The sequence below is a fragment of the Sphaerodactylus townsendi genome, linkage group LG04, assembly GCF_021028975.2.
Source record: "Sphaerodactylus townsendi isolate TG3544 linkage group LG04, MPM_Stown_v2.3, whole genome shotgun sequence".
Taxonomy (NCBI): Eukaryota; Metazoa; Chordata; class Lepidosauria; order Squamata; family Sphaerodactylidae; genus Sphaerodactylus; species Sphaerodactylus townsendi.
Window position 1 is genome coordinate 22,678,609 of NC_059428.1, and position 144,179 is coordinate 22,822,787.

Below are 144,179 nucleotides of genomic sequence, written 5' to 3' on the forward strand. Positions count from 1 at the left end.
CAGGAAATGGTATTGGGTTTCTACTTATGTAATACCATGTTCTGCTTTGTTTAACTTGTCATGCTTAATACCTATGCTTTATTCAGATGGCAACTTTGTTCAAATGTCTGCTATTATTCTTTGCTTACTGGCTCTATTAAACTAATAACAGCATTGATTTATATAATGTAATCCAACCTGACTCTCAGTAGGAAAGTCAAACTATAAACAAACGTAGGTGCATTCAAAGAATGGTATATCTGTGCTTCAAATTTTAGCTAAGTAGAGACGCACACTAAACTTCAGGAAAGGAAATGTATGTCACTTGGGAGACATGGTGAGATTGCCACTTCACCAGGATAAGTACCCCAGGAGGGCAAATCTGGCAGTGTGTCGCTTCCAGAAGCAGATTCACCCTCCCCTTTGGATGGGGCTCAAAGCCTTTAACATTCCAGCTATTAATAGGTTAAATTAGAGGCTTCTGGATTTGTCTTTAAATTAAAAGTGTTCTACACAAGGAGCACATATAATGAATATACAATCTAAACTGCAATCTCCAACTTTTTTGAGGTTGTGGAATCCTGACACAAATTTGCTACTATGTTTAATGGCGGTTGCTGCCAAAGTAATGTTTTTTTAAAAATCTGGGTGTGTGTGTTTGTAAAGTGCCATCTTATAGTGAGCCTACTTATAGCAAGCCCTGGTGAGGTATAGCAAGCTCTGGTGGGGTTTTCCAGACAAGTGATTAAGCAAATGCAGCCAGCCATTGTCTTCTACAGATCTTGGCCTTTCAAGTACTGAGCTTAGCTTCCGAGATCTGATTAACTCACGTACATGCCTAGTCTCAATTTCAACTATTTATTGAATAATTTTTGTGGTAGCTACAATGCCTGCTTCTCCTCTGTTACTACTTTTCTATCCCTCCTTTGCTCCAGCAGCTCACAATATCATCTGTAGCTCTTTCCTCTTACCTCACAACCCTGTGAGGTAGATTAGATCGTGAGTAACCAACCCAAGTTTGCTCAGTGAACTTCAATTGCAGCTTGAGACGAGGTCCATGGAATCATCAAGGGACTCTAATCAAAGTTCTCTGGCATCTTTAGAAACATTGCTGTCTTACAACTCATCATGTCAACATTATATTCTTCTTCTTCACGCAACGTGTGATTGGTGTTTGGAATATGCTGCCACAGGAGGTGGTGATGACCACTAACCTGGATAGCTTTAAAAGGGGCTTGGACAGATTTATGGAGGAGAAGTCGATTTATGGCTACCAATCTTGATCCTCTTTGATCTGAGATTGCCTTAACAGACCAGGTGCTCGGGAGCAACAACTGCAGAAGGCCATTGCTTTCACCTCCTGCATGTGAGCTCCCAAAGGCACCTGGTGGGCCACTGCGAGTAGCAGAGAGCTGGACTAGATGGACTCTGGTCTGATCCAGCTGGCTTGTTCTTATGTTCTTATGTTCTTATATTCAGAGGAATTATGGTGTTATATATAGTGAATTACTGCATAATCAATACATTAAATATATCAGGGTTTTTTTCTGGGCAGGCCTGCTCTGATAATGCAGCTGATCACGTGGAGCTTTTTCCACCATGCCGTCTCCTCTCTGTTAACTCACTGCAGAAGGTAAAAGAGCTCTGTCACAAGAAAGAACTAAAAAAGCATTTTTGCAAATAATTTTCCCAATTTTTTTCCTGTTATGGCTACCTTGTTCTTAGGGATGAGACTGAGGCTCATTCGCACATGCAGAATAATGCACTTTCAAACTGCTTTCAGTGCTCTTTGAAACTGTGCGGAATGGCAAAATCCACTTGCAAACAGTTGTGAAAGTGGTTTGAAAACGCATTATTTTGTGTGTGCGGAAGGGGCCTGAATTTCACAAACATACTGGTTCACTTCAAATAGCGTTTTTTTTTTCAATTACGCATCTCCTTGATGAGAAACAAACTCCCAAGACTTGATTTTTGCACTTTTCTCCCCATATCACATTTTTCACACAAGAAGATAACATTATTTCTAATTTGGTTTGCACACCATTTGTATATTTGATGTGGTATGTTTTGGGCGAGGGCAGTGAAAAAGACTGATCAAGAGACAAGGAAATGCAAAGGAAAACGGTGAGGAAAGGTAAGATGGGCGATGGAAAGAAAACAGAAGGAACCAAGGTGTACAGTAGGGACAAACGGTGAAGACAGGCTGGGGTGCACAAGATTTGTCAGGAATCCTAAGATGTACCCTCCTCCCAAATCTGCTCTGTGATCTTGTGGCTATGTTGAGCTGATTTAATTAATAAAAACAATTATTGGATTGCTTTGATTGACAGTCAGCATGGTATAGTAATTAAAGCAGGTGGATTCTAATCTGGAGAACGGGGTTTGATTCCCCACTCCTCCACCTCAGTGGTGGAGGCTTAACTGGTGAACCAGATGTGTTTTCACACTCCTACATTCCTGCTGGGTGACCTTGGGCTAGTCACAGTTCTTTGGAACTGTCTCAGCCCTACCTACCTTACAAGGTGTCTGTTGTGGGGAGAAAAAGGGAAAGGAGCTTGTAAGCCACCTTGAGTCTCCTTACAGGAGAGAAAGATTGGGTATAAATCCAAACTCTTCTTCTTTAATAATTCAACTCAATAAAAAGAACCAGAAGTTTAGACCATTGTTAGTTCAGACTGCCCTGCTGCTTTCTTCGGCTGCCTTGCCAGTAGTCAGAAAGGGATGGAATAATTTCTAAATCAGTCCTTCCAATGAAAGAGCATTCAAACCACACAAAATTAACGGAATCACTCTGTTCATGGCTAGGCCGTGACTGATCATAATGTCACCCAATTCAGTTTTCGGCTTTGTGGTTATTGTGATGTTCTGTGAAACAAGACAGGCTTCCACTGCAAATGTGATGTTCTGTGAAACAAGACATTTCTTCCACTGCAAATGTCAATTCAGTTATTTGTATTGTCATAAAAAGATATATACGTTGTTTTAAATAACAATGGGAGTCTTTGCAAATATGTTCTGAGTGGTGTTGCAAACAGAGAATGGCAGGATATATATATTTTAATAAATCAGATCATTTTTCCCAACGTGAAACAGGAGAGCTAGATTCAAGTACAGCATCAGAAGATTTTCAGAGTATGAGCTTTAAATGTGGGTATTTGGCTAAAGCTGCAAATATCTTATCAGTATTTGTTGGGGCTTTTTTACCTGAAAAAGGTGAACATTTAACGTGGATCCTTTGGAGAGACCAGCCGCTGAGGGTGCCCCAGCCCCCTCCCCTCTGCTTCCTATGGGTCCCTAACACCATCGGGACCCATTATTCTTTCTTGGGAGGGTTATGTAAGGGTTTTGTGGGACGCTGTTTTAGGGTATAACTGTGGTTTAAACTATATTTATGTTTTTATATATGATGTTTTATATTGTACACCGCCCCGAGCCCTTCGGGGAAAGGGCGGTATATTAAATCAAATAAATAAATAAATAAATAAATAATCCTGAGATCATGCTACAAAAATTCAGTATGATTTGGGTAGCTTTGGATCCACCACCAATGCTGCTACCACCTAGCTCCACGTGCAGCTCTGTGACTGCCTGCTGCCCCCCAGTTCCACATGGAGCTTGGAGGCAGCAGGATTCTTTGGGATTCAGGTCTAATAGACCCAAGACATTTCAAAGAACATGAATGAGTCAGTTTTGAGAATGAGCTATTTTCTGGTTTTTTGAAAATTTCTGGGACTGTTAAACTCAAACCTGAAAAATACCAACTAAAAAAAATGGTGCCGACCCTACTGAGTTTTAAAGAATCAAAGTTTTCTTCATTGGTTACAAGAAGGAATGGTGATCCCTAACTCCTTATATCCAGTGGTGGGATCCAAAAATTTTAGTAATAGGTTCTCATGGTGGTGGGATTCAAACAGTGGAGTAGCGCCAATGGGGCTGGGCGGGGCACAACGGGGGCGTGGCCGGGCATTTCGGGGGCGGGGCAATAATAATTTCTCTGTTACTGTAAAAAACTCTAACTGAAAAAAAAGTTCCTAATTTCCAGGTGGTATCTTTCTGTCCTTAATTTAAACTCATTATAGCAAGTTCTATCGTCTACTGCCAACAGAAAAAACTACTTCTCCTCTAATTGACTGCCTGTCAAATACTTAATACTTTCAAATACTTAATTTTGTTTCTAGAAATCCAAAGAAGGATACTTTCCTTAAACAAGGAACTTTTCCATATTTCTAAAACATGTTTTTAAAACAGCCCAACAGGGAGAATTATCCCGCTTTCTACCTTCGCTAACCAGCCACATAGGAAACAACAGGACTTTATGATTTTTGGACCTAATGGAACTTCTAACGGAAAAGCAGACCCAATTAGTAACCCCCTCTCAGCACACACAAATAATTAGTAACCCACTCTCGGGAACTGGTGAGAACCTGCTGGATCCCGCCTCTGCTTATTTCCCAGTGTGAAGGAAGAAATGGCGTTAGGAAGCAGAGGTACAATGCAGAATGTACTCAGCATGAATAGAGCAGGGGAGAAGTGTGTGTGTGTGTGTGTGTGTGTAGGAGTGCTTTGATTGTGTGTTCCTGCATTGCAGGGGATGGTCCTTGGGGTCTCTTCCAACTCCATGATTCGAAGTGCTGTCAAGTGCTGTCAACCCCTCATGGGGCTTTCAAGGTTGTGCCTCTAAGTAGCAGCCTAGATTCCTCAGTGGTCTCCCTTCCAAGTACTAACCAGGGCTGACCTTGCTTAGCTTCTCACATCTGAGGACACTGGGCCAGCCTAGGCCATCCAAATCAGGGCAAGAAATGCCAGTGTGTGTGCGCGCAAGCGCCGTCAAGTATCTTCCGACTTATGGCAGCCCTGTGAATGAACAACAAAATGCTTATGGGCAGAAAATCAGTATCTGTAGTGAGACAATCTCACAAAGGATCTGACAAAGGGAGCGTTGACCTTTCAAAGTTTATACCTCAAAAATCTTGTTTGTCTCTAAGGTGCTACGGGATTTACACCTAGTTCTACTACTACAGACCAACATTGAAACCAACACCAAACAGGTCTTCATAACCTGTCCCACTTTTTTTTCAGTTCATCCTTGGGCTTCCTCCTTTAGCCCTCACTTTACCAGAAACTAAACCTTTTCCCCAAGCTGCATGAGCAACAAATACAGGCATGATACACTGCATCATGAGGCAGCCAGCTTTGAGAAGGATGTGGTGAGACTGTGGCTCAGGGGCAGAGCATCTGGTTTGCATGCTCCAGCATCTCGATGTTGAAGGTGATGTAAAATGAAATTACAACCAGTCAGAACAATCAATAATGATCTTGAGAAATCAAAGGCCTGTGTCAGTTCTTGTCTTCAAGGGTGTCTGAGGTCACTTAAAGGTAAAGGTAGTCCCCTATGTAAGCACTGGGTCTTTACTGACCCATGGGGTGACATTACATCATGACGTTTACTAGGCAGACTTTGTTGTTTACGAGGTGGTTTGCCATTGCCTCCCCCCAGTCATCTATGTGTTATCCTGAGCATACTGGGTACTCATTTTATCGACCTTGGAAGGATGGAAGGCTGAGTCAACCTTGCGCCAGCCACTTGAAACGGACTTCCGTCAGGATTGAGCTCAGGTTGTGAGTAGTGCTTTGACTGCAGTACTGAAGCTTATCACTCTGCTATGGAAAAGAAGCAGAGGCACCATCTTTTCCCCCAACCCGATTCTCATTCTCCAGCTCCCCAGAGTGACTTATATCTTTATGAGAGAGAGAGAGAGTTAGTTAGTTGTGTATTTGTTTTGTAAGTTGTGTATTTGTTTTGTGAACTATTTTAGCGCTTTCCCCCCCATCCGTTTGCATTATGGTGACCCTGCAGGGTTTTCAAGGCAAGAGACAAACAGAAGTGGTTAGCCATTGACTGTTTCTGCCTAGCAACCCTGGACTTCTTTGATGGTCTCCCACCCAAGTAGTAACCAGCACCAACCATGCTTAGCTTCTGAGATCCACCAAGACCTGGTTAGCACATGCACTACAGAGGTCTAATTTTAGCATTAGAGAGACATAATCTCAGTGTGCCAACCAAGGCCTATGCATCTTGTTAACAACCTATTCTGCGGGTGCAAATCCTGTTTCAGACTGTCTCTTTTAGAGACACCAGTCAAAGATGTTCATCTGAAAAAAACACAGCTCTTAAGCAAACATGAAGTTTTTTTAAGGAATGCCTCCCATTCTATCAATCAAAGGGTGGGGGGCAAAAGAATTACATTACAAATACTGTGCTTGACACTAGGTCATCCTGACACGAAGCAGCGAGGGCCAAATAAATCTAATTAGCTGTCGGTTCAGGCTTACTCCAACTGTACTTCAACAAGCCTGTAAACTGTGCAAAGCTGGATCTAGTTTGATTATTGGGTCAGCAGCAAACAGCCACAAGTAGTCAGCAGAGTGAGCAACTAGCTGCTTATGGCAGAGGGAGAGAGGTCTGTTAAATGCCAAAAACAAGCCCTTCATAATTCTGCTGTACTGAGAGGCCAGTACAGCATATGGCTAGGAATGCAGAGGTGAGGCATTTGTAATGTAAGCGAGAACACTAGCCAACTTAGGCTTATAAATACGTGGATGAAGAGACTGTTTAGGTTGTATTTAGTTCTAAGGCTTCCTTACTGCCGTGCAGAAATTTGCTCCTTCTGGGCAGAACTGTGCAACCGTCCAAACTACCTGGCATCAATATTGTGCCTGTGCAGCCATGTGGCTTACAGGAAATGTTGGTTGTGAGCAGAAGTGGGATCCAGCAGGTTCTCACAGGTTTCCGAGAGTAGGTTACTAATTATTTGTGTGTGCCGAGAGGGGGTTACTAATTGGTGATTTTGCCACGTGATTTTTGCCTTAGTTGCACCCCTCCTTTCAGCAGTAGCGCGCAGAACTTGGAGCAGTCTAGCAGGAGGTGCACCGGCGTGTGTGGCAGCCTGTGCCTGCGTGCATTCGTTTCCCGCCCAAGGACCGGCGCAGCGGCTGCGTCCTTGCCACAGCACCACCCAGGAATGCCACACCCCCGTCGTGCCCAGCCCAGCCCCATTGGCGCTACACCACAATTTGAATCCCACCACCATGGGAACTTGTTACTAAAATGTTTGGATCCCACTACTGGTTGCGAGTGTAAATACATCCCTATTAGAGGGTTCATTTGACTTCGACCATACCTCAAGATGCCATTTATAATAAGAGAACTTGGAAAGTAAAAAAAAAATTCTCAAATTAGAAGACCATCTGAATTTTAATATCACCATATTCTTTGATATTTATATACATATACACATATAGCCACACACAAAAATAATGTATTAAAAGCTAAAGCTTTACTCCATTCCCATTGCAGAAATTTTAAAAAATGAATAATATGAAGGAAAAATATACAAAGTAACTTCTTCCTTTTAAAAAAACTGGACACCATCTCTTGTGTATCCCTCAGGAGAAATTCAATCAGGCCTATTACAAAACATTTCTTATGACAAATATTGGTCGTGATTTCTTTGTTTTAAAAAAAGTTGCAAAGGAATCAAAAAGTTTGCCATATGGACACTGCAGCATTTGCAGACATAAACTGTTAGGTTGCAGAGTGGAGAAGAGATTGCAATATTTTGGCACCATAAAATCTTGACCGAAAAATAAAAAGTTAAAAACCCCACAAATAATTTTTAAAATGTGCATTTTGAAAAATCTCTACAAATGAGAGAGAGGGACAGAGAGCGCGGGGAAGATGTTTCACTTCTTGTGAAACATGAGCGGTTTCACCATTCCTGCGAGAATCTTGGGCAACTGTGCAGCAATCACTTCTGACATCATTTCCGGAAATTCAACGCTCAGTGCCCGAGACTGAAGAAAAGTGTTCAGACAATAGAGATGGAGTTGTTTCACAAGCTGTGTAAAAATAAATAAATAGTAGAAGTTACACAAACATGACCATACAAGATGCGCCCCAACAGCAACTCCATCATGCTCAGCTCCGGCACAGCTTCTTTTCTCTAGGTACAGCAAGAAACCACTGGTCCAGCACAACCCCATGTAATTAACAGCTTCATAATTTCCAAGTCAATGTGTCTCAGATCCATAGAAGCACATGTTCTGATGGCTACCATGTCACCTCAGGAATGTGAATACTAGCCAAACAAGGCCTCAACTGTGAGTATTAATGCAGAAAGACCTAAATAGTTACTTTTTAGAAAGTATAGACTTCCTTGCATCACAGTCTGAGACAGAATCTTAACAAATCACTGACAAGATGCAGTGCTCTTAAACAGAGAGGGGCTTTTAACAAAAACATAATAGTCCAATCACCACTTCTTGCATCACTAGGAAGAATACAGACAGGGCATAATGGAGTTCTTTCTATTGATCACATTTTTTAAAAAAAGATTCAACTTCTCTTCGAGGAGTTCAGTCTCTCTCCTCTTCTCACAACGTTCTTGTGAAGTAGGTTACCTCAAGGGAGGGCTGCTGACTGAAAATCACAAAGCAAGTTTCAAGGGTATCCGAACCTAGATATTCCAGTGTGTAGTACTCTAAGCCACTACAACACTTTTTCATCCCTCCCATCTTTTCTGGCTCACAGTCATGTCTGTGTAAACAGCAAGTGGACGGCAACATTCCCTAGTAACAATGTATTTATTTAAAGGATTTGTGTTTTGAAAAAGGCAGCTTGTGGAAAGAAATACAAAATTCCTTTTCAAAATAATTTTCAATCATTAAAATCTCATAAACAGCATAGTACAATGTAAAATAATATGGACATTACCACCCAAAGGCACAATTCGAATCACTTTTCATAAAATATCTCACCACCACAGTTATAGGTTTGGTGACAGAAAGTGCTGTTCAGTCACAACCAACTTTTGGGGGCCCCGTAGAGTCTTCAAGGCAAGAGAAGAACAGAGATGGTTTGCCACAAGGACATAGGTAAGGGGGGTTTCCTGGGTGTAAACCCCCCATTACATGTCCGAAGCTCCACCACCCGTTTATGGTTTTTTTGTATTTTAAAGTGTTTTTTTCTTCAGTTTTTGGCTAGCAGCACCAAACTTTCGGGGATTTGTTGGGAGACTCTCCTGATGATACCACCCAAGTTTGATGAGGTTTGGTTCAGGGGGTCCAAAGTTATGGACTCCCAAATGGAGTGTCCCCATCCTCCATTGTTTCCAATGGGAGCTGATAGGAGATGGGGGCTGCACCTTGGAGGGTCCATAACTTTGGACCCCCTGAACCAAACTTCACCAAACCTGGGTGGTATCATCAGGAGAGTCTCCTAAAGATACCCTGAAAGTTTGGTGCTGCTAGCTTAACAATTGCACCCCTGACAGCAGGCACGCCGCAAATTTTCCCAGATTCTCCTTTTAAATCCACTCCCTTCGGCATGGATTTAAAGGGAGAATCTGTCCCCAGTTTAAACATAGAAAGCAATGCTGTTTCGGGGGGGGGGGGGGGAGAGGAATCCACCCCAAAACAGCAGCACTTTCAATGTTGTTTTAACTGGGGACCTCAGATTCTCCCTTTAAGATGGATTTAAAAGGAGAATCTGGGCTCCCTAGTTTAAACACCATTTAAAATGATGCTGTTTGGGGGTGGATTCCAACATCACAGCAGGTGCCCATGCGAAGTCACGCCACCCGGGTTCGCGTGCCTCCACCAGCCGCGAACACAGGGCCGGGGGGGAGGTGTGGCGATGTTCATCCGTGATTCCATTCCCTTCAGGGCGACCCCCATCCCGGAGATCGCCGGCATGGAATGTGTCGGCCTAGAGTGGTTGGCCGCGGAGAGGACGGCGATCCTCCTGGTGTACCGGCGAGTCGCCTAAGCTGTAATTCAGGGGGGGACTGCCTGCTGCGGGTTGCTGAGGTGGTGGCGGATCTGGGCATTCGCGGTTCCCCAGACTTATTGTTCTGAGGAAGGACTTTAATGTCCATGCTGGACGCTTCGCCTCATGTACAGTGCAATGGTCAGCTGACCTGGTATCATCCATGGCACCCGAGCACTAGGCCTCCTCCTTGCAGGTGTTCTGGCCCCACCTCGCGGAGGCTCGGCTGTATACGCTGGATTTATTGGTCTTCGGTTTTGGGGGTTGATATATCGCAGCGTCATGTCTCTCTGGTCGGATAGTGAGTGCCATGTGGTTCTGACCATTACTACGCCCGGAAGGTTCGGATGGTCCCTGCCACGCCAAACCCATCTCAGGCGAGGGCTGATTTACGCCTTCGCGGAGACTCTATTGGATCCAATTGGTTTCCTGAATGCTCCTGGCGGGATCCTGAACTCCGGCTGGCATACCGATGAGCAGGTGGAGGACTGGAACTCCCGGCTCTCCGATGCCATCGAGACTGTTGTTCCCGGCATCCTCTTTCGCCTCCCGTGTTCGGCAGGTCTCCCTTGGTATACCCCTCGGGGAGCTGCGCCATATGAAAAGGGTGCTTAGACGACTAGGGAGCGAAGTGTGGCGGAAATCTCGACGGCGCTGCGCGAACATCTTATAGGACGTTTATGAAGGCCTATGAGATGGCAACAAAGCGAAGTGCGAAGAGGGGCTTTCTTCTCCTCCTCTCTATGCCAGTCTGCTTAGCTCCTGCCTTAGGCACAATTATTTAGAGTATAATTCGGTCCTTGACCTCCCTATCGGAAGGATCCTACTTAAACCATCAATTGGCTATTAGCTGTGAGGCATTCCATGCGAGCTTCTTTTGCAGATAAAGTCACGCCGCTTCGCCATGGGACCTTCCCGCCACGTTAATATCTAAGCAATTAGTGAAGACTGGAGGGCTCCCTTTGCCGTCTTTCGGGCCCAAGTTTGGCCCAGTTCTCCCTGCTCTCCTGAAGCCGTATTGTTGACAGGGCCTTGGCTGCTGTTAAGACCTACTACCTGTCCTCTGGATCCATGCCCCTCCTGGCTTATAAAAGCTTGCCGGGCGGATGCTTCATGACCCCATCTCAGAGTTGAACATCATCAATGACTCCCTGGAGCAAGGGTCTTTCTGGATAGGTTGGAAGGGAGGCAGTGGTCCGCTTCCACCTTAAAGTGCCATCCATCGCTAGATCCGGAGGGATCTGGCCAATTACCGCCCAAGTTTCGAACCTTTCGCTTGACTGCCGGGAAGGTAATTGAGAGAGTGGTGTTGAGCAGCTTCAGGGTTTCCTGGATGACACATCGGCCTTCGATCCCTTCCAGTCCGCTTCCGTAGCTGGGCATGGAGACGAGAGACCGCTCTTGTCGCCATCACGGTGGATATCGCCCGTGATGCAACTTGACCCTGAAGGCGGATGTTCGGGCGGTGCTGGTTTTGTTAAACAGATCTTTACCGCAGCGTTTGATATGAAGTTTGATCACGACCTTTTGACCCACCGCCTATGGCCGCCTTCGAGGCAGTACAGGTGGCACTGTCCTTCAAATGGATTGCCCTCGTTTCTCCGGGACCGAACCAGCAAAAGTAGTGGTGCGGGATGAAGCCTCCCGGAGGTGCCCTCTTCAGTGCGCGGAGTACCCCAGGAGCCGCTGTTATCCCCCCGCTGTTATTTAACATCTATATCGCGACCACTTCTGCTCAGTTGGTCGCCGGGAGCTTTGGGCTGATCTGTCATCAATAATGCTGATGACACTCCAGCCTCATTCTGGTTGTAGATGCCATGGAGGGGAGCGGTTGCCGCCCCTGGCGCGTTCCCTCCAGCATTGTTTGGAGGCGGTAGCTGAAGTTGGTTGCAGCAGAGCAGGCTTCCGCGCACCTGAATCCATCGAAGACGAGATCCTCTGGCTAGACCCCGCAGGGGTAGGAGGTCGAGGATTCTCCAGCCGCCGGTGTGGGAGGTGGGTCTCATTGGCATGCCGACCTCCATTCCGTTAAGGCAGTCTGGGGGGGTCCACCTGGATTCGTCTCTCTCAATGGAGACCCAGTGTGGCATCCATATACAACCCGGACTGCATTTTTCCATCTTCGCCAGGCCCGGGCGGTTGGCTCCCTTCCTCTTCCCCAGGCAGATCTGGCCACTGTGATCCATGCAACGGTCAAACCTCCAGGCTTTGGGACTATTGTAACTTCGCTGTACGCCGGCCTTCCCTATGCGCTTTGATTCGGAAGTTAAAATCCGGTCCAACATGGGCGCGGCAGCACGGGCCTGCTCACAGGTGGCGCCTTCAGAGAACACATCCAGCCTGTGCGTTCGCGGCAGCCGCATTGGCTTCCTCCTCCTCCTGGTTTAATTCCGAATCAATGTCCTGTCAGGTGTGGGTTTTGACCTTCAAAGGCTTTGCTAGCGGCCTGGGACCCTACCGTACCTTCGCCAGGACCGCATCACCCCATATGTCTCTTGGCCAATTCGCCCCCTGGGCGTTCTGCAGAGGCCAACTCTACTGGTGATCCCCCGGCCCCTCTATGATGCGGCTGGCCTCCACGCTGAGCCAGGATCGCTTCACGGCACTGGCTCCCGCCTGGTGGAACACCCTTCCTCCAGTTGTCCGGGCCCTGTATTGGGACCTGGAGTTCCATAGAAGAACCTGCAAGACTGTTGTTACCGGACGCTGGGAGTGTCAAGCTGCTGAGCAGTGCCCCCTCCAACCAACCGGGCTCTGTGCCTGGGACAGTTACATCAGGGTCCCCTCATACTGAGGGGGCTCCCACAGCCTCAGCTCATGGGGAAGGTTTTAAAATTGGGGTTGGACGCCTCTTGTTGTTATTATGTATTATGGTTATTCGCTGTTTTTATGAGTTTTAAGCTATTTTATGGGATGGAGCTTATGTTGTATTTATATTTGTATGACCGCTCCTGTTGATGTTCAAATAATGTTGTTCACCGCCCGGAGCCCTTCGGAGATCGGGCGGTATATAAATGTAAGAAATAAATAAATAAATAAATAAATGTGGGGAGAGGGGCAAAACTCAGATTTTGCATGGGGCTCCATTTTCCCTAGCTATGCCTCTGCCCGGAAAGGAGGGCAAAAGGGACTGCCGGCTGTCAGCTAGGAGCCCAGCCGGGGGGGGGGGGGTTGCGGGGCAGAGGAGTCTGCCATCCCTGGCCTTGGAGAGCTGCTTTTATAAGTCCTGAGGCTGGGGGTGGGGCTTGGAGAGGCGTGGCCATGCACCCAGGGGTAGGTGGGGGCGTGGCCCTGCCCCCGAACCCACCCCATAAAAAATCTATACCTACATCCCTGGTTTGCCATTGCCTGCTTCTGTGTAGTGACCCTAGATATCTTTGGTGGTGTCCCATCTAAGTATTAATCAGAACCAACCCTATTAATAAGAATTTCCAGCTTCTTTACAAATCACTGGTTCCATGAGACAGACACAGCCACAGATGTCAATTGCTGTGGATCCTGTGTCTAATGTATCTCCAGAGGCCCACTGTATACATGCTCTGAATTTGTACACATAGGCCTAAAGAAAAACAGGATCTCCTATGGTGAAGATTACCCTAACCACAAATGGCCCTATGTCCCATGGAATGTTTCTGATAAGTAAACAGCCCTGTGGACTGGATGGATTAAGCCCACGTTAAAGCTTTGCAGAACTAACTTACATCATGCATGGAGTCCATGAGTTTTGTAAGCTGGTAGAAGCGCTGTGAACTGGCTACTACTCCTTTCTGCCGCAACCCAATCGCTTTAACCAGCTCTCTGATGTAGCTCGATCTCATTTCCTCAAACTGGTTTTGACTTCGGAGGCCTTCCAAAGGAACTGCAAAGAAAAACAGAACTAAGCACTTCCAAGAGTTTCACCAGCCACCAATTTATTCCAGGCTCAATTCTTACCTGTAAGCCCAAAGCAGGCAGGGACTGGGGCACTTAAAGGGTCAAGTGCTCCAATCTTGGACTTGTCTATCTTAAGAACATAAGAAGAACCCTGCTGCATCAGACCGGTGATCCATCTACTCCAGTATCCTACCTCTCACAGTGGCCAACCAGTTACTCTGGAGAGCTTACAACAAAGCATAGAGGTGGAGGCCTTCACCTGATGTTGTTTCCTGGCACTGGGATTCAGAGATTGACTGCCTCTGCAGGTGGAGAGGCAGTTTAGACACCATCAGTAGCCACTGATAGACCTCGCCTCCATGAATCTAAAGTTTTTTTCAGAGTTTTCTATGCCTTTGGCCATCGCTAAATCCTTCGGCAGCGAATTCCACATTTTAATCACGCTCTGTGTTAAGAAGTATCTCATTTTGTTTCTCCTGAATTTTTCTCAGAGGTCCTACTCTGGTAACCATTTACCTTCAGAGGTAAGATGGGTTACCACTAAGGACCAGGTCTTCAAACTTATGGAATATTTTCCCTCTAACCCAGTGGTTCTCAACCTGGGGGTCGGGACCCCTTTGGGGGGTCGAACGACCCTTTCACCTAAGACTCTCTGCATCAGTGTTCTCCACCTGTAAAATGGATAAATGTTAGGGTTGGGGGTCACCACAACATGAGGAATTGTATTAAAGGGTCGCGGCATTAGGAAGGTTGAGAACCACTGCTCTAACCTGAACCCTGACAGTAAACTTGAATGTCTTTTGGTACCAGCCAAAGGTTTTTCTGCTTATCCATATATTTTTGGGACAGTTAAATTGTTCTCCATTATGTGCAGTTCAACTCCGCTGCCTTTACAACTAGTCTGTGCTGCCTTTAGCTTACAGCTGATAGACTCATAATTTTGTCGCCTTACTATTTTACAGAGATCTTCTGTTTTATTTACTTGATATTGCTGCTTGATATGGCTTTGATTTTATCAGCATTGCCATTTTTTATCTATCTGATCACAGCTGCTTTTATTATTATAGTTCTTGGATTTTTTTTAATCCAATCTCTGGTATAAAAATGTATCACATAACATCTGCAATCAGACTTTGAGACTAGTATCAAAGTCAAGGTTAACAGCAAATGCTGTTTATCATCAGCAATGGTTAAGATCAGGGCAACAGTACCCCTTAACCATGGCAAAGGCAAGTGGGAGAATTTAGATACGTGATGGGAAAGGCTGGAAGGAAACAAAGCATGAGCGTACTTTATTAAGGGATATGGAGAGTCAGGAGCATTCATCCTTATGACAATTCGCAGTTAACAGCAAATCATGGTTTTTCCATTTGCGCTCAAGGTATGTGGAAATGAAATCAAGCAGCCCATCTGCCATCATGTTATGTCCAGTAGCATGTCCTCTTTCTCAATATGCTCATGTGTGACCCAGATTTAAAAAATGTTTTCCCACAACTAAAAACTGCAAACTGTGGTTAAATCACAGTCCTTGGTTTTAATTTGCGCAAAACATGGTTTGCTGCCAATTTGTAAAGAAAGAAAAGATTGCAAGGAGAGGAGAGATGGAAGATAAAGCCTGATATGGACTGGGTTTTTTTCCTCTATTCCCCTAACAATGGTATTAAGGGCAGGATAAAAATATGATAGAAGCTTGAATAATTTGTCCTTTCTCTTTTGTTCTTCTTGTATATCCTACAAACAGACTCGTAAACACAAATCTGGTTCAGAAGTAATGTTCCCCGTACCTTAATACCAAAGGTTGCAAGAAGGTGGACTGTCAACATGACCCAATGTTCTTTACTGGTTCAGTGAGGCTTTGAACTGTAATCTTGTTCAGCCTGCGGGCGCTTTTGAAGATGGGGAGAAGAAGCCATCACAACACGGCTGCTTTGTGGGTCAATTGAGAAACAGCTGCCATGGGATACTGGGGCCATCCATGAAACATTGGGAGGTAGCAAGCCAACCATTCTTCCACAATGTATGCAATTATTTCTGACTGGGTCCTCCCTGCAGACATAAAGGAGATGTCCTCTTTGGTTCTTCTAAGCCAGCATGGCGTTGCGGTTAAGAGCGGTGGATTCTAATCTGGAGAACCGGGTTTGATTCCCCACTCTTCCACAGGAGCGGCAGACTCTTATCTGATGAACTAGATTTTGTTTCCCTGCTCCTACACATGAAGTCTGCTTAGTGACCTTGGGCCAGTCACAGTTCTTCAGAACTCTCTCACCTACCTCACAAGGTGTGTGTTGTAGCATGAAAAAGGAAAGGAGTTTGTGAGCCCCTTTGAAACTCCTTATAGGACAGAAAGCCGGGGTATAAATCCAAATCCAAACTCTTCTTCCTAAAGCACCTTCTCCTCCGGCGAGGTAAAAAAAATTCCATCTTTGGCTAACAACGGTTCTTTTTTATGCTCCCGAAGTTACAGCTTTAGGCTACGAGTTACCAAAACTCCAGCTTTCTGATTTTCATCCAGGCAGACAGCTGTCAAAAGAAGAGAGGAACAGCCAACCATATACTTACTTGTACTAAGGAGAAGCAATGCTTTCATGCAGAGGAACTCCTCCTGGGAAACTTGAAGTTTGACAAACTCCTGGGGGACTTGCCACATGGTCAGGCACTGCGAATAGAATGATGATTCCTTCATCCTCTGTCTTACGCCCAAAAAGAAAAGAAACAAAAAGGCAAAAGAAATAAATACTGACCCCCACAATGTCTTTCATGTACCTGTAATGTCAGAAGCATGCGTTGGGAACAAAGAACAACAACATGCTATTTTTAAAAAAATGCTAGTCCTTCAGGAGTTAGTGACTAAGACTCAAACTAGCCAAGAAACTGGGGAATCTGTCATGGAGTCTCCCAACAGTGGCTCTGTGTGCAGCATGATCAACCAATCAAACGTCAGTGTGCTTGCTTTGATACCTCCAATCCCTTCCTTGGGGAAGCAAGAGATGCTCAGCACCATCAAATCCCCCAGTTCTAACCATCAGTTTGGGAGGAAAGCTAGCTGTTCACAGATTTGATCCAGCAGGCGTTTAAAAACATTCCCCTCTAGTAATGTGAACTTTTCTGATTTCTATGGTCATCTCCTGCTTCAGGTGTCCTGCCTTCTGAGATTAAGCATGTGGACCCAGGACAGGGCCTTCTCAGGTGTGGCATCAAAAGTTGGGAACCCACTCCCCAGGGAGACTCGTCTGTCCCCTTCTGTTACCATCTTCCACCAATGGGAAAAGACTTGTTTGTTCTGTTTGGCATTCCCTCAGAGATCCTTTCTTCTTGATGTGTTTTGCTGGTTTTAACGGGTTTAAAGATGCTATTTTTAATACATGTTTTAATTTGTAAGCCACCTTGGTAGGCCTCATGAGGTCAGAAAGATAGACCATATATTTTGCATAATAAAATAAATACAAAAGGAAGGAAGGAAGGAAGGAAGGAAGGAAGGAAGGAAGGAAGGAAGGAAGGAAGGAAGGAAGGAAGGAAGGAAGGAAGGAAGGAAGGAAGGAAGGAAGGAAGGAAGGAAGGAAGGAAGGAAATTTTTGTGGTGCAGCAGTCAAGACTGTAAACCAGGTACTGTGCATATGCTTTTTGAATTAAGTCTGAATTAATTTTGAATTAAGTTTGAATTAAGAAATTGATATCTTTATTATAAACTCAGATTACATGAAGACATTTTTTATTTTCCCATGCTTTCTGCTGATTTGTGGTTGTCCAGTCCTTGCCATCACCTGACCATTTTTATCTTTTCCTTCATATTTTTTATGGGGAAATGGGGCTGATTTTATCCTCAGCTTTTATTGCTGCTTTCATATGGTAACACAACTACTTTCTCCAGATCGTTTGTGCTGATGATCTCCTGCCAATGTGTTTTTTATTACTCTTCACTGTCTTCCTGTTTAGGACTTAATATGGGTAGCTGCCTCAGAAACATTTATTCCAAGAGAGGAAAGGTATAATTTAAAATGTTTTTTAATGACTCAGCATAACACTTATACTGAGAACACACAGAGAAGGGCATGAAGCCATGATTCAATAGTAGAAAAAGGACTGCTAGGCTACTCAGGCAACTGGTGGGGCTTGCTGGGGAAGAATTTCCATAGAGTTTTTGCAGAAGAGTCCTAGAGCATCCCCAGCACAATTCCATTGCTTACAGGTAAAGGTAGAAAGGTATCATTGTGATGGGCACTATCTTCATCCCCCCCCCTTCATCTGGCCAACTCACCAACAAGCTGAGGGGTGACAAACAGCCTGTTCAGTTGACAGACAATTGCCCACCATTACCAGGAAGATGGAAACCCTGGGTCAGGGGTGGCCAACCAATGACACTCCAGATGTTCATGGACTACAATTCCCATCAGCCCCTGCCAGCATGGCCAATTGGGAAAACGTATAACACAGCACAGGGAAAACATATAAAGCCATTTCATAGGCTCAACTCTGTAGAAGTTACCAGAAGCACAGAATCCTGATCCTGCTATGAGGCCTTTTTCAGTGCCTGGAATCTAACAATATGAGGTGATTTCACCTTACAATATCATCTATCTTTTACATTTGTATCCCAGCCTCTTCCTTAAAAAGAGATCTGTGGGTAGTTCTCCTCCCTTCCCTCATTTTATCCTTACAACAACCCTGCAAAGTAAGTTAGACTGAGAGAAAATGACTCATTCAAGGCCATTCGGTGAGCTTCATGGCTACAAGGGATGTGAACCCTAGGATACTGGTTTGAGTTTAACATTAAGCATGATTTTACATTTTGACAAGTATCCATTTTAGTGACATTATCTGGTTTGGAAACCCTTATGTTGATAATCAAGCAGAGGACAGGTTTGGAAAAATCTAAATACAGGGAAATAAAAAACAGCTGAGGAACAGCAGACTATGGAAAACAGATGGGGACCCTGGTTGCTAATTTTATGATGTGCTAATAAGTGCACACAGGCTGACATCACAAAAGTTGGTCAATGGAAAGGGCCTTTTTTAATACACACATTTTGCAAGCTATACAGGCATTCATGTCTCGTTAGAGGCAGCAGAACTGGAAATGTTTACCTTGGAAACCAGTAGTGTTTGTATTACATAATAGCTTCCCAACATGACTGCTAGTACACATGAAGCAGTAAAGTGGCTGGACAGATCCTTGGGAAGGATACACTATTTTACCCAGCTAAAAAGGAAGAAGATTGCTCCTCTTCCTGCAACTGTCATGTGGGGATAAGCAACCAATGAGCCAGACTGTTCTGTCGAGGGTGTGATCTGAGATTCTAGCAATTTGGTTGTGCATCTGAGGGGAATTTTCAATTGTGTTTTCAAGAAAAACACACTCCATCCATGCCACAGGAGAACCTGATTTTCAAACTGAAGTGGGGATAGAAAAATAAAAGTTTTTAAAAAGTTTGTGTAGGATTGCCAGCTTTCATGTGAAGGCTGGAGACCTCCAGCAATTACACCTTGTCTCCAGAGAAGTACCCTGAGAGAAAATGGCTGCTCTGGAGGGTGGACTCTATAGCATTACACCTCTGCTGAGGCTTCCCCTCCAAAAAACTCTGCCCTCTCCTGACTCCAACCCCAAATCTCCAGGAATTTCTGAGCCAGGAGTTGGCCACCCTATATGATGTGGCTTAAGGTCCTGCTGTTCAGAGAGGTGGCCAGGAGGCGGCAAACTTGTTGCAGGCACACGTGAGCCCTCAAATAGATTAAAGGCTCTTTTTGGATCCCAGCCCATGAAAATAAACAGGAGTAGGAAGTTTTAGGGGTACACTTTTGGGACATAACACAATTTCTCCTCTTCCCCCAGTTGACTGTTTAGGTGAAGAATGAAACTGTCACAGGATCTTCAGAGCATGACTGTGTTGTGGTGGGATTGGAGAAGGTCACTTAAGTTAGGCAGTTTAGGGGGGGAAAAGCCTTCTTGCTTTTGCTCTAACAAATACAATCAAAATTGTCTCTAAGTTTATGACAAGACAGTGACAAACCTGTTTAAAGTTACAGTCAATGTTATCTATGAGACTGGGAAAATACGAATGAAATATGAATGTTCAGCCACTGATGGTGGAAGGGGATGCAGGGGAGAGAACTGGTCAGCCGAAGAACTTAAGCACATTGTGGCAAAGTCAGAGCACTGGTCCAGCATATGCTTTCCACTGGTGGCCAATGAGAGCTTCCAGCAAGTCCACCATCAGGACAACTCTTTAGACACAATATTATTATCTCTTTTGTTATAACAAAGAGGGCTGCAGTCTTTTAAAAATCTGTTTTCTTATATAGGAGTGGAGAAACTTTATCAACGCTGCCGCCTCTGTACCAACATCTAAAGACATCCTCCCCCCAGGGACACAAAACGTGAAGCTTCTTTCTTTCTAATTTTGTTTTCTCATCAATTGCCTTCCCCTCCCCATAACAGACATCTTGTGAGGTAAGTGGGGCTGAAAGAGTTCTGAGAGAACTGGCTGGACCAAGGTCACTGAGTAGGCTTAATGCGAAAGAGTGAGCAATCACTTCTGGCTCTCCGGATTAGAGCCCACCACTCTTATCGCCTACACCACATGGGTCTCTTTAAAAAAGGATCTCCGAAAGTATCAGGCAGAGGCCTTCTTCTCACCCAGAGATGCCAAAGAAACCTTCCCCATGCAAACCAGATAGTCTACCACCAAGCCACAGCCCTTCGCCTGCATATGTGAGTCAACCTCTCTAAGGTTATATACTAGCTGTGCACTAAGAGTTGTTTTTAACTTGAACACAGCCCATTCTGTTCTCAACAAGCTATCGGTACAGTCCTCAAGATCTTCTGATAAGCAAAAAAGTCATTCAGACCCTTGTACATATTGGAGGTCTTATGCTAGCACTGCTGGATCAGCCAGGTGCTTCTTGTTCCCAGATCAAAGCTTGGCTGTAGTAAATCCCTGTGTTCCCTTAAGCTGATCTTTGAGCACAGCTTGAACAGTCCAGCACCGGATGTTACCCTTCTCGTACACACCCCACACCCCCTGCAAGGCCACTGCTGAGGAACCAGCGTTAACCACCCCAAGGGATCTCGATGTAACTTTGCAAAACTGTAATGAGACCTGGTTAAATGATTTTTAGCGAATGGATGTTCTGTCTTTTAACCCATTAATATCTGGCTAAATAAATCAGCAGGCTACCATAACTTCAATATGGAAAGGCTACCTTTGATGTTTGCTGCTTGATGCAAAAAAGGAAACAGAGCCAAGGTCCATAATATTCAAGATATATTCAAGATATATTTTTGCTATCTTGTTTAAATGGTTTTAATATTTCTATATTTCTATATTTCTGTATTGTTTTTAAACCATTGCATTATGTTTTAATTATTTTGTAAGCCTCAGGCCCTTTGGGGGATTGGCGGGATAAAAATGGAATAAATAAATGAGATCACTCTGTTTTCATCAGTAGTATCTTCTTTTTTTGTAGAGTTCTGTGTGAAATTTTTTTCAAATTTCTTGAAGACCCCCCCCCTCATTTAATTGCATAGTTTTCTACAACAGATATCCCTGATGAACAGTGTTGGGAGATATTAAGCATTTGTTTCTGGGTACCTTTTCAGGTTTTCCTGTATAGGTGATCCACCTCCTCCTTTTCTTAATTCTCACTCCAGTTATTTCAATTTGCCTCTGCTGATTAGCAACTAATGCTTTGTTTCAAAGGCCCCAACATAGTACCTGTGAGCACTGTGATGCCTGCCAATGCCTTCCTTGGCATCCAAGTGTTTTTAGAAAGTGATGGGACCAGGTAGGGCTCTTGCCCAACTGATTGATCACTGAAGAACCAATTAGCTATGCAGATGAAAATATAGTTTTACCAGCAGCCGCTACCAGTGTTTGCTTTCTAATTTTCTCTCATGCCTCTTTCCTAGTATATTTTGAATTACCCTTCTTCTCCCCTACACTTGGGCTTCCTCTGTGTTAACTAATGCAAATGCTTTCAGATAGTAGGGACGGCATTGTACTATGGTAATATCCACAAATGTTCTTCAAAACACATACGCTGGAAAATCTTGAGGACTCTGTTAAAACCAGAGCATTGCAAAAAGGGAAGGAACGGCTTGAAACCTCTACTTACTCATTTAGTATTAGATCAGGCGCAAAATATAACATCTGACCACTAACATGCTTATAAGACCTCCATCCCATGGCAAACACCATTAGGCTCATCCAGGAATATTGGATTAAGGTTATCTGGTCATCGATATGTAAATTCCGGAATCCTGAAAAGCAGATAACAAAAAAAAAGTTTATGCAAAATCAGAATTTATAACACTTGTTTTTTCACTGACAGATTGCCACTGGTAAGTGAGCTGCACCTGGCTTAGGAGGTCAGAAACTGTAGATCTGGCTTGTGCAATATTCCCTTTATAGTTGATAAACAGCATTTGCATTACTCTGGCTGCCAGAAACACCTCCTTCTAAGAATTTTGGAAAGGTTGCCCCGTCAAGTTGTCCACACGATAACTGTGTGAGGTAGGGTAGTCTGACAATTAGTGTACTATTAACAGGGAACTTTGTGTCACAAGCAGAATTTGAATCAGGGCCCCTCATCTCCCAATCCACATTCTAACCATTCCACCATGCTGACTCTCATTTGGTGACTCATCAGGTTTTAACAGAATAATGCATTACCAGTTCTCCTTTCCCCCTACAATGGATTATAATTTGTATGGAGCTGAGAATACTTGTACAAATGGTCCACAAGGATTCTGATGGTAGGGATGAATTAATGAGTGGGATCTAGACTAAATTTTCCAGCAGCAAAATAGAACTTTCCTCTTGAAAGATAGTAGACACTCAGGAATGCCACAAAGTTAAACCTAAAGTAGAAATCAGTGGAAACTGCCAGTTTAGTCTAGATCTAACTCAATAGCATCATGTTGCATTGATCCTGTTTTATAATTGGAGGGTTTTTTCCATGGGCCCTCATTCTTTGAAGAATGGTGGGTGGCCACCAGAGAAAGAACATTCTGAACAAGAGTGCTGGAACTATGGAATACCCTCCCATGGAAACCCTGCCTGCTCCCATCCCTACTAGCATTCCTCTGATTACTGAACACTGTCCTCTAAAGAGGGTCTTCATACATTTTGAAGTTGCCGATTTAAAGCTGCTGAACTATTTGTCAGCCAGTCTGAGTGGCTGATGGGGTCACCATTTGTCCCCACGGGCTTCACGTTTGTTCAAAAAGGGAAGTTGTTCACCCTTCCACCCTGTTCTCCTCCTCCTCCTTACCCTGCCTATTGGCTGTGCAACCCCATCTTTCTGAGTAGGCTTGGAGAGATGGCAAGTGAGTCTTCTTTGGTCCTGCCTAGATGGGGCTTGAAGAACTGCATGGTGTAGTGGTTAAGTGCTTGCACTGCCACTCACACGGCCAGGAGTTCGATCCTCCTGCGGGTCAGATATCCTGGTAGCTGGCTCGTGGTCAACTCAGCCACCCATCCATTTCTTGGTCGGTAAATAAGTACCTAGCACCTAGCTAGGGGGTAAAGAACAGCCTGGAAAAGCAATGGCAAACTACCCCACTAACAGCTTGCCTTTGAAACCTCTGCTCGCAGTGGTAACCCAGGGTTGGATACGACTGAAGGGGAAACTTTACCTTTTTAGATGGGGCTTAAATAGCTCCCTGCAGGCTGTACAGCCCTATCTCTCCCTCTCCCACTGGGCTTCTGACCTTCCATTCCAGCCCCCCCCACCCCCCGTAGCCTGTTAGTACTCTCCAAGCTTTACCAGGCAAATGCTTTGCAGTCAGTTGTCCAGCCAACAAAACAGTGGAAACCACAATCTTCCCCCTGCAGTAGCACAACCTTTGGTCACATTTGGTGTGACTTTGGGCTCTAGTCCCCCTCCCACTAAAAGTTGCTTATCAGAAGGGTGTTATCCAAAGGGGATACCCGGTGACCAACAGAAATACCAAGGATCACTGCAGATCTGTTGCTGGATGGAGGACCAAAGCTTATTTGCAGACTCCATAATGACCAGTCCTGTTACCTGGTAATGACTTGGACCACTTGACGACACAAAGAAGCTGCCTCTCGCATAGTTGATTGAGGCCAGTCAGGAGAGCACTTGGTGTTTCTGGCTGCGTATTATCATAGCCTGCATAGACCACTTCTGGCTCGATGCCTTGCAAGATGCTGACCAACGGCGGAATATACTGGATCTCTTGGTTTGGAGAATAGGAGAGCCTCTGGGCGAGGGCTTGACTGTCGTTCGGATGGGCTGCTGGTTGCTGGAGTGCGATAACATCTAACGTCCTCAGGACTTTGACCTTATTAAACTTCTTAAACTTTCGACCTGCAACCCCAAATACACTCATTGGTGGAAACGAATAGCAATATCAATTCAAATTCAAATTAGACAGACCTTCATGGCATGTCATATGCTGACAGGTTTGAACTGGAAACCCTCTTCCATTATATATAGATACCACAATACGATTTCAATGGTAATGCCATTAAAGTTCGGAACTGGAATGTCTGGGATATGAAGTTCTCCTGTATGGCTTATGAGAAGATGAGTCCTACCTTGCCAAAGTTAAGGCTTCGCTCACAATATGTCCAGCACCAGCTCTCAAGACTGCTAGAGCTGCTTTCCTTCTGACACCTACCTGGTGATTGTGGTGGTAAACAGAAGGGCTGTGTTGATCTTTGTTAGATATCATTGTGCACTATCACCATGCAGTCTTTAAGGACGTCTGGGTTCGTAGTAAGCATGCAGATGCTCTGAGAAGCTAAAATACCCATGAAATCCTGCTACCCAAGATTCCATTTCTACAGGGTTCTAATCAATATTGCAGCAAAAGTTATTCTTACTGGCTAAGTGGGGTGGGGTGTAGAAATGGGCAGTAGTAATGACCTGGGGAGGACTCCAAGTACTGGGGTGGGTTGAGCCCCTCGACTCAGCAAGGTTTGAAGCCTTCCTCCAACTTAGGTGGCTCTTCTTCCAATCTGAGGAACCCTCCTCTAACTTCTGGAGACTTCTGCCCATGGAAGAGTCACGTAAGTTAATGGCAGGCTCCTTAGGTTGGATGAAGAGGCACAAGTTGGAGGAAGGCTCCTAAAATTGTTTATCAGAATTTCTGAATTTCCCTCAGTTTCATCTCTACAGACCTGAGCTCCAGGGAGCTAGGGTCTGCTGGCAACAGTACCAAAGTAAAGAAGAGTTTGAAGAAGAGTTTGGATTTATATCCCCCCTTTCTCTCCTGTAGGAGACTCAAAGGGGCTGACAATCTTCTTGCCCTTCCCCCCTCACAACAAACACCCTGTGAAGTGGGTGAGGCTGAGAGAGCTCAGAAGAACTGTGACTAGCCCAAGGTCATCCAGCTAGCATGTGTGGGAATGCACAGGCTAATCTGAATTCCCCAGATAAGCCTCCACAACTCAAGCGGCAGAGCTGGGAATCAAACCCAGTTCCTCCAGATCAGAATGCACCTGCTCTTAGCCACTGCTCTTAGCCACTACGCCACTGCTGCAGGTCTCTATGCCTTAAAACAATAAACAGTCATGCTGGAATCCAAATTATGTATTAATGAACATGACAGGAAGCAAATCCCAGTCCTTCTTTTCTTTTTGTGATACAGAGATTATCAACAAAAATAAGTGATGGTCCCACATCCCCAATATCTACATCCCCTTCATCTGAATAGAGAAGTGGTTCTCAAACTGGGTCTTGGACTGTCTGGCAAGTTAGTTGGAAGGTCATAAGGAGAGAGGAAGAGGAACACAGTAATGGGGATTCCATGACAAATTTGGGGTCCCCACTCTACAGCAGCTATGAAATACAACCTGCTGCATAGTAATTGTATTTATTTATAGTCCACCTTTCTCACAGGGACTCAAGGAAGATTACACATAGTGAGTCAGTACAATCAACAAAATGGAACATTCAATAACCAGTGCATTTGGATATTTGAAGTCTGGAACCATCAGAAAGAACTGAAGCATAGCATAAGTAGTAACATGACAAAATAAGTATTCTAGAAATTACATAATAGGATCCTGGTTACAATATGCTGCATGCAGCAGGTACGTTTATAAATACTAAATAATATATTTATCAGATGTAGGGCATTTATATGCTGCAGCTCCAAAGTCCTGCGCAAAGCAGTTTATAAGTAGAAACAATACCATAAAATCACAAAGATAGTTTCCAAGGGTAGCTTTTTTATCTGATAAAGGGAGCCGTGACTCTCAAAAGCTCATACCCCGCAAATTTTGGTGATCTCTTAGTGCTACTGGGCTCAAACCTAGCTAAAAAATCATTAAAAATATCATAAATTACCATTAAAAAACCCTCAGTCCATTAAAAACAAGGAGGAACCTAAAAAACAACATAAAACAACCACTGAGCACCTTAAAATATATCCATAAAATAGACTTCAGGACAAAAACAGCCCAGACAGGGGTGTACTGCCCAGAGGGACATATGGAGTCAAATGTCCCCAGGCTGCGGCCATTTAGTCATGTGGGGAAGGGGGCAGAAAATCACCCCCCACTCTTCCTCCTCCCTCCCCTGGGTCCATACAATTGTTCTGTAATGTGATGGTGATTTTGATATGACCTGGTGCAAAAAAACAATTGTTTGGTTGTGGTGAGGGAGGGTGGCCACCCATACCGGGGGGGGGGGGGGGGGAAGCACAGCGGAAAACTCAGATTTTGCACCGAGCTACATTTTCCCTAGATATGCCTCTGAGTCCAGATAACAGCATTAAAAAAGCCTGGGTAAAATTAAATGTCTTAACCAGTTGCCTATAAGAAAGTAAAGTTGGCACCTTGTGAGTCCCAAGGGAGAGGGGATTCCAAAGGCAAGGGGCCACCACAGAAAATGCCCTGTCTCTAGTTGCCATTCACATCACCCCTGATGGCAAGAGCGTAGAAAGAAAGAGTAGGCTTTAGGAAGTACAACTTAGGTAGTGGGGGGTGGATAGTATGGGAGAAGCGGGTCCTTTGGGTACCTCAGCACCAAACTATTTTAGGTTCTTAAAGGTAAGAACCAGCATTTTGAATTGTTCAATGTTAACTGATATGAGATTACTTAGATTTTATGTTAGGGAGGTGGAAGGAGAGTGGATTACTGTACTTTTTCTCCTGTTTCCAAGGTGGTTTTAAAAAATTGAGGGCCTCTGACCATCAGTGATCTATATCCCATACCTTCTCTCTGGCTGAGATAGGAGGTAAGCTGATTACTTAGATATGTCAGTCACAGACCCGCATGCTCCAAAATGATTGCATACATCATTCTTAACTGAGTTTGATTTCCCCACCCCCACCCACCCCCTGCAGCCTCTCCAGCAAAAGTTTCGAAGAAAGCTGGAAGCAAAGGGTACCAAGTTACACCAGGCATTTTATTACCAACTGACAGACTCCTTCTCAGAATGCCTCACCCTGTAATCAGGTGGAAAATGATGACGATTTGTTACTTCTTGACAGAATACCATGATTGTGCCTCTCAGGTCACCTCGCCCCTGCGGTTCGCTCAAGCAAAATGATCCCTGCGCTCTTCAGAAGGCATTTACCCAGGCCAAGAGAACAAAGCAGAGGCGATACATCAAGATTTTATTGAGCAATTTGAAGTAACATCTTGTGAAAAATCTTAGTTACAAAACTAATTTGAGTGTTATCCCCCCCCCACCCCCAGGATGTGACATTTGTAGAACTGCTGAAAGGGAACATGAAGAGGGTGCTTAGCAAAAGCCTACGAAAAGTAACCATCTATCCCAAGTTCTGCTAGTTTTAATTAGGTAGTTTCGCTTGCAGTTGAACCAGTTTCAAGGAAATGGACCTGAATGTGACTTCCATATGAGACGAGTTTCTTTGAGCCGTGGGGAAAAGACACATCTTGCCATGACATACCTCTTAAGATTCTAAGCATAGATGGGGAAAATATTACGAGCAAAACCTACCAGATCGCAGCCACACAGCTCAGAAAACGCAGAACATCCAGTCGATTCCGGCCATAAAAGCCTTCGACAATACACTAACTTCATTTTGTTTGACTGATTTTTTGGTGGGAGAAAGAGAGAAGGAAATGCCATCACAAAATCAATCTCACCCCAAATCCTAGCCTATACCCCAAGCCAGTGAAGGTTCTTCAAGTGCTTACCCACATCCCGACAGGTTTGGAATTATGCACATAATTCAGTGATGCAATTCATTATTCCCTTTCACAATCTTCAAGCAGCCAGGGCAATGCCCATGTAGCCCTTTCCACAATTAAAGCTTGTCATGCCCCCAGAGAAGCTCTTACTATTTTCTTTATTAAGTCTCAGTTGTCCTTTTAGTTAGTATGGGTCCAGTTCTTTTTGTATAGTGCTCTAAGGGAGGGAACCTTAGTTAGACTCTGTCCCTTTAAGTAGCCCCCTAGAGGCAACAGCCTTACAATCTTTTTATTACCCAGTAGTGCTCCTGTTCAGTTAGTTTTAGTCAAAGGTGCCAGTGGAGCTGGAAGGCTGTAATATCTGTTACATATAAGGTGGATAAGGTATAGAGCATTAAGTATAAGATGTTACAGAAAGCGAAGTCCAGATAGAGGACACTGAAGGAACCAAGAGGAAATACAAACAAAGTGGATTTTCTTGGAAGTAGTTAAGAAACTATCAAAGTCTCAAGCTGTTCCAGTCAAGCAAGCACTTTATTTTAGTCAGACCCTGGAAGGAGTTAGGGTCTCAATTCTCCTATGCAATAAAACCTCTTTTTTAAAACTGTCACACCTTTGCTTGAGTCTCCCACTCTGTTCTGGCCGAGTACAGGGCACCTAGGCCGATTCCGCACATGAGTAAAATAGGTTTGACCCAGTTCCCTGAGAAGGGTACTAACCTAGGTCGAAGCCATTGTTGTTCCTCACTGCAACCAGCTTGATCCCAGCTCAGAGGGCAGAATCATCCTGTGCCTCTTCACTGCTCTGTTCTGATTGGCTACTGTTCTATGGCCATGTTCTGTCTATCCCCACACATGTTATTAAAAAAACTGCCACAGGAATGGAGGGACAAAGGTGGCATTTTTTGATTGGCCAGCTGTACGCATGCCCGAAACACTCAGCTGTGATTGGCTGAATGGGGGACTCCTGGAACCAGAGATTCCGCACTTTGCTGGAATCGAGCTGAGTTCGAGCGTGGTTCCCTGAAAAAGTAGTAGTTCCCAACTGGAGTTGGAAATTCAATCAATCAATCAATATTTTATTTCGGTCAAAGACCAGAGTTGGAAATTTGACCGTTACACGGGGCGAAGCTGGTACAAAACCACGTCGATCCCAGTGGTTGTGCGGAGCACTTAGGTCGAACGCAGCTCGAACTTAGGTCGATAACGCAAGTGCGGAATCGACCCTAGAATGTTTTACTTGGGGAACAGAACAAAGCTGATGTGTCCACTGGTTACGATTGGCAACTCCAGGTTCAGGAATTCCTGCAAATTTAGTAGTGGAACAAGATTATGAAGGCCCTTGGAGGGGTGCCATGGAGCCCACCCTTCAAAGCAGGCATGTTTTCCAGGGGAGCAAATCTCTGTTGTCTAGTGAGATCTCGAGGCCGCACCTGGAAGCTGGCAACTACTACTGGCTATCCAGGAAGGGCAGCTGGATTCAACCCCTCTTCCATCTCTTCTCTGCCAAACTCTGCCTAAGACCTAGCTCTGTGCTGCTCCAGCTGATCCTTGTATCCTACACTGGATCGGTACCATAGACTATGCAGCAAAAATTCTCATTATGCCAGCAATATCGTGAGGTATCTTGTTTATACTACGGTCTTTATTCTATCCTATAAGCTCTCTGGATTGCTATGTTTTGTCTAAACTAAAGGTCGGCAGCAACTTGTGTGGCTGTACACACTGCTATATTTTATGGTTGCTAAGGCACAAGGAATACATCCCTTCCCCCAAGAACTCACCCTAGGACCTACAATGCTTAAACTGAGGCTACTGTACTTTGGTCACATTATGGTATACAGAAAACTCAGATTTTGCACCGGGCTACATTTTCCCTAGATACGCCTCTGGCCCTTAATGATTTAATGTGTTTTTCCCCCTGATGTGTCCCATTTTCTTCTTCTGTCTTATTTGTTTCTCCTTTAAGCTGACCCAGATCCTCTAAGGACATAAAAGAAATGCATGTTATGAGGTCAAAGGACTGTGAGCACATAATATCAAGGCAGTATTAAGTGCTCCACTACCAAGGAAGTTATTTGGGGCCAGGAAGTGTCTCATTAATCCTGAGACAACAAAAAACATTCCGTCACCAATGCCAAGACTACAAGGAAGTCAGGGGCCTTTTCCTGAGGATATACAGGATATACACTTATGAGATGCTATAAGATGGTAGCAAAGGCCACAAAGAAAGTTTACTATGCAGCCTCCATTTTATCTGCAAGCTCTTGCCCAGCTCAACTGTTTAGGATTATCAGATTACTCAAGGCCCTGTTGAGGGATGCCTCAAATTTTAGGAATTTGAATGATAATTGTGAGACTTTTGCAAGATTTTTTGGGGGGATAAAGTCTTGTCACTCTGTTCAGTTTCCACAGGATTTTTGGCCTGGAAACACCCGTCTTCAGCAGCATAGACTCATGCCACCAAAAAGAGTGGCATAAGTCATATCCCTCCATGGGGTTTCCCAGGACAAAGGCTGTCTCTGCACGATAAAAATATCCTGGGTTGAGCAAGAGAAATATCCCTGTGCAGCTGATAATTCTCCATGGTTCCCAGTGCTAAAGTGGGCCTGCCCTGGTGTTGCCACACAATATTTCCCTTAGCCTGGGATTTTCAAAAATCGCCAAATTGGAAATTCTTTTCAAATATCCTGGGGTGACACTGCTGCTGTGCAAACATCACAGGAGCAGAACTGGTTTATTTTTCCTGCCTCGCCTCTCTGGGTCGACCAATCAAGAGGTGCATGCGGGGATGCACTTGCGGTGAAAATACAAAAGACCCGGGCTCGTGCAGAACAAACTGGACGATTTCCTCCCGGTCCTAACTCAGCTCCTGGAAAGAAATGGGTAGCCGTATGGAGGGAGAAACCAGGATAAAATACACCCAGGTAAAAAAAAAAGTGGTACATAAGTATAATTTTGCTGTGCGGAAATGACAAAAAAGGAATTTTTCCTTCTCTCTGGGCACCCGCACCACCGACTGCCTCTTGGGAGGTAGTGCTGTGATGACATCCCCGGCGCTGCTCTACCACCCCCTCCCCTTTGTAGTGGGCTGTCGAAGTACGGCTATAAGTTATTCCCCTGAGCAGTGGAGGGTATGCCATGTTATAGACCTTCTTCATACAAATGATAACAATTTACAGAACTTTACAATTAAAATTAATTACCATCAAAGCATGAGTCAACATTTCAAAGGAAATCACACAGCAGAATATATTCTGGTATCACGCTGATCTCTTGCTCTGCTGTTCACTGTTTCCGCCTCTTAACCGAAGATTGACCTTTCAGTTTTTCAGAATGACTCTGGCAGCTCAGTTGCTTACAGTGTATCTTGAGCAAGCCCTGCTGCAGACATTATTGAGGTTGTGGGATTAGTTTTGGGAAGTGCGAAGAGGAAAAAAGTTTTCTCAGAGAACACTACATGGTGCAGAGAGTAATGCCTGTTTTACACTGAATATTCAGGTGGAGTCAGCCTAAATCCCAGGCTCCTGATGATAATTTGGACACCAGTACTTAATGTTCAATACATCTGATTTCTTTTTTAACCAAATATCCTGGTTAACAAAGCTTTTAACAAAGCTTTTAACAAAGCTTTTAACAAAGGAGCAGCAGTGGTGTAGGAGGTTAAGAGCTCGTGTATCTAATCTGGAGGAACCGGGTTTGATTCTCCACTCTGCCGCCTGAGCTGTGGAGGCTTATCTGGGGAATTCAGATTAGCCTGTACACTCCCACACACGCCAGCTGGGTGACTTTGGGCTAGTCACAGCTTCTCGGAGCTCTCTCAGCCCCACCCACCTCACAGGGTGTTTGCTGTGAGGGGGGAAGGGCAAGGAGATTGTAAGCCCCTTTGAGTCTCCTACAGGAGAGAAAGGGGGATATTAATCCAAACTCTTCTTCTTCTTCTTCTTTTATCAGTGAGAGACCACTGTCAGCAATAGCCATGGACCTCCAGCCCAATCCACTCCTACCTACTCAGACTTGTGGGGGCCCAGGTAGAGTGCAAAGTTTCCCAGAGCTGCTCCCCAAGTTCCTTAAATAGAGACGTCAGGGATGGAACCCAAAATCATCTGCCAGCAAACTACGTATATACTCAAGTATAAGACGACCAGAATATAAGTCGAGGCACCTAATTTTACCACAAAAAACTGGGAAAACTTATTGACTTGAGTATAAGCCTTGGGTGGGAAATGCAGCAGCTACTGGTACATTTCAAAAATAAAAATAGATACCAATAGAATTACATTAATTGAGGCATCCGTAGGTTAAATGTTTTTGAATATTTATTTCAAAGAAAAACAGTAAACTAGCTCTGTAAGTGGAAAAGAGGGTCAACAAAAACAATATGGTATCAACAATAATTTTAAAAGTACAAAAACCTTAGCTCAAGCAGTAACCAAGCTGTTAAACAAGAATTTAAATCCTTCAAAACTGGATTTCTCCTCATCTTCTGTATGTCCAAATGTAACCCAGAGGGATATTATCAGAAATGGAAAAGGAGTTCAAGTCTTTGGCCTTTTCCGTACGGCCAGCTGGCGGTGGGTGCATCGGCATAGTATATGTCGATGCACTCCCGTGGGACCATTCGCACGGCCGGTCCCGCTGGGTGCACCGCCCCCAGTGCAGCCTTTGCACAGGCTGCACCACCACCAAACGTCGTTTACCTCCTGTTATCTGCGATCACGTTGTGGAGGCCAGGGGACAAGCCCCCCGGCCAGAACGATGACGCTGGAGTCAGAGGCCAGGAGGCATGTCCCCTGGCCTGCACAATGTGACAGAAGGTGACAGGAGGTAAGTGACATTTGAGAGGGCTGGGGGGGGAAACACCGGCTTCTACTTGGTGCCGTTCATTCGGCACTGAATGGAAGCCAGCGTTTGCAAAAAAAACCCTCGCTCCCTGAGCGAGGTTTGAAAACACTGTTTCCGGGGGGGGGGGGGGGGGCGCCGCTGCATTGATTTGGCAGCAGCGCCTGTGTGAAGGCTCCCCTCCAAAACGGTGTTTTACTGGGCCGAATTATTTTATTCAATTTAATATCCCACCATACCCAGCCTAAGTCAGGTTCAGGGAGGCTAACACACATCATTAAAATCACAAAAGGATATTTTATTTGTTTATTTTACAAAATTTACTTCCTATGTTTCTGCCCTCATAATAGGCACCAAAGACACTAACAAATTAAAAACATGTAATAAAAGTACATCTTAAAAGCTATAAAACCAACAAGAACATGTCATTAAAACAATTAAAACCAGAGCCAAAAACACAAAAAACAACCACTGAAATCTTGGGCAGGTTCATAAGAGACGAGGATAAACCATATATGAATGTTAAGGTCAATACCAACATTTAGTATTGTGTCCAGAAATAGACTGGGAGCCAATAGAAATGGCCCAAAACTGGAGTTACATGGTCCCTGTGTTAGGTTGATTTTTAAAGATTTTTTAAGATTACCAGGAATGGAACGATTCCCTGGATACGATATGCATTGATAATGTGATATCTCTTGAAATAGTTCGGCATATTGCTCAGAAATCATAACTCAACACAAGGTATCTCAACAGGGGAACAGTCAGGTAGGAGGAAGTCTCAGAGCTGGAGCTCAGTCCTTTGGTTTGTTTCCACCTCTTCCCGAAGCAGGACTGTACCACTTGGCAGGGGGATTTTGTTTAAATGTTGTGCTGATATGTCTTCACATAGGACTCTCTCATATATTAACACGTGAATAGGAAGAACAAAAATGTCCAGGGCCGGTTCCTATACATAACTGACCTCCCTGCTCCCCCCTCTAGGCAAGTCATGAACATGCAAGGGAGGAGGAAGAGGGGGCCTGGCATCTGCCTTGCAGGCCCTTACCCAAAGAGGGAACCAGTGGAGAAACAAGTATGGTGGACAGGCCTCAAATAGGTAGTGACCCCTACCGCAACTAGCAACTGAGTAGAGAGCCATCCAGAAAGTTGCAAATTCTACCTTAAGTTATTCTATGCCCTGATATTCGGATACAGCCTGAAGTCCAAAAAATTTATAATTGAGCAATGAAGTTTGAGGGCAACAATGACACTCGCATGCAATTCTAGATCCCTGCAAAAGCAGGCTTCTAAAACAATGAATGAGTAAGAAGCCAGCTTGTACTGAATCAGACCAGCAGCTCCCACACTCTTAACCTTGGATCTCATAACCAGCTCTTAAAAGCTTGATTCTTGCCCGCCCGGCTCCCTCAAAGCTGGAATCACTCCAGAGCAACATCAGCAATCTCAACCAGGCCCACTAACCCATATTTTAAGCTCAATAAGCCACAGGTCTGTGTGGAATGTTCGACAATTCAGGGGAATCCTTTGCAATGGGCAGTACCCAAAACTGTCAGATTTAAGTAGGGCACTATTTGCTTCTTTGTACATTGTTCTCGATTTAGAGCCTCATGCATGTTCCCCTAGGCACATGGATCTTCTATATCAAGGATCAGAAACGTTTTCTACTTAATCAGCCAAGGAACATCAAATTTCAGAACAAGGGAACAACAAAGAGCAAGTACCAGGATGCACATTTCCGTATACTGAAACTATACAGCTTATAGCTGGCATGTTGATTAATAAGGCATGCATCTTCTGCCCGAGCAGAGGCTGTTGTGAGTTGTAACAAATGAGCCCAAGCAAAAACCCAAAAGTGTTAACATATTTGTACCACGCTGAATTGATTTTCAAATAATATGCAACCATTTTCTATTAGCGCAACAAAAAGAGAAACGCCATTATATAAGCACCTACTGAAATTAAGAGAAACAAAATCCTCCGTTAAAAAAACAGAACTATTTATTGCATGCTACAAATAACTTCTAAGAATGAGAATATAAAATGCTTCCTTTCAGGGCCTTTCAACTGAAAATGGCAACACTCATTGCCGCTTCCTTTCATATCCCGGACTCCCAAATTACTATTGACAAAACACAACAGAGAAACATACTCTATGCGTTCAGTGCAGTCCAAATAGAAAAATTATTAAGGAGTGAAGATACACACAGATTTGCATTTTTTTCCATGAGGGGCATCACTTTTATCCTTTGAATTGCTTACCGTTCAATGACATGAGTCACATTTAACAAAAAGGTATTTCCTTCACCCCCCCTTTTATTTTTACCACTTGCTTATGGAAAACATGACAATGACTTAAGGGCCTTGGGCAGAAGGTGAGAAAACATAATGCCCACTGAAAACAAATGCAATTTGGGGATTATATTGGTACAGGCAGCAAACATTTAAATCACAAGGCCGTGTGTAAGACTGTCTGAAATTTCCAAGCTGAATATTTGTTGAGCTTGTTTTTCAGAATGAAGGAAGAAAAAGAACTATTTTAATACCCCACTTTTCTCTCCCTTAAGGAGTCTCACAGCAGTTTACAATCACAATCTCTTCCTTCTCCCACAGCAGACACGTTGTGAGAGAAGTGAGGCTGAGAGAGTTCTGAGAGAGCTGTGACTGGCCCATGGTCACCCAGCAAGCTTCTTGTGGAGGAGTGGAGAATCAAACCTGGTCCTCCAGATTACAGTCCATTGCTCTTAACCACCACATCACACTGCTACCCTGGCTAATGAGACTACACACAAATCATATTAATTGCTATTTATGTCTTTCAGAGCAGTACAATCCTTCTGTATTAGTAACTAGTATAAACAGCCATTGCTCTTGTAACATATTAGCGTCTGCCATGAATGAATCTCCAGCTAGGAGCTGTGGCTGGCTTACAAACTCAGTTGTTTGCTGCTACAATCTCTACTTCGAATAATGTGTTTTTTTCACAGCCTTCTGCCATTATGCCTTCCATGAACATCAGACCATCTGCTCTCAAACAGAAGCCGTGAATCTTCCCTTGAAGACTTGTTCCAATACTGGCTTGTGCTAAATTGCCAGCCTCGACAAAATAAACTGAAAATACCTCCAAGGCTCCAGGAAGATGGGGAACATAAGAAGATGGGGAACATAATGCTATCATAGTTGTAGCCATATTCTGACAACAGTTCTGCTTTTAAAACCTTTTAAGATTTACTTTACCCCCTCCCCTCTCTTTAGCCCTTTTCAGCTTTTGTGTTTTAGGGTGTTCACCCATGAACACTGGGAGGATATACTAGCCTCAAACATCCCCATCCTCAAGAAGCCACCATTTTGACTGAATTGAGCACCATACTGTGGAACTCTATTGAGGCAAAATAGTGTGGGCACATATTGGGAAGATTGTGGGTAGCGTGCACTCATGGTGGTGAGACACTCCCAGGGCCAACATGTTGAAACTTAATCCTGATAGGGCAGAGGTTTTAAAGACGCAACTGGGCCTTGAGATCTCTCCTGCCTTGGATGGGGTTATACTCTCCTCGATTTGTAGTTGGGAGTGCTGATTGACACTGCAGCCACCTTAAAAACCAGGCAGCTGTAATAGCTCAGATGTTTGTGCCCAGGTTTAGCTGGTGCATCAACCACCTCTGTTTTCTAGGTCAACCAGATCTAGTCACAATGATCCATGCCATAGTTACATCTAGAATGGACTACTGAAATGTCCTCTACTAGTGGCTACCCTTGAAGTGTGTTTAGAAGCTGCAGCTGGTGCAGAATGCTGCAGCTATTTATTTATTTATTTATTTATTTATTTATTTATTTATTTATTTATTTAGTTAGTTAGTTAGTTAGTTAGTTAGTTAGTATACCACCTCTGTTGGTTGGGGTCAGTGATCAGGAGCATTGACCCAAATGCTATGGCAATTACACTAACTACTGATTGGCTCCCAAGCCAAATTCAAGGTGTTGGTTTTTGTCCATTAAAACACCATACAGCTTTGGATTAGGCTATCTAAAGGACTGTCTTCTCCCATATGTTCCTGCCTAGGAATTACAACCAGGGGTATAGGTCCCCCTGACTGTCCCCCTGATGATGAAGAAGAAGAGTTTGAATCTATATCTCTCCTGTAAGGAAAGTCAAGATGGCTTACAAGCTCCTTTCCCTTCCTCTCCCCACAACAGACACCTTGTGAGTAGGTGGGGCTGAGAGAGTTCCAAGGAACTGTGACTAGCCCAAGGTCACCCAGCAGGAATTTAGGAGTGTGGAAACACATCTGGTTCACCAGATAAGCCTCCTTAAAAGCCACCAGATAAGCCACCACTCCTTAAAAGCCACCAGATAAGCCACCTTAAAAACCACCAGATAAGCCACTCCTTAAAAGTCACCAGATAAGCCACCACTCCTTAAAAGCCACCACATAAGCCACCTTAAAAGCCACCAGATAAGCCACCACTCCTTAAAAGCCACCAGATAAGCCACCTTAAAAACCAGGCAGTTGTAATAGCTCAGATGTTTGTGCCCAGGTTTAGCCAGTGCATCAACCACCTCTGTCACTCAGGTGGAGGAGTGGGGAATCAATCCCAGATTAGAATCCACCTGCTCTTAACCACTACACTACGCTGGCTCTCAAAGAAGTTCATCAAAGAGGTTCATCAAAGAAGTTCATCTGGTCGCACACAAAAAAGGACATTTTCAGTAACAGACCCACAATTATGGAACAACCTCTCCAGGAAGGTTACCTGATCCCTTCATTTTCGATCTTCAGGGGGAAGGAGAAGTCAGTTCTATTTAGGACTGCATTTGACTATAGTCTGTCTCAGAATATTCATCCACCACAGAACCCAAGATGTTGGACTTCTTTGTTGTAGAATGCTCTGCCTGTATCCATTTGAATGCTCTGCCCATAATCCATTTGAAAAGTTTAAAAGTAAAAATACATTTTGACATTCAGATTAATTATACAACTATAAGTATAGTTGTAAATAAATACAACTATAAATGTATCAAAGCACCATGTTCAATAATGCACAAAATAATGTTTTTGACAAAAGCAGGACACAAAACTCTCATATTCCTTTGGGACTATATTCTAATGCAGATGCATACAATTTTCTCAACCACAGTACCTCAACTGATGGCACTAACATCTTTTTCTGAGACAGAGTATAATTTAGTTTTTAGTTATTGGCAGTCTCCACTGAGATTATAATCTGCCGTCTTTTCTGTGCTTTATAATCATTGTTATAGTTATACTGTAAGCTGCCTTGAATACCATAATGTAGAAAGGCAGCTAAAAGATGGGGTGCTGTGTGGTTTCCGGGCTGTATGGCCGTGTTCTAGCAGCATTCTCTCCTGACGTTTCGCCTGCATCTGTGGCTGGCATCTTCAGAGCCTTCGACAAAGGCTCGACATCTTCAAAGCCTTTGACAATACAGCTAAAAGATGTTTAAAAATTTTAAATAGCCTCATGCAGTCTGAAATAAATGGGAAGGGATGACAGCTTCCCCCAATACTCTTTCAGTGGTACTCCTATACAATCTTCAGCACCCCAGGGCACCAGCATCACAGACACTGCCCCAGTGATATAGTACTCCTGCTATTTTAAAAGCAATGGCAGCCATATTGATCACCAATGTGGTGATCAAGTACTATTTTATTATTATTATTTATTATTATTATTATTATTATTATTATTATTTATTAAACTTGCTATACCGCCCTATCCCCGGAGGGCTCAGGGCGGTGAACAACATAAAGTCATACAAAAAACATAAAAATCTTAAAACAGGTACATTCTACAATAGGGCCCGCGAGACCCATATACCACCCTCTTCCAAAAATGAGGAGGGGTCCCAATGATGTTAGGGGACCCTACTAACAGGCGAGGTCATTATCGGCGGCTGGACTCTCCAAAGGCCCGGTGGAATAATTCGGTTTTACAGGCCCTGCGGAACTCTCCAAGGTCCCGCAGGGCCCGAATAGCTGGTGGTAATGTGTTCCACCAGGCCGGTGCCAGGGCTGTGAAGGCCCTGGCCTGTGTGGAGGCCAGCCGCGTCATCAAGGGGCCAGGGATCTCCAGTAGATTCGCCTCTGCTGATCGCAGAGGACGAGCCGGGACATATGGGGTAATGCGGTCCTGAAGGTACGAGGGTCCCGGGCCGCGTAAGGCCTTAAAGGTCAACACCCACACCTTGAACATGATTCGGAATTCGATAGGTAACCAATTTTAACTGCATTCAGCATCTGGTTTCAGTAGGCTTTAAAATATGCAGTTTGGAGCACAATATTTAAAGGGCAGCTGGTCTACATAAGGCCTTCCATGCTATGCAAAGCAAGGTAGGAGTCACATGTCACTGGTGTGACATTACTGTAATCATTCACCCCCTGGATTTTCTTGAAACTCCAAGAGGTGGATGATTATCCAGTATTCAACTCATACGACAATGTGCAATGCAAGGAATCCAACCCATTTTTTTTACTGAAGCAGTTTTAACCCTTCATTTTCCAAGTATTCCTCCATCTAAATTGGAAATATACAAAAATTACATTTTTTGTACAAATGCCTCTTGCTAATAGATACATTAAGATGCATAACTTTAAAGATGAAGGTTGGGGAAAGGTAAACGGTTTAAAATTGTTTCTTCTCCCCTTTGCTTCAAATTGCTACCATTTCCTTTAGTAATAACTACGTGATTTACTATAAGTACTGTATTTAGTAACAATGCTATATTGAATTTCAAACTCAGATATAATTTCTTGTTGCTCGCATTATTAACTCGTATTTTAAACCCAGTGAAAGGCAACCTTTAAAACCTATTTATAAAACCTCATTTTCATTTTCTTTTCACACGCTGTGATTTGCAGTGTGATGTCTGAATCACATTTATAAGTACACATAATATGAAAATGTTAATCACTTAGGGATTTTAAATCAGGTTTATAAACCAAGTTTATGAATGCTTTACATCACAGGGCTCCGTAACTACCCTTGTACCCAATTAAATACATTTTCCCAATAAAGATTAATTGGGTGTGAAAAATGATTACTTTTGCCAGACTGATACACTGGTGAGGTTGCCAGTACACTAGTAAGACGCTAATTTTCCGGCTAGCAGAAACAAGCAGCGTATACACTGTGGAGAGTACACCACAGTGAATGAGAACCAAAGGCTCAAAGACATGGGGGAATCCTTCCCACTAGGGTTGGAGATTCGGATGTAACAACTACCAGATTCAGAGCGAATCTGGGCGATTTCAGGCATGTTCGGACAAAAATTGTCCGAATGTGTCCTGCCCAAATATGAATGAATCTGAATGAAAGGTATTCAGGCTTTTGGGGGGGGGGGTATTTTTTGTGTTCTTTTGCATTTTGGCCTGCAGGGGGCTCACTTTTAAAGCTAGCAGCATCAAAATTACAGGGTATCATTTGGAGACTGTCCTGATGATACCAACCAAGTTTGATGAAGTTTGGTTCAGGAAGGCCAAAGTTATGGACCCCCAAAGGGGGTGCCCCATTCTCCATTGTTTCCAATGGGAGCTAACAGGAGATGGAGGCTATCCATTTGTGGGTCCACAACTTTGGCCCCCCTGAACCTAACTTCACCAAACTTGGGAGGGCAAATGCTGTGGGCATCAGGTTCACCTTCAACTGGGTGCCCACAGCATTTTCCTCTCCCACACAAACTTTAGCAAGTTTGGCTGGTTCCTTTCAGGAGACTCACACCAGCAGCCCAGCAGGAAATGCCCCCACCCAGAGCAAGACCTGCACCAGAGTGCCTCTCATTGAAACCTCTACCACAGAAAGCCCCACTGAAGTGTATGGTGGGAAAAGTATTTTCCCCCCACAGAACTTGCTGAACAGCATGGCAGATTTTGGGGGATTTCTGAATGTGTAAGCACTGGCTGCACATTTTTGAAGATGGGGCGCCAGACTTTCAAGGTGGCTCCAAGAGGACTCCTGGTAATAGCATCCAAGCCTGGTGAGCTTTGCTTCTGGGGGTGGGTAGGGGCATGAGTTGAAAGAGTTGTGAGAGAACTCAGTCAGCAGGCTTCACGTGCAGGAGCGGGAAAACAAAATAAGCCTCTGGGGGCCCATAAAATTGAACCCCCAGAAGCAAAGTTGACCAAGCCTGGATGCTATTACCAGGAGGGCCTCCTGGAACCACCTTGAAAGTCTGGTGCCTCTATCTTCAAAAATGTGCAGCCTGCTTGCACACTCAGAAATTTCCCATTGGCTACAACAGAGCCAAGCCACTGCAGAACAGAGAATCTTGGGCAAATGTCTTGGGGTGACTGCCAGGGGTGCATTTTTAAAGCTAGTGACACCAAAATCTCAAGGTATCCCCCTGAGACTGTTGATGATACCACCTGAGTTTGGTGAAGTTAGGTTCAGGGGGGCCAAAATTATGGACCTTCAAATGGGTTGCCCCCATCTCCTGTTAGTTCCCATTGGAAACAATGGGGGCACCCCCTTTGTGGGTCTATAACTTAGCCCTCCCCAATCGAAACTTCATCAAACTCGGAGGGCATCATCAGGACAGTCCCCTGAAATGTTGGTTGCACTAGCTTTAAAAATGGGCCCCCTGCAGGCCAAAATGCGAAAAAAATCTCAAAACCACAAAAAATTTCAAATGGACCCAAAATTTTCAGATTTACCCGAAAAATTCGGACACATCTGAAAATGTTATGTGTCTTATTTGAGCATACAGATAATGTTATGCCTCCAAAAAATCCGAATTTGAATTTTAACGAATTTTAGGGTATTTACCAATCTTTCTCCCACCACTGAGTAAATCTCACTACTGCCCCCTCATAACATATATGCAAAGACAGGTGGGAAGCACAGCACCTTTACAATCTGCTCATGCACACTAGCAGCTTGTCATTCCTGAAGGCAGCAAGAAAAGGTAACAGCTGCGTATGGGTTTGCAGCCCACCTATAGATCTCAAGGCTGAAATGGATTTATTCTACAAAAAACTGAAAAAGCGTTAATAGTTGTCCCACCACAAAAAGGATGTTGTAGCACCAGAAATGTTTCCGAGATCTTACAAACCAGGTTGTGCTACTCAGGTCAAGGCACAAAGGGAGATTACAAAATGAGATTGCAACAGTTAAGTTAATTAAAAAATTCAGAACAATGGACCTCCCCCCACTGCAGGGTGAACAGGGACACAGGCTTGTTACCTCACTCAAATTCAAATTCTCACTCTGTTATGCAGCTTTGGCCAACCCTTTTCTGTCAATCTAAGCTACTTCACCTGAGGGGGAAAAGGATAGTCCTGAGCTCCTTGGAGAATGGTCAGGATCTAATAAATAAAGAAAATGAATTATAGGGATATTTCCAAACTTCTGACTGTGTTTGTTCCAAACACCACAAACTAGGAACAGAACAACTCTGAAATTATAATGTTGATTAGATGTATCGTCTCCCTTTTTTTACTACAGTGTCATCCACCTTTACTGGCTAGTCTGGCCTTAGATAGTTTATTTTGTTTTAGATCATTTTTTTGCATTGTTTTCTAGTTCTGTAATCCTACTGCTCCTGCACTGTTTATTTGCTACCTGATTGAACGCAAAGACACATGAAGCTGCCTTCTGCTGAATCAGATGCTTTGTCTACCAAGATCTTGCGGGCAGAGGCTCTCCAGGATCTCAGGTAAAGGTCTTTCATATCCACCTATTTAACAGCCCAATCTAGAGGGGTTCTGGTGCCCAAAAGGCACAGGAAGTCTGAAAAAAATTAACACCCACAAAACTAGGGGGAACTTACCAGTGCACAGGGTCCAGCCGGGCAGTGAAGGCCAACTAAAGTCAGACCCACCCCAGTTCACCCCTGACCACGGCAGCATGTTTTGTGCTGGCGGACCTGCACGACAGCAGTAGCTTTTGTGTGGTGCACACAGAATCATGCAGTACCTGGCTGCTGGGGTAAGTACCCCCACCTCCTGCACATTTGCCTGTTATGGAGGTGAGGTGGGCACCCACACTGGTGCAGGGGTGTGCCAGCTCCAGAAGGGGATTCACACACACACACACAGATTGGGCTGTAAGGCCCTACTTAGCTTCAAAAATCTGCCCAAATCTGGCTAGCCTGGGCCACCCAGGTCACACATTCCCTATTATCATCTTTTTAATTGCAGCTGCCAGGGATGGAGCCTGGGACTTTCTGCATGTCAAGTACATGCTCTCCCAGCAACCTGCAGCCCCTCTCCAAATTGAGTTGAATGAATTGCTTTTCACATTTTGTAATCCCCCCCTAAATCTCAGGGCAACCCACGGACTATAAATGAAGTCCCTGTTATTGTCGTTGTTGCTATCATTATTCGTATTAGTTATTAACAACAGCAACTTGTGGGTTCATGGGCAAGCAGTTAGAGTGTTAGACTATGATCTGGGATACCAAATTTTGAATCCCTAGTCTGCCAAGGAAACTTGAGCCAGTCACGTACTCTCAGCCTAAACTACCTCAGGGTTGTTGTGAGGATAAAGTGGATTAGAGGAGATCAATGTAAGCCACTTCAGATTCCAAAGGGAGTCAAAGGCAAGGGTATGAAATGAAATAAGTAGATGGGAGTAAATAAAATGAAATAAATGAATAAATAAATCTTGGGTTTCTCAATGCAATGAACTGTTGCCAGCACAATCCCACCTGAGCATGAGGAAATAAAATTGTATCGTATCATCTGTCTATAATAAAGTGAATCAGTTTCTGGGTTGATGTGGGTTTTCTGGGCTGTGTTGAGTAGTTTTAGCTCCTAATGGCTGGCATCTTCAGAGCCACGTCACAATAATCTTAGCATGACATGCCTTTGAAGATGCCAGCCATAGATGCAGGTAAAACAATAGAAACTAAGACTACCAGGCCACAGCCACACAGCCTGGAAAACCTACAACAACCAGTTTGTTCCCACTATGAATGCCTTACACAATACACTGAATCAGTTTCTTTTACCAACTCAATACAGGAAACACATTATCTACATAAAAATTAATGGAGGTTCAATACATCCCCTTACTTAACTACACTTGTGGCAGGTATATCTTCAGTAATATCTTCAGTTAACAATCCATCAGAGGTCATTTTGAGTCTCAAGAAAAGGGTATGTGTAAGTATGAAACACCTTGCCTGTCCTATTGCCACAAAGGAATTTTATTTCATTTCCCAGAAGAGGTTAGAATATGGCTCAGTCCGCTGAATGTTAATAATTGTAAGTCTCAGTTTACACTGGGCACAGTCCAGAGGAAACGTATCCGTGGCAAAATATTTATTCAGTCACAGAGCAACTAACAGCTAGGAGCGTAAACTTTTAACTTGAACCTTAGATCTCCTGGGAGATGTGCCACCTTAAATTCCATGCTGAAACAAAATTGGAATACAAATTTAACTGATAAATTAATAAATCATCACCTTTTGTGGTGACAAATCCTGCCCTAAAACCCATCTACTCATCAAATAAAATGTGATTTAAGATTGTCAGTCTTTTAATTTACCTAATAAATTGTACATTGCTGGAAAACAGCCATGGCTCAGTGGTAGAGAATTTGCTTGGCATGCAGAACGCCCCAGGTTCAACTCCCAGCAAGCACAGTTAAAAGGATCAGGTAGTAGGTGATGTAATAATATCTTCCATCTGATACTCTAGAGAGTGGCTTCCAGTCAGAGCAGACCATGTCCTAAAAGTTGTGCCTGTCAATACCTCTTCTGCTGCCCATCAAGTGGTTTTAGAAAGTGGGTGGGGACTTTTGCTTCCAAGGCTTCTACTTAACTAGTGGAGATTTGATTGGCTATGCAGATTTTTAAAAAATGTTGCTTTAGCAGCAGTAGCCACCACAGCCCAAGGACCTACATTGTGTTAATGAAGTTACTGACGTTAAGCAGTTAAGCAAACATTTTGTGGCTGTGGAAGGCATTTTGTGGCAACCATTTTGTTACTGGGAACACCATGCCATGTCACAATTCCAAACATGCCCGCAAGTCAAAAACCTAGGGAATTCCTGGAGCAGACAATACTGACATTGATAGTTTACACTCTGTGTGTTCACCATCAAGAGCTCAGCAGAACAGAATCTGCTTTGAATGCAGAAGGTCCCAGATTCAATTCCTAGAATCGCCTGTTGAAATCACCAATTGAAATCGTCAATTGGCCATGCTGGCAGGGGCTGATGGGAATTGTAGTCCATGAACATCTGGAGTGCCATAGGTTCGCCACCACGGGCTTAGTATAAAGCAGCCTTATGTGTTTATGTGAACAACAGTATACAGTGGAACCTCGGTTTTCACTGGTAATCCGTCCGGCGACACTCGGTGAAGACTGAAACCGGTGAAAACCGAAGCTATGCCGTTTGCGCATGCGCTACGCAAATGGCATAGCAAATTTATGCAAAAAGCGTAAATTTACGCAAACGGCATAATATTGAATAGCATTGGGCCCAGGACAGAACCCTGTGGCACTCCACTACTCGCTTTTCTCCAGGATGAAAATGAGCCATTGATAAGCACTCTTTGTATTCGGCCAGTCAACCAACTACAAATCCATCTAACAGTTGCATTGTCTAGTTCGCATCTTTCCAGCTCACTTGTAAGAATATCATGCGGCACCTTGTCAAAGGCCTTACTAAAATCAAGGTATGCTACGTCCACAGCATTTCCTTCACCTACTATGTTTGTCACTCTATCAATTAAAGAGATAAGATTAGTCTGGCAAGACTTGTTTTTGAGAAGCCCGTGTTGATTTCCAGTTATCACATTATCCCCTTCCAAGTGCTTACAGACTGTCTCCTTAATGATCTGCTCTAGAATCTTTCCTGGTATTGGTGTCAGGCTGATTGGGCGGTAGTTGTTTGGGTCTTCTTTTTTTCCCCTTCTGAAGATGGGGACAACATTAGCTCTCCCCCAGTCTGCCAGGACTTCTCCTGTTCTCCAGGAGTTCTAAAAGATTATAGCAAGCGATTCTGAGATTACTTCTGCCAGTTCTTTTAATACCCTAGGATGTAGCTCTGAATATCTCAGAGCTAAGCTGAAACAATGGAAATCAGTTAATCCTGGATCTTCCTATAATACAATTTTACTAATTTAAAGCCTACAAGCTCGAAATCACAGGGGTAGTGTCAGCAAAAATAATTTGCTTCTAAAAATGGCCCATAAAGTCCATTTTAATGATAAAAGAAGAACATGTCCTCAAGTTCCATGGGGTGTTCCAGGCAAGAGATGATTTGCCATTGCGCTCCCCCATGTCTTCCTTGGTGGTCTACAGCAAAGTACTAACTGTGGCCAACACTGGTTAACTTCCAAGTTCTGGCAAGTTCAGGCTAAACTGGGAAATTCAGGCTCCTATAAACACAGGTTTACTAGCAGGAACACACAGGGCTTACTGCTCCAATGAGTACCCCGCACATTCCCTGCAATATTTGTTTGAAAGACAGTCACACTCCAAGGGATTATAATCAAGTGCATAATCCTAATACCAGCCACACTTCATAGTGGTTCCATCCCCTACTCCAGTAAAAAAATCCTCACTTTATGTAAATTGAGTAGGATTTACTACCAGAACTATGTAATAAGAAATAATAATACAAATTATGAAAAAAATATTGACACAGCCTATAAAATAAACATCAAAATTACTCCTTCAGACTTTGGACTATAAGCAGCCTACTGTATTATCTTTATATATAAAAATGGAACCATGCGTTTGTTGCTTTGAGAATAACCCCGCACCTGCTGGCCCAAATGCTCTGAAAATTTCACAGACACTTACTCATTCCCCCAACTGTGTTCTTACATACCTCCCGCTGTCAGACAACACACCTGAGCCAGGTAAAACACCTTTTTCTTGGTGCACCAGGCCATGAAGCTGCCTGTATGTAACTGTCACCCTTAGAATGTTCGTGCCCTTAGAATGTTCGCTCAGATGGCCAGATATGAGCAGTGAAAACAGTACATAGGCAATAACTCGAGTGGACTCTGCAACATTTCCATACACAAGACAGTTAAGCTGTGTGTGAGGACGTCAGGTGGGGTCCCCCCCTCACATGCAGGTACCTTTCACTTTCTAAAATGCCTCACCCACTGCTACCACCACACAACTAATACACCCTACTCTCATACACATTCAGCGGAGGGAGAGGGAAGGGACGGAGGGGGAGGCATGCAAGGGAAGAGAAGTGAGGGAGGGGACAGAGAGTGAGGGGTGGCATGCAAGGGAGGGGAGGGAGCGGGCCCAGCATCTGGATATGACCCGTCCACCCTAGCAGAGGGAGACGGAAGGGAGGGAGGGGTGACATGCAAGGGAAGAGAGGGTGGGAGAGGGAAGGGATGCAGGGGGAGGCATGCAAGGGAAGAAAAGTTAGGGAGGGGAGAGAGTGAGGGGTGGCATGCAAGGGAGGGGAGGGAGGGGGTCCAGCATCTGGATATGACCCACCCACTCTAGCAAAGGGAAAGGGGAGGAAGGTAGGGGAGGGGTGCTATGCAAGGAAACAGAAGTGAGGGAGAGGAGAGAGTGAGGGGTGGCATGCAAGGGAGGGGAGGGAGGGCCCAGCCAGCCCAGATTCCCTGAATACTGAGGTTACAGTTCAGAAAACCAGGTTGCCTCCCATTTGGTTTCCCATTTCACCACAATAAGCCACAGCAACGCGTGGCTGGGCCCCGGTAGTGTATCATAGGGCTCTTCTAGCCCTACTCAATGCAGAAAATCTAAAACGATCCACATAAAAAAATGGCAGCTGAGACTCTTCTTAAAAGACTTTTGGCCACAGAAGCTCCACCATCCCATTATGTATTATAGAATCATAACCCCGGAAGAACCCTTAGAATTGTGACATTGACTCAATACAGGAAATCCAAACAGCATCTCCAAAAGATGAATGTTGAACCGCTGCTTGGAGATTTCCGGCAAGGGAAAGCCCACCACCCCTTAGGTAACTGGTTTCATGTAGACATTACAATTTACTAGCACCTTAAAACTAACTGAAGAATTTAACGCCATGTGGATCGGGATTTTAATGCTTTAATGCTTAAGGTTTTAGTGTTGTTATTAACTTAATTAATTGTTGCTGTGCATGTTTTGATTTTGTTAGTCACTCTGAGCCTGGCTGTTGTGTCAGGGAGAGTAAGATATTAAGTTTAATAAAATAAAAACAAAATAAATAACTGTTTTCATTATCATACCTCTGAGTTCTTCTCATGAATCAAAGGACACCTACCTCCAAGTACCATGCCAGCTTGGCAACACTTCCTCAAACGACATGCAGGACAGTTCTTTCGTCGAATTTTATCAACTATACAGTCATTCCTCCCGGCACATAAATAGTTATGCTGTCCTGAAAAAAACAGGTGAAAAAAATAAGTCCAGCAGGATTTCCCAAGTAAGAGCTAAGCATCTGCTGAACATTCCCAGAGCAATCAACTGGAAATGCAGCTTGATCCTTTGGCAAGTATTTCGCATGTTTGCAGTTTACCATCAATCCACAAGGATACCTGGTCAACAAGAAAGACAGACCTGGTCAACATTAATTAATAGGATTTTTAAAGGATTAATTTTCGATAGATAAAGTGATATACAGTGGAACCTCGGTTTTCGACAACATTGGTTTTCGCCGATCATTGCCAGTTGTTTTTTGCCTCGGTCGACTTGCCAATGAAATCCGAGGCGACTTTTGCATAAATTTGCTGTGTTGTTTGCACAGACCGCATAGCCCTCGGTTTTTGCCGGTTTCGGTTTTCGCCAATAATTGCCAGACTGATTACCAGCAAAAACTGAGGTTCCACTGTAGTTTAAACACACAGAGGACCCTCAGCCACTCATTGGGGTAGTTTATCCTATCCTATCAGCTCTTCTTCCAACACAAGAGACACATAAGCTGGAAACCGGCTTCAAACTTTGCTCAGTGGAGTGGTTGGGCAGAGAGAGAATACATCTCATTTTCCCTATCTACCTCGTAGGATATTGGGATGACTGGAGTTCCTTTTCAGAAGGAAAGGGGAGATAAAACCATGATGGAAGAATGCTTTAATAATAGGTGTGTGTTAATATGTAAGCTAATCACAAAAAAAAAATTAGCTGACTGAACCAGAAAATCCTTTTAAAATATTATAACGAACTATTACCATTTGACCAATGTTAGGAAAGGCTTCTATAAGTGTGAATTATTCAGTGATCAATATCCCTGGCTTTCATGCTTTCATGCTGGTCAGCCTCCAGTACCAACTTGTTTTTACAACAGAAATTAAAACTGAAGAAAATTCAAAAGGAACAGGCAGAAATATTTAGGGCAATTTTTATCTCATAAATCTTATATTTCCTTGCGAAGTTTAATTCAGGGGCTACTGCCTGACAAAGATATAATTATATAATTAATAGAATCATAGATTATAATAGAATTATATTAATTAATTACTATTAATTATATTGATAGGATTATAACATACATATTAACGCAGTTCTATGATTAAAACATTCTTCTAACATGGTTTATTTCCCCTTTCCTTCATGAAAAAAACTCCAGTCATCCCATTATTACATTATGCTAGCTACATTTTTGTGGGCAGTAATTAATTGTAAAAGGGGTTAATTTTGCGGATTTTATTAGCATGATGCTGCTTGAGACCTTTTGGCTGTTTACTATAGTTTTATAATGTTGTATTAGTATTATATATTATTTTAAAGTTTTAATTACTATATTATTAAAAATGTTTATGTTGTAACCCACCCTGAGCCCTACAGGGATATGGCGGGATAGAAATCGAATAAATAAAATGAAAATAAATATAAATAAATATCATTTAGGTCAGTAAGCAAGACACTTGTATAAGGGAGTGTGTGGAATACATCAGGCCTTTTCTAGGATTTCCTAGAAATGTCTCCCATTTCAACAGTGGCTACTACTTTTTGCGCGTGCATTTGTTTTTAGAGTGGTCTGAGTCAATTGTTTGACTCCAATGGCTGTAAACAAGGTTGACTACATCATTATATTAACTCACTGGCTGATACTGTTATACTTTCCAAGTCTGTTGAGGAAATAAATGAAGAGCAATTGGGACAAAAATGGCCTTTGGCCTCAGTGTTAATTACTTCAAGAACCCAAGAGCGTTTTTTTATTCTGGAAGGATTTCAAGAGACAAGGGCGTTTGATGAGAATGGAACAATGTCCAACATAATCTATTATTTACAGTGCCCTCCTAAGCAGAGTAACACCCTTCAAAGCACTTTGACTTCAATGGACTTAGAAGAGCCTAGTTCTGCATAGGATGCCAGTGTTAGCTTTTTCTTATCCTGATAATTAAATGCATGTTGAAAACGCATTATTGATCCTATGGATAGATCTCTGGGAAGAAAACATGGAATTTTGCAGCAGCAACAAAAATCTATGCATAGAAATGGAAAACTCCAACTATACCTACAACTGAAGAACAGTGGACAAGGGTAATAAAGTTGGTGGAGATGGCCAACCTCACTTCATTACTTAAAGAAAAGAATTTAGTTAAATTTTTGGACAACTGGGAATCCTTGATAGATTATTTGGACAAAACTAATAAAAATTTAATGCTAAAAAAACAAAATGTGTTATTGACCCCACTGTTTTTTTTTTAATGAAATAAACCTAGAAGCCATTTCTGGGGACTCCAGGTATTCCGCTTCCATTTCTGTAGTGTCACATTACTGAAGGACAAGTCAACCTGTTCTTGTTTAACATGACACACCAAAAGAAAAAAAAATAGTATCTTATAGACTGATTAGCCTTTAGCGCATGGCTCACAATGCCAGGGTCACAATGACATTAATGAAGCTTTGTTATGATCACTTTTTAATGGCAGGTCGTTCTGTTATGAGTATGGAACTGAAGAGCTTGTTTCCACAGAACTCTCACCATGCAACCTGCAAAGATACAGCTGCAAAACGAAATAAATTAAGCAACCCCCCCCCTCTAATTTATGAATGTTATTATTGCACTGATACAGGCTACTACTGATTATTATTTCATTCCAGTCTTTAACATTTCAGTCACGCTGGTGCCAACTTAAAAGGAGCCATTCTCTAGCTAGAAGGCCTCAAAGTCTAATTCAGCATCAAACTGCTGAATTAAAATTCATCAAGAAGTTTGATACTATCTCCCCACGACTTAAATAGGACATGGGATTCCCAAGTCATTACAAGTCTTAAGCGGCCTATAACAGCCAGGGAACAGTGCTATCACCCCTTACTAACATTAAGTACTTTTCTACATTACATTTGAAATCATATACTTAATAACCAAGTATGCCCTCCTGCAGAGATTTTTAAAAGTTCGACAAAGGGAGTATCCAGAGCTAGAAAAGATGTTTTGCAAATCTCAGGAAGACCCCAGACTTGCAGCAAATTTTCTGATTTTTTTTAGATTTAACGGCAGGGATGGGATTAAATAGAACACAAAATAAACTATGCTGAGATCTCGCAAGGCAACTTCATGAGATCTCGGTCACCAATCTGGGTTACATAAGAAATCCCAGCCAGTATCTCCTAGGCAACCCAAAGTGGTCATTGAGATCTGAAGAGGTAGTTTCATGAAATCTAAATGCTTTTATTTATTCCCTTTCAAAGCAAGGGAATAAGTCTAGCAAAAGAGAGGAGAAAACACCTTGCAGGACTGCAGAGTAGGGCGGGAACTTCCAAGAGAGGGCAGGAGTAGAAAGAACTAATTGGTACGAGTGGAATGGTGAAGGAAGTAGAGCAGGTCTTCTCTGCATGGAATTTTTGTCTGTTCTGGTTCCACAATGCTTGGTTTACTGCCTGATTTTCAAATGCATTTTTGTGTGTTTAGTTTTCACTTCAGGTTTTTGTCCCCTACCCTCTCCCACACATTTTTTCCAGCTCTTCTGAGACCATTTTTATTCCGATATTTTCCTGGAAGCTGATTTTGAGTTGACTTTTTCCTTGCACATAATGTTTCTATCAGTTTTCTTTTCCTTGCTTACCTCCAGCCCACATTTCAATGACTGCACGCATCATTTTTAAACCACCCTCTCAACCCTGCAAGATGAGTGATTTCAATTTGTTTTAAAAGCCCTACAATAATGTATACCATAGCATTGTAACAATAGGTTTAAGAGATTCTCTGAAGTCCCAGATTTCATTTTTTTTAAAGTCTCTATCTCCTCCCCTTGTGGAGATAGACCTTTTCCTCATATCTCCGTGTGGAAATGGGGCTACAGATTGATTTCTTTTTAAATGAAAGCCTGGTATTCAGAAAATCTCTGAAATGCTGCAATGCTAGTGTTATATCAATATTTTAGGACCTTTAAAATATAAGGAAGTGCTCTGATGCCACTGACAATGACACCAATGACAACAGCACCCTCTCTTGAAAATGCTCAAATTATTTAAGACTAGTAGATAAGAAAATACATGGACACCACAATTGTAAAGGGCACAGGGAGAAAAACATGCGGAAGAACCCTACGCAAACCAATTCCAATGCTTGTGGATTGACTACCAAAAAACTCAGGAGTAACTCAAGCGTGCGGAAAAGGTCATAGACAGCAGGAAGAGGGAAAGAGGGGACACCAGTGAGTAGAAGACTGGGAGCTGGAGCAAATAGGTGAAACAGGGTGGGAAAGAACAAGCCTACAATATAGGAAAGATACGGGGGGGGGGGGGGGGATGAAGATGCCACTGACATTTTAAAGTCATTTAACGCGTTTTCCACATGCCACAATTACCCTGGGGTAGAAGCAGGATCATACATACCGGGTTGTTTGTATCTCGGTTTCTCCCTTTGTATGGCTGTCCGTTTCCATGAAGGAATCAAGTTGAAGTACTCCAGTTAATTTTGCATGAGCCCTGGTTTATTGGTATTTACAATGCAAATGGGGGGGGGGTTGGGTTTCCCCACTCTGTGATCTTAGCTGCTGCCACCATCTGGCCATTCACCTCAGCATCTTCCTTTTGTTTGCTCCCCACCTTACCGCCACCACTCATCTGAGTGCATGAGGTAAAGGAGGAGGAGGAGGAAGGCACTATCCTGCCCCTCCAGCAGGATGATGCCCAGCTCACTGTTCACCCAATGGGGCGAACAGGGGTGGTGGAGGAGGAGGGGGCGATGGTGAGACCCTGGATGGGCACAGGAGTGGGGAGACCAGGCGGCGAGGTGGGAAAAACAAACCGGTCCTTCTCCTGCAGTGTTTGCATGGCAGCGAGATCAGCACAGGATATTTTTAAAAAACTGCCAATTTAGTAATTTTTGAAACCCCTGGGATAAGGGAAATTTCACCTCCCCATCCCAGGATATTTGGACCATGCGGAAAACGCCTAAGATGCCATAAGAGCTGAGGTACTCTTGTCCATCACCACCCCACGTCTTACAAAGTTTCAAAACTGCTGCCTACACCCCACACAGCTGTTTTGACACTTGATAGAGCACTATTTGCAAAATTTTAAAATGTCTAAAATGGTGTCCTCATCCTGTTGATAGTCGCGAGGATGCTGCCATTGGCTAACTTGGCACGGGGATTTCCCCACCCCCAGGAGTCCTTGCAAACCCCCTGCTTGTTTTACTTAATTACATCTAACCTTGTTTTCCTGCATTTCATAACTGGTTTGTCACCTTCTTCCTTCATAAGCAACACACATACATAGTTACTAAAGACCCACAATGTGCACTTTACAAATTGGACTTTAGTGCATGAAGATTTATGCTAGGATAAAAAAAAAGTTAGCTTTTAAGGTCCCACAAGACTCTAGTTCATGACAACTGGGAGTACTCTCTGACCCATGTATCTCAATCCTAGCACATTTACAGAACGAAGCCCTTCTGAGTTCAGCGAGGTTGTGATCACTTACTCAAATCTATTCGGAAAGAGCGCTCTTGCAAATAAAATATTAAAGAATCTCCAGCATTTCTTTTTTCAGGGAAGTGTCAACATCTAATACCTCATTCACTTTTGATTTTCCTGAACCAATCTTCTTGTTTCAGTTTCTACAGTGCACAAGGGAACAAACTGGCCACAGTTCCATTCAATTATTTTTAACACTCGTTCCAGGGGGTTAAACTTCCATTTGCAACTCAGAATGCTGAAGGTCACAACCACCCAGTCTGAAAATAAGTGATAATCCAATCCATAGTCTTCAGAGACGTAGTCAAGCTACCTGTTTTGCAGGATTTCTTCCTCTTTCAGATTACAGGCGAGGCATCAAATGTTCCCTGTGTTACAAAACCTCTACATATACAGAACTATCATGGTGGAAGAAGTTTGGGATTCGTTTTCTCTACAGAGTGATACTTTCAAATATGCAGGGAGTTGTCTACCTGAAAGCACATTCAAGCAGTTCATTCACCAGCGGTCCAAAGAGACACAGTGTGATATCAAATTCTGAATCAGATTCAAGGTTTTGGTCCTAAACTTTAAGGTCTGAGATCTTCATATCTGTGGAACCACATCACCCCATAATGCCCACAGAGGATGCTCCGGTCCTCTAATAGAATCTTCTGGTGGTCCCTGGCCCCAAGGATGTTAGACAGGCCTCAACCAGAGCTACGGCTTTTTCTGCCATGACTCTAGCCTGATGGAATTCTCTGCCAGCTGACACCAGTTCCCTGCAGGACCTTAGACAGTTCCACAGTGCCATTAAGACAGAGATGTTCCACCGGGCCTTTGGTTGGTCTGTCCTCTTCTATCTGCCAGCTCCCCCAACCACTTACCATCCATGTTATGTTTCCATGTGACAGATTTCTGTGAATGAAATTATACAAGATATGCCTGTTTATTGTTGTGTGTGGCAACAGGTCACACAGCAATTTGTCACATGCAATAATCTGCTCACAGACTGCAATTATTATGTGGACTTTATCCCGCATGATTGGATGCAAAACTGCTACCTTCCTTTTAAAAGATTGGGTTCCCCTTTCATGCGAAACCACTTCCTTCTTTCACTCTTTTTAAAAAACGTCCCTCAAATAGCTATACCCAATTTGGAGAATGATTACATTTTTTAGTCATGGCTACCTAAGTACTGTTTTGTGAAAGAATGTATCTCCCTACAATCAGAACTTTTATGAGCACACTTGCATTAAGAGAACACATAATCAGTTTCCAAAGTTCATACCCCAAAGCTTTTGTTTTACTGAAAGCTTAGAAAACAAGCTTAAAAAATTCTACAGCTCAGCCAAATGAAGGGCAAAAAATATATATTTAATTTTCTGCTTGCAACTTCACAAGAACAGCTCTGTTGGTCCAGACCAATGGTCTATCTGTTTCCTGCAGGGTCAAGTACCCTGAAAGATTCAAAACAGGGGCATACAGCTCAAAAGTTCCACAGCCTTGCCTCCAGCATTGTTGTTCAAAGATACATTGCCACTGAACATGGGGGCAAGACTGTTGCTGAGTGGAATAGCCTCTGCTTGGCATGCAGAAAGTCCCGGGTTCAATCCCTGTCATCTCCAGTTAAAAAGACCATGTAGCAGGTGATGGAAAAGTCTTCTGTCTGCCAGCCAGTCTGAGTAGACAATTCTGACAATACTGATCTTGATGGATCAAGGATCTGGTTCAGTATAAAGCCATATGTGTTCATGTGTACGTATTTGTAACATGGAGGTACCATTCAGCCATTGTGAATAATTGCCACTGACATCTCTGTCTCATCCCTTTTAAAACCATCTGATCTAGCAGCCATCACATATCTCATGACAACAAATCCCAAAATCTTCTGTCCAGATTGCCCACCTGTTTCACTGGGGCCTTCTGAGAAAATGTACTCTAAAGATGGGAGGGGCCTATTTGGTTGAGCTTATCTTTGAAGAAGGCTTGAACTTATTTTTAAGTCAATAAACTTAAATATAGGGTATGCCTATTATACAACCAAGCTAAATGTAACCAGCGACATATTGTGAGAGATAATTTGCCTACTTGGCATTTAACACAGGATGTTTCTTACTTATCTAAGGCACCTTAAAATAATTCTATTCAGCTTGATGGAGAAGTTCATGTCTTCAAACCTCGTGGAGGCTCTACCCCTGTGCTGGCTCTAGGACCAACCCCTGAAGCACTAAAAATGAAATGATCCAATGCTGAAGAACCAGTGTGGTCAATTCCCCAAAGTGACTTTGGGGCACAATTCAGTTTTACCACAGTCTTATTCCCTTTATTTTAAAATAATCTCTTGAACACTTCTGCTGATACAACCATGTATCGTTCCTAAAATGGTTGGAATTTGAGGGCTCCACCCACTCTTTTATTGTCAGTAAGGCTATTCTAGCAGATGGGAGCCACGGAGAGAGTTCACGTGGTGGCTGGGCAGCCCCTTGATTTTGACTTGAAATAGTGACACCAAGGAAGGCTTCACTCAGATCAGCAAAGATGTCTCAGCAGAGCAGATAAATAGAGATGGTGCAAATATGCAGGTTCCAGACCATGAAGGACTTTGTAGGTAACCATCTCCAAATTAAGATTATTATGCTCCAAAACTGTAGGTAATAACCCAACACAACTCTAAAAACATAAGAAGTCATGCTTGTATTGATACCAACCAAAGTCCCACTGAATAGATTTAGCCTCTCTCCTGTGCATAAGCATACAGCCTCTCAGATTAATATTTGTGGTTTTTGAATGCAGGAGCGAAAAGAAAGTTCTCAGTTCTCTGACTTTTGTATTCTAATGCCAGCATTTCTCAGAAGAGTAATATCTATGATTAATAGGGGAAAGATATGCAAGATATTTGGCTAATTTCAGAATTAGGGATAACACTGATCTGGCCCAAAGCCACCTGGAAAATTTTATAACTTCAAAATGAGACTTATGCAACAGTAGAGATTTTTCTTATGCTGGCTATCCATTTGTAATAAAAAATACAGCCCCTGTTGTTAAAGGGAAAGGTGATTGTGAGCTGCTTTGAGAATTTTTTCAGTAGAGAAAAGTGGGGCGGGGCAATAAAACCAGCTCTTACTCTCTTTCTGCTAGTACACACTAACTAACGTGATAGCGCTTCTATGACTTGTGGATTCCTCCCACTCCTGGTCCTCCCAGCCCTGCCCTAATTTCAACATATCCCTCTGATATTTGCACTATGCTGTAGAATGGGGAGATGGATTTTCTGTAGAATTTTCAGGTCTGAATGGGAATTCAGCAGACAGACATTTATCCATACATTGACTTAGTATATTGGAGTTGCACAGCAGTGATGATTTAGAGCCAGCATGGTGTAGTGGTTAAGAGAAGGTAGATTCAAATCTTGAGAACCAGGTTTGATTCCTCACTCCTCCACCTGAGTTGCAGGGGCTTATTTCACAAACCAGATGTGTTTCTGCACTCCTACATTCCTTCTGGGTGACCTTGAGCTACTCAGAGTTCTTCGAAACTTTCTCAGCCCCACCTACCTCACCAGGTGTTTGTTGTGGGGAGAGGAAAGGAAAGGAGCTTGTAAGCCACCTTGAGTCTCCTTGCAAGAGAAAAAGGTGGGGTATAAATACAAGCTCTTCTTCTTCTAGTAGCGATTAGGAATCGCTGGATATAGCTAAGCAAGCGAACCAAAGCTGGGGACCAGCACAAAGAGCCCTGAAGATCCCAAGTTCTATCTTGGGTAGTTTGACAAACTTCTGAGAACTGCTACCAATCAAGGTACACAATGCTAGGCTCATTCCGCACATGCAGAATAATGCACTTTCAAACTGCTTTCAGTGCTCTTTGAAGCTGTGCAGAATGGCAAAATCCACTTTCAAACAATTGTGAAAGTGGTTTGAAAATGCATTATTTTGTGTGTGTGGAAGGGGCCCTAGACTCCACAAAAGACAGCATCATCCATTATGCTCGGGCACATACAAAAGAAGTTAAAAAAAACATAGATGTAGTGAGCACACATGATATTCCATTCATGTGAGGCAGGGTTCCCCAATGCAGGGCTTGGGGGCAACATGGCGCCGCTGACACCTTTCTTATCACCCACTAAATGTTTTTAGAAAGTAGGGGGACCACTAGGGGCTTTAGCCCAGTAGGGCTTCTGAATAGCCATTGGAAATTTGATTGGCTGCCGCCACAGTATAAAGATTTTTGTTGTAATACAGAGACAGAGCTCTCTGCCCTCTTTTTTGGTTTTTGGCTTTCACATTACAAGTTCAACGTTCCCCATATCTCCAAGGTCGATAAGGGCAAAGGGAGTATGAAGAAGATTCCCCAAGCAATTTCTGGAGAAAATTAGTAAAAAGAAACAATGGCTCTACGAACTTCTTTTAAAACTGAGACTAGAAAAGAGGGGCAAAATAAAAACTACAGAAATAAAAGAATCATGGAATATGAATAGAAATGAGCAATTATCTCAATTTTCCAAATGCTGGTGTGGGTGTTTTGATTTGGATTTTTTTTCCTAGTCGCCCCCTCCCCCTGAGTTTTGAATTACAGAGTAAATACTGAACTGGGAAGTTCCTGCGTCAAGAAGGCCAGGTTTGTTTCCAATAGCAATAATATGCAAAGCTCCCAAATAGAGCATTGTTCTGTCACCCAAAAAAACAATATTGCAGTGAACATAAAACTCTCCCCTGTCAAAAGCAAACCATGGACTCTATTGTGCCGATGCAAAGATAAGAACAGGAGACCAAAATGAAATAAGAGCTAATCAAACTTCAAGAATAGTACGCAGATGTTGGCAAATAACTGAATTAACTAAAGAGACAAAGCAGATTAAAATATCATTAGGCGAAGGAGACGAAGAGGAGCAACATCAGGAGAGAAATCTGGGAGCCGTCAATAAATTTTTATTACGAGTCAAGGATCACACGTGCATGGAAGAACGTGGCCCTGAGAAAGCCTACGGGTCCCAATCCATGGTCTCATAGCGTGTGAGAGACATCCACCTGTCATATTCCATTGAGATGGAACAACACTTTGCAGATAGTCAAAGCCATATAGCCATATAGTTATTTGTTTGGGTGCTGTGTGGTTTCCGGGCTGTATGGCCGTGTTCTAGCAGCATTCTCTCCTGACGTTTCGCCTGCATCTTCCCCCCCCCCCCCCCCCCCCCCCCCGCCCCTCCTCCCCCCCCCCCTCCTCACCCCCCCCCCCCGCCCCCTCCCCCCCCCCTCCCCTCCCCCTCTCTCCCCCTCCCTCCCCCCCCCCCTCCCCCCCCCCCCCCCCCCCCCCCCCCCCCCCCCCCCCCCCCCCCCCCCCCCCCCCCCCCCCCCACCCCCCCCCCCCCCCACCCCCCCCCCCCCCCACCCCCCCCCCCCCCCACCCCCCCCCCCCCCCACCCCCCCCCCCCCCCACCCCCCCCCCCCCCCACCCCCCCCCCCCCCCACCCCCCCCCCCCCCCACCCCCCCCCCCCCCCACCCCCCCCCCCCCCCACCCCCCCCCCCCCCCACCCCCCCCCCCCCCCACCCCCCCCCCCCCCCACCCCCCCCCCCCCCCACCACTGTGGCTGGCATCTTCAGAGGATCATGATCCTCTGAAGATGCCAGCCACAGATGCAGGCGAAACGTCAGGAGAGAATGCTGCTAGAACACGGCCATACAGCCTGGAAACCATACAGCACCCAAGTGATTCCGGCTGTGAAAGCCTTCGACAATACAATTGTTTGTTTGTTTGTTTGTTTGTTTACTTACTTACTATGCAATTGTTATGCTGCCCTTCCCGATTCAGGCTCAGGGTGGTTTCTAACTTTCAATAAAACATACATAGTAAAACAGTACATCATAAATACCCTATCAATAACTATGAAAATTCAGCTTAAAATAGCATAGAAATTCAGTTTGGCAATTTGGCTTCATCTATGCTCAACAGTCCCTCTTCTTGATGGCATTATAATTAAATTTGGAACAGGGCCCTCACAGAGGGAATCACTGAAAGGAAATGGGGTATGGGTAAGGGAAGGAAGAGGAATGAACATAGGGCAGGTACAGAAAGGGAGAAGGGGTGTGGGAGGGCGGAAGGGATGTAAAGGAAAGGAAAGGGGGACAGGTGATGGTATAACTGTAGCTGCCTCAGCCATATGCCTGGTGGAGCAGTTCCGACTTGCAGGTCCTATGGAATTGCACTAAATTCTGCAAGGCCCTGGTCTCCCCAGCAAGAAGGTTCCATCAGAAAGGGGCGACCAATGAGCCCTGGCTCTGGCTGAGGCTAGACAAATCTCTCTGGAGCCAAGAGTCACAAACATGTTTTTGTTCACTGATCGTCCTATAGATACATGGGCCCAAACCATTTAGGGCTTTAAAAGTTAACACCCAAACCTTAAAGCTGACCTGGTATGCCACCTGGAGCAAATACACCCGGCAAAGCACTGGTTGGGTATGTGCACCCCATGAGGACCCACATTGCTGCATTTTACACCACCTGGAGCTTCCAGATCTGGCCCAAGGGTAGCCCTGCATGGAGCGAGTTGAAGTAATCCATACTAGAGGTGACTGTTCCATAGATCACTGTGCTTAGGTCAGTCTGAGATAGGTAGGCCACCAATTGTTTTGCTTAACATAGATGGTAGAATGCCATGCTAGTGACATGTGCCACTTGAACTTCCATTGGGTATGTGCATGCTAGTGACATGTGCCACTTGAACTTCCATTGATAAGGAGGTATCATCGTACACCTCCAGGCTTTTCATAGTTTGCAGAATAGTCAACTGTGCATCATCCAGAGCTAGTAATTGGCAACCTTGCCCCATCCTGCTCTGACCCAGCCACAGGACCTCCATCTTGTTGGATTTAACTTCAGTCGGCTCTCTTTCAACTACTTCACCATGGCCTCCAGACAACTGGCCAGAGTATCAGAGGCAGAGTCCGGATGACAGTCCATTAACAAAGACAGATGAGTGTCACTGGCATATTGAGGCAACCCAACCCAAACTTCCAGATCAGCCCAGAAAGAGGGTGCATATAGATATTAAATAGTATCAGCAAGAGAACTGCCCCTTGAGAGACACCAAACACCAATGATTTAGTGAATGGAGGTCCACTTGCCGATTGCTACCCTTTGTCCCCAAGCTTGAAGAAATGCATGAAGCCACTGTAGGACTGTCCCACAAATCCCTATGTCAGTAAGGCAGTTGGCCATGATGTCATGATGGAAGTTCAGACTTCTGAGCAATAGTTCCTGTAATCATTCCCCAGTGCTACGCAGAACTTCTCAGACACTGTGCAGAACTGAGTCTGGGAGAGTTCCCCCTTATCTGCACAGCATCAATATGGTGGCCATGCAGCTTACAGGAAGCATTGCTTCTGAACCATGCACCATGACTTTTCAGATATATTCAGAATGAGAAGTATGTCCCTTTTAACTGGAGTCCTAAATGCTGTGAACTAAGCTGTAGTCTTCCAATGAGTGACTCTCTGACACTATGCATTTTTAAAGACTGTATTCAAGGAACACAAACGCTGCCAAAGAACAGATCTGCTCAATACCCATAAGGCAGTATGGAATACAGTAGTTGGCTGCTTTTCTATTAAATGTCTATAGCATCACCCAAGCTTCAGCCATCTCAATAGTGTTATCTCCACCAACATGTTTATTGTTTTCATTGTGCTGTTTTCAGACAGTCTAATATTTAAAATAGCCCTGTGTGGCGAGCAGTATTCTACCTGTCACTAATGTCTATCATTTCCTCCAAAGCACTCCAGATTCAGCTAGTTGAACATCAAATTTGTATGCTTTAGTTTTTTTAAAAAAAATAAAGACTCCAGAAATATATCAGTGTGTGTATTTAACTCAGGGATCCTCTCTACAAACTGAAATATTTATTACCCTTTGGGATATTACTTTTTCACCTAACTTAGAACATGGGTTTTGACATGGGTTTTGATCTCGTTTTCAAAATGAGAAGAACATTCCATGTGTACCTGTTATTTGTTGTGGAATTAACACTGTGGCAATGGAAAACTGGCCTTGTTCCCTCAGATCAAAACACAATTTCCTCCCTGTCTTTACAGAGAAAGCAAAGCAAAGCAGTGTGTGTTTTGCTTCCTTTGTGTTTTCCATTCCTCCCCGCCTTTCCCTACCCAAACAGGGAAAGTTCTGCCCACTCCCGTGCCAGCATTTCCAGGGAACCAACGTTATTTTGATACTTTTGATCTATTACAGGAGTGATATCATGAGTGATGTCATTATAACAGCCTTTAAAAAACCCAAAACAGCAGCAGACCCGGAACTGGGTGAGCAGGCAAAATGGTGGCTAGGCTCAGAGGAAGCAGCCAGGCATGTAAAAGAAGAAACCGAGGGAAACCCCACTGTGAAACACACAGTCATTCTGCAAAAAGTATGTGCACAAAGGATCATTTTCTAAATAAATAAATGTCTCTGTCAAAACAGGATCTAAATTTTGACAGAGCAGGCGAGAGGTAGCAATGGATCTAAGGAACAAAAGCGGATATAAATAGCCATCATGGCTGAACAGAAACACAATTTTTGGAAGCAGTCTACCCTTGAGTACCAGTACAATAGATGGGGCTGTGACCAGATCCAACTTGGCTTTTCTTACATCATTGGAAGATACCTCAGGAATAATCCAACACTCAATTCTCTCTCCAACACCAAAGCCATTACTCTTTCTTATTTATATTTATATATCACTTTTCGACATGAACATTTTCAGCATATTCATTGATACCTTCATTTTGCACATTTTCAGGTAGCGTAATTCGGTCCTTGGGTCTATTCCAATTCATTTATTTCCAGGATTAAATCTCTTCCTCCATCACTTTCTCCCCCATCATTTCCTTTGCTAGCAGTTTTCATACTCGCAAAAGGTTCCCGTTCTGTAAGTTTCCTTATTAATGTGGGTGTCTTCTTCCCTTCTCCTAAGATTGGCTGGAACAAACCTTATAACGTTTTTGTATTTGTATGTTCTCCCTCTACCCTCCCATTCTGGCACATAATTTCCATTACAAATAAGTTTTGCACTCCTGTGACAAACAAACTCTGTCATCCCTCCTTGAAATAAATATGCTTGGGTTTAACAAGGATAATACTGTGAAACACTGAAAATCACATCAGACCTGTATCACAACAAAGCCAATTTAAATCTCCTTGATGCTATTAAATAATAAGGCAGCAATACATCTGCTCTGAATTTACCACTGTCATAGCTCACAAATGCCAGTGTGACACAGAAAAGCTTGACTATTTCTCTTTTCTCTTTCCTTTCCTTTTTTTGAAAACAATGTTTTCAAAAGTATCTGGCAACCAGAAGGATTTGGCTGGTATTTTCAATCACAGCTGGTATGCTGATGAGCCCTGACCTGGATAGTCCAAGTAAGCTGAATCTTGTCAGATATCAGAAGCTAAGCAGGGTCAGCCCTGGCTGGTACCTGGATGGGAGACCACCATGGAAGCCCAGGGTCACCACACAGAGGAAGGCAATGGCAAGTGACCTCTGAACATCTCCTGCCTTATAAACCCTATGGCAGTGGTGGCGAACTTATGGCACGTGTGCCAGAGGTGGCACTCAGAGCCCTCTCTGTGGGCACACGCGCACAGAGTTCGTCATGAAGGGGGAGCGGAAAATCAATCCCCCCCCCCATACACACACATATCTAGGCTGGCCTTGCTTCTGAGTAAGCCCTCCTAGGGTCATGATTCACCCATTCGAAGCGTTGCACGGTTGCTTCACCAAGCTTACTCCCAAGTAACGCACGCCTTGGAGCAAACCGTTCTTTTTTAAACTAAAACCTCTGTATGCAGGTTCAATTGCCATGTTGGCACTTTGCAATAAATAAGTGGGTTTTGGGTTGCAATTTGGGCACTCAGTCTCGAAAAGGTTCGCCATCACTGCCCTACGGGGTCACCATGAGTCAGCTGTAAGTTGATGGCACCTTACATACATATGCGCACACATACACACACACTAAGAAGTCCAGTGAAAAGCATTAAGTAACAGGAATATATCTCAGGGGTCGCAGAAACCGGCAGGGCTGTGCTTTGGCTGTGAAAGTACACGCCTCACTCACCCTTCTAAGGCTGCTTGCTACAATGAGCTTAAAAGGTCTTACTTTCAGGATTTCCCTGCTAGAAGATTCACTCTGCCATTTAGGAATGTGAAATATTATTGCCATCCTATGACGAATTTGACATTGCTGCTTAGGAATCTGAAATATTTTTCCCAGCTCTGGGATTCTAGTCTATGTTTAGCAAGGGAAGTCATCCTCCTCTCTCATCCTTCCTGAAGATAGAATGCTGCATCAACAATCCACAATGTGTGTTTTGGCTGAACTCAACAGAGAGTCCAAACTAATTCGACCAGCTACCAACAAGAGTGCTTACAGTGACTATATTACGTGCCACACATTCTTAGACAGTGCTTTCCTGAGTGGACAAGGAAATCCAAGAAGTGAATGACATTTGAATCTCCGTCTAGGACCTGGGAAGTCTATATTCAAATCTGCTACCTACTCCTTGGAGTAGCACAAGGTGTGCGATTTATTAATACTTTTGTTGAAGTCGTTAAAAAACAATGTAAAACGCTTAATAAAACCTCTGAAAAAAACAGGAAATTCAGATCCTGAAATTATATATACTAGGCATGCTTACACATTTTCCACATTTAATGGCATGACTAATGGTAAAGAAAGGCTAATCTTTTATTCATTCATTTCATATCATAATAGTTATTTATAATATTTGTTTATAATAGCTACATAAATATTGTGTGCTCTTTGATATTTATTGTATAAAACTTCCGTGAACCAAAAGCAGGAAGAGGGAAGGAAGGAAGAGATGAGTCAGTGTTCCATTCTCATAGCACTCTGTTACATGTCCAAGGTAATGCCAATCACCACTTTGGGGTCAGAAAGGAATTTTCCTCCAGGCCAGATTGGCCAGGGATCCTGGAGGAGTTTTCTACCATCTTTTGGGCATGGAGCAGGGGTCACTGGGTGAGTGAGGAGGAGGCAGTTGTGAATTTGGTCAGGGGGTTTGACTAGTTCTATGTTCTTATAGTTTTACACCTCCACAGACTGTAATAAAAATTGGTGTAATATCAATATTTTCAGATAACAATGGAGATTAAGAAGAGAAAAGGTTGTAGATCAGTCCAAAACACCCATCCTCCCTTTTCCACCCCATTCATCCTCTGATCTTCTTATTCTATTCATGCCAGGCCACACATCACCTTTCCAGGGGTCAAAAGTAGCTGTTGGGAGGAGGGGGCCATGAGGAACATCTTCTACTGATCCCTGATTGGATACATCTCTTTATCTCAAAGCAGATACTCTAAGAAATAATCACAATGCTGAAAAGGGAACACAAGCATATCTTGGACTGGATCCAGAACAAAACTTTCACTTACGCTTGAGTTCTAGTACAAGCAGCAAAGCAAGAAAAAGATCATGGTAGTGGCTTGCAGTGTGTCAAACTAATTATATCCCCACTTACGTTTCTGCCTGAACAAGATTTTGTGCTTCCAGTTTCTGGGCACTATAATATGTAGGTCAACGTTCATCTGTGCAACTAGGTTGTGCATAGCACTGCTGAATCCAAACCACTGTTCAACTGTTTACTTAACTGCCCTCAGGAGGAACTCAGAGACAATGCAGAGTAGTGGTCACATTGTCAGACTAGGGGTCAACCTCTACTCAGCTATGATCACTGGGTGATCATGGGCCAGTCACACTCTCAACTTAACCTGCCTCACAGATGTATTTTCAAAGATCTTCATAGCTGGAATCAACTGGCTGTTGTTCGTTTTCCAGGCTATGTGGCTGTGGTCTGGTAGTTTTTGCACCTAACATTTCACCCACATCCATGACTGGTATCTTCATGTGTTTCTCTCCATTTCACAGTGTGGAATTATTGTGTTGTGGAGTATGTGTCTTAGGGTGGGGGGTGGAGTTCATTTGCATTTCCATGTCTTTGGGTTTTGGTGTTTTTTAGTGCTGGTAGCCAGGTTTGGAGGATTTTCAGACTCTTTTCCTTTTTATTGAAACTGTCCCAGTGTTTGTGCACTTCAAAGGCTTACCTGGGTAAACTGACATAGTAGTATTATCAAAGGCTTAATGTATTGTTGAAGGCATTCACAGCTGGATTCAACTGGTTGTTGTGGGTTTTCCAGGCTGTGTGGCCATGGTCTGGTAGATCTTGTTCCTATCGTTTCGCCTGCATCTGTGGCTGCCATCTTCAGAGGTGTATCACAGAGAGAAGTGTGTTACACATTGTCCACTGTGTAGTCATCACCATTGTCAAGAATGTCTGTATCTTCAAGCAAGATCCTATGCCCGGCTTGGTTTAGAGCATGCTCAGTTACTGCTGATTCCTCAAGTTGGATTAGTCAGCAGTGCCTTTCACGTTCTTTAATTCTTGTCATAATGTTACATTTTGTATCCCCTATGTATATTTGTCCACAGCTGCATGGTATGCAGTAGACTTCTGCCACGGTAAGGGGGTTGGTCTCTCTTGTCCTTTGCTGATCATAGCATTTGTTGTATTTTTCTGGTGGATCTGAAGACTGAGGGCTGAAGATGTCAAACTCAGAAGTCATTAGTAGCTATACGTGCTCTAAACCAAGCTGGACATAGGATCCTAACTTCACAAAACAGAAATTTTTGACATCACTGACAGCTACTATGTCAGATTGCACAGGGAAGTCACTGAAATACACAAAAACTAGGACAGATTCAACAAAAAGGAAGAGAGTCTGAAAATCTACAAAACCTGGCTAACAGTGCTAAAAAATACCCAAACCAAAAACAGAGACATTCAAACGCAACTGCAAATGAACTCCATTTGGAAATATGCTAATACAGTTGCAAGTGCTGCCATGAATGAACTCCACCCCCACAAATGCAAATGTGCCTCCCCCTCCCCCCCATACAATCACTCCACACTGTGCCATGGAGAGAAACACATCTTCCCACAACATGCCTCTGGAGAAGGCATCTCTAGATGCAGATGAAATGTTAGGGGCAAAAAACTTCCAGACCACAACCTGGAAAACCCACACAGCCAGTTATCTCATATTGTTGTTGTGAAGATAAAATGGAGAAGGGGATAAACTGCAAACTACTCTGAGAAGAAAAGGAGGAAAAAAAACCCCAAAATAGTTAACATACTTCTCAGACACACAATGCTAGCCACTGGGAATTTTATCTGAGATAGAAGAGGAATGGCTGTAACTAGTCACAGCTTCAGCTTCCTAAGATAGCAAAAAATAGGAGAAAAGAACAGAAGTGTTTGGTCTCTCTGAAGAATGGATTTGGGATTAAAACTGGGCAATGACTGGCAGTGAAGCAACAAAGTAATAGAGTGCAGTACTCATTTTAAAATCAACACATTTCAGTAACATGAATGAATCAATGGCGTACGGGGTCCAAATGGCACCCAGAGACAAAAAACCCTCTGGGCGCCCCCCCCCCCCCCCCCGCAGAGCTCCGCTTACTTGCACAGCCCCTTGTCCCCCTCGCTCACTTACCCTTTCCTTTCCTTTCCTTTCCTTTCCTTTCATTCATTCATTCATTCATTCATTCATTCATTCATTCATTCATTCATTCATTCATTTATTATTGCATTTATAAACCGCCCCATCCCCTAAGGGCTCTGGGCGGTGAACAACAAGTATTACAAGAGGCTCGGCTTAAGCAATCTTTGGAGCACTGCCCTTTTAAGAAAATCATAGAGACAAGCTGCCCAAGAGGCAGCTTCCCTGAAGTCGAGCATCAGAGCATGCGGGGAAAAGAAAGGGTGAGTGAGGGCGGGCGAGCGGGCAGGAGCCTGTTGGGTGCCCCCCACAGGCGTGCGCCCGGCCACATGGGTGGCTCCATGTCTCCATAGGCAGTACGCCACTGGAATTAATGGCTCAGACTTGTGAATTCATGAGTTTCAGTTTCCACGGGGACCTTAATTCACACTTTCTACAGCCCAAATTTGGATGGACATGTTGAATGTGTAGCTCTTTGGGAGAAGCAACCAGCCCAGGAGGTGATCATATTTCTGCACTTCAACATGCACATGTTCCATCAGAGCTCCAGTTTCCATGCTAGATCCCTATAACATTTCTAAGCATCTTGCTTGTTTTCTGTACTAAAGACCTAAATGGGTTGGCTGCAATTTCCCTAGGAGGCACAAGCTCTGTTCTGCTTCACAATTACTGGGGATACATAGTTAATAATATCCGTTCCATGTGCTAGGTTAGGACCTTCTCAGTAGCTTCATTCTCTCAGACCTGCCAAATCTGAAATATCTTTTGAAAGTCATGGAGAAGGATAATAGTGATTAATTTAGCCATTTTGTAATAGCTGTCTTTTAAGCTGGTGTACAATGGGCAAGAATCTTTTCACATGAGTTCTCTCTTTTTTCATTTCGCTAGAAGACATATTTGCAGCTCAAGACCAATAAAAAGCTGATTATGGAATATCTCACTTCCTGAAATGAGTTTGGATTAATTATTTCTCAGGCTACTAAAAGAAATAGTTATCTACTCTCAAAATCTCTCTGTGTCATCCAGATGAAATCCTGGAGGAGGGGTTGAGTAGCATGAGACTGGAGGTGGGAAAATGTTGTCCCAAGTTTCAAAAAGGGACAAGAGAATCATTTGGAAAACTACAGACCAGTCAGGCTTATTCCAATACACATTATTCAGCAGTTGTTCTATAAGCATCCTGAAAACTGTGCATGATTAGCAGAATCCAGCTCATATGTGTCAAGAACTAAGCCAAGAATGTTTTTGACAGGGGTTACTAGCCTAGTAGATCACGGAACATTGCCAAACTTCACATGGCATTGGGAGAATTCAGTAAGGGCTCATTCTCAGAGCCAAACTACACATGGTATTGGGAATCTTTGATCCCAAATTGCATGCAAAAGGATGCAATGAGTACTGGGTAATATGAATCAAAGACATGGTACTGGAGGAAAGGAGGCTTTCGCTCATTCCTCTCAAGTCATTCCCCTGATCAAAAATGGCACCCTTGAACTGGCTTTTAGTTTAGATATTGGAAAAATACAAGGTTCATGGACTGCGAAAAAGGAAGGCCTTATAAAATAGCGAATCGAATGGGGGAAAGCATCAGTCACTTTCCCAGAACCAGGGTCCCAATCCTTATTTCCTCTCACTCACTTACAAATTACAAACCAGGGGAGCCAATCATGAATTCACAGTATTGTGAGTAGTGCGGGCAATGGCGAATCAGAGGTGGAGGTCATTTGACTCAGGTACCATTCACCTGGATCATGTGGGGGGCACATTTTGGCCATCTGACCCCTCCACTCAACCTTGCTATCCAGCCCGCTCTGCTTCCCGTCCAGGTGCTCTGCAGGGCTCCGCTGCTCTGAGAAGCAGCTGCCTCAGGCTGTCCTGTCTGGTGTATGGAGCCCCTTCCCACAAGTGCAAGGGCACCTTCCCTCATCCCTACATGGGCACTGGACCCGTCTGTGGGCAAAAAGAAAACGGGGCCTTGCCCTCTCTTATGCCAGGCCGTGGCTTCACACATCTACCAGCTCACTTGGCCTCCGTCCTTCCAGATAGCTGCTTCTGTGGCCCACTGAGCCCGGTCGACAAAGAAGAAGAGTTTGGATTTATACCCCCCCTTTCTCTCCTGTAGGACTCAAAGGGGCTTACAATCTCCTTGCCCTTCCCCCCTCACAACAAACACCCTGTGAGGTAGGTGGGGCTGAGAGAGCTCAGAAGAACTGTGACTAGCCCAAGGTCTGGCGTGTGTGGGAGTGCACAGGCTAATCTGAATTCCCCAGATAAGCCTCCACAGCTCAGTTGGCAGAGTGGGGAATCAAACCCAGTTCCTCCAGATTAGAATTCACCTGATCTTAACCACTACACCAAAGCTGCTGAAGCCAATAGAGAAGAGAGGCCAAGCCGAGGGAAGTGGCCAGTTAAGGGGTAAGTGCCTGGCCTGGGACTGCTACAGTGCAGTCCAGAGGGAAGTGGCCAGGCGGTGGCTCCTGATTGTTCTTTGAGTCCTAAGCCATGCCTGGCTCTGCTTTCTTCCAGCAAAGGGCCAATTCTGCTGTAGGCGGCAGAGCCAGCTTAGAGGAAAAAGAGGTGAGGCCCAGGGTAAAGGGTGAGACAAGGGGGAAGGGAAAGAGGAGACCCCCCCCCCCGGGTCACACAAGCCTGGCATGGGGGGGGGGGCTTTTTGTGTGAGGTGCTCACATTGCTTTTCAGTTCTGTCTTTTTATTTCTTTCTCTCCTCACATCCCGCCTGCATTCATTCCATTTTCACTTTGGTCCTTACTACTGTCGAGTTTGCAGTGCTGCTCACTACAGGGATACGAGGCTGAGGAGCTGCTGGGCAGGAAGGGATCTCAGAAGGTGGGATGGGGAGCAATTTGATAGCTTGCCCCAGGCACTGTTTTGCTTTGATTTACTTGTTAAGATGACAGATATATGGACCCAAGACAGAAAGTCACCAGAATCCATATGTTGCATAAATCTATAGCTCTTTCCCCCAGTTCAGTTAATATAAGCCCATTCGTAGTTGGACAAGATTAATAATCTTGACTGTATTTCACCACAGGATACTCATTAATGTCTATCTCAGAACTCCAGGCAGTTGTCACTCCCCACACACATTGACTGCATTTTCATCCACAGCAGTAATTCTTGTTGGTTAGCAATGCTTTGACTTGAGATCAAGGGGAAATATCACTGTCAGTAAATCAGCTTCCTTGCAAACAAACCACTTTCTTTGTGGTACTATAAAACCCTGACCTGGATAGCCCAAGGTAGCTCGATCTCAGAAGATCTCAGAAGCTAAGCAGGAACAGCCCTGGTCAGTATTAGGAAGAGAGACCACCCAGGAATATTAGGATTGTGACACAGAGGCAGGCAATGGCAAACTACCTCTGAACATCTCTTGCCTTGAAAACCCTACAGGGTAGCCATGAATTAGCTGTGACCTGATGGCAAAAAAAAAGCCAGTTGTGATTTTAAAGTGAAGCCTGGGCAATTTCTAGCAAGGCAACTTGAACAACTCTCTGAACAAACAAAGCAGTATCAAGGTTTAAAACACTCAATTTTCTATTAAATTAATTAGATGTGAAATGGAATGGTATAAGCCAATCTCGTCAGATCTCAGAAGGGAAGCAGGTTTGGTATGTGGATCGGAAACTCACCAAGGGAGATTCTGCACAGAAGGCAACGGCAAACCATCTCTGCTTCTCGTTTGCCTTCAAAACCCTATGGGGTCACCATAAGTTGAATGCAAACTGACAGCCCTTTACACACACATTTAATTACTACTTGTCTTGTATACACAAAGCAAATCCACATAATATTAGGAAGCCTAAGAGAATGATCCTAAGCAGGTCTATTCAAAATTCTATTAAGGTCTATTCAGTGGGACTTACTCCCAGGAAAGTATTCTTTGGACTGTATGGTAAACATACTATAAGAAAAATGAAGACTGCCAGTGAAAGAAATAAGAAAGCATAATCAAAATCAACCAGATTATTTCCCTCCATAGCACAATTTAGAAGGCCTACATACAGCGCTGAATATACTGTCTTCGTGAAAGCAACATTTGCAAATTTCATTTTGCAGATGAATGATACAAATTGGGTTTGTACTTACTCAGATTGCTGTACATATGAAGACGCCTCATTCTGAACCTGACCCAAAATTCATCTTGCCAAGCACTGTCTGGCAGCAACCCTCCAAAACTGATCCAAGTCTTATTAGTTATGGTTCTTTTAACTGGAGATGCCAGGGATTGAATTTGAGACATTATGCACGCAAGACATGTGACTCTGCTATCCAGCTCTGGCCACACCTCTGAGTTTTTCTGCCTCCTCTATGGCTATTCTTGGGCTGACTCAGGTCTTACACAAACTTCCAGCCATGTGGTCCTTCTCATCACAGCTTTAGAAGAGCATGAAAGTGACACACCTACCAAGGGGCTGGGATCCCTTGTCTGGGCCAAGCTGTGACAAAAATGTTGTTCCTCCCCATGGTAAGCAAAACTGGACCATGACATGCAATGTCTGCAGAATACATAAATGTCTGCAGAACAAATTATACAAAACAATAAAAGATCCAACGTGGTTCAATGCATGTAACGAATGGTGGTCGCAAAATCTAGATACCGAGTTTTACTTTCTTAAAGCACTACATGCACACCATCTTGAATGAAATCCCCCACAAACAGACGATTGGCTTCCCATTTGGTTGTGCTCCATACTACAGAAATGCATTCATTCAAACATGCACAGAAATTTGAACCTTACGAACTAAGAAATGTGCATTTTTAAACTCTAGAACATGCCGGAACTCAGCAAAACAAACTGGTCTGAGGTTAGATCAATGCAATTTATAACATTTTGCAAATATTTGTGTTTTCTCAAATGCTTCATATCAACTATGGTGCTAACAAATACAACAGAGTTAATAATATTAATGTTAGAATGGATAACATATTGATCATTAGAATGGATTACAAAAGAAGATCCCTCACAATACCTTCCATTGCTCTCTTAAAGAAGACTTTACAGCTTCCACAGGTAAGGACTCCATAGTGACATCCTGAAGCCTCATCACCACAAATGAGACATATCTTCTGAGGCAATGATTCAAAGGTGTACTGTGGGCTCTGGCCAGCTTCTGCATCGGACCTAGATGAAGAAGGGAAGAAAATGGGATTGCAATATTCAATAAAGTTGATATATAAAACAGAATGTATCCTGTGTGGAAGAAATTACAAAATGGCAAGTGGGGATGCAAAAAGACAACAGTGCAAAAGTAGAGAATGAAGCAACACAAAAGTAACTAAGCACCACTTATCAAGGAACAATCAGATTCTTCCAGGTTAATATGCAAAGTGACAGAGTAGAGACCATCTCTTCCACAGCCAATCTGACAAGGAAGACAGCTGGCAGCTCTACTTCTGTTCAATACACAGCAATATACTAATTTTTGCAGCTGTTGATATTTCATTACCAATTTCAAGTCACTAAGGAACTCTTTCAAAAGTTCTGACTAAATTAGGGTTAATTTGAACACACATACACCCACCCTAATATATGAATAACAGGATAAGTCTAGCAAGTGTGATTCGGTCTATCAGGAATGAGATATCTCTGAAATGGACTTTTATAGCTTTCTATCTTAAATTATATGATGTGACTCACAAGTTTAACAATAACATATACAAACTCTAGAAGTAGGATCCTGTCAACAGTTCATGAAAGCTTACTCTGCACAAGAGTGTTAAGGACAAAAATAAAAGCTGGCAAAGGTTGAATGAATCTGGAAATGTTCTTTGACATGCCTAGTAAAATCACACAACTTTGACCCATCCCAGGTCCAATCTAGAGGTAACGAGAGCAGACCTGTCCCTTAAAGGCACTTCTTCCCAGTCACATGATATAATTTGAGGGTGGGGAGGGAGTGTTCACTAGCAATTTTGAACAGGGGAAGGCTTTTCCTTGGGTATCTAGCTCCCACTATGCTGAGAAAATTAACAGCCAAGATTAACATAAGAGCCCTGCTAGATCAGATCAGTGGTCTAGCACACTGTTTTCTACAATGACTAACCAGTTGCTAGGGAGCCCCATCCAAGGGGCCAGGGGCCAGAATGCAGTGCCGCAGCCAGGCCTGGCCTCCACCCCCAAAAAGCTTCCCAACAGCATGGGGAGGCATAAAATGTCAAACAGCCTCCCTGCTGCTAAGAAGCCCCTATTGGGCTATATACCCAATACCACCTTTTTGGTGGCGTAATTCAGTCATCCCAGTGGGGGTGCAGGGACGCAGGAAGGGAGGCAGCAGTCACACACCAGCAAATTAACCCCCCCCAATGGGGCTGCTAGAGGGTCTTACTCAGATACTGCCTCCTGTCACTGCTATTCAGAGGACTAGTACCGTGTTTCCCCGAAAATAAGACAGGGTCTTATATTAATTTTTGCTCCACAAGATGAGTAAGGGGTTATTTTCAGGGGATGTCTTATTTTTCCCCATGATTTTGGGGGCCCCACGTGACCAGATCAACTGCGCCAGGGAATCTGTAACTAGGGCTTATTTTTGGTGTAGGTCTTATTTTCGGGGAAACAGGGTACCCTGTAACATGGAAATTCCTTTGACCCAGCACAATTAGTAGTCAATTTGCTAATCCCAACACTAATCAATAATCAGTTTGAGTGTGGAAAAAAGTAATTAAAATATCTCATAAATCAGGTCACATGGGGGTGCATTTGGCCGCCTGCCCACAGCTGCATGCCCACCCAGCTCACTGCCTGCTCTGTTTACTTGCCAACCCCACTTGGCTTCCTGCCCTGCTCGCCTGCCCCACTCATCACTCTCATGGACACAGAGGCACATGAGTGCAGACACACACATACAGACAGCCTACACAATCATCGAACTGCCCAAGTCTCCCCCTTCACCTCCTTTGACCTCCTTCCAAGAGCAACTTCCCACAAACTTCTGCCACTGCCACCCTGAAGGTGCCATGGAGTTTGCTGAGAGTTGACCAGAGGGCAAAGAAGGCAACAGGGGACACTCAGCCGTAGCCCTCTGCTCTCTGGGCAAGGCACCCATGGTGAGCCCCAGACTCACCTCAAGCAGGCCAGTGGTCATGATAAGCCACAGGTGCCCTTTTAGTTAGGTACACCCCTAATGTTGGTCTGCAGTAGAACAAGTAGATGCAAGTTCCATACCAGAGTCCAACAAGATTTTCACGGTAAGAGCTTTCAAGAGCCAAAACTCTTTTTGTTTCCAAAACTCATACCCTGAAAATCATGTTGGTTTCTAAGGTGCTACCATACTCAAATCACATTTTATTGTACTCTAGATTACAAAAAACATACAGCATTTACTCAAAAGTAAGACTAGCTTTTTGCCAGGGTTGCTCTAAAAGAAGGGTATCATGCATTCAGGATCATTTTCTTTTCAAGTAAATATGGTATATTACCTTCATTCATGGAACTTTCCATGATCTCACGGGAGAAGAACTTTGCTGTATTGCTCCTACCTCTCTGAGATCTGTCCCAATACTTGTGAAGACTCACTCTTTTGACGAATGTGTGTATAAAGAAAAGGCTCAATGATAGATGCCATTTTCGCTTTCACACCAACCATCTGGCAGCGCCAGTCTCAACAAAGTGACACACTTTTAAGACTACTGAACTCAAAGTGTGAACTAAATGGTGTGACACTCTACTTAGAATGATACTGTATATCTCTGAATTAGGAGCTGGATTTGTTTTTTTTCGGTGGGATGTTTTGGGAATACTGTCATTCTTCTAAACATTTTTAAATTCTGAATATCCACACAAGCATAGCATGGCAAATTAAGAAGAATCAAATATAAAATTATAAATAACTAAATTAAAAATAGAGATTGTCTCACTGTATTTGCTATTTAGAAAATATTGCCCACCAATCGGTTGGAGGGTAATCAGCAAAGGGGCCGTCAACCAATTAGATTCATTTTACTTGAAGGTTCATCAGCATTTTGACTGATCAATCAATATCTGCATACCAGTAAAACTTCAGCTGTGTTATCTATTTCAGGTACTGAAGCAAGTTTAAGGTAACCTATAGTTTAGCAAACAAAGTTTATAAAGAAAAGCTGTCTCTTGTATTTTCTTTTTCCTTTGTTGTTACAACAACATGAAAAAGCCAAACCCACCTCAAGTCTGCTAGCCCCAAAACTCATAACCACCATCCCTAACTGTCTTATTAACTAAATCTTAAATCCATGGATCTACTGACTAAACCACTTGAAACTGACAGCCTTAATAAGTAAAATAATTTTTAAAGTATTCACCCTCACCTACAACCCCACAAACTTATTTCTAAAAAATACTTAGCATTTCAATTGTTCTACAGTCCAAACCATGATCCATTCTCATTTGATTCTGCTAGCTGATTTATTGGGTAAGAGGCATAGTAGGGGTAACCTCACCTCCCAAAAGTCCACTTATACCCACACACATATTGTTCCCCTCCGAACATAGCTGGCCAGATGGAAGCACGATTCTTCAACCTCCTTCCTCTCTTCTGAATATCACTGTCTGAAGAAGGTCCAAGCGAATTAAATGCTGACAGGTCATCTCCGCTGACTTCAATGGAATTTATCTGACGCACATCCGAGGACTATCGCTTAATCAGAACGGGGCTCAAGTATGAGAAAGACTTGTTTTGAAGACAGACCTAGCTCCCTTTGATATCATCTGATTAGTTTACAGTGCGTGATATTTCAATCACAATATCCTCCAACGTGAAACACAGAGATGGGTCCTAATACCCCTACACCTGCACAACGTGGGGGGGGGGGTCCTTCCCCTATTCTTCTTCTCCCCATAGCGCCCCCACCATCCCACAAAGCTTACTGTTCACATATGCTCCTAATCCTCCATATAGCCTTTTCAGGGGAGAAAAAGGGGTTTCTAGGAGCAGAAGAAGGCAGAAAATGATCAGACCCTGCCAACAGAAGTCTGGCAGGACCCAACTCATTGTGTCTGCTTGATGAAAAACCAGTCACTGTTATAATCTTACACAGGGGCATGCATGATTTAATAATACCCGCTTTATTGGCAGAATACATGCACTTCTATTTTCACACTTTGCTAGATGATATTGTTCAAAATTCTCTTGCCTGCACAGGCTCTGGAAGTTAACTTTAATTCACACACAGCTTTTCAAGTGCCAGTAGCAACAAGAGGTGATCATTTTGATGTTTATTTTCTAAATTTTGTAGAGTGCCAGTCACCAGTTCCTTGGAAGGGTTGCCTGTAACTATTTGATAGATCCAAGGCACCCAATCTTGGTGTTTCCAGCCTACCATCCTATATTTATTGTCTGTGTTTCATTGTATGTGTTTAAATTCCAACCTCATTTTAATGCACAATAATCAGCTGGAATTCTTTTATACCTTCAGCAGGTTCAACAGAGAGGATTGTGGGGAAATGAATGGTCAGTCTGAAATCCAGAAAGTGTGAACTTTTTATTGGAAGGCTCAAAATAATTGTTCATAGGGCCCAGATTTACTGCTACTAGAATTACAGCTAATAAAACTATCTGGATTTATTTGTAATGCACAAAATTGTGCATCATCTCATCATAGTTTAGGAGCTCTATCCTTTTGTGTGAAAAAATTATATCTTTAAAAAAGTTTCACTTTTAAAATGTTTTTTTGTGGAAAAAAACTTCTGGGGAATGATGAAACACCCTAGAAAAGGTGTTATGTCCCTAACAAGCTTCTGTTAATGATACATTTATTATTCTGTGGAAATAAAAAGTGCATTTGTTGCACAACCCACTCTGAACTTATCATTTAAAAGAACACTAGTTATTAGGAAATGTGTTAGTTATTAGTAATTGATCATGCTGGGACTTATTTGTGGTCTGTGCCCCCAATCCATACAAAATCAATGAAATAAGCAAATTGTTTTACTACTAAGCTGTGGGGATAAAAAGCCACTTGATGTCATACATTCTGCCTCACTGAATGGCTGGATAGGCTATGAAGGCAAATCCACATTAAGCCAGTAACAGCACAATCCTAGAAACATTTCCTCGGGAGTAAGGCCCATTGATTAGCCTCAAGCAGCATTCTGAGTACTGATTAGGTTTGCAGTGGTGAAAAACCTTCCAGGTCTTTGTCCACTTCTGGTCTCTCTCCAAGTGGGGAGGGGAGGTAAGAGACAGAGACACACACAGAGATGGGAGGCAGAGAAGCAAATAGGCCCCCTAAAGATCCCGGACCAATCAATGGCAAAGTAGGAGGGCTGGTTTGCAACCCTAATTCAAAGCTATCAAAAGCTGATTAACCAGCTAAACTAGAGGCAGCTTTCCTTTAAAGGACTTCAAGTAAGAGAGCTGGGGAAATCTTCTGCCTTAGGCCAAGGAGAAATCATCACAGGCCAGGGGTCCACAATCCGCACATGTGCTGAACAGCAGCATGCCACATCACATCATTTTACTGAGCATAAAAGCACCAAAAAAAGCCCCCTGACCTGCTGGAGCTGTTAGCAGGGGAAAAGGCGACAAACAGATCTGATACACCCACCATTGTCTCTGGACCCTTACCACTGCTGGTCTGGGGTTGCTCCCCATGTCTTTGACCAGATACAATCCTGTTTTCCATTTGTTTGCTGGAACATCATCACAAGCAGCTGCTGCGGTTTTGTTTGGCACTCAAGTTACCTACCTCTCAAAAGCCCCATTTGGCTGAATGGGCCAACGTTGATCAGAAATTGTAAACTGTTTTGAGGCAATTTATTATCTACACAAAGGAACTCTTAAAGGAGTTGGCTGTTGTGGGTTTTCCAAGCTGTGTGGACATGGTCTGGAAGTTTTTGCTCCTAATGTTTCGCCCGCATCTGTGGCCAGCAACTTGAGAGCCAGGACATGTGACATGCCTCTGAAGATGCCAAACATAGATGTGGGCAAAACTCTAGGAGACCCACAAAAGCCCGGAAAACCCACAACAGCCAGTTGATTCTGGCCATGAAACCCTTCGACAATATTTTGAAGGAGTCTTTTCTGCTATGAACAAAAGGCAGCCTGTTTTTTCATTCTAGTTATATGACGCATCCTTCAGGATCTCAAAAACGACATTCTGAGTCCTCAATCAGCAACTAATCTTCTCCATTTTCCACTTGCACCTCCCAAAGTATCCTTATCCAGGCTAAGTTAATATGGACTGGATCCACACACAGTGACACATGCCACTACTGTAATCGTTCACCTCTTGCATACGCCAGTCAAAAAATCCACCAGGTGAATGATTACCATTCTGCAAAACCCAACCAAGTGCGGGTACTACCATGCAGATTCATGGCCATAAAGGTAACCAACGAATCAGCTAAATGAACCGTCAAAGGTTTTCATGGCCAGAATCAACTGGCCGTTGTGCATTTTCTGGGCTGTGTGGCCACAGTCTGGTAGTTGTTGCTCTGAACTTTTTGCCCATATCTATGGCTGGTATCTTCAGAGGGATGTCATGGTAACATGCGCTTCTCTCCGGGGCACACTGCAAGATGTGTTTCTCTCTCCCGCACAGTGAGCCATGCCTCTGAAGCAGGCAATGCATATCTGTAATGGCTTCAGAGGCATGCAGAAGTATTATCTTTGGAACATCCTTTCTCAAGGGCTGGTGAGCCAAGGCTGATTTTTTCAAGGTGTCTCTTGGTTGGCTGTTGTGGGTCTTCCGGGCTGTGTAGCTGTGGGCTGGTAGGTTTTGCTTCGAGCGTTTTGCCCTTGTCTGTGGCTGGAATCTTTAGAGGCATATCACGGTAACAGGTGTACCTCCCCAGGGCACACTGTACGATGGGTTTCTCTCTGTGGCCCAGCATGCCAGGCCTCTCAAGACGGCCGCCACAGATGCGGGTGCAAAAGCTACCAGCTCCTGGCCCTACAGCTTGGAAAACCCACAAGAGCCAGAACCAGCGGAAAGTTCATTCAACAGCTTTCAAAAAGGCATTGGGACATGAAGGGATGGGATGGAGGGGGAGAAAATCCCAGCATTTTTGAGAGGGAAGCGATCGTTCATCCTACCTTATATAGCTCAGATAAGACGGGTACAGCTGGGGGAACCCGTCCTTGATGCCCGCCGGGGGCAAGACCAGCGGGGGGCCCCCGTGGAGGGCCAGCGGCTGGTACAAGGCCGGGGGCGCCGTGTTGGAGGTGGAGGGCAAACTGAGGCTGTCCCTGGACACGATGCAGCCGGGGGACACTTTACAAGGCGCTGGTCCGTAGGAGGAGGAGGCGGCGGCGGCGGCGGCGGCGGCCACCTCGGCTTTGTAGAGCACCGACTCCAGCGAGGAAGAGGAGGAGGAGGAAGCCTCGTGGGGGCCGCCGGACTTGGCCTGGGGGGGCGCGTAGTCTAACCCGGGCAGAGCTCTGGCCAGGGGCGACGTCTGGCCGCTCAGATAGACGCCGCCGTTGCCGAGCTGGCCCGGGGGGGCGCCCGCGGGCCCCGCCAGGCCCTCCTCCTTGATCTTGAGGCCCGGCTGGAAGTCGCCGCCGGCGAACAGGTAGTGGGGCTCCTTGGGCGAGCAGGGGAAGTGGGCCAGCTCCGGGGGCGAGGCCAGGCGCTGCGGGAGGGCGCCGAAAGGGCCGCCCCGCTCGTACTCCTCCACGTCCAGCAGCTGCCGGGTCCTGGCGGCGAGGAAAGCCGCGTTGAGGGGCAGCGGAGGCGGCCCCAGGAAGTCCCCGGGGTCGGACGACGACGAGACGGCTCCCGGAGCGCGCCCTGTCGGCGCCAGGTTGGCAATGGACGCCGCTTCCAAGCCGGGCTCCGGAGCAGTGAAGCCGGGCTCGCCCTTGGAGGCGTCGTCGGGCGCGGCGTCCTTGGCTCGGCGGCTTCTGAAGACGGTCCCGTCGGCATCCTTGGGCGCCTTCCAGGGCGAAGCCTCGGGGGGCGGCGGCAGGAGGGCGGCGGCGGTGGGGCCGGACGCGTCGCCCGCTTTGTCGTCGGGGGGCCGCCGGTTCATCGACGCGCCGGGAAACTCGGAGATCTCCGACCCGAAGAAAGACCAGGCGGCCGGCGGGCTGCCCGGGGTGGACGAGGGGACTAAGAAGGTGTCTAGGACCCTCTCCAAGGCATCCTTGTCCGCTGGGGAGCCGCAGCTTGGCCGGATCGAGGAGGAGTCACCCTTCGCGTCCTCCTCCTCCGGGAGGTACTCCCTGGGCTCGCCTTCCTCTTCCTCCTCCTCTCTTTCCTCCTCCTCATCGCTGCTTCTGGGATACAGGAGCCCGTCCAGAGATAAGTCGAGCGCCTCGACGGTCTCCTTGCGGAAGGGGCCCAGATCCTGGCGGCGGGGGACGCGCAACAGGAGCGAGCCGTCTCGGGGGTCGGAGGAGGAGGGATGAGCCCTGGTGTCCCCCTTGGCCTTTATCTCTGTCATAGCGGGCCTTTAGTTCGACGGAGAGGACAGCAGGGCCAATGTAGGGCTGGCTAAGTGGGGCTGGCCCTCCAAAGCTGCCCCGTCAACATCCTTTGCCTGTTAGGATCCGTCCCGTCCCATAGCGAGGCGCATCTCCCGCCGTCCCCAAGTTGGGCGCTTGCCTCGGATAGTTTTAAAGTCCGAGGCGAAGGAAAGGATCCGGCTGGACACGACGAGCCGAGGCGGGCTTCCCCCTCAAGCTCTCCGCACTCCAGCCTTTGCGCCCTGCCACGCCTCCAAAGCGTGCCCTCGGTGTCCCGGACAGCAGCCCCAGAAACAGATCCCGGAAGGCAGGCGAGGCGAGGCGGCGGTCAGACCCCAAAATAGCTCCGGGTGTCCCTGGATCCCGTCCGCAAAAGACGCCGGAGCTCCGCTCGCTGAGGGAAAGTCCGAAGAGCTTCTTGCTCTGGAATAGCTCTCGGGCAGTCTCGAACCAGCTCCCCCGCCTGCCTGCCTGCCTGCCTGCCTGCCTGCCAGCGGTCCGCGAAGTTTCAGGAGGCGGAGGGGTCTTCCCGAACCCGGCGACCCGTTTTTAACTCCAGGTTCCGCAACCCCAGCCAGCTCGGCGCTGCCTCCTCGTGGTCAATCCCTGGCTTCGGTTCTGGGTTCGATACCTGTCCCGACCAGGATTAGAAGAGCGCACCAAAAAACCTGGACCGCCCCCTTCCAGCTCCTCCTCCCGAGTCTGCACCCCCTCCCATTTACTCCCGATTACGGAGGATTCGGTGGGGAGGGTTTGACCGGTTGGATCGCTGCCTGTTGTGGCATTCCCTACAGGGTTAAGAACATAACTAATTCAATAACCCCTCATCTCAGGAAGCCCTGGCAGGCTAGGAGACTCTAGCGGGAGGGTCAGCATCTGGGTAAACTACAGTTCCTAATATTCTTGGAGAGGACCTATACCTGTTCCATAGATTTAGGAATATCGGTTCTTAGAATCGAAGTGCCTGGTGTCTTTCTTCAGCTGAGGCACACAATTCACATATCTTGGCTTATCGAGGTCAGGATGAACTTGGTTTAATAGATTTCTGCAGTAGCAAAGCTGTTCCAAAATTGCCTTCCAGGAATACACACCTTCCTTCACTGCAGTAGGGGTGTGAGCAATGGTGGGATTCAAATAATGTAACAACCAGTTCCGGTGGTGGGATTCAAAGAGAAGCACACCATTTTAACAAACGGTTCTGCCGGAGTGGTGCGAACCTGCTGAATCCCAGGATACATTTTTGTGTGCCGTGTCTGGATGATTCTTGGATAGCAGCAGTCACGGGAAAAATGAACACTCCTGAATGCGCGAAACAATATTTAGTTATTTAATTCATTGAGGCCCTGCCTTTCTCCCCATCAGGGACCAGAAGCACTGTCTTATCCTCTTTCCCGTTTTACCCTAACAACAGTCCTGTTGTAAAGGATTCAATGGTGTTGATGGTGAAGTAACCTTGAGTGCATTCCACACCCCATTTTACTACCAAAGCCTTTTATTTCTGCGTCTATGGAATTCCTTACACCTGTGAGGTAGGTTGGACTGAGAGCTCAATGTCTCCCAGTGAGTTTCCATGGCACGAGTGAGAATTCAAACCTGGGGCTTACAGATACTCCTAACCACTACACCACACGGGCTCTCTTTATTTTTTAATACTTCTTTCCTCAGTCTTCAGCAGAAACTGGGTCCACAGAAGGTTTGGTAGGAAAAGAGCCCTTCAGCCTCTTATTATTGCACAGAACTCTGCACCTGCTCTGAGGACCCTGTTTTTGTACATCCTAGGTGACGTGTGTTTAACTTAGCAAATTTAACAGCATTATTTTTCCAGCATTGGAACACTACTGTCCTGCTGTTGTGTGTTTTCCCTATGTGGCATGTGTTTTTTCTGCTTTTCCCACCACCTTTTGAATCAAACTGCTGTTCTTTTTTTCTCTCTCTTCTTTATAATAAACTTTTCATAAAGACGTTTTTGGACGTCACTTAGTACAATTTATTTCTCTGGGATATTTCGCTTAATCTCTTCCCCATGTGCTGGACTGCATGGGCGCCACATAGTTAAGATATTTTCTAGGTTTTCTACCCTGTTGTTTCATTATTGCTTATGAAAGGGTGAATGCTTAACTTTATCTCTAAAAAATACAGAGGCAGCACTCTTTCCAAAGCAAACCGTGTCAATTAAAGATGATTATTCCAGGAAAGAAATGGGAGCTATTTGCCTTTTCCCAAAGCTGGAGCAAACCCCTTAATCCTACTTGGTAATGATACAAATACATGTGGAGTGGGGGAAGACTTGCTATGCAGTTCTCTATATATTTACTTTTTATCACAACAACCCTGTGAGGAAGGCTAATCTCAGAGATAATGACCGGCCAAGGTTAAGCAGTGAGCTTCATGTCTGAGAGGTGATTTGATCCTGGGTCTCCTCAGACCTCATCCAGGTACTATTACAGTACATAACACATTTCCACCACACTGCGAAACTGCATGTAATTTTTTTTTTGCTTATAGATCTAGAAGTGCCAAGATGCAAATACAGTAGAAAGTGGTGGCTAGCTCATCACCTCGTATCAATTATCCTTGTTCGAAGCTTTCTGGATGCATGAAGAAATAGCTGAATAATAGATCCTTCAAAAGTCACATTTCTTTCCCTCATCAGAAACAGTTTCTGAACGCTCTGTAGCTTCTGAACTCTCATTTTTATTCCAATGATTTTAGGGAACTGAAAGTTTTTATGGACGAGGTGTAGTATCCTTCGGCGGAGATCTGTAGAACTTTTAACTACCTGTCACATCTTCCATCAATGTCCTATAGCATATTGAAAAGAGCCACTTCTAGAGGTACTTACATGGTAAACTAAGAATGTTTCATGTGGATTCCCCCTCCCCTTACCTTCAGTTCTTGAAGAACAAGGTGATCCCATTAGCAGATTTTCAAATCCAGCCAAACCAAGGTGTTTCCCCAGATTCCCACTTCTTAAAAAGTACTCTTTATCAATGTTCTTTCTACTCCCAGAACCTGAAGAAGAACAGGGCTTACACTCCCAGCATTTATATTGCAAGCCTTTCTAAGAGGACAGCACTAAAATCTTTTCTAGAAATTCACTTTGCTATTTGTCACTTGCAAGGGCCTCGAGAAGGACAATTTGTTGTGCTTCAAGAGATGGTCTTTTCAGTGGCAGACCCCCAAAGAGAACAGGCCCCTGAAGTGAAATGCACCTGTCCTCTTGCTTTTGAGTACTCAGAGGCAGTTGGACACAGTTTTATTTAGGACAGCATTTGACTAATGTAGTGGTTTTTTTTATTGGCAGTCCCAAGTTGTGATTTCAAATTGTGGTTTGTTGTGTATTGTTTTAGAACGTTTGTTTTTGTTACATCGGAAGCCCCTTGAGTCCTGCAAGGTAGAAAGGTGGCTAATAAACGTTTTAAATAAATAAAATTCCATAATGTATTTCTACATAACTGGACATATGGAATTTACTCACCCAAATGTAAAAAAAAAAATCACACACCCCCTCTTCCTCCCATAAAGTTGTTAAACGCACCAAGAATTTTAGTTTGCTAGAATGCAGTGAATTAAATAGGAATTGGTCTGGGATATACAACAAGATGGTTAGCACCCTTTCTCTTGTAAAATATATCATTTGGGCCTCTGGAGTTTATGCACTTTATTGAATATAGTTAACAAAAACCATATCAGTGCCTCGTACAACCAATTGGAGGAGTGGGGAAACAGAATGTTGTGTAGTGGATGAGGCCCCTTCCACACATGCAGAATAATGCACTTTCAATGCACTTTGCAGCTGGATTTGCAGAATAGCAAAATCCACTTTCAAACATTTGTGAAAGTAGATTGAAAGTGCATTATTCTGCATGTGCGGAAGGGGCCTAAAAGTGGCAGACTCTGATGTGGAGAACTGGGTCTCTTTTCTCAACGCCTTCACAATAAGCCCACTGGGTGACCTTGGGCTAGTCACAGTTCTTTCAGAATTCTCCCAGCCCCAATAATCTCAAAAGGTGTCTGTTAAGGGAAAGGGAGGAAACTTTGTGTCTCCTTGAGGATAGAGAAAAGCAGGGTATAAAAACCAACTCTTCTTCAACTGCCCAGGTGACAAAACAGATATCAGGTGTGTGTTTTTTCCAGCTTCTCCAATTCTGGTCTGCCTTGGACAAATCCTCAGGTTTCTCCCATCATCAGCTTAATATAATGAAAATATGCAAAATTAGTATTTGAAAAGCATGAAAGTGACTGTTAAAATAATTAGCCATATATGAGCTGCCAATAGAATGAAATGAGCAGTCTTTGATAGGCCTTACCAGTCCACAATAGAAGTCAAGTTGCTCTAATGTTCTGCTGCCAAACTGTCCTATGGGGGGGGGGATGGGGGACCTTGGGCCAAACTTCATGGGAAAATAGGGTTCCAAAGTCATAAATCTTGCTGTTCAAATTAGTCTCAAAAAGCAGACTTGAATCAGGACACTAGATTTGGTGAATGAAGGGGTTAACTCATTCTCCCATGCTGTTTTTACCCCAATTAGAAAATACATCATTGATTCCATTTTTTCTCCTGTCTTATATTGTTTGGCTCTGTGAAGACAAACACAGCACTGCTGGAGAAAATGGCGGCCTTTGTTCAAGTTCTTCCTTTCCATTTTTGAAAGATGAAGTAAATCTTATCAATGGCTTATCTTGGAGGGGCATGGGGGTCATATAAGACAGATGCCATGGGCCTGGCTCAAGTGGGGTGTGCATTTGGCCAGCCACCACTGCCGCTGTCCCTGCTCACTCACCGCCACTCACCTGCCACTGCCTCTCACCCACCCCTCTTGCTCACCTGCCTGCTGCCACTCACATGCCTTGCTTCTCGTCTGCCCACCTGCCACTTGCCTGTATCTCTCCTGCCCAAGCACTTGTTGGCACCACAGTGGGGCAGTGGGTTAGGCACCACAGTGGGGCAGGACAGCCTCGACAACCTCCCTGCTTTGTGGCCTCTGGGGAGAGGGGCTCTGGCTCAGCACCCACTGGAGAAAAGAAATAAAGTATCATTGGAGAGTCCTGTTTGCTACAGAAGTTGAACTACCCAAGGGCAAAAGAATAACCACTACAGTAGGACAAAATATGCAATTGGCAGAACTATGGACTGAGAGTATGTCCAAAAACCCTAAGAAATAATATGAAAGAAAATCTCCTATTAGTTCAAAATAAACTATCCAAAAACAGGGAGGGGGGGACAAAGGAGCACAGAGCAAGAGGATACACTAAATCAGGCCAAACATTAGAATAAAATGGACAAAATGAAGATTTCATCCATAAATATTAATGGTTTGAATTATCCTTCAAAGTGAGCAAAAATATTTACTCTAATTAAAAAATGAAACCCAGATATATTATGCATTCAAGAAACTCATATAAAAAACCATGAACACATTTTAAATAATAAGTTGGGCAAAGTATATGTGGCCTCAGCCAATAATAAAAAAGGAGTTGTGGTTTATTTTTAAAAAATTCAAATGTTATAGAAGTAGTAAGATACTTTGAAGCAAGATATATTATTTTGAAAATTGGGTTCTAGAAAGCAACTATAGATGCCCCAATATAGATGCCCCAATTCAACAATGCAGGAGAAAATTTTATTCCAGTCCATATTAGATTTTCAAGAAGGAGAAATATTCATCTTCAAAGGCATGAATGGGGTAATAGATTCAAAAAAGGTAAATCCTCCCAAAAAAACAGAGGTTCCCAAAAATGTGTTTAATTACATGAAAATGTTACAATTGGAAGATGCTTGAAGGATCAAAAATCTTGGGGTGGAGCTGACTTTCAACCCAGGAACACTCCCTTTTGCTGGCATGGATTTAAGCCAATAAAAAAGGGTGGTGCAGCCAATTGAGCTGCAGAGGGGCTTTTCACTGTCTTTGGACACGGCAGAGCTGTGCCATGACTAGCCAACGCTCATCCGTCTTCCTTTAGGTTTGCACGACCCAAAACCAATTAGATATGCTTAAAACTGAGGAGATAAAGAAGAAATTAAGATTTTTAAGGCAAAAAGATTTTGAACATGGAAACAAACATGGAAGAGATCTGTCTCATTTTTAAGGAAAGAAACTGAAAGAAGATTGATAACTGGAGTGAAGAAAGGAGATTGAATAACTTGTGTAGAAAAAAAGACCTAGGAACAGTTTGCTTTCTTCTTTTCAGAACTGTACAAAATGGTTCAGCAAAAGAAAAAAGAAGAGAGGAGTATTTAAAAGGAATATATACGGAGAAATTCACATCTGAACATAGAAGAAGAAGAGTTTTGGATTTATATCCCCCCTTTCTCTCCTGTTGGAGACTCAAAGGGGCTTACAATCTCCTTGCCCTTCCCCTCTCACAACAAACACCCTGTGAGGTGGGTGGGGCTGAGAGAGCTCCGAAAAGCTGTGACTAGCCCAAGGTCACCCAGCTGGCATGTGTGGGAGTGTACAGGCTAATCTGAATTCCCCAGATAAGCTTCCACAGCTCAAGCGGCAGAGCAGGGAATAAAACCCGGTTCCTCCAGATTAGAATGCACCTGCTCTTAACCACTACGCCACAGAGGATATACTGAATCTAACTATTAGGCAGATTCCGCATGGGTCAAAAACAGTGGTGTGAAAACAGTGTAAACCCTTTTACACCATTTAAAACCATTTTACATCGTTTTCACACCACTGTTTTTGGCCCATGCGGAATCCACCTTAGATTCAAGAAATATTACAAGCTATAAAGAAATTGGAAGAAGATAAAGCACCAGGCCCAGATGGACTTACAGCACTGTATTATAAGTGCTTGGAAGAAAATTTAATGCTAACATTGCAGAAAGTTATGATTGAAATAAGTGAAGAGAAAATATTGTCCTCAACATGGCTAGAAGCTTACATAATACTGGCCGATTGCCCACTGCCAGCTGTTCCCTGCCCTCGCCCCGCTCTGGTATGAAAAATCGCGCCAGAAGTTCTCTTGCTTTCCCCACAGAAAGCAAGAAGCACATGTGGGGCAAGAGGAAGTGCATCAGGACACGATGCTCGAGCCCACTCACAACAGTGTCTGTCTGCTTTAACTCTTCCATCCTCTAAGTTGTGCTTCCTGTTTGCACAGGCACACACCTGCCTTCTCATTTCAACTAGGAGAAGGGCTCAGCTCTCTTATGTCCCTTTGGGCCCTTGTCCAGAGCCATTGAATGCCCCTTAATGCCCACTGAGGAGGCATCAGTTCAACAGTCATTAATTATTTTTCTTGAAGTTCATTCCCAACAAGACCGGAGGTGGATTAAGCTACATTATCATTCTTTTTGTCATGTTGCATAGACTAATCAACAGTCATCAAAATTCAAGCCCATTCTTGCTCTTCATTAAAAAGTTGGAGAGTCTGTCCCAAGATAATCAGAAACGAAGAGCACAATTTCTTTATAAAGTGCTGAAACAGGCTGTCTGAGACCATATAATCTGGTGGATAGATTTAAACCCCGTAAGGTATGATACAGCATCTTTATTGATTTGGACAACCTTCTGGAGAGCAAATTACATTCAGCTAAATGTCTCCCTGCAAGGAAGTCAGCAACAAAAAGCCATTCCTGCACAGAAAATACATATGAGATGATCTTTCAATATGCTTAAATATCTCCTACCCCAAAAAAGCAAGAGGCAAAATGCATCTGCTAACGCTAAATTGATTTGGACTTTAAAGAGGTGGGACGAGGCTTTACTATTAAAGTATTTCATTGTAAAATATTCCATGAGGAGCAGTGTGTAGTCTTTGTTAATTCAAAATGCCTTCTTTTTAAAATAAAAGAAACCGAACCATTCTAATAATCATGCCTGCTTAAGCATGTTTTTGCTAAAGATGTGGTACATAATTGAAAACATTTAAAATTATACATAGGAATAGCCCTATAACATTTTTCTAAATAACTTAAAATGTTTTAATTACATATTTTTTTATATTATTATTTTACTTACACTCTGGGCATGCCCCAAGCCATGGTTCAGGCCACTCCAAGCTGTCAGTCAACCTGCTATCTAGGCAGTGGCACTGGAATGTGGGTACCAGCAGGACTGTCCTGGTGCCCCTATCCTCTGGTGCCTGTATAACAGCCTAGGGCCACCTGGTGGACAGGCTGCTCCTGATTGAGAGATGTAGAGCAGAATCCCAAATCCATCATATTTATACCCTACTAGTGAGTTTCTTTAGAAGTCCCATTTGTAGAGTGGTTAGCTGCCGTACTGAAATCTAAACTCACGACCTAAGTTCGATCCTGCTGGAAGTCAGTTTCAGGTAGACGACTCAATGTTGATTCAGCCTTTCATCCTTCCAAGGTTGGTAAAATGAGTATGCAGCTAGCTGGGGGTAAAGCATTGACAACTGGGGAAGGCGTACCACCCCATAAACACAGTCTGTCTAGTAAATGTTGTGATGTGACCTCACCCTGTGGGTCAGTAAGGACTTATTGCTTGCACAGGGGACTTTAGTGAGCTTCTGATCATGTTTTTATGGTGCATATGTCAGAAAACCAAACAGCCATTCTGCACATGCAGAATAATGCACTTTCAAACTGCTTTCAGTGCTCTTTGAAGCTGTGCGGAATAGCAAAATCTACTTGCAAACAGTTGTGAAAGTGGTTTGAAAACACATTATTTTGCGTGTGCGGAAGGAGCCTAATTGTCCTACGGTCATTATTTTCTACTGAGAAGATCTGGAAAACAACCTGTAATGGTAATGTTGCCAACCTTCGGGGGGGGGGGGGATTTGGAGATCTTCCAGAAGTACAGCTGCTATCCCTGCTATGTAGATCAGTTCCCTTGGAGAAAATAGTTGCTCAAGAGGATCATCTCTAAGAAGAAGAAGAAGAGTTTGGATTTATATCCCACCCCCTTTTCTCTCCTGTAAGAAGACTCAAAGGGACTGACAATCTCCTTTCCCTTCCACCCACCAACCCACCCACAACAAACACCCTGTGCCGCAGGTGGGGCTGAGAGAGCTCCAAAGAACTGTGACTAGCCCAAGGTCACCCAGCTGGCATGTGTTGGAGTGCACAAGTTAATCTGATTCACCAGATAAGCCTCCACCGCTCAAGTGGCAGAGTGGGGAATCAAACCCGGTTCTCCAGATTAGAGTGCACCTGCTCTCAACCACTACACCACACTGGTAATATATGTCACTTTGATCACCCTCCTCACCAAACCCTATAATATACCAATACTATAGCAGGAACTTCCTGTTTTCCAAGTGGGGAAAAGCCTCATGCAGAAATTGCAAAGGATTTTTAAATAGAACACAGCAATTACAAGGAATTAACTGTAGAGGGAAAGAGGATTTTATAGTACCATGGACAGGCTGCTAGCTGCTGATGGGTAACACCAAAGTTTGTTGAATTTTTATAATTTATGGTGTGGTGTTGTGGTTAAGAGCAGTGGAGAACCAGGTTTGATTCCCCACTATTCCACATGAGGCAAAGACTGTAATCTGGTGAACCAGATTTGTTTCCCCACTCCTACACATGAAGACTGCTGGGTGACCTTGGGCCATTCATAGTTCTCTCTCATCTTCACCTGCCTCACAAGGTACTTACTGTGAGGAGGGAAAGGGAAGAAGTTTGTAAGCCACCTTGAGACTCTTTACAGTTGGAAAAAGTGTGGTATAAATCCAAACTCTTCTCAGATATTAATTTTGGTTTTAAAACATTTTTCTCACAAATCATGTGCACTACTGAAATTGACAGAAATGCCCAAAACTTTTACTGTTTTTTTAAACACTTCACTTAAGCTGTAAACTCCAGGATTCTTTTTTTTGTTCTAGAAAGCATTTCTTCTGTGACTGATCTGTTAATTCATCTATGTTTCTAAACAGCATCCTCATTAAAAGCAAAGAGGTGAACATGACATATTGAATGGATAAGCAAGACCCAGAAATCTCCCAAATGATGCATTTTGAACTCACTAGAACAGAACACTGAATGATTTATAAACAGTGCCCTGCAGTAGTTAAGAATAGCCAACAAGCAGCCAAACAAAACAAGGAAGGGAAAATAATATTATTTCCCTTTAACAATCACTTAGGAAACAAATCAATGAGAATGGAGTTTATTCAATAAAGAGAAATAATAATAATCAAGCATCCAAGTCTGGTATAGGAGAACACTGTGGTATGATCAGATTTTAAATCTGCCCTCTCTAGGGGTACAAGCTGATGGGTAAAGCAACCTGGGAGTCATCTGGGACAAAGATAACTGAGGCATCCCTAAGGTTTCCCAACACAGAGAAACAGAAAATACAAAAAAGACATCTTAATTGAATATTTAAAATAGAAGTTATTTAAATTGAGGATGAATTCACAAAATCTATATCTGCTTATCCATCCAGGGTTTCCAGCATTCATAAGTTCTCCCAGAACTACAACTGATTTCTAGGAGTATGGAGAAAATGACAGTTTTGGTGATTAGACTCTGTGGTATACCAGAATGTAGGAGAAATGAAGATCCTAGATTGACATCACATCCCCACTGAACTCCCACCCCCAAATTCTGCCCTCTCCAAGAACCATATCATAGGTGGAATTTCCCAAGCTGGAGTTGCAACCATATATCCATCTAGAATTGTTTAACTAGCCAAAACATCAATCTATATATATAAAAAGCTAACAGTGACTTTGTTAGTCATGCCTTAACGCCGAAACGGCTGGACGGATCGGCCCCAAATTTTCACATAACATTCCTCCCTGCTGAAAGTCCATACCTGAGCCAGGTAAAACGTCTTTTTCCTGGCGCACCAGACCATGAAGCTGGCTGTCTTTAACTGTCACCCTTAGAATGTTCGTGCAGCCTGTCTGTCTGTGGCTTGGGATGAGGGCTTAGAATGTTTGTGCAGATGGGCAGAGATGAGCATTGAAAACAGGAAATAGGTAATACTGTTAGGTATTATGAGTGGAAGTGAAACACATACACACTTTGCCATGTGAGACGTCAGGTGGGGTTCCCCCCCCTCACACACAGGTAACAAAGGGGGAAACCACAAAATGGCAGCGAGGAATCATTTCAAGGGGGTGAGTGCAGACATACATCATGGTAAAGAGGGGAATCAAAATGATCTAGGAACATTTTGGAGGATTTGTATGGAAAAAGCCTATATCTATATCAATCTTAAAAACTTAGAGACAAGTGCAATTGCCATTATTTTAGAACTGATATCCCCTTTCTTTTACAGATGAAAGAGGGTACCAGCTATGACGTGTGATTAGTCTAAAACAAACATGGTGACATTTTGCCTTCAGAGGTATTGCATCAGTGACCAGTCATGTCCAAGTTCATGCAGGTTTCTTCAATCAGTAGATCAGTTTGCAATATGTAGATCAGTTTAAAGGTTTCTTTAATTGGGCACTGCCTACAGGACCACCTCTCCCCGTATTGTTCCATTAGGTCCCTCCACTCATCGGAGGAAAACCTACTGGAGATCCCTGGCCCAAAGGAGGTTTGGCTGGCCTCCACAAGGGCCTGGCCCTTACCTGGTGGAATAATCTCCCCTATGAGATCAGGGCCCTGTGGGACCTGAATGAGTTTCACAGGGCCTGCAAGATGGAGCTTTTCCACCAGGCATTTCCATCTTGTCAGCCGGCCTGACCGTTGTCATCATTGGCCTCCCATGGGTATAGTTGTGTGTCTGGGGAGGGGGTTCTTAGCGCCATCTGACTGTTGTTTTAATGTTTTAATAGTTGTTTTATAGTTGTTTTAAATTGTAATTTTATTATCGTTGCCGCCTAAGCCCAGTTTGGGAAGGGCAGGGTATAAATATGAATATAAATAAAAAATAAAAATAAATAAAATTCTTCCATTGGGGATAGACCTAATTTTTGCATGTCCCCATGCCCAAGTAGATCTGGCAAGTGTCTTCTTGACTGTGGAGGTCATCGTGTTGTAAAACTCAGCAAAAGCTTGGAGGAGAAAGCATTGAAGCACTGAAGCATCAAATCCATGAAGAACAAACCCAAAACTGGAACAAACACCAAATGGCTGCCAGGAATCATTTTGAGGAGGTGAGTGCAAAAGTGCGGGGAATCAAAAATGCCGTGCAGGTGTTTTGCAAACATTTTCCCTTACTTATGTGGACAGCTTCACCCTAATCTCAAACCAGAAATGCTGTTCCTCTCTCCAGGTTTCCTGCTAACATGGCTGCAGTTGCTGTTCATTATTTAAAACTGAAGACAATCCAAAGAACAAAGACTGTAGTCCAACAAAGACTCTGTGTGTGTGTGTGTGTGTGTGTGTGTGTGTGTGTGTGTGTGTGTGTGTGTGTGTGTGTGTGTGTGTGTGTGTGTGTGTGTGTCCAGAAAGCTCCTAAGCACTGTCTGATCAATCCACACATTACAAAGGTCACGGCTTGAGTCTGGAGTCCCTGCCCTGTGTGGTGGTCAGATTTGAGTTGCATGTTCACCTAAGTTCTCATGCGTGTAGCACTCAATCTGAAAAGGACTGTGGCACATGTAGTGATGCTCTGTGTAGATGTCCTTGCTGCTGTGAATGCAGAGGCATTTGTGGTGGCAATGGAGTGTCAACACAGTAGTTTTTCCTTCACATTGGTTGCCTCAGGTCCCTACAACCTTATTCCCTCCTGTTGTAAGAGGGCTTTTAATAAGATGACTAATGTGTGCCAGCAAGTCAAAACTTACTCATGGTGACCCAGCCACCATGGGGTTTGCAGTGTAACTGATGTGCAGAGGTGATTTGCTATTGTTGTCCCTGGACATTTTTGGTGATCTTCCATTCAAATACTAACCAGGTCTGACCAGAGGCGTATCAGGGGGAAATGGCCCCCAGAGACAACCCCTTCTCCAGGTGCTTCCCCAGTGCCCCTCTATGTCTGGGGGTGGGGCTCATGGGCAAAACCGTCTGCTGCCAACCCCCACCCCCGCCCTCCGTGCAGGCTGAGCCCCGTCCCCCCACCCCTGGCCTCCGTGCAGGCTAGCAGGGCCTTGGAAGGAGTCCGGGAACAGGGCTTGGCAGTGGCGGGTCACCCAGGTGGGTGCTGTGGCTGGCTGCCTCTGAGCCATGCCCTCCCCCCTCCCTGCAGGCTGGCTCCTGAGCTGGCCTGCAGGGAGGGGGAACTTGGTGGCATTCCGCCGGGAACATGGGTGATCCCATGTCCCTATAGGCAGTACGCCCCTGGGTCTTATACCGCCCTAGTCAGCAGTATAAAGCTGGACCTGGCCAGGGCAAAGCCTTCAATTAAAGGCTGGTCCCTGACTGGTCAGGTCCAGCTATAAACTGCGGGCTTCAAGGAGGAGCCATTGGTTTATAGCCAGACCTGGTTGAGCGCAGTCTTGAACTGCATGATCCCCTCAAACTCCACATGGAATCAGTGTGGGGGGGGGATGAACATTTGAATGCTGGACCCAGGTCCAGCCTTGAACTGCACCCTGGCCCCTTGAAAGCCATGTGGAAAGGACTGTGGCCATGTCTCCGAGGTCACAGATTGATGGGCTTCTGGGGTGTGGTGGGGCTCTGGACTGCGTGGTGCCCCACAAGCAGTACCCACGATATGAGCCCCACCCTAGATACGTCTTTGCAAAAGAGGGCATGTCTTTGCAAAAGAGGGCTATTCAGGCAACAAAGATGGTTCTTTGGGGAAAACATTGCAAATTGCTAGATGGCAATTATTGTGCAATATTGTTATAGCAGTCTATTGTTACAAAGTACAAGTTTCTTTGAAGTGACACTGGAAGGGCTAGAGACTATAATAAATGAATGCTGGATATTCAGCAGATCTAGTGAGACTTGACAATAGGTTGTTATAACGTTATTACACAATAGTGACATGTCAATTGCTGATTAATTTTTTTAAAAAAACTTTCCGTGTGGTACATGGAAAGGGCTGCCATGGGGATTAAGGAAATAAAAATGGCACCAAGGTGAGCAGGATCTTCAAAAATGTGAAAAATGTTCCCACCCACACAGTGCGCAGAGGCACATTGACTCCAGGTCTTTCCAAACAAAGAATATCAATCAAGTCAAGTTTGGGAAAGACTGTAGAAAAGCCGGGGGAAACCTGGAAATTGAGCAATTAGAACGCAATGTTGTGTGGATGCTCCAAAGAACTCACCCCAGACTAGATGCCATGGCTGAGCGAGACCTCCATGCAGAAGCCAGAAACAGAGTATGTGGAGACAGCCCTGACTGGGGAGGCATGAGGCAATTTTGACCCTGTATGGCCACCACAAGGCACTGTTGACGCTATAGCTAAGGGGATAATTGCATTTATTTTCTTGAAATAGATCAAGATTGCAGTCCCAGTTTTAAAAAAAAAACCCCACACAACTGCTAAGTGTTGGTTTTACGATCGTCACAGAAACTGTAGGCGAAAAACAAAGCAATTCCCCGAAAATGCGACGTAGTCTTCCGTTTCGCCTGCTTTGTTGTGAAACGGTTATGACGACCCAAGCAGACGTTAGAATGAGATCGGAGTGCGGACTTTAGAGCAAAGTTCGGAAAGGTTGATCAAGAGGGATCAGGTAGGTTTTTGTTTTACACCTTTTTTTTCTTTTTCCAAAGTGAAAATAAAAGTGACCCGACTAATCTCTAAGATGAGGGAAGAGAGATTTGATTATGTATACCACGCTCCATTAGCGAAACTGAATGGTTTATTGTGTAAAGCTTCACCTGTCCTGATTATCCAGAAGAACTACTGTTGTTTAAACCTGTGGAAATGGCTCCCATATGAAAAAAATATTGGCACCAACAAGGAGGGGCATAATAACTCCTGTGGCATAGCTGAGCCACTTGGAAACATTAACTATGCTCTCAAATTCAATATATATGTGAATTGACAATTCCCAGCAAAACCAGCACACTTATCAATAGGTACTAGGGCTTTAAATCAAGGAGTGAGTAAATCTTTGGGGCCCAAACTACCAGCATTTGTTATATGCAGACCCATTTGGTTCATAATTTGCTCGCCTGTGCCAGGTAAATGGTGAAAGATATCAAGATCTGTCCTTTTTTCCTATGTGGACAGAAAACTGCCAAGAACGCTCACTCCACAGTCCTGGGCCGTTTTACGCGAACGGGCGAAATATGGCAGTCGTGCATAGCGGAAAAAAGCGTCAGAGCGAGGCGTTAAGCAGCCATAGCGCCAGCGGAGAATCTTGCGCAGTCGGCGCCCGTCGCCCAGCAACTAAAGCGGCCAGCGAAAGCGGTGTATTCAAAACTGCTTAAAACCACTCTTTTTCCCCATAGCAACGCATCGACGCCGCGCACTTCGATCGCGAACAGCCGCCACGCAGCACAATGTCGTCAAAAAAATGGCGTCGGACTCTGCAAACGGCCCCATAAGTCTCGCGCCAAGCATAACGTCAGCCGAGACGCCCGCTTCATGGCGCTTCCGTGCGAACCGTCACATTTCTGCGGGGCTGCGGACGCCCGCAGCTCCGCCTGTCTGTGTGAACGCTTTTTTTGGGATGCGTCGCAATTTGCGACGTCATCGCGTCGCTGCTTTTGGCCGTGCGGAAACGGCCCTGGCTTTTAACATTTTCCCCCATAATCAAAACTTTTCCTCTAGGACTGTAACAACATTTCCCAGCATCATTGGTGTTATCATACACCCTGACTACTGGTTTTCCCCCCACCTCTGTCTAACAACCTTTGTAGTTATGCAATCTTTTGTAGAGGCAAGTCCTGTCTTACAAACTTACTAGAGTTCTTTGAGGGTGTAAACAGACATGTGGATAAGGGGGAACCAGTGGACATTGTCTACTTGGATTTCCAAAAGGCTTTTGACAAAGTTCCTCACCAGAGACTGTTGAGAAAACTCGGCAATGAAGGAATAAGAGGGGAAGTCCTCCTATGGATTAAAAACTGGTTGAGGAACAGGAAACAAAGGGTGGGTATAAATGGGAAGTTCTCACAATGGAGAGATGTAGGGAGTGGTGTCCCCCAAGGATCCGTTTTGTGACCAGTGCTCTTTAACTTATTCATAAATGACCTGGAAGTAGGGGTGGGTAGTGTGGTGGCCAAGTTTGCAGATGATACCAAATTATGTAGGGTGGTAAGAACCACAAAGGATTGCGAAGAGCTCCAAGCGGACCTTGATAAATTAGGTGAGTGGGCTAAGAAATGGCAAATGCAGTTCAATGTAGCGAAATGTAAAGTGATGCACGTAGGGGCAAAAAATCCAAACTTCACATACACGCTACAGGGGTCAGTGCTATCAGTCACAGACCAGGAAAGGGATTTGGGCGTCTTAGTTGATAGTTCCATGGGAATGTCAACTCAATGCATGGCAGCGGTGAAAAAGGCAAACTCTATGCTGGGGATAATTAGGAAAGGAATTGAGAATAAAACTGCAAAGATTGTCATGCCCTTATATAAAGCCGTGGTGCGACCGCACTTGGAGTACTGTGTTCAGTTCTGGTCGCCACATCTCAAAAAGGATATCGAAGAGATAGAAAAAGTGCAGAGAAGGGCAACGAGGATGATTGAAGGATTGGAGCACCTTCCTTATGAGGAGAGGCTGCAGCGTTTGGGACTCTTTAGTTTGGAGAGGAGACGTCTGAGGGGGGATATGATTGAAGTCTATAAAATTATGCATGGGGTAGAAAATGTTGACAGAGAGAAATTTTTCTCTCTTTCTCACAATACTAGAACCAGGGGGCATTCATTGAAAATGCTGGGGGGAAGAATTAGGACTAATAAAAGGAAACACTTCTTCACGCAACGTGTGATTGGTGTTTGGAATATGCTGCCACAGGAGGTGGTGATGGCCACTAACCTGGATAGCTTTAAAAAGGGCTTGGACAGATTTATGGAGGAGAAGTCAATCTATGGCTACCAATCTTGATCCTCCTTGATCTCAGATTGCTAATGCCTTAGCAGACCAGGTGCTCAGGAGCAGCAGCAGCAGAAGGCCATTGCTTTCACATCCTGCATGTGAGCTCCCAAAGGCACCTGGTGGGCCACTGCGAGTAGCAGAATGCTGGACTAGATGGACTCTGGTCTGATCCAGCAGGCTAGTTCTTATGTTCTTATGTTCTTATGTTCTTAATCTGTCTGCAGCCTTTGCAACCGGCAAGGAATTCATAATGTGGTCAAAAATGTCTGTTACAGTCCCTGCTCTCTATATTCTTAATGAGTTAATTACCCACTACCAAAAGCCTACCTTCTGCCAGCCACAGAGGTGTATCTCTTGTATAAGAAGCTGTCGAGAAAGGGGTCTCCCCCCCATCTAAGAGATTTTGTCCCTCCTCCCCAGCCGGACACCACTGAACTTAAGAGCTCTTAACCATGCTGGTGCTCTCTCTTCCTTTCTGTTATCCCTCTTGGGTTTCTTTTTGTATGGTTAAATTTTATATCCCCCATCCTCTTGTGTGTATATATATGTGTCCTCTGCCAATTACCTACAGGGCAGCTGCTGCTCAATGGTAGCTGGAGCATGCCAGGGTAAGAAATCTTGTCCCAAACTGCTTCTTCCTTGGCATGTCAAGGCAAAAAATCTTGTTCCGATATGCGTCAGGACAAGATTTCTTTTCCCAACATGCTTCCTCTTGCCCCGCCTGTGTTTCTCACATTCCCTGCGGAACTTCTGCACTGCAGCGGACAATGGCGGGGCAGAATTGGCTGTGGGTAATGGGCCCTCTTGTGCCCTTGTAGTGAGGCCTGACTCTCTGCCTCAGAATTCCATAGCTTCCTGAAAGTTCAAAAAGACTGGGGACCACCCCCCCCCCCCAAGCTAAACCAATGCACACAAATACTGTGAGGGGAGCAGACTGCTCCACTGTAATGTACACAAATACCATGGTGGAGACCCACAATATGATGATGACATTTTAATTTATTTACTTTATTGATAACCTCCCTTTCTCCCCAATGGGGACCTAAAGAGGTTTACATCATTCTCGTCGACTCCATTTTATACTCACAACAACCCTGTGAGGAAGATCTGGTTCAGGTGAGACTGGATCAAACTCACCCAGAAAGCTGCCGTGGCAAAGTAGGGTTTGAACCAGGATTTCCCAGATCCTATTCCAACACTTTAGAAAGCCAGCAAGGTGTAGTGCAGGGGTCTCCAAAGTATGGCCGATGACCACCAAAAGATTTTGCCCGGCCCACGATGTTTGCCCTCCTTTTGCTTGCCTCCCTCTCCTTCAGCTGGGTGGCAGCTAAGGAGAAGCCCCACTCTGCAGAAAGGGCCCACTTACAGGGGCCTCTAAGGCCCAAGCAAAGAGCCAAGGGAGAGGCTTTCCTTCCCACCACAGCTGGCTGCTGTGCTGCTCTGCTTTTGTGATTGCGACCACATGTAACTTAGTGTCCTCTTGCCCTTTTCCCTCTTCCTGTGCTGCCTAGGAATGCCTGCTTGACTGCTCCTTCTCCCCTGGTCAGGGTCCTCTGCAGCATCATACTGGGATGAGGGAGCTTAATGAATAGTTCTTTGGTGTGGGGAGGACACAGAGAGTGTCCTAACTGGTGTTAGGTCCTTGGGGTGGGTGGGGTGGGGAGTGTCCAGTTCTGTGGTTGTGAGCCTTTCCCTGACTGGACCAGAGAGGGCATAGGATCCTTGTAGGCACATTCTTTTGCTTGAGGCTTTCCTATCTCCTATAGATACCAATCTTCTCCCTCCCACGAGCAGAATACTCTTTGTGTGTTGGGGGAGCAGGCCCTAAATGACATCCAGAAAGTCTTCTGCCATGCTTCCTCAAGGCATAGCTTGCCCACCACCCAATGGGGGAGAAGGTTGTCCCATCTGTGTGTGTTGAGTTGAACCCTGAGCTACAGCTAGTGGTGGTACCGCCTGTCGAGCCTGTATATATTGTTCTGACCCAGTCATATATTGTTCTGACCCAGTCCTTGTCACGTGAACCAGTTGCGGATCTTATTGTAGAGATGCTGGGGTGTTATGATCTGTCCTGTGTCACCCTGGAAACCATTCATTTCAAATAAAGGCACAAAACCTGCAAAATTAACTAAAAAAATAGTAATGTCCTCCAAAGACTTTGCTGCTCAGGTCCTAACTTCGTTGAGTCAGTCCCTCTCCTGCTGGTTTTTTTCCTGCTGGTTTTTTTCCTGCTGCCTTCAACTTTTCTTGGCATTATTGTCTTTTCCCATGACGCTTGTCTTCTCTTGCACTGCAAACTCTAATGGCATGACAGAGAAGGAATCAAGCACTTCCTTCGCTCTTGGCTCCTAGTTATTTTTTCATGTTTAATATTAAAGCCAGTCTAATAATCACGTATCCCTCAGATTCATCTCTTATGAAGAAGCGCCTTTAGTTTAATAGCTTGCTAGGAATGGAAAACCAGAACACATTTCAAATAAAATCTAAGGGGGAGAGTAAAAGAGAGGAGAGATGAACAGGGGAAAGCATAATTTGTACAAAGTTAAATGGAAGAGTATACTTTATGGATAAAACGACATTTCAAAAAACTAACAGGTCTACTTTGTATTTGGAAAATGATGGCCAGAGGGTTGTGATAATTTAAAATGCTTTTCATTACCTGAATGTATTTGTGCCAAACCGCATTCAGTAAATATCTCTTGCTGGACTATTTGCTGCAGCAATTAAAAAAAAGATTTTTGAAATGTTTTATTTGATTAATAATGAGGATTTTAAATGTTTTCCATTCCCAAGAATGGAGTTTGTTTGTTTGTTATATAACACTGATTTTTTTCAGCCCACAAATGTTTGTAAAATATCCAAAAGAGCCCTCGCACTGAAAAGTTTGGGGCCCCTTGTGTTGCAGTTAAGATGTCAGACTAAAATCTGGGAAACTCAAGTTCGAACCCCACTCAGCCATGAAAATTTGCTGAGTGCTCTTGGTCAGTCGCGCACTGTCAGGCCTGACCCTGGTTAATATTTAGATGGGAGACCTCCTAGGAATACCAGGGTTGTGATGTGGAGGCAGGCGATGGCAAACCACCTCTGGACATCTCTTGCCTTGAAAACTCTATGGAGTCACCATAAGTCAGCTGTGACTTGATGGCTAAAACCCCCGCAACATTTAACCACTACACAATGCTGTTTCTCCAAGACAGAAGAAGAAGAAGAAGAAGGAGGAGGAGGAGGAGGAGGAGGAGGAGGAGGAGGAGGAGGAGAGTTTGGATTTATACTCCACCTTGGTCTCCTGTAAGGAGACACAAGGTGAGTTACTAATTCCTTTCCCTTCCTCTCCCCACAACAGACACCTTGTGAGGTAGGTGGGGCTGAGTGAGTCCTGAGAGAACAGTGACTGGCCCAAGGTCACCCATCAGGCTTCATGTGGGGAATCAAACCTGGTTATGGTGACTCCTGTAAGGAGACACAAGGTGGCTTACTAATTCCTTTCCCTTCCTCTCCCCACAACAGACACCTTGTGAGGTAGGTGGGGCTGAGTGAGTCCTGAGAGAACAGTGACTGGCCCAAGGTCACCCATCAGGCTTCATGTGTAGTAGTGGGGAAACAAACCTGGTTCTTCAGATAAGCCTCCACCGCTCAGGTGGAGGAGTGGGGAATCAAACCTGGTTCTCCAGATTAGAATCCACCTTCTCTTAACCACTACACCACGCTGGCTCTCAAGGAGGTCAGTCTGTGATTAACAGTTTGTGAACCATCAACTGAAATAATGTACTGCCTTTGGGCCATTTTCCGGGCTGCTATGTGAATACTTCATCAGACATATTCTCCAGTTAGCAGACCCTGTGGGCAGGCAGACATCTGCAATTGTCTCAATTCCAGCCCTTTGGTTCCAGACACTGGACCGCTTGTGACCATTTGCACCATTTTCAGCCTGCCAGAGAGAAAACGCTTTCCTAGTTTCATTCCTATGAGTACTGCGAGACTCCTTTGATGCCGAGCAATAAAGTCTGTGTGGAAGTGCAATGGGCTTTGGGATGGGAGAAAAAGTAACTTGTCCAATAAATCTTTTTAAAAATTAAAGTCATTGTGGTCTCTGAAACAAAGCCTGGAGTGATTACTTCGTCTGGCTGGCGGGGAGCCCCATGCTGCTTTTGCTATTGAATTTGAACGGGGACGGTTATAGGCCACTGACAGTCTGCCCGCAGCTGCTCCCACGCTACAGATAAGCTGCACTCTCGCTTCTTGCCTTTGGGCAAAAGGCCATGGAAAGCGAAAGAAGCTAGGTCATTGTAAATGACCTCAGGTATTTGCTGCTGCAGAGGATCCATGTACTAAACATGTTAAAAACAGATAAGGTGGGCACTTGTAAACAATATATCAGATTTGCCCCCCCAAAGGATGTTATTTTGCATCAGATCCACACATTAAAAACAAAAGCAAAGCATTTGCTTTTTTCAAAAGTTTTGAGGTTTAAATTGTGCGTGATTTCTACCATTCAATCATTCTGTGCATCATTTGCTCATTTATTACAATTTTTTTTACATTGAACCAGCATCATGTAGTGGTTAAGAGTGCCGGACTCTAATCCAATTTCATTCATTCATTCATTCATTCATTCATTCATTCATTCATTCATTCATTCATTCATTCATTCATTCATTCATTCATTCATTCATTCATTCATTCATTCTGTGAATCATTTGTTTATTACAATTTTTTTACATTGAGCCAGCAGGGTGTAGTGGTTGAGAGCGGCAGACTCTAATCTGATTCCCCACTCATACACATGAATTGTGGATTCTTATCTCGTGAACTACATTTGTTTCCCCACTCCTACACATGAAGCCTGCTGGATGACCATGGGCTAGTCACAGTTCTTCAGAACTCTCTCAACCTCACCTACCTCACAAGGGGTCTGTTGTGGGGAGAGGAAGGGAAGGAGTTTGTAAGCCACCTTGAGTCTCCTTACATGAGAGAAAGACAGAGTATAAATCCAAACCCCTACTTTTTTTCTTCTTCCCTTAAAAAAATCTCTACATTTATTTCAGTACTAGAGATGTGGCCACCTCACTCTGCTTGCCAATATGGTAAAATCACTACGCCAATGATGTTTCACAGTAGTTTGAATATGGAACAAGTAGTATTGCCTCCTGCTGGAAAAACTACACCTACGCTGAATGGAACAACAAGCACGATTATTCTTTTTTGCAAATTATAGCCAAAAGTACATTCACATGTCATATGAAGCTGTAGGTGCTGGTAACAGTTCCTCAGCAATACTCTCTCTCTCTCTCTCTCTCTCTCTCTCTCTCTCTCTCTCTCTCTCTCTCTCTCTCTCTCTCTGTTGGTCTCTGAGGTGCAATTGGACTCAAATCTAGCTGTTTTACCAGGGTCATAAGAACATAAGAACATAAGATTTCAGCCTTATGGATAATATGACTTCAGCCTTATTCAGGATAGTATGGCTAATATGACTTATTTATTTATTTATTTATTTATTTATTTATTTATTTATTTATTTATTTATTTCGATTTATTATACCGCCCCATCCCCGTAGGGCTCTGGGCGGTGTACAATACAATGCACATATACAGATAAAAATGCACGTATACAAGTAAAATAACTAAAACCATTAAAAGCAGCAGTAAAATAAAAACTAGTAGAAAGATTAAAACTAACACGCAATGGCGTCCGACAGATCCATTTCCAAACCCTCTTTCAGGGGGATAATGCTTCAGCCTGATTTCAGCCTTATGGATAATATGACCCTGGTAAAACAGCTAGATTTGATGTATTGTCGAAGGCTTTCACAGCCGGATTCAACTGGTTCTGGTGGGTTTTCCAGGCTGTGTGACCACGGCCACACGACCATGGCCACACAGCCCAGAAAACCCACCAGAACCAGCTAGATGTGAGTTCAGTTGCACCTTAGAGACCAACAAGATTTTGAGTATATGCTTTCAAGAGTCAAAGCTACCTTTGTCAGACTGGCCCAAGGTTACCCAGTGAGCTTCCATGGCAGAATGGGGATTTGAACCTGAGTCTCCCAGATCCTCGTCCAACACTCTAACCATTGCCTCACACTGCCTCTACCTATGCATAGGATCTATCATGATAAGTAGAAGAAGCTGGCTGCAGTTTTCCAAAAATGGATTACACTGATGAAATCTACTTTATACTTCCTACCAGACTCACTTGTTCCTATTAGTAGTACAATCTGTTTTGCAATAGAAATGCAAATAAAATAAATTGTTTACTTTTCATAAAATCCCAGCCACTTTTCAGTCTCTAGCCATATTTTTTGACCTCAGAACTAGAGAATTATGCCTTTAATCAAAATTCTGCCTTTAATCCAAGAAAAAGAAAACTATCCCAGGAAAGAAAAATGGCTAAAAAATGTTTACTGTTAAATGTAAACAATAGTATTCATTTGTTTTCCTTGTTGTATCATTAATCTGAAAGAGGTGTGATTCATTTTTTAAAAAAAATATGCTGTTTCCCGTAATTAGGAGTAACTAATTAAGGAGGTTTAGCAATTATGGCCCTGCTGGCTGTGCATTTTACCACCAGGTTCCTGAAACACATTTCAACATAGTTATGATTCATTTATCTGCCTGTGTGGCACACTAGGAACATGGGTAATGTCAGTATGACTCTAGGAAAAGTATTCATTTTTTGAATTATGCTAACTAGGAAGCAGCAGGGCACTAAAAGATTGCAAATTCTTTGTTTGCAGAAGCTGTGTCTTCTTCTGGCAGAACATTTAAATTCAATTTTTGCCTTTTAAAAGACATCACAAAGCCTTCCAGTTTTTTAGCTTGAATAAAACATTGGTGACTAGGCCGAAGAACAGCGCACTGTCGTCAGAAGTGACAGAACAGCATATAAATACTAGATCACTAGTAGATTGCATATTCTGGCAACTGGAAGTTTACTTGGTAGCAAGTCCCAATTAATTTATTGTGCCTAGTGTAAGGTGACCAGATGGTCACCTTCGAGAACCGGGACGGGTGGGCGCCCCCCCCCCGCGCACGCGCACACACACACTCGCGCAGCCGCAGGAGCGCACAGCCTTCTGGGGCGCTGCTGTTTCCCACCCTGTGACAGGGCGGGAAACGGCAGCGCCCCAGAAGGCAGTGCGCTCCTGTGGCCGCGCGGGAGGCTGCTGCACTGCCTTGCGCCCCAGAAGGCAGTGCGGCAGCCTTCCAAAACCCAGGACATTGGGGAAAACCCGTGGGATGCGGGACAAGTTCTTTCAAGGCGTGAATGTCCCGCCAAAAGCGGGACGGATGGTCAGCTTAGCCTAGCGAGCAAATCTGAGAAGAAATCATGTCTGAGAAGACAAGACTAATTGGAAAAAACAATAATGCTAGGAAAAGTTGAAGGCAGCAGGAAAAGAGGAAGACCAAACATGAGATGGATTGAAGGAAGCCACATCTGTCAGTTTCTAAAACTTGAGCATGGCTGTTAGTGATAGGCTGTTTTGGAGGACGTTGATTCATGATACCAAAGCCAATAGATAGTTCTTAACAACCACACCCATGCACAGTAAGGAAATCAATAGACTACTGTGATGAGAATCCATAGAATAAACACACATACATTCTAGAATCGCGGGATGTATATTTACAAAGAGTTTAAAGCAGCTTAGACATAGTTGTCAGTCAGACCTTTTCCACATGTTGCAGTGCACATAAAAGTAGGCCAGCAACTATGTATGCATCCTCCTGATAATGCAAAGACCATGCTGTCTGGAAGGGGCAGTGTGAAAGTTCTTAGCTTTGGTACTTATGAACCAGTACTCTGAAAAATTGAGGTTTCGTGTAACTGGTACAGAGATTGTACACATGAACAAAACCCACAAGATGCCTTTTTCAGACAACATGGCAACCATGCATATCAGGAAGATCTCTGTATACAGAATCATTATATCTGAAAAGGGCTTACAGGGAGTTTATAGGGCTAAACATAGTTTGCTGGACCATTATGTACCCTCAGACCCTTTGAAACGCTGGAACCAGCAGCTTGGTATTTTCTTATGGGGTCTTGAAAACGAGTTCTCTGTAGTTTCAAATGCAAATTTCTTGGCATACTATCTTGTTGTACTACAGAAGCCTGCTTGTCTAACCTTGGTTTAATTGTGTTCTGTGCATAAGCAATGACCTCACTTGGGTCATGAATGTCTAAGTCAATGGAGCAAGAAGTACTTTTGACCTTGTCATTAATAGCAAAGCTTTTACAGGCTGTAGCATTGTGATCTAAACGAAACATGCTCACATTTCCCGTTGATGTAAGGTGGCTTTCCTCTCCCCACCAAGTTTTAAAATTAAAAACCTCAAATTGCCCGTCAAACCTTTTCAACCCCAGGGGCCCGAGCCCAGAACCCACAGACATTTGCTTAGACTCCTGTTTCACTGATCTCAAGGGAACCTGCTTCTAAATAATTATCCTTAGCCCTGGGCTGAGATCCAGCTAGGTAATTTATGTATCATCCAATTTCACTGACCTGCGGGAGACCTTACTGTGCCATGGAGGAGCCTGCTGGAACTCGAAGGGAGCAACGTAGAATCAGGAATTGTAGCAATTCTGTGGGTGGGGCGGGGACAGAAAAATTAAAACTGGGATAAAATACAGGCCAAATTTCTCTCTTGTTTACCAGCTCATGGACACTATAATATCTACCATCTGCAGGACAACTGAAACATCAGCTTAGTAAAATATTAGATGCTTGATTCATTGCTGCCTGAGGGAAGTAGCTAATACCCTCCCACCTTTTGAGAGAAATTGTAAATACAACCAACATTTTTGTGTGGTAAAAAATAGGATGCGGGACAAGTTCTTTCAACAAAATTGGTTCAAAGTAAACAAAAGCTTAAGGCGCAGCATGGGGGTCTGATCTTCTGATCTGTGTACTGGGCAGCACAAGTGCTGTCCCCCAGATACCTACATTTTTCTCAGCACACCTGCCGATGAAAAATTATGACACACAATGGAGCAGCTGTGAGATTCCAGATGGGCGGTCGCCACTACCTGAAGACTCTTTGCTGCCCGGGGCGCAAGCCATCGAAGCCCACATCTGGGCAGGTGACCCCTTGGCTTGCTCCACCCCAAACCTCCTGAGGAGGTTCCACTAAAGCGGGTATTTTGCCCGCTGCCCCCCAGCTAAAGATCAGTCCCCCATGCGCAAACCGCCAACCCAACAACAATAATGCGCATGCATTAACAAAGACTAAAAACCAGGGAGAGGTGGGTGGGAAATGTGCTTGCTCCAGCAAATGGGGAGGTGGGAAGGCCGGGCCCTGGCCTAAAGAGGTCGCCTGGCCCCACCTCCCCTGGTGACATCAGGGCGTCCAGCATCACTGCTTGGTGCTCTGAGGCTTGCCAGGTCCATGCTGCAGGCAAGCCAAAGCCTCGCGAGCCCAGAGGAGCTCACGAGGCTGTGGGAAGGAGGCAGCATACGGAGGCTGTCCCTTCCCCACCAGCAATGGCCGCCGCGGTAAGTCGCGGCTGCTCTTTGTGGTAAGATTCATGTCCCACAACTATTACATATCTATGGATTATATATATAAAATGAAGGCAGACATAGTGTGCAGACAATCAAACACAAGCAAAATGAACAAAATACTATACCCAGGTTACATACAATGCTAAATGTGTAAAATTTAATATAATAAGTGTAGAATAACTGAACAGATAACAAAACCAATCTAGGAAAACTATTGAATAGTGCAGAAAATCCAAACATGGGACGAGCTTGCCCCTGTTGCCCGTTTCATGTTGAAATTATTCCACTTCCTCAGCAATAGATTTAAATTTTGCCCATATGTTCTGAAGTCACAATCATGGGATATGTTCAGAGGTGGGATCCAGCAGGTTCTCACAGGTTCCTGAGAGTAGGTTACTAATTATTTGTGTGTGCCGAGAGGGGGTTACTAATTGGTGATTTTGCCACGTGATTTTTGCCTTAGTTACGCCCCTCCTCTCAGCAGTAGCATGCAGAACTTGAAGCAGTGTAGCAGGAGGTGCACCGGTGTGCGTGGCAGCCTGCGCCTGTGTGCATTCATTTCCCGTCCAAGGACCGGCGCAGCGGCTGCATCCTTGCCACAGCCCCGCCCAGGAATGCCCTGCCCCGGAATGCCCGGCCACACCCCCATTGTGCCCCACCCAGCCCCATTGGCGCTACGCCACAGTTTGAATCCCACCACCATGGGAATCTGTTACTAAAATTTTTGGATCCCACCACTGGATATGTTGTGCATGTTAATACATTCATAGATGTGATATTTTCCAGTAGATATATTGTGCTAAAAGGCTAAAATTTTGTTCATTTTGCTTATGTTTGCTTATTCTATGGAAGTCACATGTGTGCTGTAGCTCAATGATAGAGCATCTGCTTAGCATGTAGAAGATCCCAGCTTCAATTCCCAGCATCTCTAGTTAAAATATCTGGCAGTGAATGATGGGAAAGACTTCTGCCCAAGACCCTGGAAAACCACATCCAGTCTGGATATAGACAGTGTGGACTTTGATGGACCAAGGGTCTGATACGTGTGTTCGTGCAATATGCAGCTGGGCTTTTACATCTGCCCACATCCCTCTGGTAGCACAGTTTCTGGGGCTCTATGATGATGGTGAATTCATGAAGTAGACTTAAACTGAGCCAGACCTTTGGTTTAACATAACTGCTATTGTCTGCTATAACAGGCAGCAGCTGTCCAGGGTCCCAAGCAGAGGTCTCACTGATCACCTATCTGACAATGGGAACTTTGACTCTTGAAAGCTCATACCCCAAAAATCTTGTTGGTCTCTAAGGTGCTACTAGGCTCAAATCTAGGTATTTAACCTTCCTTGTCCCTGGTTTTTCAAATCCCCACCACCATCACCAGACAAATACTGATATAGGGAGTGTTTAGTCCATCTGAACTCTAGGGGGAGCTGTAACATATAATGAATGATTTTGTTGTTTTCTTGCCTCTTGTTTTCTATCTGTAAATTAGGTACATCTTGAAGGTCTGTCTGCTACTGGATGGCCTAAAGCAGAGGTCCCAGGTCTTTCTGAGGTTGTGGACACCACTATACCATATCAGAATTTTGGAATTCTGATGTGGTACAGTGGGTACAACAACAAAATGGCACAGAATGACTGCCACAAAAGTTGCAGCCAACCACAAAATAATTGCCACAGTTTAACTTCAATAACAAGTGTGGATCCTTGTGCTACCAAAGCAACATTTTTTAAAAATCTGCATAGCCAATCAAATTTCCAACACCCAATCAGAAGCTTTACTGGGCAAAAGCTGTACTGCTCCTTCTCCCATTTCCTAAAATTATTAAGAAAATCAATTCTTTTTTGCCCTTGAGCCTACACCATAACCCTGCTTGAATCATCCATACACAGAAAATTGAGTGCTTCCAAAGAAGTAATTAGATTTTGGTATTTATGCTTTTGTCAGGATTGGGCCAACTTTTTTGAATAAATAAATGCTGCTCGGGGAACAACTTAAGAGTTCAATAATTCTGAAATTTGAAGCCAAGTGTATTAAATTATGACCACATTGCAGAGAAAAAGCACTCTGGTGCACTGCATGCTCACCTTTATGGGAAGAATGCAAAAGATAAGAGATTTCTGATTGAGTAATAAGGCATTTAAATAATTTCTTCTCACACATCTGATTAAAAGCTATGTATCTCCTGCATTTGATCCCTCATCTTCCCTCCCGCACTATGACAAATAATGGTTTATCTTCAGAGTCTCCTGGAATGTGTTTTGGAAACTGAGGGATGGTTACCCTTTTTGCCTTTTTTCCAGTGTTGCATTGTCAGATTAATATCCTTTCTGGAGCTCTGTTTTATTTCCCTTCAATTCCTTGACTCAGCAAGTCTTGAATTGCCAGGTTGCTCACAGAAGAAGACCATATTCATCGCAAATAGAAAAAGAAAAACCAGTGCCCCTCGCCCAGTCTGCTGGGTGTAGGATCAAATGGAGGCAAAATCCATTTGAACAGCCAAAGAAATATAAAACTGAGCTCTCCTCAGTTGCTGCCAACTCATCTGTCTTCCCTCTCTGCTGTGAAAATGAGACCAAACAGGATATGTTATAGACTTAAGAGGGATCTGTGAAACAAACTGGAAAGTAACACACAAGGCAGCAATAATCCTTAAAATTAATATTTTTAGAGGAAACTTTAAAATGTAATAGCATCTTTGAAAGCTTTTTGATTCACTTCGAGAACTTCTTGCTAACCTCCATCCCTAGTGTTCACTGGCTCTTCCTTTCCCTTCTTCATCCTTTTCTATTCATTAGGGCTGCTGAGAACCACTAACCTCTAACACCAGCTCGACCAGGGGTTCCTAATTTTTTTGAGCAGAAAGCACCTTTAGCATTCCGACACAGACTGGTGAGCACAACCGCAAAATGGCAGAACCAACTACAAAATGGCTACCTATAGAGGTGGAGCCAAACACAAAATGTCACTTGTACGCCTCACCCTGCTCCATATTACCAGAAATGAACAAGTGATGGCACAAAGAAGCAAAAAACATGTTCTCACACAGCAGTGAAAAGAGAACCAGGGGAGCGTTTTCTCTGCCTCCTGGATTACAGGTCCTTTTGGGCAGAAAGATGTTCTTCTCCTACCCAAGGAAAGGGGGATAGAAGAGAGCTTCTAGCAAATTCTTCAGAGAAACTGACTAACCTTCTCTTGACCAGCTTGCAACTGACTAACCTTCTCTGTGACTAGCTTGTGCAGACCCATGTGGGACTTCACAGAAGACCAGGGATAGGAACATATTAGTTACTTATTTCAGTGTGGGTCATGTATCCCACCTGGGTCTCATATTTGTTGTGTTCTCTGGCTGATAAATTAAACAGGAATCTTTATTCTATTACAATACTTTATTAGCATAATTAAGTAGAGAACTCATCCAGAGACTCTCCTGAAGATTTCCTGAAAGTTTTGTGACTGTACCTTCAGAAATGTGCACCCCACAGCCTTCCACCAGAAATTCCCCATTGACAGCAATGCAGCTAAGTCACTGCAGAACGAAGAATCTTGGGTAAATTTCTGGGGGTGCCTGCAGGGGGTGTATTTTAGACTTATCGGCACCAAAATTTGAGGGTATCATAAGGTGACTGTCCTAATGATACCCCCCAGTTTGGTGCAGTTTGGTTCAGGGGGGGCAAAGTTATGGACCCTTAAAAGGGTTGCCCCATCTCCTTAGCTCCCATTGGAACAATGGGGGATAGGGGCACCCCGTTTGGAGGTCCATAACTTTGGCCCCCTTTACCCAACTGCACCAAATGTGGAAGGTATCATCAGGACTGTCACCAGATGATGCCCTGAAATTTTGGTGCCAATAAATCTAAAAACGCGCCCCCTGCAGGCCAAAATGTAAAAAACACACAAAAAATAAAAACGCATCCAAAATTCTCGGACGTTCCCACAGATTCAGGGCAATCTGAATCTGCAAGGTTCGGAATTCGGCCAATCCAAGCCCATTGATCTGAATCTGGTCCAAATCCAAATTGGAACAAATCTGGCTGGTATTGACCAAGATATTACCTTGAAGCTTCTTCCTTTGTAGTACACCACCATGAATGAGCATTTAATCCTCTGGTACAGTAGTTGTAAGTCCTTTGAATCTTTGTCTTGACAGAATTTTTACTTAATTTTCATCTGTTCTTTTTGTTTATGGGCTTCTGAGTGTCCAGTGCCTTCTGTTCCTAGTAAGTAGGACAATCGCCATCTAATTTGCCTTCCATCTAACAGTTTAGTTGGAGTTTTTCCATGCCCTGATGAAGATACTCTAATTTAACAAGGCCAAATATTGATCAGTACCAATCTCCTGTGCTTTACTGAGTAATATTGTAATGCATACTACATTTTTCAATTAGGACATTAGATTGTGACTATCTGGGGTTGCGGTAGATATGTTGAAACCCATATGCTCTGGCAAATTTCTTGAACTCATGACATGCAAATTGAGGACCATTATCAGTATTAAGAATCTCAGGGATGCCATATTTGGCCAACACAAGGGTTTTTTCTCCTATGACCTGGGATGCTGTAAATAAAACCATCTCCAAATAATGAGAAAAAATAGTCTACATTTATGAATTACTGATTCTTTGCATATGCAATGCCTTCTCTTGTTGATACTGTTATAGGCTCCTTTATCACCAGCATAGGTTGTTTTGACTGACAGGATCTGTGGCACATAGTACCCCTTCACACCAGTGTTTGATGTCGCAGTTAATTTGTGGTCATAATATCTCTGACTCTCTTTTCACTTCCTATGTGGCTTTTATGCAGTTTTTCTAACATATTCCCTTTGCGTACTCTTTGGGAATAACAAGGTTTTTCCCCCCTTCAATGAGATTCTGTCTAACACAGAAAGTTCTTCCTGAATGAGATTGTATGGTACTGGTACATGATGTCTAGGCCAACCACCCATAATAGCATTGATCACTTGCTGCAAACTCTGATCACGAGCATAATCCTTTACCATCTTTCTCCACATTGCATCTGCAACTGGATAAATTTTTCTAATCAAATTTACATGAATTATCTCAGCTTCTACATCTTGCCTGTTAACAGTTCTGTAATATTCTCTAGATGTATCAGCCACAAAAAGGTTTTATAACCAAAATTTAAAGCTAGTGCCACTTTTTCTGTCTGTGCATAATTACATTCTGCTGGAGTCGGAACCCTCAGCTCATAAGCAACAGGTTTCCAATACTGACCATATTTTTGCATTAAACTTTCTTGAATACCCTCTTTAGACACATCAATAGGCAATTTGGTCTAACGTGTACTACTTTAATAGTGAATTACTGGAGTCTGTTGTAGCAACTCTTTTAGCTTTTAACATTCCATTTAGTGATGACTTTCCCAGGACAATTGCACATGTTACCAGTTGTGATCTTAAATGTATGATGCATTCAGCTAAAGTGGATATCAGTCTTCCAAAAAAATTTACCATTGCCAGAAATATTTGAAACCCCTCTTTTGTCTGTGAATGCTAGCATATTTGTAATGGCTAAATCAACTTGAACTCTCTGGGCTGTCAGTCTTTCCTCTAGGTATGTTATGCCTTGCAATCAGAATTTGCATTCTTTTTGTTCATCTCAAGTCCTTCCACCTAAGACCTTGCAACCAGCAGGAGAGGGTGTGTGCGTGGGTTTTATCAGCATAAATCAAGGCCTAGCCCTCACCCCCATTTGTGGGGTGATGTCGTTTCCAGAACTGATGTTATCAAATTGTTGACCTGGGACCACACTCTGCTCACTTCTATGTTCTAGAACTGATATCTCTTCCCCTCTCCACATACACACACAAATACTACCTGGTTTTCAACTGCAATAAAAGACAGAGATTTTGCAGTGATTCTGTTTATATCGATATAATCAGTATAATAAATAACAAAACCTAAAGTAATAACAAGTCTAAAAAGGGAGAAAGGGAGAGGCAGGAGTGGGAGTGGGAGGGGATGGTTGTGAGTATGGGAAAGATGTCCAGGGAAAAGGTGTGTTCACTGGCAAATCTTCCCACCTCTGGCAGCAAAGAAAATTGAAGTTGCTCTTAAAGTGGTGTTGCTTGGCATGGGGAGAATGGAAAGTGAAAGTGGTGCTCAGGGAAATAAATCCATACAAGAAATCTTGCTGCAATGGACATTCGCTCCACCATCCAGTAGGCACCTGGTGCATAATGGGCCATGGAGTTTCTGTCCAAACATCACAGTGTGTGATGATACCACATAGATGTGATGATACCACTTTGAGAAGTGGCATCATTGTGCCGATAGGGATGAGCCCTAGGCATCAATTTGCAGCTGGTAAGACCCCCACTGGCCAGCTAAATGGTACTGGGGAGGGGCCCTGAAGCAGAGACTCCCCTGCCTCCTTGGAAGTCTAGCAATCCTAGCCCATTCCAGTACTAAACCCAACCTCTAATTATATTTTTCCAGTGTCCTCCATATACATCCATGTGCCTTCCATACCCTCAAAGATTCGCTTACTTTTTAATGGAAAACTTTGGCAGAGGATTTCAGCCCAGAGGGCAGTCTTTGAAAAAATTATCTCCCAAGTGTTGTGTTAAATGCACTAAACATGCACTTTGTTCTTCAAGAAGCACTTATCAAAATTCACAGGGCATCCAATATAGTAAAAAATGTTGCCTTGCTATTTCACCTAAGGTTTCCCCCCCACCCCCATGTAAGAATTAGAAAGTGTTCTTTCTTTACACAGGTATCCAGTTGTTTGCAGTACAAAACATAGGCTGGGGTGCTGTGTGGTTTCCGGGCTGTATGGCCGTGTTCTAGCAGCATTCTCTCCTGACGTTTCGCCTGCATCTGTGGCTGGCATCTTCAGAGGATCTGATGTTGGAAAAGCAAGTGGAGTATATATCTGTCCAGATTAGTAGTAGGGAGTGTCCAGGGTGGGTGGGGAAGCCTTGCCTGTGAGTGACAAAGGCAGCAACCAGGTCACTAGTTGAGGGCATCTGAATAGAAGTATGAGTAACAATGAAGACTATAGCCTGGGAGTAACCCTGTAGATAGCAAGGTCACTGGTGGGAGCATCTGAATAGAAGTATCCTGGCCTTTGTTTCTTTTGTCTATGGTCATCCTGTGTTTGTGTGGAGCTGGTTTGACACAGTCTTGACCCTAGTATTTTTCAACACTGGCAGCCAAGTTCTGTTCATTTTCAGAGTTTCTTCCTTCCTGTTAAAATTGTCCATGTGCTTATGGATTTCAATTGCTTCTCTGTGTAGTCTGGCTATTAGTGGCACTGGGAGTGGTCCAGAATTTCTGTTTTTTGAAATAAGATTCTAGGTGCAGGTTGGGTTATCGTGTGTTCTGCTATTGCTGGTTTTTCTTGCTGAAATAGTCTGCAGTGCCTTTCGTGTTCTTTGATACGTGTCTGTGCGCTGCGTTTGGTGGTTCCTATGTAGACTTGTCCACAGCTGCATGGTATGCGATAGACTCCTGCAGTAGCTAGAGCTGCATGGTATGCGATAGACTCCTGCAGTAGCTAGAGGAGATTGCTAGTCATTACCTGGTCGCAATTCCACTCCACAAAGCTTGTTTCTTCCAGGAAATCTACTCTGTTTTGGGTGACTTCTGTAGCTTAGAACATTTTAACTGCCTTTGCTAATGTAAGATCTTGGATTTCTAGGAAAATGCCTCTCATTTTGCAATCTAGCACACCTGGGACAATTTGACCCCTTATCAGTGATTCAGCAAGCTCTCCAAAGCTACAGGTTTGACTCACTTTTTTAAAATCAGCCACAAAACTGAAAGGTTTCCACCTTGATTCACTTTCCTGTCTGAAAAAAAATATCTCAAAAGCCTCATTTTTATTCTCATACAAGGTTATCATAGTATCATATTTTGACTTCTCACCACAGCAGGTGAAATGGTATTAAACAAATCAACAACTTAGTACCCTGCAAGGTTAAAAAAAATAGGGCTACCTTTCTCTCATCTAGCTTATTTGGAGTTCCACTAACTTCCATGAACAAGTTAAACTGCTGTTTAAATTTCATCCAGTTGTCTTCAGAGATCCTCTAAGCTGCTTCTAGTTCACTCTTTCCAATATTACAACCATTTGCTAAATATACCTCCTACTCCTGGTACAATGCTGTGAGATTTCTGGCTAGTAAATTATGCATGAATCTTTATTCTGCAATTAATAGCAGGCAGAAGGCATCACTAGTACAGATACTTTCTGCTTGCTCTCTTCATGCTCCTCTATCTGATAACCACATTGGTACCTTAGTCTCTGTTTGGTTATTCTTGTCCACCCACCTCTTAAAGGAAATTTATCACCATAATGGCCCAGGCTAGTTCTGTCTCATCAGATCGTAGAAGCTAAGCAAGGTCAGCCCTGGTTAGTACTCACATGGGAGACCGCCAAGGAAGTCCAGGGTTGCTATGCAGGGGCAGGCAGTGGCAAACCACATCTGAATGTCTCTTGCCTTGGAAACCCTGTGGGGTCTGTATAAACTCGCTATGACTTGGTGGCACTTTACACACACACACATAGTGAGAGAGTTTCACAGTATTTACACCCAACCCTTCTTTCAAGGAGCTCAGGAGAGTGTTTATAGTCTGCCCCATTTTCTCCTCACAATAACTCAGTGAGGTAGGATAGTGGCTAGCCAGGGGTGGAGTGATGGGGAACTGAACCTGTCCCCGCACCGCCCCGGAACACCCCTGCCATGCCCCAGCACCAGCGCTTGCCCGGGGTGTCGGGTTTCCCCCACCCTGTTGGCACTACGCCACTGTGGCTAGACCAAGGTCACACTTTGTATTTTCTGCACTCTTTATCAATGGTTTTCTTGCTATTCTTCCAACACCCCTAGAATGACCAGTCCTCCCGCTCCCTTGCCTCAGCAGTCTAGCCCTTTATTTGATTCTCTTCCACCCTTTTCCTTTCAACTACTTTCCTCCACATTGTTGACAGCAGTCCTAGGTAGTTTTGTTGTTTGATTTAACACAATCCCAGAACAACAACAGTCCTTTCTGCACAACACAAATAAGACATCATTGGGACATCTTTTTACAAATAGCACGGACAAATAAAATAGGGGCCTTCTGCACATGCAGAATAATGTACTTTCAATCCACTTTCAATGCACTTTGCAGTTGGATTTTACTGTGTGAAATAGCAAAATACACCTGCAAACAATTGTGAAAGTGGATTGAAAGTGCATTATTCTGCATGTGCGAAAGTCCCCTAAGTGAGGAGAAAGCAGGGTTTTTTTTTCTCCTGCCTGATCTGCAAGTTGTCACTTTAAAAAATTCAGGTTGAGGGAAATATTGTGGGTCAATTCCACTTTGGGAACAGGAACCATGCAAAGTTCTTCCCCAAACCGAGATATTTTCCTTTGTCAACCCATGGTATTTGTTCCATGCTGAATCAACCATAGTTTTCCCTGCCAATGAGGTGCACTCACATGGGATAGAAAAAGTGCAGAGAAGAGGTGGTGATGGCCACTAACCTGGATAGCTTTCAAAGGGGCTTGGACAGATTTATGGAGAAGTCGATCTGAGATTGCTACCAATCTTGCTCCTCCTTGATCTGAGATTGCAAATGCCTTAGCAGACCAGGTGCTCGAGAGCAGCAGCAGCAGAAGGCCATTGCTTTCACATCCTGCAGGTGAGCTCCCAAAGGCACCTGGTGGGCCACTACAAGTAGCAGAGAGCTGGACTAGATGGACTCTGGTCTGATCCAGCAGGCTCTTTCTTATGTTCTGATGTTGTTATGCACATGTTTTTTCCCATTTTTTGTTTTCAATGAAGATGCCTTCAAAGCTACAAAGAGGTGATACGAGAATAACAGCTGATATGAGAATCACAGCCAATTCTCATATTGTGTCTTCATAGCTTCAAAGACACTTCATTTAAAAAATGGAAAAAATAACATGTGCGCATCATCAGCAAGGAAAATTAAGTTCATCTGTGTACTTTAAAAGTTGAAATAGCGGCTGCTTGTGATTCAAGCAGAGGAAACAGCCCTGGGAACAACTCAGACAATGGTGGGCAGCACAGTGAATTCCTGGAGCAGCAGAAAAACTGAGGAGAAACTGAAAGTGGGGGAAAATAAGACATTTCCTGCTTGCTGTGCAGAAAGCAGGAAATGTCTTATTTTTTCCCCATTTTAAGTTTTTCCTCAGCTTTTTCTGCTGCTCCAGGAAGAAACATCTTCAACCCACCTTGGGGGAAAAAATCACTAGTTTAGCATTAAAAACAAACAAACCCTAGGTTAAGCAGAAATATAACGTCCTGAGGACATCTTGGGGGAAAAGCTGTGTGAACTTCCTCCCCGTAATACCATTTATTAGTATCTATCAAAAAACTGCAAAAGTATTGAGATGCTTTGGAGTCTTCTAAAACTCCTCAAGCACTGGAAGTTTATTAACAGAAAAAAGGTGGAGGGGGACAAAAGATATTTCAGGACATGATAGAGAAGCCAGAAGTCTACAGGCTGTAGAGATCTTAATGTGGAGTACAGTATGTGTTGCAGACTTCATTAGATCTGATGGTGCTGATATCCAGATGCGCCCGAGGCTAGTTGGACCACAAAGCAAAAACTGGCAACTTCCTATATACAATATAAAAACTTAGAAGAATTCTTTTCTCTTTCAAGCACAAATTGGAGAACTTCAATCCCTTATAAGGCAGTGAAGAAAAACGAAGTGGTCTTTATATTAGCAAGATGTGCAATAAGCAAAAAAGTCAATGGCAATTAAACTAAGAATGTACTGCTACATAATCAAAACCCCACATTAATTAACACTGGTTAAATACATGTTGCCATGACCAGGATTGCCACAGGCTAGCCTGATCTAATCAGATCTCAGAAGGTAAGGAAGATTGGTCCTGGCTAGTATTTGGATGGGAGACCTCCAAGGAATATGTTAAGAGATGTTCAGAGGTAGTTTTCCATTTTTTGCCTCCACGTCTGTTCCAGTATTCCTTGGAGGCTGCCCATCCAAATATTTGGTAGAGTCTATTGGAAGTGAAGGACTTTACGCTGTTTCCTACCTCAGTGACACAGGAGGACTTATCAGTGAGTCAGATAGCTAGAGGGGGTCAAGACACTGGACTCTCTATCACTCTATCCCTTTGATGTGTAGATTGCTACTCTCAGGTAACTTCCTTCCTTCCTGCTTCTCCTCTTCTCTCCACCATTCTTACACACACATTCCATCTCACGTCATGTGTGCAGAGAGATGCAGACAGCATCTCTCACCATCCAGCTAGATAGGTTAAAATAGAGAACCTGTCTCCCCACTTTTCTATCCATAACGGAGTTCACTAATAAAGACTCTTATTATATTGTCGAAGGCTTTCATAGCCGGAATCACAAGGATGTTGTGGGTTTTATGGGTTGTATGGTCATGTTCCAGTAGGATTTTCTCTTGACGTTTCACCTGCATCTGTGGTGGGCATCTTCAGAGAATCCTCTAAAGAAGAAAAATGCCAGCCACAGATGCAGGTGAAACATCAAGAGAGAATACTACTGGAACACGGCCATACAATCCGGAAAACCCACAACATCCTACTCCTCTTATTAGCAGTGGTGTCGTGCCAATGGGGCTAGGTGTGGCACGATGCCCCTGGTGAAGCAGCAGAGGGGCGTGCCCTGCAATGGCATTCCAGGGGCATTCCGGGGTGGGGGCAGGCAGTGCCACGGCAAGGGCACAGGGCACACGTGTGCCTCAGGTGCAGTTCCCCCTCGCTCTGCCTCTGCTTATTAGTTAGAAACTACAAAACTGACTCTGATTTTTTTGTTGTTGCTGGCACACACACACATGCCTGGGAAGCTCTGCTGTGCTTTGCCTCCGTGCACTCTGTGCTTGTAATTCAAGGTATCTCTTACCAGAGAGAATTAACAACAGGTTTTAGGCTGAGAGTGGTCCAAGGTCACCCAGTAAGTTTCTGTGACAGAGTGGGGATTCAGATCTGGGTTTCCCAGACCTTAGTCTGACTTCTTAAACATTACATCTCTCTCTCTCTCTCTCTCTCTCTCTCTCTCTCTCTCTCTCTCTCTCTCTCTCTCTCTCTCTCTCTCACACACACACACACACACACACACACACACACACACACACACACACACACACACACACACACACACACACACAAATGTACCATTCATTGTACCACACAAAATTAGATAGTTTAACATGAAAGGGTTCAAAATAAATATCAAGAATCCAAATAAATATCAAGAATCCAAATATTGCAAGAAAGCACACTGAGAATAACAGGTGCCTCAAGTTGATTTGTGGGCCTCAAAAAACATTCCAATTTCTGGTGCCATTCTGAATGGCACAATCCAGATGTGGGAGAGGAGAGCTGTGCTGTGTCTCCAAAGGGACTCTGGGCAGTGCAGGCAGGAGGGAAATACAAAATCCCTTCGGCCACCTGAAGAGCCCCATAGAGGAAACAGACTTACACCAGTATGGGAGTCAGGCTGGGGGCATTCCTGGCATGAAAGCTCTGAGAACACCCCTGGAATGCCCCCAGCTGTGCTGGCCTACAGCTTTAGGTCAGTGCAGGTCAGTGGAGCGCAGGCTCTTTTGGATGGCACCACAGAGATCAGCTGCACCTGCCTGCCTCCCAATTTGCCCTCTTAAGTGCCACTTATACCAGCAGGATATTCGAATGTGCTCAAGAGCCAATTCAGCCTACCCCATCTGAATTGGGCTGTTAGACTCATTCTGCTTAGCTACCTCTTTCAGGCTGAAGGAAATGTCACTGCTTTCAGTATAGATCAGGGGTAGGGAACCTGCGGCTCTCCAGATGTTCAGGAACTACAATTCCCATCAGCCTCTGTCAGCATGGCCAATTGGCCATGCTGGTAGGGGCTGATGGGAATTGTAGTTCCTAAACATCTGGAGAGCCGCAGGTTCCCTACCCCTGGTATAGATGAAATGAGATAATTGCAATGATATATCTGACAAAGAATTGAACCTGTGGTGCTGTCTCGGAGAATGAGTGGAAATTGCTCCCCACTAAATGGACACAGACCCATGGCTTAAAATGAACATCCTGTACATGCCCGTGCAAACCTGTGTGATGGAAAAACAGAGCAATGAGAAATTCTATTTGCTAGGGCCCCAGACTATATCACCATTCTCAAAATATTGGGAGCAATCAGAGAAAATTTTTAGTTTGCATGCTGTGCCCTTCAGGCTAAAGGCTCACTGATAAAACACTATGACAAAAACACACTTCAGGTGATATTTGAATTCCTTGAAGATTGTCACATTATTTTTCAATTCCAGATGTATGTAACCTGCCTCCATCTTCTTGACTTGTCCAGCAATTTTCTGCTGGTGAGAAGTGTTTTCTTCTTCATTTCAAAGTCTTTCCAGTCCCATAGGCCAACTCTCTTTAAACTCACCAAGAGCTTATTTTTTAATTAAACCAAGAAAACCAAGTCTTTTCTATTTGATGGGTCTCGCTATCCTCTGAAAGCAAGAAAGCTAAGAAAATGACTCCTGCTTGAGATATTATGCTGCCTAGCAACGTTCACCCAGGCCTGGTGAGGTAACTATGGTGACAACTTGGGGTGTGAGGTGTCCCACGAAAAAGGAAAAAGAGTTGTTTGAGAATTAGAGACTAAAGTTTTGCAGCAGTCTCTGTGGTATAGAATGGAGAAAAAGCATTATGCATTTTATGTTAAATCTGATGCCACGACTAGTTCTAGAGTTTCCACAGAATTTCTTCTGAAGCAGGCTTGGGATTGTTGTTTTTTTTGCTGGGGGAGGGATGGGAAGTTCTTGCAGGCCAGAGATATCTGAGCAATTTTGACTGGAGCAAAAATGCATTTCAATAAGACTGGCAACCCCCTTCCGCAACATGGGTGGAGGGTAATACACACATTGAACCATTCGTTTAACTGTAGTGTTCCTTTAGAATAATAGCCAAGATGTTTGGCACCTAGAGGACTTCTTCAGCTGAACTCTGCAGGGTAAAACTGTAATTTCTGTTGTCTTGAAAATATGAAGAGCTTCCTTTAGGATGATTACCCTCTACAATACAGCTGCTCCCCCCCCCCCTAACAGTTTATCTTCAGTTATCTATCTCTGGTGAATTCCTCACAGGACAAATATAACAGGTACAGGATGCTATAACCTGTTTTTTGCGAGTGGTGGTGGTGGTGGTGGTGGTGGTTGTGGTCTTTGCACAGCTCCTACCCCAAAACAAGTCTGCCCTGTTTTATTTCCCTCAATCTGGAAATTTCGAAAATTGCTTAACCAGAGATCCTTAAAAATCGCAGGTTGGAGCTGCTCCTGCACAATGTGATGGAGTCTCCTTCTTTGGAGGTTTTTAAAGAGAGGCTGGATGGCTATCTGACTGGAGTGCTTTGAATGTGTGTTCTTGCATTGCAGGAGGTTGGACTTGATGGCCCTTGAGGTCTCTTCCAACTCTATGATTCTATTCTTCTTCTCTAAGGTGCTTTATTTCCCCCTCTTCCATTGCGCCATCCATGGTTAGGGAGAATCTGCCTGCAATGGTTTATCTGCCTAGGGACAAGGGGTACCCCCTGTCCCCAGGTGCCATTCTTCTGGTCACGTGGGGGGTGAAAAATTGGCCCCCCACATGACTAGGAAGTCCTGCTGCCTCCAAGTGCCCTCAACCCCGCCCTGGACTCCCCCATCCCTCCCCCCCGCCGGCTGGGCTCCCAGCTGGCAGCTTGCAGTCTCTTCTGACCTCCCCTCCAGGCAGGCCAGAAGAGACTGCAGTCCTGGCCTCGGAGTTTGCAATCTCAGATCAAAGAGGATCAAGATTGGTAGCCAGAGATTGGAAGTCCTACCCCTTCCTGCTCCCCAAGCCCCACCCCCGGCCTCAGTGCTTATAAAAGCAGGTCTCCAAAGCCGGGACTGCAGTACTTTCTGACCTGCCCGGAGGGGAGGTCAGAAGAGACTGCAGGCTGCCAGCTGTCTGCCTCTGTCTGCCTGCCATTGTTAATTCATCTACCGTCAGAGTTCTTATGGAGTATCTTTAATTCTATGACATCTTATTTCTAATTTCAAAACAGGCAATCAATGATATGATCACCAGATGGGCAAAACAGAGCTGGGGGATGCTCAAAAACTTGAGAAGGAAGGCTTATGCGGCCTGGGACCTTTGTACCTTCGGGACCACCTTACCCCATATGTCCCTTCACGGCCCCTGCATTTGGAAGAGGCCAATTTGTTGGTGGTCCCTGGCCCCTCGATGATGTGGCTGGCCTCCACTGGGCCAGGGCCTTTACAGCCCTGGCCTCTGCCTGGTGGAACACTCCATCTGTCTGGGCCCTGCGGGATCTTGGTGAGTTCCGCAGGGCCTGTAAGACTGAGTTGTTCCACCGGGCTTTTGGAGAGGTCAGCTGCTGATTGGTGCCCCCTCCTTTCTGCTTTATCCTCTTTTACATCTTGGGTCCCTAACATCTTGGGACCCACTGTTCCCCCTCTTTGGGAGGATTTTAATGTGGATTTTAAAGGACGCTGATAATTTTGTATTGTACACTGTATTTTAAAGGGTTTTGTTTTATAGTTAATATTTAATGTATATTCTGGATTTTATGTGTTTTTATTGTTTGTTGTGTAATTCTGTTGTGCACTGCCCAGAGCCCTTCAAGGGAGGGGCGGTATATAAATTCAATAATAATAAATAAATACAATAAATAAGTCCCAAATTTGCAGAAACATTGGTGGATTCTTTATACTGGTCACTGAATCCCCATTTCTTGGCCACTGGAAATCTTATTTCAACAACTCTGTTGGATTTGGGGTTTTCCCCAGCCCTGCCTCAACAGTACAATGTCAGTGTGCTACATTCAGATGGTGTGGAGTTTCAGCTTCAGAGACAGATGGCTTCAACTCCAGGAGCATCCAATGCTGGTGAGGAAATTGTTATCATGGTTGGATAGGAGGTCTTCATTCTGTCAGTTCAGCTCATTAATACAACATGATATTGTCCTTGCCATGGACAGCACAAAAATCAGAGAATAAAGAAATACTGGAAAAAGGAGAGAAGGACCGTTGCTGGACTCATCCAGAAACAACAGGGTGATGGGAGGAAAGGCCTGGACTGGACTGTGTGAACAGAATCACATGCTCTTAACCCTGGTTGACCAGCTAGGGCTGAGGTCTGATGGGCAGGACCACAGGAACAACATGGAATAGGGATAGGGGAAAAGGATGGTACAAAGTGAAGTGTGGTCAGTGGGCTCCCTCTCTGCCCAGTTCACTATGCCTTGAAAACTATCCAGGTTGAACCCAGATTCTGGGGGGCAACAGATGGTATAGCAGAAAGGAAATAAGAGGAAAGAGACAGAGATGAATAAGAGAGAGTGGGTATCAGTGACTGGGTAGGGCAAACTGGGCAAGGAATGTATGTATATGGGAGCAAATATAAAGAAGTGTTGGAGCAGACCAGTCCTGTAGTCTATCTGGTCCAGGGTTCTGTTTCGCACTGTGCCCTGTCAGTTGCCCAGAAGAGCCAACAAACAGGGCATAGTGGCCAAAGCCACTGATGTTCCCTCCCAGCTTGGTTCCCAGGCCCCCTGGCAACTTGCACAGATTGGGAACTTATCAGCAGCAACCTTAGGTCTGGTTCTCTGAGTTAGCAACATTTGCAGAAATGGCCCTTTTGTATTTATGGTTGCTGAGCAGGGTTTCTTTCCTTTGGTTTTGAAAAAAGGAAAATGTTTACAGTGTTGGCATTGTGTGTTTTCACACTGGGTCTGTTGAGCTTTCATTGCCAGAGTGGACCTGGATTCTGTTGGGTACCTGCATATTGCATTTGGTTTGTTTAAACTAGCAAAACTACCCGCCACTTGATTTTTGGGAGTGTTTAATTCTCTGGTTTGACATCAGTTCTGCTAGGCTTTGCCACTGTGGTTTGTAGTTCTGCTGGATTTCTGGGTTCTGGTTTGGCTTGGTTGACTTGTGTTGGTTCTTGGGGTGGGAGGCCTCTGGTTCTCAAAGGGATGCCGGTTTGCTTTTGTCCCTTTGGAGCACCCTTTTTTGAGCGCATAAAATTAGATTCTTCATAGGCTGTAATGGAGCCAAAGAGTGGGTTTAAACTTTAAAGCCTTTCAGAACCCAGCACAAATGCACTGAAGCATTTTTCCTTTAGGGTTGTCTTCCCTTTCTGCTATTGTAGTTGGTGTTACCAAAAGGATCCTGAAGAAAGCCGAATCTGTTTAGCTTTTTCAGGATAGGGATTGCCAACTACAGTTTAAAATGCCATTTCGGGGGGCTGAAAAAAAATAACTGGAAAATACCAGTAAAGGGGGTTTTTTTGGCTAGTTTTTTGACTCGGCTTTCCCAAATGCACACCCCTGGAAGGCATGTCCAGTCCTCATGATGGACAGAAGAAAAGAGCAACGGAAGAGAAGTGACAGAAAGGAAGGAACCATGGAGAAAAGCATTGTGGATAACAAAGGGATAGCAGCAGAAGTGGACAAAGGAAAAGGTAGAACACACTCTATGACTTTTCTGTAGGGCTGTCAACTTGCAGGTGTTGGCTGGAGATGTTCTGGAATTACAATTGGTCTCCAGATGACAGAGTTATGTTCTCCTGGATAAAAGGCTGCTTTGGAAGCTGGGGGTCTATTATATCCTGCTGAAGTCCTTCCCCTCCCCTTCCTCTCCAGGCTCCATCCCAAAAACTTCTAGGTATTTTCCAGCTCAGACCTGGCAACTCTACTCCCCTGCCCTGCCCTGCCCTGCCCTGCCCTGCCCTGCCCTGCCCTGCCCTGCCCTGCCCTGCCCTGCCCTGCCCTGCCCTGCCCTGCCCTGCCCTGCCCTGATACTTCAAAGTCTGTGCTAGTATTAAGCAGAATTGCACAGTCCTTTCCTTCCAACAACCACTATGTCCATATGCCGTGAAGTCTACAATTTAATTATTCCTTGAGCAAAGGACCACTTCGTCCATTTGATTATTGCAGTGAATCTTCCCCTGATTTAGCCAGTGATTAATGCAATGGTCATCTCCATGTTAGACTACTGTAGCCTGCTCTATGCAGGGCTCCCCTTGAGACTGCTCTGGTCATTATGTGGACTCCAGGGAGAGCACACATTCAACCAGTGCTCTGCCAGCTACACTGGCTCCAGGTGGAATACCAAATCAGGTTCAAGTTTTGGTTTTAACCTTTAAAGCCCTTAATGGTCTGGGACCTCATATTTGCAGAACTGCCTCTCCTGGTACACCCCTGAGATACTTTAGGTCTGTCTGAGATCAACTTACTGGTAGACCCTCACCCTAAACCTATCTGGCTATCCTCAACTTGAGCCAGAGATGTCTCCGGTGGAACTCTCAAGTGAGGGATTAGGATCTGTAAAACTGAGATATTCTGCCAGGCCTATGGTTGAAGACAGCAACAATTGTCATCTATCTATCCTTCCTTCCTTCCTTCCTTCCTTCCTTCCTTCCTTCCTTCCTTCCTTCCTTCCTTCCTTCCTTCCTTCCTTCCTTCCTTCCTTCCTTCCTTCCTTCCTTCCTTCCTTCCTTCCTTCCTTCCTTCCTTCCTTCCTTCCTTCCTTCCTTCCTTCCTTCCTTCCTTCCTTCCTTCCTTCCTTCTGGAAATTGTTTTTCCTTGGAGTCTTCCAGATCTCCCCCCCACCCCCTACTGACTCTACAGTGTATGTTTTATATCTTCATCAGAATATTGTTTTCTAAGGTTTTGATGTAGTGATGTATGATTTTAATTGTAACTTTTAATAGAAGCCCTGCTTGATCAAGAAAAGGTGGGGTAGAAATCAATCAAACAATCAATCAAACAATCAATCAAACAATCAATCAACAAATATGTGACCAGGGCTAGATTCAGTCTGTTAATATCAAGTATGTGCACCAGGGTTCCTTTCCGTGCTTTCACAACCCTCAAGGGTTATCTTCTGACATTGTTTTATAAGGAATGTGGTGTTTTGTAATAATTTGGTAGTGGTGGCTGTTGTTGATGTTGTGTAGCTTCATAATTAATGAGGCACCATCAACGGGTTGCAGTTTATGGATGTTACTGTGACATGGCTTAGTCAGCATGAGTCAGCGCATTGTGACAGCCAAATGGCTTGATATGGCAAGTCATTCTCCCTGAATAACACTTTGCATTTCACTGCTGTCTATAAAATCCAATTTCAAGCAGCCAATATTCCAATAACTTATTAAGTACAGAGGGGATTTTTATGTCCAATATAAAACCTTAATAGCCAGTCTATTTAGTCTTGGAGTGTGATAATTTGTCAATCAGATGCAGCCGCAATTCTTGTTCCCTTGGATAAATTCACATTACATTGTAAATCTTCATTCACTTGTATTTTTTTTAAATCCTTAATTAAAAGTTTTCAACTTTAACTTTCTTCTTACTGCTGTTCTTAAAACGGATCGTGCCCAGTGCCTCTAACAGTTCTGAGAATTACAATTTCTTGCAAAATTGTGACTCAGTGATTGAGGGATGAGCTTCAAGGGTCATGGGAATTCCGATGATGTTGTTTACCTGGATTTTAGCAAAAAAAAAAGACCCCAAGGGCCATCAAGTTCAACGCCATGCAATGCAGGAACACACAATCAAAGCACTCCTGACAGATGGCCATCTATCAGGAGTGCTTTGATTGTGTGTTCCTGCATTGCAGGGGGTTGGACTTGATGGCCCTTGGGGGCTCTTCCAACTTTATGATTCTATATTTTGATAGAGTTCCCCATGATGTTCTAATGGGTAAATTAGAAAACTGTGGACTGGACTCTAGGCGTGGTGGATTTAGATGAAGCATGGCCCTTGACTGTTCCACTTGTGAGGCCCCTCCCAATCCCCCACCCTCATAACTAGGGGAAGATGGAAGAGGGTTTTCACCAAAATTGAGTGAAGCCGAGGGTGATAATGGGTGCTTAAAATTCTGCAATTCACAATATCTCCTCTAAAGGACAGATTAGTGATTGAAAAAAAAATCCATACATGTTAAAATTAACCCTGTGAAAATTTTTTGCCATAACTGAAGGGTTCTTTAGAGACTACAATGTGTTATGCCAGCAGTGTCAAAAATATTATATACATTGGCTGGAGAACCCCCAGATTTTGAGGCCCTTGGCTTCGGTTGGCTAAGCCTAGAGGTAAATCTGGCACCAAGTCTAGGATAGTAAGGTGGACAGTGAACTAGTTGGACAGCCACAGCCAAAGAGCAGTTGTCAATGGCATCTCATCTGATTGGAGGGAGGCATCCACTGAGATGCCAAAGGACTCAGTTCTGGGCCCCATACTTTTCAATATTTTTTATATATGATTTGGGTGAGGGGTTTAAAGACTCTTTAAATTTGCAGTTGACATCAAACTGGGAGGAGAATCAAACACCCTGGAAGATAGAATTTCAGTATGATCAGAGCACACTGGAAAAGTGGACAGATGTGAACAAGATACAATTTAACGAGGATAAATGCAGAGCGATACATCTGGGTAACAAAAAATTAGAAACACACATTCTGTAGGATATACTTCTGGGTTACAGGGTGTGTGAACAAAATCTTGGAGTATGGGAGGATTGTAAGCTAAATAAGAGGATCCAGCATGATGCAGCAACAACAAAAAAGACTTGGGGTATATCAACAGAGACATAGCATCCAAATTGCAAAATGTCGTGGTCCTGCTGTACAGACCATTGGTCAGGCCGCACCTGAAGTTGTGTGTGCAGTTCTGGGGGTCTCACTGTAAAAAGGATGGGAACAAAATGGAGTGGATGCAGAGGTGAGCGATGAGGATGATCAAGGGCCTGAAGACCAAGCCCTGTGAAGAAAGGCTGAGGGATTTGGAAATGTTCAGTCAGGAGAAAATATTTAGTGTGGCCCCTAGCCTCAGAATCCAGGCCATATCTGTGGACATCAAGGTGAGCTACATATCAGGATCACTCCCAAATTATCTCTCCCTTCCTTGTTATAGGTTTCTGGTAAGGCTTCACATCTGCAAGAGCAATACAACACAGGAATACAATATGGATGGGAGCTCAGAGGCAAGAAACCTCAGGGGCGTAACGAGGAAGCCCTGGGCAAACTGTAGCCCTGGGCAAAACCTGAGTTGGATGCCCCCCCCCTATGGGTGGCCACTCCACCACGACCAAAAATTTTTTGCACCAGGACATTGGTGCCTGCAGGGGGCGCAGTTTTTAGACATATCAGCACCAAAATTTCAGCATATCATCAGAAGATTGTCCTTATGCTACTCCCCAGGTTTGGTGAGGTTTGGTTCAAGGAGTCCAAAGTTATGGACTCCCAAAAGGGGTGCCCCATCCCCCATTGTTTCCAATGGGAGCTAATAGGAGATGGGGGCTACAGTTTTGAGGGTCCATAACTTTGGCCCCCCTGAACCAAACTGCACCAAACTTTGGGGGTGCCATCATCTCCAGATGATACCCTGAAATTTTGGTGCCGATACATCCAAAAATGCACCCCCTGCAGGAACATCCTAGAAATGTGCCCAAGAATCTTTGTTCTGCATTGAGTTTTCTGCATTGCTGTCAATGGGGGTTGCAGGCTGTGGGGGGCACATTTCTGAAGACACAGTCTCAAAACTTTCAGGGTCTCATCAGAAGACTTCCCTAATGATCCCCCCCAAGTTTGGTGCAGTTTGGTTCAGGGGGGCCAAAGTTATGGACCCTCAAAACTGTAGCCCCCATCTCCTATTAGCTCCCATTGGAAACAATGAGAGATAAAGACACTGCTTTAAGGAGTCCATAACTTTGAACTCCCTGAACCAAACCTCATAAACCTGAGAACAACATAAGAATGATCTTTCCTGATGATACGCCGAAAATATTGAGATGCCCTAGCCTAAAAAATGCGCCCCCTGCAGGCCAAAAATGGAAAACCACTAAAATACCCAAAAACGAACCCAGCATTTTGATGCCCCCCACAAGGTGATGCCCTGGGCAGCTGCCCACCTTGCCCAATGGGCATTATGCCAGTGCAGATACCTCAATTGCAGCTACTGGGGTAAACAAGGCCAACACATTCTTAGCTTATGTGAAGCATCTGATCATTTGCTTTTGAAAGCAGAATGCCAGTTAAGATGGACCTTGGCCTGCTCTTGCAAAGCCTCATTTCTGATCTCTCATTTCTGATCTCTCTTGCCATCTCTTTTTCTTTTGCCTAGCCATTTACGGCTGTTTCCCATTCTTATAATATCAGTTCATTCTTGACTGCAACTCATAAAGTGTATTTTGATGCTGTGCTTGCCATCTTTCCGGTCCATTCAGTTACCTCCATACACAGCTGCAGCTATCGTCCTTCCCAGAAATACGCCACATATCTTTTGGACGGTTAAAAAACAAAAGTTCCAGGAAATCTATCAAATGGAGTTGGGATCAGCAGCACACTCCTGTGTGTTTTCCAGCCTGCCCATCTTGATATGCACCCCATGCTCACAAATGTTTGCTCTGGCATCCTCTGGTATTAGCATGTCACTCTGTCCGTGCATTGCAAGCATTGAGACAACATGACCCTTTTAAAAGACCTATCTGGGACACTGCTGCAGATCCAAGGAATCATGAGTTAATGTGAACAATTAGATTGTAGGCAAAGTTGTTGAATGTGGGCTTACACCCAGTTACTTTAAAAAGTAATTCAATTCTTCTTCAGATTGTCCAGTTTTGCTGCTCAATACAGACTGACTTATCTACTGAGAACCACAAATTTGTCTGTAGAAGAACCCCTGACATGTTGCAGGAGATTCTGGGAAATGTTTTAGGAGGAACAGGGCTCTGAGCAGACATGCCCAATGAGAGCAGCCACAACTGTGATACAGAGTTCTGTTAACCTCAGGCAATTTAGGCTTCCTAGGTGGCCACTAATGGCAGGCAAACTCTGGGTAATTGTTGCCAATGCCCATCAGTCTCATCTAGTCAGAGGCTGGCAAAATGGAGAGCAGGGATGGAAAACTTTATAGAAACTGATGTGAAGATCTACCACCACTGTTCTTATATTGTTGTCTTTGTGAATACTTTTTCCCCTTCCCCACCCACCCACCCTTTACATTATTTAGTTGCAGGACTTTAAGGGGTTTGCCCCCCACCTTTTAAAGAAATAAATAATTTTAAAAGGAAGCATGAGTCATTTTTATGGGTCTTGAAAACTGATGGAAAGAAAGAAGGAGCAAAAACGAGCAAAGATCTGACCTACAAACACAGAGCAGCGTGTCCCACCTCTTAGCAAATTCCTCCTGTTTCTACGTCTCTCCGCTCTGCTTACGTATTTAACAGAATATACCACTACGTCTCTGCTTCACTTGCAGCAATCCCCTTTATCTTTCTGTTGCAAGGGACAGTAGCCATAATTTTTTTTTTTTTAAAAAAGAGTACTCCCATGACGAAAAACCAGCCAGGCTTCTCATAGGCCTTGAGAATTAATCTATGCTGCATTATTTGCCGGCCTTGCTTCTGTGAGTTGCAGGATCACCAGTGACATTTGTGGATCTTTTTAATAGCAAAAATTCCTCCTGTTCTCCTTCCTGATTGCTTCAGGATTAGATTGCGCACCCACACGGTGGGGTTTAAAAAAACAGGCACACCCTTAATGACTTGAAGCAAGTTGCCGAAGCCTTTTCCTGGAGAACTTGGGCATTTCTGGAGATGAAAGCCACACCTCAGCTGTTTCCACATGCCACGGGGAGGATATTCTGTTTGGTTTTCACTGCTGTTGCAAATGCAGAAGCAGTTGTAGTGGCGATGGAGCTTCTGCACTGTAGTTTTTTGTGCATTCCCCTGCCTCCCAGTCACAGCTGCTATCTGCTTGACATTTTGCCCCCACCATGCTGCTGCAGGACTTCCCAATCTTTTGAAAATTAAAAATTACTAGTAATTGCTATAACAAACAATGACTGAGTTGTTGTTGTTGTTGTTGTTGTTGTTGTTGCTGCTGCTGCTGCTGCTGCTGCTGTTGTTTAAGCCCTCAAAAGGACACCAATATGGGTAGGACCTTTGCCAGGCAAAAAAAATGTGTACCTTTCCATCAAATTGGTGTGATCTATTGATGTCTAAAATTGATGTCTAAAAGACCACAGCAAAGCAGACTGAGAAACTGGGGATGGGGAAGGGCCCATTAAATTTTGGTTAGAGCATGCAGTGTGGATGCTTAAAAACAACAACAAACCCAATAGGCTTCAAGTGCAGGTTGTCCCCAGCTCAGTCCCCTTGTTTCAGGGATGATGGGAGTAAATGGCTATTGTCTTTGAAACAGAAATTAATCCAGATTGTGGGGTGGAGCTGAAATGACTCCTGGAGACAGCGCAGAACTCCACCATTGGATTTGCCCTCCTTCCAGGCATAGCGGGGGAATTATGGAGGTATGGCCAGAGATGGAGCTGATGTCAGTCAGCTTCCACTCTGACATTGCCTCCATTTATTTCGCGACCCAGGTCTCCAATTTACGTCACCCTTTTGGGTGGCTTAAGGGCATGTAGCCCAATGAAGGCCTTTCCAGTCCAATGAAGGGTTTTTCCCTCCCCGAACTCCAAAAAGGTGGCAGGATGGAACAGCAGCAATACCATCCCCACCTGCTTAGGGCTCTGGATTGGGCTGTTAGGCAGAATGTAGAATAACAAAAGACCTACAAGCAGGGGCGTACCTAGGCACACTGGCGCCCGGGGACAAAACCTGAGTTTGGCGCCCCCCCCCCCGCCCAGCATATGGGCGGCCACCCTCCCCCACCATGACCAAACAATGATTTTTTGTACCAGCTCACAAAACACCTCCCACTCCCATCAAAACATACATGGCTCTCTCCCCACCAACTCTTTTCCTAATTTCCTAATCACAACAACCCTATGAGGTAGGTTGTTAGCCTGAGAAACAACTCCAAGCCAGTGCAAGTGGGTATTAAGCATGTAAATCTCTCACAAATCACCCCCAGTAAAACATTTACCAAACAAATGTCAGCATCATCTCTCACAAACACCTCCAGGTGGAATCCACCCCAAACAGAATCACTTTCAATGGTGTTTAAACTAGGTCAAATTCTTCTTTTAAAATCTACCTTAAAGGGGAGAATCTTGGGGTCCCCAGTTAAAACAAAATTGAGAAAGTGCGATGCTGTTTGAGGTGGATTCTCCCCACCCTGAAACAGCATCACTTTTGAGGGTTGGAGATTCAAGGATGAAGAAACAAATATGCAGATTTGGCTGGAATCTGGGCAAATTTGGGCACGATCTGGGACAAAAAAATTGTCCGGGTTAAGTGTCCCCAAGTGCCCAACATGGTATGAACAAATCTTGCGAATGCAAGGTATTTGGGGTTTTGGGGGTATTTTGGGGGGGGTTTTCGGCCTGTCAAGGGGAGCGCATTTTTAAAGCTAAGCAGCACCATGATTTCCCCAGGGCATCATCCAGAGATCTGTACTGATGATACCACTCCGAGTTTGGTGATGTTTGGTTCAGGGGCAGCAAAGTTATGGATCGCCCAAATGGAATGCCCCCATCCCCATTGTTTTCAATAGGAGCTAACCTGGAGATCGCGGGCTACCCCTTTGAGGGACTTCATAACTTTGGTCCCCCTGAACATAACTTCACCAAACTTGGTAGGGTGACAATCATAAGAATAGTTAACAGATGATACCCTGAAATTTTGGTGGTCACTAGCTTTAAAAAATACACCCCTTCCCAGGCACCCTGCAAAAAAAGAATTTGGCCAAGATTCTTTTGTTTTTTGCAGTGACTTTTGCTCCATTTAGTAGCTAATGAGGAATTTCTGAGGCAGGCTGCACATTTTTGAAGATAGAGGTGCCAGACTTTCCAAGGTGAGCTCCCAAGAGGCCTTTGAGTAATAGCATCCAAGCTTGGTGAGCTTTTCTTCTGGAGTGGGGTTGAGAGAGTTCTGAGAGGAACTCAGCCCACAGGCTTTTTTTCTTATGCAGGAGCCCGGGGAAACAAAATATAAGTTTCCTTTTGGGGGCCGTCTTGGCATAAAATTGAACCCCTGCAGAAGCAAAGGTTTCCAAACCTGGATGCCTATTACCAGGAGGCCCCTCCTGGAGCCACCCTGAAAGTCTGGTGCCTCTATCTTCAAAAATGTGCAGCCTGCCTACACACTCCGGTAGAAATTCCCCATTGGCTGCTACAATGGAGCAAAAGTCACTGCAAAACAAAGAATCTTGGGCAGTAATTTATTGGGGTGCCTGGAAGGGGTGTATTTTTTAAAGCTAGTGACACTCCCAAAATGTGTTCAGGAGTATCATCTTGATTAACTATTCTTATGATGCCACCCAAGTTTCAGGTGAGAGTTATGTTCAGGGGACCAAAGTTATGGTTCTCTCAAATGGGTAGCCCCCCATCTCAGGTTAGCTCCCCATTGAAAAAACAATGGGGATGGGGGCACCTTTGGGGAGTCCATAACTTTGCTACCCCTGGACCAAACATCACCAAATTTGGGTGGTATCATCAGGGCAATCTCTGGATGGTACCCTGAAATTTTGGTGCCGCTAGCCTTAAAAATGCGCCCCCTGCAGGCCGGAACGTGAAAAAACACTTAAAACATTAAAAAACACACAAACGACCCTGAAATGTTGGCGCCCCCCCCATGTGACCAAATGGGGGGCGCCCGGGGACAAAGGGTACCCCCTGTCCCTAGGCAGGAACGCCACTGCCTACAAGGACTCACAGAGACATCTCATTTCCACACTCCCACTATTTCTTCTTTCTCTTCCTGGGCAGCCCCTCTAATGTCACCCCTTTCCCTGCTTCCTTCTTTTCTTCCTACCCACCCACCAGCCAATTTACCTTGCTCTGTTCCTCCATCTTTAGCTTTTCCTCCCTCCATCTAGCAGCAACTACTTGTAAAAGGTATGGTCAAGGTGCACAGTGATTGATGCTAGACTGGGCCCAGTTGTTCAGTGGGAGCCCCACAAAGACATGGTTAAATGCCTCACTTTCCCCTGAATCCCCTCCCCAGACTATTTCTTTCCCTCTTACTGCCAGCCTACATATCCTTATTTTTCCACGCTTCCTTTTCTCCTTCCCAGCCATGAACCAACCTACTTTTTATTTGCATCCCCATTTTCAGATTTTATTTGTTTGTTTGCTTGTTTGTTTATACCCTGCCTTTCTCTCCCAATGGGAACCCAAAAGGTTATAGATATCTTTGTTGGTTATAAATACAGTTCACAAATTTCCCATGGATTTGTTTGAAGGCTTATCTGGAAAAATGGCCCACACCCCCATAGCAAGGACAGCTGGCTGTGGTTTTGCTTATAGCTTGCAAGTGCAGACCACACTGTATGATCTCAGGCTGCGACGTGACAAAGAAAAATGCCCACCCCCAAAAGGGCATTGTGCCACTTCTCTTGCTGAGCATGTCTGCTACAGCCAGGACAATGAACGCCATATACTCCGAGAGTGGTTGCGATAATGACAGTGTATGGTTTGCTTCATTAATGAGCAGCCAATATTGATGAGAGATGTTTTATAAGGTGTGAGACCCAAGGACATCAATAGAGGGAACTTTACTAAGGGTTAAGACTGTGAAAGTCTTTTATGTATCACATCCCAAACATAAGGCTGCTTTTTATGAGGTTGTTGATTTCCCAATGTCTGTTTGTTTGTTTTTTCGATAATGTCTGCTCATTTATCTGGCTTCAGAGAGCAGAAAAGCAGCACTTTGTAATCAAGTTCCTCTGTATGCGTCGAGTCTGGCATCTCTGATCAACAATTGCCTTTCAGAAATGCATTCCAATATGGCTTCATTTTATTGACCTCATGTCTCCTGGATGATTGCCTCTCTAGACATCCATACGATCCTGCAATTGGTGGTGGGCAGAAAACTCTGGTTGAAGGGCATGTGGTGGGGTTTGCGCCACACCTGGTCTATTTTCAGGGTTGCCAGTTTTCTGGGGACTGGAGATCTCCCAGCATTTCAGCTGATCTCCAGCTGGGAGAGATCTATTTCACGGGAGTAAGTGGCTATTTTCAAGGGTGGATTGTGGCATTATACCATGCTGAGGTTCCCCCTCCCCAAATATCACCCTCTCCAGGCTTCGCCCCAAGATCTCCAGCAATCTCCCACCCCAGAACTGGCAAACCTTTCTACTTGAGCGTGAGCAGCAGAAAATGCTAGCATGTTTTCCCTATTTGAATGTGGAGGCTGTTGAAAATGGAGGCCATTGAAAGTGGAGGCTGTTGTAAAAGCTTTCTGACAACAAGAAGCATACCCAAAGATATTAGGAGACTGGGTTGATAGTTTTAGGGCAGTGATGGCGAACCTTTTTGAGACCGAGTGCCCAAATTGCAACCCAAACCCCACTTATTTATCGCAAAGTGCCAACACGGCAATTTAACCTGAATGCTGAGGTTTTAGTTTAGAAAAAACCGGTTGGTTCCCTCTTCCTCCACCCCACCCGCTCGAGCAGGGGCCAGCCTGCTCTAGCCTCCAGCAAGTCCCACGCACCCCACTCTGTGCCTCTCTAGCATCTCTGCCTCCTCTGCGCCCCCCCCCCCCCAGGCAGCAGCCACCCAGAGCACAGGCACCAGGCCCACCAGCCGAGTCCTCCCTGCTCACCACGGTGCATGCATGTCGTGCTCAGTGGCCCAGGCCAACCTAAATGTGTGTGTGTGGGGGGGGGTTTAGTTTCTGCCCCCCACATGACAAACCATGTGCGCGTACCTACAGAGAGGTCTCTGAGTGCCACCTCTGGCACCCGTGCCATAGGTTCGCCATCACTGTTTTAGGGACTAGTATGATCTGTGTGCTTACATGCTTCCCATCTGAAGTCCGAGGCAGAAATTAGGAAGAGCTTGCTGATTCACCAGAAGCAGCTGAAGATCCCTCTAGGAAGACTTCTTTTCTTCTCCTGCAGGTATTTAGCTTGGGTGGTCCCAGAGGCATGTTGAACCTTTATTTATTTTCACTTTTATTATATTTGTAACCCGCCCATCCCTGGCCCCAGCCAGGCTTGGGGTGACTAACAACAATTACAACACACACAAAAACACACACATGTACAAGGTAACTAAATTTCTATTAAAATAAATTCACAGATGACAATAAATATCACATATGGGCTACAAAACTGAGGCTGTTTCCCCACTTTGAAAAGAAAAGCGAGGCTTACCGGGCTTCGTTTCAACTGCGGGTGTTTCTGAGCGCGCAGTCATGCTCCCCAAGGCCCGCGCTCTGTGCGGGGTTTTGCAAAAGGCACCATTCTGAACAGGGGCAGAAATGACGAGCGCTGAGGGGTCGCGAGGGCGACAGAATCAGGGCGGCTGCTTTGTCGCCGCTCCGGTAGTGGGGAGTGCCGCTGGACCCATGTTACTTGGAGCGAGTAGCGTGCAACAAAAGGTGAGTGGGGAAACGGCCCAAGATGTAAGCAAGAAGGTGGTGCACCATTTAGATGTATAATAACCACAGGTGCTCAGTAGTTAGTTCAATGGCTGTAATACTGTTGGTGGTAGTTGGTTGGGAGGCCAGTAGGATGATATTACAACAATGGATGGCCTCAGCCAAAGATCCAGTGGAACATTTCTGTTTTACATGCCCTGCAGAACTGGGTGAGATCTTCTAGGGCCCTGGTGTCAGTTGCCAGAGAGTTATACCAGGCTGGGGACAGGGCCAAGAAGGCCAGCCTAATGTCTTTGGGTCTGGGGACCGCCAGCAGATTTCCATCTGAGGAATGAAGCATACTCCACTTGCAGTATGGGGAAATGCGGTCCTGAAGATATGAGGGTCCCAGACGGCTCAAAACCTTGAAAGTCAAAACTAACTGATGGTGAGCTTGGCAGACTTTGGTCAGCCCAGGCTTGTTTCTGTTTTCTTTGTTTAATTTCTAGAACTTTCCCCCTTTTTGCTAGGCACTTACAGAAAGAAAGAAATCTGCCAGTAGAATTCTTTTTCAAAAAGCCCACCCTGTTTATTACAAGAGCACTATGAGTTTCCATTCTTTTCTCATAAGGAAATTGATCTCATGCTGGAATTTCCTGCTCATTGAGGAAGCCTGGGACAAAATTCGTGTGTTTTCATTACAAGCAGGAATGGATATGAGCTGCAATTCTACTGAGTACAGAGAAACCACCTTTTCAGAGGTTAGCTGGCTTGGTCTCATTTTACTTTGAAAGATTTCAGGCTGATGACACCACATCCTACCAGATTACATAAAACACTGCATCATTTGTGTGTCTATGGCTGTTTCTGCACGGCCACGCTGCAGGGGTGCGTTGCGTAAACGATGCCGACGCACCCCCCTGGGACCGTTCGCATGGATGGTCCCGGTAGGGGCGGGGAAGACGGCGCAGCCTGTGCAAAGGATGCACCGTCCCCCAAATGCCTTACCGTCCCTCTGACCTTCTGGCGCGTCGCCCAGTTCTGAAGTCGCAGGGCAGGGGTGCGTGTCCCCTGGCCTGGGCGACACACCGGAAGGTCGGAGGGACAGTAAGGCGTTCGGGAAAGGGGGGAAATGGCGCCTTCCAGCAGCTGCCGTTCGCACAGCAGCGGTTGGAAGCTGCTGTTTTCGAAAAACCTTGCTCAGGGAGCGAGGTTCGGAAACAGTGACTTCGCGCCACTCAGGGGTTGCGAGGCCACCGCTGCTGCGATGCAGTGGCAGCGGCCATGCGAACCCCTCCCCAGGGATGCTAAAAACAGCATCCCTGGGACGCTGTATTCCGCCCGTGCGGAAACAGCCACAATTACAACTGAAATATAAGATTCATGGTTTCTTTTTGAGATCCATTTTAAGCAACACACAATCAGCCAGCCAGCCAGCCAGCCAGCCAGCCAGCCAGCCAGACAGACAGACAGACAGACAGACAGACAGACAGACAGACAGACAGACAGATGCAGTAAACCCACCAGAAAGACAACACCACACTTGTGAATATTAGTATTACAAAATCATTTAAAATCCTCCACATTATCATAAGATCAATGCTCCATGAATCTTTCCTTCCCTCCTATTTAGATTTGTACGTTTTAATGCTTCTTAATTACAGAAATGTGGAGTATCAGAATTTGTCTCTAGAAACAAAACGAATTTTGATGTTCATCTTCTAATTTTGAAGAAGAGAATCTTTCAGAACCAACAACTTCACCAGAGGTTTTCTAAACAACACAGCAAAGCTATCAAACAACTATGTGAACGAACAAGGGGAGTGAGGCCAGAACAAGATCAAAATAGCCATGGGCAAACTAAGAGAAATTAAGTGAACGCATGAATAAAATACTCCGATTGTCAAGGGGAAAGTTGGTTACTGCTCGCTAAGGCAAAGCAGTACCTGCGGAAGTTGACAGAGATGGAAGAATTAATGCCAGAATCTCTTCCATCCCTAGCACCAAAACAAAAGCAATGGATGAAAAATGAACCTAATTGAGGACGCTCCAAAATGGACCATGCAAATCTCCTTACCAGCAAGATAAACTGTGGGTTGTCAGAGGCTTTATGGCTCTTGTCCATCGTTTGTTACATGTTGGCAAGGCTTCCCTAGGTTGCCCTGCCTGAGAAATATTTGGAAGAGGTCAAAATAAAAATTTAAAAAATGGCTGCTGAGATAACATTCCAGTAGAGTTCAATGTAGCGATTCACAGAGACAGGAAACAATATTCAGAACGGGGAAAGAGTGGATAGGAAGGATGAGTAATAAAGGGCTACATTCCCTTCCAGACACGGCGTCTTTGGCAGACAAGGCAGAGTCCAAACTTTGGCAGCTAGTTACCATATGCTCAGGGGCACTTCAAACTTATACTGCAATCCTGGGCAGAATTATACCCTTCTAGGTATAGAATTCAGAGGACCTAGAAAGGTTAACATTGTAATAGTGTCTTCCTGAGAACTGAGTAGAATTCTGGTTAGATCTGCTTAGGATCTGGGAGATTAGGATCTAGGAGACTCACAAATTCCCACTCTGCCCAGAAAGTTGATAAGTGACTTTGGGACAGTTACACATTCTCAGCCTAACGCCAGGGGTAGGGAACCTGCGGCTCTCCAGATGTGCAGGAACTACAATTCCCATCAGCCCCCACCAGCATGGCCAATTGGCCATGCTGACAGAGGCTGATGGGAATTGTAGTTCCTGAACATCTGGAGAGCCGCAGGTTCCCTACCCCGGCCTAACCTACCTTGCAGAGTTGTTGTGATGAAAAAAATGAGAATTATGTAAATCACTTTGGGTCCCACTTTGGGAGCAGGGCAGGGCAAAAATTATATCAATCAGTAAATAAAAGGAGCGCTGTTGTGATCCTCATAAATAACACATTCAAAGAAATTTTTAAAAATCCTGTTCTTAAAGCTTGCTTTCTCGTAAGCTGAGTCACTCATAAGCGGATATGGATGCTCTGCCTGCAATGTAAAGCTAGGAGGATTTCAAGTGCATCTGCAGTTGATTCAGTAGGCTCAGGTCATGCTTGTGAAATTCAACTGGATTCATTGAAGCTGCGAGAGGGATGGTAGTTTTGCAGTCTGTATGGTTCGATTCAGGCTGTCCTTGACCTGGTAATGGCTCCAGGCTAACTCTCGGGATCTCATCAGATCTCTGGTAGGGCTGCTAGAATTCCAGGGTCTCTGTACAAAGGAACAAGTCACCTCTGTAAATATCTTGCCTTGAAAATTACCTATGGGGTCACCATAAGTCAGATGTGACTAGACAGAAAAAGTAGGGTTTTGATTTATACCCCACCTTTCCCTCCTGTAAGGAGACTGAAAGGGACTTACAAACTCCTTTCTCTTCCTCTCCCCACAACAAACACCTTGTGAGGCAGGTGGGGCTGAGAGAGTTCTGAAGAACTGTGACTGGCCCAAGGTCACCAGAAGCAGGGCTTCTGTGTGTACATGTACAGGGAAATAAATCCAGAAGTTCCCCAGGATAAAAGTCACCCTGCCATTCATGTGTGGAGGGAGTGGGGGAAATCAACACCTGCGATTCTCAAAGTCACACACACACACACACACACACACACACACACACACTACAAGTTATAGTCTCACTGGGACTTTCACTCTGCTCCATCAGACATTCTTGGCAGGAAGTTATTCTCACTTTGGAAGGTAGAGGTTTGTAGTTTGGGAAAGGGGTAGTTGACAGGAAGAAGGGAAAACTGCCAGGAGCAAAGGACAGCAATTTGTGTGTGTACGCATAAACACATGCCCATTTTGTGAGCATCCTGCAGACACTCACAAATGGCAATCCAACATTTTAAAATATTTGACAAGGATGCTCACAGATGAAAGCCTAGGGGCACACAATTAACAAAGAAGAAGACGGACACCAGAGTTACGTAGCATGCAGCAGTGGCGTAGGAGGTTAAGAGCTCGTGTATCTAATCTGGAGGGAACCGGGTTTGATTCCCAGCTCTGCCGACTGAGCTGTGGAGGCTTTATCTTGGGGAACTCAGGATTAGCCTGTACACTCCCACACATGCCAGCTGGGTGACCCTGGGCCTAGTCATTGAAGCTTTCTCAGAGCTTTCTCTCAGCTCCCCACTCCACTTTCACAGGGTGTTTGTTGTGAGGGGAGGGCAAGGATGATTAATCAGGTCTCCCTTTGAGTCTCCTGCAGGAGAGAAAGGGGGGATATAAATCCAAAACTCTTCTTCTTCTTCTCTTCATTAAGACCATGGGGAAACCAGGTTTTGGGAGGCCTGTTGGTAAGTTTGAGATGGACTAATCTGTGACATGCCATGAAATATAGTCTGTTGCTCAAGCGTTATTTTTATAAATATTGAAAATTAGGGGGGAAAGCATATCTCGTTTGGTGGTCAATGATATGAGATTCTTCCATTTTATGGTGGAGTGGAGAAACATAGAATGAAATTATTTTGCAAGTGAAAACTAGAGAAAACTTATAAGTGGAGTGGAGCCCCCTTCCAAAAGTTGGAGGTCCTCTGTTTTAAAAGAAAATGTTAGTATTCAGCAGAAACAGCCACAATTCTTATGTAACTATCAATAAAGGCCTGTTGAATCATTAACATACTGTATAGGGTGATCCTTGACTGTACAAAATTGGCAAATCCTTCCCTTTTTAAATATTACCTAAAGGCTCGTTGGCTGCCTTTTACCTGACTTGCCGTTCTTCTTACACAAGGTAGAGTACAGTTTGCTGAAGGTTGGGTGAATCTTTGATGCATGTCCAAAAATTATCTCAAAAACCAACTGTCTCAAAATAGTATTGACTTGGATTTTAAGAGATAATGCAAATATTGTTTCTCCTTGCTCTTTTCTCTCTCCTCCCCCCACCCACTCTGACTATAACTGTCTTGAGGAGTCATTAATTCACATCTGACTTATGGCAACCTGGTAGTCAGAAAAATGGCGCCTGGGGCAAGCAGTGAATTAGAGGCCCCTCGACTCCACCAAGCTGCCTCATAGTGAGTGGGGCAGTGGAGTCTGTGTGTGTGTTTGGGGGGCATGGTGTTCCTGAGCCATCCTAGTTGTGTTAACTGGAAGGAAGGAAGGAAGGAAGGAAGGAAGGAAGGAAGGAAGGAAGGAAGGAAGGAAGGAAGGAAGGAAGGAAGGAAGGAAGGAAGGAAGGAAGGAAGGAAGGAAGGAAGGAAGGAAGGAAGGAAGGAAGGAAGGAAGGAAGGAAATAATTGTATGAACACTTTCCTGGGAATAAGTCTTACCAAATCAAGTGGGATTTACTTCCATGTAGATCTTCGTTCCCCCTTAGACTTTGTTGGGGCAAGGAAAATGCAAAGAGACTTCACTGTGGAAGTCTGTGGCCACTAAGGAAGGCAGCTATGCAGTTTTTCCTTTTCGAAAGCATCGCGTTATATTCCAGCCACTATTAGAGTCTTTAACTCAATAGTGATTTCCCAATTTTGTATGTGGATTTCTGCTGTAGACTACTCTATAAATAGAGTGCAGTTCTTGTTCCTTCAAGCAATTGAGGGGCTCCCCATGGGCATGCCATTATTGACTCTTTGCTAGGAGTTTAGTCTTAGTTCAACAGAAGCTTGTGCCTGGGTACGCACCATTAAATTCTGGCTCCTCTATTCTTTGAGACACTGGAGCGAAACTTGGCAAGCTTAACCCTCAGGGACTCTTATAAGGCTCCCTGGCTCCAGCTTTTTGAATACAAGTTATTGCTTGTAAATATGGAGGTCGAGAACCTTTTCTCTTTCTGCAGATCAATGTAAAACAAGTGGCCAAATTGATCTGTGCTAGAGATAAGAGTTACATTCATTTTGATGCTCAGATTACATGTTCTCTGCTTATCCTGGACCTTCTGTCTAAGGGTAATCTTCTTTCCTATTTGGATTCTCTTGTTAGTTCAAAATTATGTAGAATCTTTATGCACTCAAGATTTAATTGCCCTTTTTCAATGGTTTTGCTGAATTGTCCACTAAGGATCCCTTTTTCAGACTGGCTTCAGTCAGTGGACTCCTTGGTACATATCCTTTTTCAATGCCCCCATGTGTCCCACAGATTGTGCCATGTTTTCATAAATGGTCCATGTTTTCTTGAGCAACTTCAGAGTGAAAAGTTCAGTTCTGACCCTCAATGTATTTATTTTATTGCTCTTGGGGGGGGGGGGCTGCAGAGAAGAGTTGAAGGGAGGTGTTTTTGCATAAAGGTCTTATTTAAGTTTTATGGTTTTATTGTTCAATACCTTGGTTTAAGAACAGGGGATTTGAAAGAAAGGAGGTAACATATACAAACATAATATTGCAGTTGTGGTCAGCAACTAGTTTTTCCAAGGAAATTTCCAAAACTGTGGGTACTTTGTGAATTGTGAGGTTGCCTAGTGGGTACCACTACAGAATGGTAACCATGGGAGCTAGGGACAATAAAAAATATTGGGAGGTTTCAACCAATTGGCATCCTACAGTGCAAGTAGCTGTTTCTGAATGGGTGCCCTTTGAAGACAGAAGGGTGATGTCTCCTTGGTTCATCTGGAGCACCTTCTATTCCAGTCATGTTGAGACTTTTGGAAAGAAGCGATTAGGTACAAGGAGATACAGTAGAGGCACACTGGAATTCCATGGATGCTACAAATCGAGATGATGGTTCTGGTGGATCATTTTCAGGGAAGGGGAGGCCAAGTCAGTGGACTCCTTGGTACATTAGGACTTTCCTAAATGTTCTGCTGGATCATTGACCAGGGAGATACATTCACACTAGAATATGTCTGTGTGAAATAACTGTGTGAATTAGACTTGCTGATGCAAACTGCAACTGGGGAAAAAGTTATTTTGGAGGAAATACTTCCATAAATAATAGCTTGACATTTAATCAGGGCATTTTCACAAATTTGCTTTTTATATACTGAAGATGAAGAGAATACAGAACTATCTCTTGGGCTTGATTTATCGATCCAAAATGGTATATCATTTTTCATTCCATAAATCAGCATAATATCTGTGTGGTTGGCTCCCCCTCCCCCCCCCCCCGGAGGTTTAAATTAACATGATATTAAAGAAATAGCCATTGTACCTAAATTTTCTAGGTCTAGGTTCTGCAGGCAAAACAACATTCTTCCTGCAGTGTTTGTGTCTTCTCCCTTTCATTTATTTTGTATCTCTTAAAAATCTGTCCTAATGGATATTGCCATTTTAAATATTTGAATTATTTGGGATCCATTTGTTGCTCGTAAAACTACCATCTGACATTGTAGTTGCTTTAAAATTATACTCGCTTTGCTGATTTTAACTGTACAGATTTTCTAAGTAACTATGTTGGGACAGAGAATAGATATATGTTTCAAGCAATGTATCTCATCTTTCTCTTTCCCCCCATTTCCACCTTCTTTTACCTAAAAGTTTCTCTTTTCCTGCTTCATTTTCTCCTTTCCACCCATGAGTCAACCTACCTTTTGCGTTTTCCCCACGGACAAAATATCCTGGGGTAAGAAGGTGAAACATCCCGGTTTGGGCATGGCTTCCGCATGGCTTCCGAGCCTAACTCGAGGCAGCCCCGTGAGATTTCCCTTATCCCTCAGCTTTCAAAAACAATGAAATTAGTGGGTCCTTTTGAAAAAGCCCATGCCGCTCCCACTCCCATGCCTGTTTATGGGCCTGTTTATTTTTCCGGCTTTGCTGCCTGCTCTCGCCGCCCCTTAGCTGCAGCCAATCGGAACATCAGAAAAACGGAATCTACGTAAATGACATAAACGTACGCAAACTATGTAAACGACGTCAATGTAAATGTTCATGTGGAAAATGAAAATAAACCGGGGGCTCTTGCATAATTCACTGGAGTTCTTCCTCCCAGCCTGAACGCACTGATGGGCAGCTGTGCAAAGGGAGAAACCGGGATAAAAACACCCTGGATATATAATCCCAGGTCTATCCCAGGATATTTTGTCCGTGGGGAAAACGCCTTTATCTGTTTGTTTGTTTGTTTGTTTGTTTGTTTGTTTGTTTGGTTTTTTGTTTGTTTGTTTGTTTGTTTGTTTGGTCTTATAGACCGCCCAACCCCCGAAGGGCTCTGGGTGGTGAACAACATTAAAATAACAGGTACAGAATAAACTATAAATAATTT

At 44.3% G+C, this 144,179-nt stretch overlaps 1 protein-coding gene across 3 annotated transcripts; it reads right to left on the reverse strand.

The window, feature by feature from the left end:
* Positions 1–7,215: 7,215 nt before the first annotated feature.
* PGR (progesterone receptor) lies at positions 7,216–81,093 on the reverse strand. 3 transcript variants are annotated; one of them, XM_048495272.1, is made up of 8 exons: positions 79,047–81,093; positions 72,009–72,160; positions 47,868–47,984; positions 23,702–24,007; positions 21,788–21,932; positions 16,238–16,368; positions 13,507–13,664; positions 7,216–7,878 (listed from the first exon to the last, which is right to left on the reverse strand). In XM_048495272.1, the coding sequence occupies exons 1-8, from the start codon at positions 80,396–80,398 to the stop codon at positions 7,723–7,725; spliced, it is 2,517 nt and encodes an 838-aa protein (XP_048351229.1). In that variant the 5' UTR covers positions 80,399–81,093; the 3' UTR covers positions 7,216–7,722. The 3 variants fall into 3 exon arrangements, with proteins under 3 accessions (XP_048351229.1, XP_048351230.1, XP_048351231.1); XM_048495273.1 differs by having other exon boundaries at positions 47,868–47,979; positions 79,047–79,177; XM_048495274.1 differs by lacking the exons at positions 72,009–72,160; positions 79,047–81,093 and adding an exon at positions 62,217–62,299.
* Between the last annotated feature and the right edge of the window lie 63,086 nt (positions 81,094–144,179).

Bases quoted from the DNA above. Each gene is read 5' to 3' on its own strand.
- PGR (XM_048495272.1), bottom strand. From the start codon at position 80,398: ATGACAGAGATAAAGGCCAAGGGGGACACCAGGGCTCATCCCTCCTCC. The intron at 47,985-72,008 runs GTATTGTGAGGG...TGTTTTTTTCAG, and splicing joins CTTTAAGAGAGCAATGGAAG to GACAGCATAACTATTTATGT. The intron at 21,933-23,701 runs GTAACAGGACTG...TCTGCTTTTCAG, and splicing joins GTGGTCCAAGTCATTACCAG to GATTCCGGAATTTACATATC.